The sequence below is a fragment of the Pezoporus wallicus genome, unplaced genomic scaffold, assembly GCF_028554395.1.
Source record: "Pezoporus wallicus isolate ANWC-B61680 ecotype Strahan unplaced genomic scaffold, APGP_CSIRO_Pwel_v1 contig_5416, whole genome shotgun sequence".
NCBI classification, from domain to species: Eukaryota; Metazoa; Chordata; class Aves; order Psittaciformes; family Psittacidae; genus Pezoporus; species Pezoporus wallicus.
The window spans coordinates 94,752-231,366 of record NW_026642898.1 but is presented as its reverse complement, the minus strand read 5'-3'; the positions used below and the strand labels follow the sequence as shown (position 1 = coordinate 231,366).

Below are 136,615 nucleotides of genomic sequence, written 5' to 3'. Positions count from 1 at the left end.
CCTTGGTGCCTTTCCCCCTGCATTTCCTGCCTGAGCTTTGCTGCTTGGCAGCAGGGACCGCAGGGATGGGGAAGAACTGGAGTGGCAGAACCCATCTGAAATGGGGCACTGCCTCGCTCTGCCTTGGCAACCCAACGGGGACTCCGTGCTGTGAACCAGGTGTGATCTCCTTGTCGTTCCCACTGCCCGTGGCCCAGGAAGAGCTGGCCCACGGGGGTGACAAAGTGGGGCTGGCAGCGGCAGCGGCATCCCTCCGCCTCCATCTGCAGCACACCCAGCTCTCTTGTGCCTCCGTTTCCTATTTATTGTCCCAGCCCCGCTCCATTGAATTGCTTTTCCTCCCTCTGCCTCCCACTGATGCGCTCGCTCCTGTGAAGGAGGTGGCTTTGGAGGGAAGTGAGAAGGAAAAGGCAGGGGTGGATGCTCCGGGAGGGACGGGTGGTGTCCTGCCCGGGCAGCAATAGCAGGAAGGGAAGGAAAGGGAGGGTGGGAGTCCTCCAAGGGGGATGAGCAGCTCCCCAGCTCGCAGCAGCACTGCTGGGGCTTGGTTGAGTACAGAGGGATGGGTTTGCTGCTTCCTTCCTCCTGCACTGCCTGGAGAGAGTGGGTTGAAGTATTTATTAATACTTCACAGAACCTCGGGCAGGTTCAAGCCATTCCCCTTGGCCTGTCCCTCCATCCCTTGTTCCAACCCCTCTCCAGGTTCCCTGCAGCCCCTTCAGGCACTGGAGCTGCTCTCAGGTCTCCCCTTCAGGAGCCTTCTCTTGTCCAGGCTGCCCCAGCCCAGCTCTCTCAGCCTGGCTCCAGAGCAGAGCTGCTCCAGCCCTCGCAGCAGCTCCATGGCCTCCTGTGCAGTTCACCGTTCACCAGGCAGGGGCAGAATGAGCATCACTCATTCCTTGCTTCCAGAAGTGCTGGTTCCGTTCTCCTGATAATACTCGTGCAAGCAGATCCATCCCCTGGCATCTCCATTCCCAGGAAGACAGCAGTTATAACATGTGAATGGGATGTCCCCTTCTGGGGGACTCGGAGGTGTCACTGCATGGGGGGGGAAGCATCCTATAGGAACAGGGGGGTTACAAAATGCTGTCAATAGGGCTGTACAGGACTGGGGAGCCCGGAGCTGCTGACAGGTCCCATAGAGGGCCACCCAAACCCAACCGTTCCATGAGGATTCTTCCCGTTTCTCTTCAACCTCAGACCTAGATTCTAGGGAACAGCAGCGCTTTGGGGAGCCCTGGGGCCCTTCTGGTGGCCGCATCCTTCAGTCGTGCTCAGCTCAGCAAGAAGCTGCTGGAGCTGCTTGCAGGGAGCTCGGCAGGAGCTATGGATGTGTCAGGGTCCAGCTGGTCGGCGTTGCTGGAGCTTCATTCCCGGGGTCACCACCGCCTGCTGAGCCCAGTGTAACCAGCGCGGTGTCTGCAGCTGCCGTTAGTCAATGTAACCCTCACCATATAACCGTGTGTAAGCAGAAACCAAGGGGAAGCCAAGGATAAGCCCTGGCCATGTGGGCTGCTCCCTGTTTTCTGGTGGTTTTCCATCCCGAGGCACAGGGTGCAGCTGGAAGTCAGGGCTGACACAGCCAGAAGCGCCCCTGCTTCACTCCTGAGCCTGGCTGCCAGGAGGGGCTCCGGGTTTGAACTCCAGGGGTTTGGATCCCAAGTTCAGCAGATGAATTGGAATAACCAGTCCCTTCATTCCTGCCAGTCTGTAGCTCGCACCCCCTGGGATTTGGACCTCAAAGGCTGTGGAAGCTGCTGCTGGATGCGTTATCTCACCTGGGATGGGTGATGCTGTAGCTCACATGCAAGGAAGTCCTGGTCATTCCCTGTGGAGCCACTTAAATGCATGGAAATCCCTGAACTCATCCTTTACCTGCTGTCTGCAGTCACCGGCATGGGAAGTGATGGGCTTAACCATGGGCAGGCAACAGACCTGCAAAGATCTCGTGGAGAGGCCAAAATGAGTCTGTAAGTGTGTAAACACGTCCTTCACATCCCGATCCCTGGAATGACCTGATGCTTCAGGATTCATTTTAAGAACCTCAGCGTTTCCAGCCCCTTTGGTCTTGGAGGAGTGCTCAGAAACCTGCCCCATCCTTGCACCTAAAACCCCATCAGCCAAGAACATGGGGTTTAAAGGGGGGAAAGACGCTAAACCCAGGTTGGACAACGCTGCCGAAGCAGGGCTCTGAGCAGAGCTGGGCTCTGACTCCCGTGGCTCCCGCACAAGGAGGTGATGCAACCCATGGCTCCTTCCCCTCCGTGTCCCCCCCTGCTGCCTCTCTGGGAACAGCAGCAGCAGCAGCCAGGCTGGGAGCCCTTCCCTTGGGTGGTTTCAGGTGAACCTCACGCGTGGTCGGGCCCCTCCGAAGGGGTTCCTGGGGATGCGGAGCGGCCAAGGCAGCCGGGCCCTCTTCTGGCTGAGCTTCGGAGGCCACCGAGTCCCTTTGAGCTGGGGTCGTGCGGTCCCGTTTGCAGGAGCAGGGCATTCACGGGTCCTGCTGTGCTGTGCTGGGAGCTGGGGTGGGTACAGAAGTCCTGGCATTTAACCATTACCTTAGTTAAAGGCAGGGTGATGACCCGTGCTTGAGCTCCCGGAGCTGTGTTTTGATATAGCTCGGGATAGAGCAGATGGATTAACAAATCCATGTGGAACAGGAGAGAAGCAAAAGCCTTGTGCTGTTACAAGCTCATACAGCAATGATGACAGAGTCCAGGGGGGGTTAACAACACAACCGAACCCATTTTATCATGGAAAATGCAGAGTTGCATTCCTGAGCCCAGCTTGGGAGAGCTGCCGTGGAGGGATGTGTGGGGCCATTCCAACGTGGGTGTCATTTTCCATTAGTCCGAGTTTTCTCCCCTCTGGTTTTGCTTTGTTTAACTCCTTTTTCCCCACTCCCATCCCATATTTACCCACGGAAACAGGCCTGCTCAGCATTTCAATGGCAGGAAGGCAGGGGCGGCCGAGCCCGGTGTGTGCCGGGAGGTCAGACCTCCGCATCCGACCCCTTATTGTGCTGCCCATGATGCTGGTGGGGGGACCCTGAGGAGCTTCCTTGCATTTAGATAGGAGGGAGGAGGAATTGCTCCTGAGCTGGGCTGCTCCCCATCATCACCACCTGCAGCTGCAGGACTGATACAGGGCTTAGAAAAGGGCATCTCTGGAGCACCTTGTGCCAAGCGCCTGCTGCAGGGCAAACCAACAGGCAGGGAATGTTGTGTTCTGGGGAGGAGGGAAAATAACAAACCTCTAATATCACCAGGAAAAGGCCAAGTGAGGTTGTATCTCCTTGCTTTAACACTGGGCAGGAGTAAATCCCACCCCACTTGAAGCACCACTGGGATCTCTCGGGTCTTCCTGGACGGATGCTGGTACAAGATGCCCTTTGCTCAGCATCAGTGCGGATCTGTGTGAATAAAACCCAGGTCCTAACCCCAGCGTGCTTTGAGCTGCCAAAATAGGCTGGGCTGAGCAGAGCCAGTAAGTGGTTGTTCTTCAGTCTGCTCCCAAGCCATCTCACTATGGATCAGGGCTGGGTTTGGGGGATGGCACTGTGGCTCTGGCAGGGGAAGACCTCCAGATGCAGGAGGTGGGATGGAAAACTGCTGGCAAGCGTTTCTATATAACCAGAGAGAATGGATCCCACCCAGAGGTCACCCCCGCTGGGGCTGCTGCCCTCTTTGGATATGGTCCATAATTAACTTGCTCTAGGACTGCGTTCCCATATGAGGCTAACGACTGGAGACCCGCGGCGCAGGGAGCCCCTTCGCAGTTCTTCACCCTGTGGGAGGTGATGGGAGAGGAGGCATCCAGCCGACGGCAGCTTGCAGGTGGGTGCTGACCCCATCTGCAGCGTGGGTGAGCCTGGTAAAGCAGTCATTACCTCTGCTCCCTGCTGCTGTAGGGCACGAGGGTTACAGGAGTGCAAGGGCGGCCAAGTGCCCTTTGGCATGGCTTGAGTGCAGTTGAGGGTCAGCTCCCTGGCCTTATGCTTGGCTTAATCTCCTGGAGGGGACAAGCCTTGCTTTCAGCCACCTCTGAGGGGGGTTCTCCCTTTGGGAAGCAGGGCTCACGCTGTCTCTTTCCCCCTTCGTGGACACAAGGTGAAGGCGCTTTGTGTGTGTCCGTGAGGAGGGCAGGGGCTGGGGCTGGGGCTGTCCCCGCTGGGAGCTGGCAGGAAAGCGAGGCACTCGGCAGGACAATGCATTGTTTCCTGCAGGGAGGGACCCCGCAATACAGGAAAGCATCAGCACTTTGTGCAAGCAGCGCCCGGGCACCGGCCCGGCCCCTCCTGCAGCAGCTTCTGCCGCTGGCATCATGCAGACTGCGAGGGGTTTGATGCTCTAACTGAGCAGAGCTCGGCTGGGTCATTAACCCATCCCCGGCAGTGCTCAAGGCCAGGCTGGACACAGGGGCTTGGAGCAAGCTGCTCCAGTGGAAGGGGTCCCTGCCCGTGGAACTGGGTGAGCTTTTGGAGATCCCTTCCACCCCAAACCAGCCTGGCTCTCTCTGAAGGAAGGAGCTGCCCATCACTGGGCACCCTGCTCCAGTGCTCAGCCCCCCTCACAGTGAGAAAAGGAGGTTTTCCTTTCTCAGCCCACCTCCAGGACAATGGCTGGAGCCCAGGGCCAGCAGCAGGGCTCGGGAGCACCACTGAAGGCTTTAAGAAGGCAGCTTTCCTTCCAGTGCACCAGCCCAAACTGCTCCCCATCCAAGGATGCTGGAGGCGCCTTGTTTATAACCTTCAACCTGCAGGATAAGAACTTCATAAACAGAGATGGGGACGGGGATGAGGTGATTGTTATAGCATGGGCTATAAAGATAAGGGGTGGAAAGGCTGTGCAAGGCTGTTCCCTGCCCGGAGGACGTGCATCCATTGTCCCGTGTCCCTGTTCCTCCCTCCTTATCACAGCGCAGCAGGAGCCGGACACCGGTGCCAGGGGATGTGCTGCCCGTCCGGGCCAAGGTGCCTGGGCTCGAACGTGACCACTTCAGCACAAGTGAAGCAAATCAAGTCAATGCAAAGGGAAGGCCCCCTCATGTGGTGCTGTCAGCGCTGGGGAGTGCTTCAGCTGGAGGAAAAACTGCCCTTGACTCCGGCCCAGCTCTGGTTGCTGTCATCGTTTTCACCCTCTGCATGGAGCTGCCAAAAGCAGGGAAGAAACTGCTTACTTGGGGCTTTGAAACAAAGGCGTTTTATCTCTTTTACAGCGCTATTTGTTGGTGTCCCCATGGGCAGGCTACTCCCCTGCGCTATGATAAACATGTGTCTTGGAGGCATCCGCTGCTCCCTTTGCTTACATGGGGATGGCTGATTAATGGGGCTGAGGTCAGTGGTGTTTGGGGGCTTTGCTGATGCTATATCCTGCTGGCAGAGGGTGAAGGATGTAAAAGGCGACAAGTAAGATGGATCAGGCTCCAGGCTGCATCACCAGGGGCACCAGGATGCCCCTGTTCCCAAATCGCTTGCTGATCCTCTCAGGAGGACTTGGATACCCATAGGACAGAGATATTGTGGCTTTGGGAAGGGGAAACCCACTGGCTGCTACCAGCAGACCCATAGGAATTGGGGGTGTAACCACAAGCTTCTGGGGGCTGCATCCTGCTGGCAGCATCGCATGGATGCGGCTGGTCCCATAGTGCGGAGGGGGGATGCTCCCCCTTTCTGAAGCTTCATGTTTTCCCTTAGTTTGGTGAATCAAAGGGCAAAGCTTTGTGTGCACCTCACATAAATGCAGGTGGTTGGGATTCCGTTGCCATCGGGTTAAACAGGCTGGGGGAGACCGGATGGAGCAGCCTGAGGAGAAGGACTTGGGGTGTTGGGTGAGGAGAAGCCCCCCATGACCCTGCTTCAGTGAGCACTTGAGCCCAGACACCCCCCCCCCGTGTGCTGGGCTGCACCCCCAGAGCGTGAGCAGCAGCTCAGGGAGGGGATCCTGCCCCTCTGCTGTGCTCTGGGGAGACCCCCCTGCAGCCCTGATCCAGCTCTGGGGCAGCAGCACCAGAGGGACGTGGAGCTGTTGGAGCGAGGCCAGAGGAGGCCACGGAGATGCTGTGAGGGCTGGAGCAGCTCTGCTCTGGAGCCAGGCTGAGAGAGCTGGGCTGGGGCAGCCTGGAGAAGAGAAGGCTCCTGAAGGGGAGACCTGAGAGCAGCTCCAGTGCCTGAAGGGGCTGCAGGAAAGCTGGAGAGGGGCTTGGGACAAGGGATGGAGGGACAGGCCAAGGGGAATGGCTTGAACCTGCCCGAGGGGAGACTGAGCTGAGCTCTTAAGCAGAAGCTCTTCCCTGTGAGGGTGCTGAGGCGCTGGCACAGGGTGCCCAGAGAAGCTGTGGCTGCCCCATCCCTGGCAGTGTTCAAGGGCAGGTTGGACACAGGGGCTTGGAGCAAGCTGCTCTAGTGGAAGGTGTCCCTGCCCGTGGCAGGGGTTGGAACTGGATGAGCTTTAAGGTCCCTTCCAACACAAACCAGGCTGGGATTCTGGGATTAAATATCCTGTATCCCTCACCCGATTCTCACGTTTATGATTTGTTTGCGATAAGAAATCTCATAGATATCTGAAGCATTCCCTTTCCTGCAGCATTCCCAAGGCTTTTTATCTTTCCCAGGTGCTGCCCCCTCTGCAGGGGTTATCTGTGGGTGTTGTCTGAGCATCCACATGGATTTCGGTGAAGGGCATTGCGGGGCCGGGTGAGCATCCCGCTGGAAGCAGTGGCCATGGGAAGAGCCCTGCAGATAAGCATCTGGATCCTGCAATTGTTATCCCAAAAGGAGAAAGGTGGGGAGGAACCAGGGATGATCCTGGCTTAGGGGGCAGCGCGGGGTGGCCAAGGATGGGAATGGTGTGGGGTGTTTGGGGAATGCTGTGAAAGGCAAGATCCAGCCGTGCAGCGATGCTTCATCCCTCCCGGACACCTGCACACCCCATCCTGATCCAAACCCAGCTGGAGGCAAGTGCAGCCTTTCCACTGACCTCACTGGGGAAATGCACCCTCCCCTCTGTTTGTGCAGGAAGGAAAGGACTGGGGAATGGGGGACTGGAAAGGCAGAGGGATTTAAGGAGTAATGAGCGCCCATGGCACACACAGTGCACCTGCTCCCAAACGCCTGCTCCATCCCAAAGCCCTCCTGGTGTTTCCCAATGAGCTGCACCCCTTTTCCTCACTGCTGAGAGGGCTCCAAGGGCTGTCTCCAAGCTGGATACAGGAGGTTTGGGCTCAACCCTCCTACTCCATCCCACTGAACGATTCACATCCTCTTTCCCCATGCCAGAGCTGCCCTCCTGATCAAGGGAAAGCACGGTGCTGGGGCCGGGCCTCACCTTGCCCCTTCCCAAAGGAGCTGCTTCATGAGTCAAGCAGCTCATTCCGCGTGCCTTGGCGTGGTTTTGGGGACATCATCCTCTTGGAAAAGCCTTGTCAGGCAGCTCTGATCCCGCTACTGCAGCGGAGCGATGGGAGAGCGGAGCCAGGGGTCACTGCAGCAGGGACAAACCCCAACCCAAGGTTATTCCTCGGGAGATGCATTCCATCACTTGCACTTCTGCACTGGCAGGGCTGAGGACAGGGAATGTCTCCTTGACTCCAAAGGGCAGGGATGGAAAGGCGGCACGCCGCAGTGCAGCTCGTGGTTGGAGGAATGCGCAGCGCTGGCGCCGTCCTCCTCTTCCCTTGGAGCTCTTCCCTCTGGAGCAATTCCCTGCCCCATTTCTCAAGCTTTCTTGGTTTATTTATAGGTTTTACTATGAGCGGATGGCACCAAGAGCAGCAGGGCTGCGGGGTGATGGTGCAACAGTGCTCTTGGTGACGTCCTGCATTGCCTGAGCTGCAAAGCCACATCAGAGCCCCATCCAAACCACAAATCCCCTTCTCGGCTGAAATGACAGCCCCTGTCTGATATGATCTGAGTGTCTCCTCGAAAAGAGGGTTTAATGTAAGGCACAATTCCTCTCTTTATCCTCAGCAAGTTCCCATCTTGGCTCATCCACAGCTTCCTGCAGCCTCCCTGGTCCTCATAAAGAGCCACAAATCACGGCTGCACCGCGATGCTGTGGATCTCGCTCCATGCGTGTCTCGGTTCACAGCGCTCAGGACTGCCCTCGGGCTGTAAATCTCAGCCAGCAGTTTTGGCCCTGGCTGAGAACAACGTGGGTTTGAACTCTCGCCACCTTCGCAAAGGCATTTGGTCTTGATTAACATTGCTGCAAAGGTGGAGGAGCATCCACCACATCCCTGGACCATCCCTCTTGGAGTGAAACGGCTGCAGCTCCAGGAAGGGGGAGGAGAGGAATGTGTGTTTTGTCAGAGACTCCTGGAATGCTTTGGGTCGGAAGGGGTTTTAAAGCTTGATTCAGAGAAAACTCCAGGACCAAACTTGCCAATGAAGTTTTAAGTTGACAAGCAGGTATTCTTTATTCTGGCACCTTTATTGAGGCTGCAACCTGCAGCTTCAATTCAGAAAGAGCAAATCTGTGCTGTTCCTTCCTTCTGGCTATAAAGGTATGGGATGATCTGCACAGAGGAAGAAGGAAAATGGGAGCTTGCTTCATAGAATCAGCAAGCCTTCAAGCTCATCCAGTCCAACCCTTCCCCAGCACTGCCAAGGCCACCACTAACCCATGGCACTGAGGCCTCATCTCCACGGGCTGTGAACCCTTGCAGGGCCGGTGACTGCAGCCCTGCCCTGGGCAGCCTGTTCCAATGCCTGAGCACCCTCTGGGGCAGGAATTGTTCCTCATATCATGCCAGCAATGAAGAGCTTGGGCAGGACTGAGGTCATTGCATAGCCCCCATCATCCTCAAATACCTGCGTTGGTGTTTTCAGTGAGCAGCTACAGCTGAACACCGGGAGATGCTGCGCCAATGGGGACAGACCTCCGAGCAGCTTCCAGTGTCTGAGGGGGGCTACAGGGATGCTGGAGAGGGACTCTGCATCAGGGACTGGAGTGACAGGACAAGGGGTGATGGGGTCAGACTGACACAGGGGAAGTTCAGATTGGAGATAAGGCAGAAGCTCTTCCCTGTGAGGGTGCTGAGGCGCTGGCACAGGGTGCCCAGAGAAGCTGTGGCTGCCCCATCCCTGGCAGTGTTCAAGGCCAGGTTGGACACAGGGGCTTGGAGCAAGCTGCTCTAGTGGAAGGGGTCCCTGCCCTTGGGAGCAGGGGTTGGAGCTGGAGGAGCTTTAAGGTCTCTTCAACCCAAACCAGGCTGGGGCTCTATGACTTTTGAGACCTCTGCAACCCTCTCTGTGCCCCACTGGCTGCACATGAAGCACACGAGCAACCTCCATGGCTCTCCGTGCCCAAGGGCAGAGGGCAAACCCCCTTTTGTCTCACAGCCCCGTGAGAACCGGCTCTCTGGGATGAACCGGGAGCCGATGAGATCACTTGTTGTGGTCCTCGCTCTGTTGCCATGGCAATGAGCTCTTGGTGACATCAGCAGAGCTGCCCAAGGAGCTCCCATCTTCTTTCCCAAGCCCATCCAGGGCAGGAGGTGACCTGGGGATGTGCTTTGGTTCACAGGAGGTGGACGGGGCCGCTTTGCCTTTGGGGTTTGTGCTAGAAGCTGCTCCGCACAAAGGAGCCCGGAGACAAAGGCAGGCGGGGGCCCCAGTGTCAGCCTCTAAGGAAGGGATCTCGGTCCAGACCCTCCCAGGGCTGTCCCGGGGGAGCTGCACCACGCAGGTGGGAAACGCATCGGGATGAGTCAATGGGAGCGGCTCTGTGACCAGGGGGTCACTGCTGCGGGGTGTGGGTGCCTTAGGGCGTGCAGGGACCAGCTGTGTGTTTGAAGGCCAGTGTGTGTTTAGGTGAGGACGAAGCGTGCCTCAGGCATCGGTCTGTAGCAATGTGAGCCCTGGGGGCTGGAAGCAAGGATGGGGGAGAGGTGCTTCCCTTCTCCTCCAGCTTCCCCTCTTCTTCTGCCTCTCCCGAAGGGGAAGGCTGTGCTGTGCCACTCGGCACCTCCTCATCCTCCCTTCCTCTTCTCTTGGCTCACTGGCTGGGGACACCAGCACAGACCAGTGTGCAGGGTGCGTGCTGCACTGGGAGTCTGCAGAGGACCTTGGGAGGCAAAGGCACCCGTCCTGGTGCACTCGCTTTGCTTCAGAGAGGTGAAACAACCCCTCAGGTCGTGCTCAGGGCATCGGTACCTCGGTAGGGAATTGGGAGCCTCTTGAGAACTGTGAGTAAAATCCCTCTGTGAAAAAGCCACCCGTGTGCCTTCTGCTCATGGCTCATCCTTGCCAGCCCTGCTCTAAGGAAAAGAGGGATTATGCTGCCTCAGAAGCAGGGAGCAGCAGGAAATGGGAAGCACCTGTTTCGATGCTCCCACAGGCTCTTCCCATCCTTTTTCGCCAGCTCAAGATCCCACAGCCACGCTGGAAAGGCCAAGTTATTCTGGGATGTCTGCGAGCGCAGCGAGGAACGGGGCAAGGGCACGGAAAAACCGCGAAGCAAGGATGCGTGCCAGCATCCCAGCGGTCCCTGGAGGAGCGCGAGAGGAGCAGCAGCCGCCCCAGAGGCAGGCTGCGGGGCGGGATGTGTTGGTCACTCGCTGCCTGCTCCCACCAGGTGGCTTTTTCCTGTTGGGAAAAGCGTTTCCATGGCCAAGCAGCGCGGAGGGGACGGGGGAGAGCAGCCTTTCCCTCAGGGAAGCAAAGCCCAACTTGGATGTTTCAGATTCGGGACAGCTTGGACGGCTCACGGGAAATGAGGGAACGCGCATCCCCATGAGGGTGGTGGGGTGGTGTGACACGTCACAGCCTGTGTGCTGCCTTTGGCACCCGGCCTGCCTGTGTCCCAGGTTACTAACGGGATAGGCACGGGATGTGGGGTGGGAATTCTCTGGGATGGCTGCTCTGGGAGGAGGGCCGGAGCACAGCCAAATGCATCAGCAGCGTCCAGCACAGCACCGGTCACCACCCTGTGACCTGCAGCTGAGATCTTGCTGTTCTATAACAGAGCCCAGATAAGCAGCAGGAGGGAAGATGTGGGCTTGTGGAAACCCCCATGTCCTGGGCTGCATCCTCACAGTGTGAGCAGCTTTAAGGGACCTTAAAGCTCCTCCAGCTCCAAGCCCTGCCACGGGCAGGGACCCCTTCCACTGGAGCAGCTTGCTCCAAGCCCCTGTGTCCAACCTGGCCTTGAGCACTGCCAGGGATGGGGCAGCCACAGCTTCTCTGGGCACCCTGTGCCAGCGCCTCAGCACCCTCACAGGGAAGAGCTTCTGCCTAAGAGCTCAGCTCAGTCTCCCCTCGGGCAGGTTCAAGCCATTCCCCTTGGCCTGTCCCTCCATCCCTTGTCCCAAGCCCCTCTCCAGCTTTCCTGCAGCCCCTTCAGGCACTGGAGCTGCTCTCAGGTCTCCCCTTCAGGAGCCTTCTCTTCTCCAGGCTGCCCCAGCCCAGCTCTCTCAGCCTGGCTCCAGAGCAGAGCTGCTCCAGCCCTCGCAGCATCCTCATGGCCTCCTCTGGCCTCGCTCCAACAGCTCCACGTCCCTCTTGTGCTGCTGCCCCAGAGCTGGATCAGGGCTGCAGGGGGGGTCTCCCCAGAGCACAGCAGAGGGGCAGGATCCCCTTTGCTCACGCACCCTTTGATGGGAGCTCCCAGTTTCTTGGGCTCTTCTTTCCAGCAAAATAACCTGCAGTGACTTTGCCAGCCCCATTAAGGAAGCTCCCAGGAGGGAGCAGGACGAGCCAAGCCACCTTCCTCTGCTCCATCCCCACCAGTGCCTTAGACACCCACCTGCTCGATGTGGTGCGGGTGCTGCACCCTTTAAATGGAACGCTGAGGTTACCCTTTGTGCTGTGCAGAAGCCGAGGTGGGATGTTCCTTCCCATGCACTAACGTTTTCCAGAGGAATGGGATTCCCACCCTGATCCTCAGGCTTGGCCCATGCTGACGGGGATGCTGTGACTCTGTGCACCTCATCCCGCTGCCCACAGGTCCCACGGGCTGGAATAGCCCTGGAAAGAGGCAGGAAACGCTGTGCAGCCCAATGGGTGGCATTGACTGGCTGGGGAGGGACTCTTCATTAGGGACTGTAGTGACAGGACAAGGGGTAACGGGTTCAAACTGAAACAGGGGAAGTTTAGATTGGATCTAAGGAGGAAATTCTTTCCTGTGAGGGTGGTGAGGCACTGGAATGGGTTGCCCAGGGAGGTTGTGAATGCTCCATCCCTGGCAGTGTTCAAGGCCAGGTTGGACAGAGCCTTGGGTGCCCTGGTTTAGTGTGAGGTGTCCCTGCCCATGGCAGGGGGTTGGAACTGGATGATCTTAAGGTCCTTTCCAACCCTGACTGTTCTAGGATTCTATGACATCTCTGGGTTTCTCAGAGGCTCCTATCTCAGTGCTGGGTGTGTTCTTGACCTCCAACCTCCTGCTCCGCAGAGGAAGGTGCTGTTTGCAGAGCCACGCTCACACGGATCCACTCATCAACTTTTCCATGAGCACGGCCGGCCAGCACACGGCTCCCTTGGGAAGCTTCAGTGTCACACTGTGCATCCACTGCCTCTCCTGGCAGCACGGGCAAGGGGAGGCCCCCGCGTGCCGAGGCAGCCGCACTGCTCCGTGGCCTCGGAGCCAAGGGCTCCATCCATGTGAGGTGGAGTGAAACAGGAAAGGCTGATGGTAACTGAGCTTTAAGTGACTTGCCTGGGACCGTAAAGTCCCTAATGTCAACTGATACCTGCTGGTAACACGTGGGTGAAGTGCAGAGATGGCCGTTCCTTTGGGAATGACCAAGCACAGAAAGAATCGGGCTGGATTCAGTCACTTCTGGTGGCTTTCCATGGCCTCTGATGTTCCTCCTCTTCGCTGACACCCGGAGGAGAAACTCTGCTGCTCAGCCCTGTGATGTGCTGTGGCAAGCTCTGCCCTCCGAGGTCTCTGGCTGAGCGGCGACTCCCAAGATTAGCTTAAAAAGCAGTCTTGGATCTTTTTCACTTCCTTTCGGCTTCCGAGCCCTGCCAAGCATTGAGGTCTCTGCCAGACTCTCCTCGGACACTTTGAGGATACAGCTTGTTTTCTTTAGAGGATGCTGTTTTCATGGCCTCGTGTCCAGGAGCTGGGATTAAGAATACAGACCCGGCATATTTTGGGATGTTCTTCAGCCATTCAGTGCAAGCCTGGGCTTGGCAGCCTCACCTCTGCTTGCACCAGCGCTGTGGCAAGACCAGCACCATAGAACCACAGAGTGGTTTGGGTTGGAAGGGACCTTAAGATCATCCAGTTCCAACCCCTGCCACGGGCAGGGACCCCTTCCACTGGAGCAGCTTGCTCCAAGCCCCTGTGTCCAACCTGGCCTTGAACACTGCCAGGGATGGGGCAGCCACAGCTTCTCTGGGCACCCTGTGCCAGCGCCTCAGCACCCTCCCAGGGAAGAGCTTCTGCCTCAGAGCTCAGCTCAGTCTCCCCTCTGGCAGGTTCAAGCCATTCCCCTTGGCCTGTCCCTACAGTCCCTGATGAAGAGTCCCTCTCCAGCATCCTTGTAGCCCCCTTCAGACACTGGAAGCTGCTCTGAGGTCTCCACGCAGCTTCTCTTCTCCAGGCTGAACAGCCCCAGTGTTCTCAGCCTGGCTCCATACAGGAGCTGCTGCAGCCCCTGAGCATCCTCGGGGCCTCCTCTGGACTTGCTCCAACAGCTCCATGTCCCCACAGTGAGGACCCCAGCACTCACACAGTGCTGCAGGGGGGGTCTCCCCAGGGCCGAGCAGAGGGGCAGGATCACCTCCCTGAGCTGCTGCTCATGCTCTGGAGATGCAGCCCAGCACACGGGGGGGGGGGCTCTGGGCTCAAGCACTCACTGAAGCCGGGTCATGGGGAGCTTCTCCCCCAGCACCCCCAAGCCCCTCTCCACCCAAGCTGCTGCTGTGCCTGGGATTGCCCCGACCCAGGGCAGGACCTTGCACTTCACCGTGCAGGACCTCACCAGCCCCGTGCTCAAAGCCCTGCCTGGGGTGCGTGGAGCTGTGGCAGGAGACGCTGGGGTTTTGTACCAAGGAGACACGTTTACTTCCCCATTGCCATGAGTGGGAAGCAGGGAGCAGAGCAGCGCAGGCAGCCGCGCTTCGCCTGTGCCCTGAATCCGGGGTTGCAGAGCAGGTTCCATGCATCTCGCAAGGAACGAGAGGAAAGGCGGGATGCTGGGGACAGCCCGTGATGAGGGAAGCATCCTGAGTGGGAGCAGGGCTGCGGCCGGAGCCGGGGTGGTGCAGGAAGGCTGCGGCAGGGCTGGCGCGCTCCAGCACACCCTGCCCTTCCTCCTGCCCGCTGCCTTGCGCAACACCCTCACCCTCCTCAATGGGGTCCCAAACTGGGGGCTGATGGGTGACCTCGGAGCCAGTAACGCAGTGGTGGGCTTTGGAAAGGGAAAGCCTTCAGCAGCGCCGCTGGCTCCTCTGTGGGAAGCACATGAATCCTGGGCTGCAGAGTGGCCAGGCACGGTGAAAGAGCAGCAGGGAGCAGCAGGGCTGTGGCCTGTGGCGCTTCCCTTCAGGCAGGGCTGCAGGAGAGGCTGCGGTGGGGATTGCTCACTCCCCATCCTCCGGGAGCCCACGTCTTCCCCTGGGAAGCCTGCAGCAGCACGGTGAGACCACGCAAGGGCTGCTTCCCGTCCCTCAGAGCTCAGTTTGCCCCGCGGCGATAGCGAGAGGGGAAACCTTGTGTTCACGGGGTTATCTTCAACAAGTGAAGTGTCTCCAGGGTCAGCAGCGTGAGTCAGTGCAGGGTGGGTGGCGAGGAGACAGCCTAGCAACAGAGCAGCACGCCACGGGTCTCCTGTCATTTCCCTTGTCTTCCCGTAGCCTGCGAGTCATCCAAGAGCTGCCTTTGAAACGTCCGTGACTGTGTGATGACTTATCGTGAGTGGCAACAGCCTGAAATTGCTTCAGAGGTGTGGAAAGCCCTTTGCTGTGCCACAGCGCTTCTGCAGCCCAGCTGCTGGTGGCAGAAGGTGGCTGAGTTTCCTCTGCCTCACTCATTGTGGGTTTGATAGGCTTGTCCCCCTTGGCTGTGCAGTTACTGTGGTCTGGGATGAGGGATGCTCGCTGTGGTCCGGGATGAGGGATGCTCGCTGTGGTCCGGGATGAGGGATGCTTGCCGTGGTCCAGGATGAGGGATGCTCACAATGGCCCAAGGGATGCTTGCCATAGTCCATGACTGGGGCATGCTCCCTGTGGTACAGGATGAGGGATGCTTGCCATGGTCCAGGATGAGGGATGCTCCCTGTGGTCCGGGATGAGGGATGCTCACAGTGGTCCAAGGGATGCTTGCCATAGTCCATGACTGGGGAATGCTCCCTGTGGTCCAGGATGGGGGATGCTTGCCATGGTCCACGATGAGGGATGCTGCCTGTTGTCCAGGATGGGGGATGCTCCCTGTGGTCCAGGATGAGGGATGCTCCCTGTGGTCCAGGATGGTGGATGCTCGCCATAGTCCAGGATGCAGGATGCTCACTGTGGTCTAGGATGCTGTGCACACTCAGGATCTGCTCTCCTTGCAAAATCTCCATGGGCTTACAAAGTGGTTTTCGGGATGCTCTGCTCCATAAACCTGTCGTCAGGCCCTCTGTGGAAGTGAAGTTGGGATGCTTTGGCACATCCATAATAAACATCATTACAGGAGCAAGAGGCACCTGGCTCTGACGAGTGCTCTGTAACCACAACCTAATTAAACTTCATTATATTTCAGTGTGAGAGGTGAGAACTCTCTTCCTCTGCATAAAGCACAGTGCTCAACGTGCATGGAGAGCCTCCGGGAGTAAGAGCAGCACGGCTCCAGGAGAGGTTTGCTGTTCAACGAGGCCATGGCAGTGTCCGGCACCTCTCATTTCCACCTTGACCTGCAACTGGGGGGACCTCTCATTTCCACCTTGACCTGCAACTGAGATCATGGGGACGTGGGGCTGGCTGCTGGGAATGCTCACAACCCCACGTGCTCCTCTGATGATCGGAGCTGCAAAACCAGATGTAGACAACATCACCTGCTTTTGTCACCTTTGAGGCACCAATGAGGACCCAGTGAGATCCCTTTGCAAACAATAATGAGTGCTGATGTAAATAGATGCGCTTCGTCAGGCCACTGCTGTTCTGCAAACCGGTATAACCCATCTTTCCCTCCTCCAGTGGTTCCATTCTGCTGTGCAGCTTCCCCAGGAACTGGTAATTTAAGCTGCTTTATAGAGATCCTTGATGTCGTGTTCACAGCTCTCAGCCCGTGCGATAATTCCCCTCCCCAGCACCACACAGCAATTAAAAATACATTCTTATGAAGCGACACAACTGCTGGAGCCTCCTGTGAATGTCACACTTCACCCTTGACATGGCTCCAGCGTGAAGATGGAGCGCTGGAAAGACAGCGCACTGTCATATTCAACCGAACATTTGTCCCATTTCTGAGGGCACTTAGAAATGAATTGGACCAAGCTGAGGTTTTGGGGTGTATGTAGGGACAGGCCAAGGGGAATGGCTTGAACCTGCCCCAGGGGAGACTGAGCTGAGCTCTTAGGCAGAAGCTCTTCCCTGTGAGGGTGCTGAGGCGCTGGCACAGGGTGCCCAGAGAAGCTGTGGCTGCCCCATCCCTGGCAGTGTTCAATGGCAGGTTGGACACAGGGGCTTGGAGCAAGCTGCTCTAGTGGAAGGGGTCCCTGCCCGTGGCAGGGGTTGGAGAAGAGATTGAGAGCAGCCCAAGGAGAAGGACTTGGGGGTGTTGGTTGATGAGAAAATGAACATGAGCCGGCTTCAGTGTGCGCTCGCAGCCCAGAAAGCAACCGTATCCTGGGCTGCATCAAAAGGAGCGTGACCAGCAGGTCAAAGGAGGTGATCCTGCCCCTCTGCTCTGCTCTGGTGAGACCTCACCTGGAGCATTGTGTGCAGTTCTGGTGTCCTCAACATAAAAAGGACATGGAACTGTTGGAACAAGTCCAGAGGAGGCCATGAGGATGCTCAGGGGCTGGAGCACCTCCTGTATGGAGACAGGCTGAGAAAGTTGGGGCTGTTCAGTCTGGAGGAGAGAAGCTGCGTGGAGACCTCAGAGCAGCCCCCCAGTATGTGAAGGGGGCCTAGAGGGATGCTGGAGAGGGACTCTTCATTAGGGACTGTAGTGACAGGACAAGGGGTAACGGGTTCAAACTTAAACAGGGGAAGTTTAGATTGGATCTAAGGAGGAAATTCTTTCCTGTGAGGGTGCTGAGGCACTGGAATGGGTTGCCCAGGGAGGTTGTGAATGCTCCATCCCTGGCGGTGTTCAAGGCCAGGTTGGACGAGGCCTTGGGTGACATGGTTTAGCGTAAGGTGTCTCTGCCCATGGCAGGGGGATTGGAACTGGATGATCTTAAGGTCCTTTCCAACCCTAACGATTCTATGATTCTAAGGTATCCCTGCCCATGGCAGGGGTTGGAGCTGGAGGAGCTTTAAGGTCCCTTCACCCCAAACCAGGCTGGGATTCTATGACTCTAAGATAAACCTCAGCCCAGCCCAAGCCACTGTTTCCCATCTGGCCTCAGCACGGCTGTGATTTATCTGTGTGAGGTTTGTTGGGCTGGTGGGAAGGCAGCTGGGATTGCAGGCGGGCCGGGGTGCGTTGAATCCAGCTCGCTGGCTTGGCAGCATTGCTGTTTGGTGCAGCTGTGTGTTTTCCATGTGGATTCTCCTTCCTGCAGGTGGGAGGCGCAGGGAGGCAGAAACAACACGACCCTGGCCCACTGCAGCCACGCAGGGCACGATTACTCATCCTCTAATTACTAGAGCAGACTAATGAATGAATAGATGTTTGGTACAAGACAGGGAGCTGCCTGGTCATGGCTACTGTAATTGCTCTACAGTCCCTGCTTCCCAACCTGCATGGCCTCAGCCCTGATTCTCACTGGGTTTTCCTTCCAAATGACATCAGCAGTGTCCAACTGACCATCCCTAAAGGGCCCTGTTTTGGAGGGACTGAAGTAAAGCTGGTTCTGGGTGTGTTTAAAGTCTCCCAGGCAAAACCCTGCACCTGCAGTGTTGAATCCTATGAGTCGCAGCATCACTCACACCCTTGTGTGCCAGGGTCTCCAGCTAGTCACCAGCCAGTGCAGGTGAACTGAATTCACATCTTCTTGTACTGCTGTGTGGGATTAAGAAAGCCACACCTGGGTCACTGCAGGGTGCTCAGCAAGTCTATGCACACTAAACCTGTAAGCCAAGTGTGTGCTGGGCTGCACCCCCAGAGCGTGAGCAGCAGCTCAGGGAGGGGATCCTGCCCCTCTGCTGTGCTCTGCGGACACCCCCCTGCAGCACTGTGTGCAGTGCTGGGGTCCTCAGTGCGAGGACATGGAGCTGTTGGAGCAAGTCCAGAGGAGGCCATGAGGATGCTCAGGGGCTGCAGCACCTCCTGCATGGAGCCAGGCTGAGAACACTGGGGCTGTTCAGCCTGGAGAAGAGAAGCTGCGTGGAGACCTCATAGCAGCTTCCAGTGTGTGAAGGGGGCTATAGGGATGCTGGGGAGGGACTCTTCATTAGGGACTGTAGTGACAGGACAAGGGGTGATGGGTTCAGACTGAAACAGGGGAAGTTTAGATTGGAGATAAGGCAGAAGCTCTTCCCTGGGAGGGTGCTGAGGCGCTGGCACAGGGTGCCCAGAGAAGCTGTGGCTGCCCCATCCCTGGCAGTGTTCAAGGCCAGGTTGGACACAGGGGCTTGGAGCAAGCTGCTCTAGTGGAAGGGGTCCCTGCCCTGGCAGGGGTTGGAGCTGGAGGAGCTTTTAATTCCCTTCCAACACAAACCAGGCTGGGATCTATGAAAGACAGGCAGAGCCTTTCCAGCAAGGCCTGCTGCAATGGAATGGTTTTAATGAGGAATGGTTTTAAACTAGAAAAGGGAGATTCAGGCTGGGTGTGAGGAAGGAATTCCTTACAGTGAGGGTGGAGAAAGAGTGGCCCAGGCTGCCCAGAGAGGCGGTGGATGCCCCATCCCTGGGGGGCAGGCTGGATTCAAGGCCAGGCTGGATGCGGTTCTGGGCAACCTGATCTAGATAACCAGGACCTAGATGGCCTTTGAAGGTTCCTTCCAACCCAAACTGTGCTGTGATTGTAAACCAGGGTTGCTCTACTTATCTCTGTGCTTGGAGGAATTGCTTTCCCCCTACAAGTGTATTCTATGTGCCCTTGCAAAGCTCAGCACATTCAAGCTGCTTTAAGGCACGGGAAGCGGAGCTGTGCCACGTATACACAGCACAACTCCTCCTCTGGGTACTAAAGGTTTAGGCTTGCACTAATGTTCCTGTGAGCATGTTTACAGCAACGTTGTTCTCTTCTTCCTCTGCAAAATGAGTTTATAATCTCATAAAGAGTAATGAAACCAGAATGCAAAAGCCCATTAGTGCACCACGTCCTGGGACCTGAATTAAGGTGAAGTCAAGCTTTGTAACCTCCATCAGAAGGATTTGTGCTCTTTCCTCTCTGGCGTTTCTACAGCTCTTGAATTTGTGCATTTCTGGCACTCTGCAACCATTAAATATCGTGAAGTGAAACAGATGCTTTTAACGAAGAGCTCATGGCCTAAGCAAAAGTCCCTGCTCCTGGAACGAGGGGTGTGTGGCCTCTTTCAGCCCCACTGCTAGTTAGGAATAGCCATTTCTTTAATGGTAATTGAGGAAAACTTCTTTTTAAACACCAGTTATTTGTCTGGGAATGCTTCTGGATATCTACTTGGTGTACATAAGGGGTAAGGCGGCCATCGATCCGCAGGGGAGCGCAGCAGGTCTCAGCCCAGCTCACGCTTGGTCCTGCCTCCAGCAACGAAGTATCCCTGAGATTTAGGATCCCTCATTAGCTGGACTAAGCCCAAAGCTGGTAAATTACTGGTGCAAACCTCTCTGCATCCCTCGTCGTCCCCTTCAGCTGGAGTTAATAACGCCCTCGCCTCAGACATGGATTCGTTTTGACTTGCACAATTTACACAGCAAGCCCTATCTGGCCCAAACCAGATGTACAAGGCGGTTGCAGTGGAGCTGTCACTCCCCGGCTCAGCCCGTTAACTCCTGCCCAGGCTACGCCGTGCTCCGCTGAGCCGTGTCAATCCCCTTGGCCAGGTCAGCCCTCCCTGTTGTTAGTTACCCATCTGCTCAGGCAGTGTGAGCCCCGGACGGACAGCGAGAGGGATAACAGAGCAGGGGGAGCATCGTTTGCTGACCAGGGAGAGCAGCAGCTCCATAGGCAAGGATCGAGCTGTACAAACAATGGGAAAAGAGGTGAAACGAAAGCATTGCTCGGAGCCAAAAGGCTGAAGGTCTCTTCCCCAACCCAGGCTGGCATAAACTTGAGCTACAGAGGGGGACCCTGCCCACAGGAGGTGGGAATGCCCATTGCCTTGGGCTTGAAGACTCCCGGGTTACGCCTGTACTAAGCAATTTAATGCTGCTTGAGCTCTGTTCTGGGACAAGCCTGCATCTATGGCATTGAACACTCCATCTCCCACACACGTGGGCCTTTTGGCATGTCCAAGCAGAACTGGGATAGCACAGAACCCCAGACTGGTTTGGCTGTGAAGGGATCTTAAAGCTCCTCCAGCTCCAACCCCTGCCACGGGCAGGGACCCCTTCCACTGGAGCAGCTTGCTCCAAGCCCCTGTGTCCAACCTGGCCTTGAACACTGCCAGGGATGGGGCAGCCACAGCTTCTCTGGGCACCCTGTGCCAGCGCCTCAGCACCTCACAGGAAGAGCTTCTGCCTAAGAGCTCAGCTCAGTCTCCCCTGGGGCAGGTTCAAGCCATTCCCCTTGGCCTATCCCTAAATGTCCATTACATACATTACTGGAGCACAGGACCAGCTTTGCCCCTTCCCACCTTCCCGGGGAGCCAGACCCACCTCCTCACCAAGCAGAACAACATTCTGATTTATTCCCTTCACTCCTCTTTGCTATTATTCTACACGGGAAATAATGAATTATTTCCCATCCAAGCATGGAGCCTCGGGGACTGGAGAGGGCAGGGAGGGCTTAGGGGAAAAGCAGAATTGGCTGGGAGGAGTCCAAAACCAACCCATTTGTTAACTTCCAGCACGAAACTTCCCCCCTCCTTTTCCGTGTTTAATGGCCATGCTGGGAACGAACGTGGATGGTTAAAAGGGGATTAATTGTGTTTTTAATGAGCTTGAACATTCCACTTGCACAGAAACCAAAGCTCGCTGCGGACTCTGCAGGCTCACGATGCTCCATCCCCGTTTGCTGTCCGTGTTGGCATGGAGGGATCGCCCCTTTTGCGGGCAGGCCAGCAGAGAAAGGTGGAATAAAAGATGAAAGCAGCTGAGGAAACTGCATTGGGCTGATTCTGCAGCCGGGAGGCCTGAGTCAGGGTTTCACACCAGCTCGACTGAGTGCGTCATAAGCTTCCATTTATACTAAGCCTGTTATCTAATTGTCCCTACAGGAAACATAAGGCCAGGGTTATTTAAGTAGCCTAAAGAAGTTTTCATGACTCTTGTCTGTTTGTTATGAAGCGCATGATGATGGCCAGCGCTGTAGTGGTTGCTCTTGGTAGTATCAGAGGAGATACTGCCAATTACAGCACTATTGGAGTAGGGCTCCAGGGGTAATTTGATGAATTATTGGGGAAAACAGAGGCTAGAAAGCTATTTGTGGTTGGTATCCGAGTGAATCATGCAGTCCAGGGCAGGCTTCACTCCCATCCCGGTGCTGGTAAACGTGATGTGCAGCAGGAGCAGCCCCTGTGTGACACAGCAGCTTGCAGCCAAGAGTCCCTCCTGCTGCTGCAATGGGACACAAAATCACCTCTCCCAAGCAAGGAGCAATGTGAGAACCTGTTTGTGTGCAGGTTTATGAGCAGGCAGCATCCTCTGAGTCTGACACTGAATGCTTCTGATCCCTTGCTGCTGCTGTGAGGTGGCAGATGTGTCTGAGCCAAGGATATACCTGATGTTGTTGATATATAACACCTAAAGGGGCTGCAGGAAACCTGGAGTGGGGCTTTGGACAAGGGCCTATATGGACAGGCCAAGGGGAATGGCTTGAACTTGCCAGAGGGGAGACTGAGCTGAGCTCTTAGGCAGAAGCTCTTCCCTGTGAGGGTGCTGAGGCGCTGGCACAGGGTGCCCAGAGAAGCTGTGGCTGCCCCATCCCTGGCAGTGTTCAAGGCCAGGTTGGACACAGGGGCTTGGAGCAAGCTGCTCCAGTGGAAGGTGTCCCTGCCTGTGGGAGCAGGGGTTGGAGCTGGAGGAGCTTTAAGGTCCCTTCCAACCCAAACCACTCTGTGATTCTATATCTTGTGCCAATAAACCTGTGGCTTTCATCCTACATCCTCCTGACATGTGGCTGCCTCGCATGGGGTGGTTTTCCTGAGGCAGGGAATGCAGAGGTGATGCTGGCATATACATAGAGCTCATTCCCTGAACCAACTCCAGCCCCTGCTCCAAGAGGGTCTCCAGAGCTGCCTCCCAGGACCACGTGTGGATGGCTGTTGAGTATCTCCAAGGAAGGAGCTGCCCATCACTGGGCACCCTGCTCCAGTGCTCAACCCCCCTCACAGTGAGAAAAGGAGGTTTTCTTTTCTCAGCCCACCTCCAGGACAATGGCTGGAGCCCAGGGCCAGCAGCAGGGCTCGGGAGCACCACTGAAGGCTTTAAGAGGGCAGCTTTCCTTCCAGTGCACCAGCCCAAACTGCTTGCCCTCAGCTTTTCCCTCTCTCCTGCTGTAGCATCCCCTCCTCCTGGCTCGTCTCCTCTGTGTTATCTCTTCTTCCCCCCTCTGCAGCGTGTTGCTTGTTTGTTTGCACTGCAGAGCAGAGGTATCTGGTTTCTTGGATGAAGTCCCAGAGCTCCACATGTGGCTACTTGTGCTGACTTTAACCCAGATTCCTGGCCAAAGGAAGAATGCGATGCTGCAAGACCTGGAAGTTAGGACCAGGGAATGTCCATTCCTATGGTGATGACCACTTCCTGCCCAGGATTTGGGACACCCACCACACAAGAGAGGTCGCTTGCTTTGGGGCGAGCTGCTTGAAACCCAAAGCAACCTCAGATGACATTTCAGATGTGTTTAGCAGTTAAAGCTCATTCCTGCCGTGCCTTGGCACGTCCTCGAGCAGACGCCCTGCAGATGCACTGGCACGTTTTCAAGTAGCTGTATCTTTGAGTCCACCCTCTTTTAACCTGCCAGAACAGGGGAGACTGAGATGAGCTCTGAGCCAGAAGCTCTTCCCTATGAGGGTGCTGAGGTGCTGGCACAGGGTGCTCAGAGAAGCTGTGGCTGCCCCATCCCTGGCAGTGTTCAAGGGCAGGTTGGACACAGGGGCTTGGAGCAAGCTGCTCCAGTGGAAGGGGTCCCTGCCCGTGGCAGGGGCTGGAGCTGGAGGAGCTTTAAGGTCCCTTCAACCCAAACCACTCTGGGATTCTATGATCTCCTCAGGGGGATTCATCAGTTGGACAATTTACGTGCACCTAAATTCATGCAGATGTGGCCTGTGACCAAGACACCTTGGTCACCTCGTGATGGTTTGTTCCTCAAAGCTGCTACCAGCTGATGCAGGAAAGGGACATCATTTCCCAGCACCCATGCTGCAAAGCCAGGGTTACAGTGATGATTAAAACCTGCTGAGGACAGATGCAGCCTCCAGGAATGCTCCTCCCGCTCCAAGCTCCGCAGCTGGGCTCTGGGAACCTTCCTGAACACACAGACTATGACTAATGGGGAGACTTCCCAAAATATCCTCCAGGTGTTTCTTTCTCCAGCCTTGCTGCCTGTTTCCTCATCCCGAGAACCTCCACACCCAGCTGCTGATAAAAAAGGTGTTTTCTCATCCCAGGCAGGGAACAGGGGAGAGCAGTGGGAGGTGTGAGCACACCCACGGCACAAAGCTCGGAGCTGATGGTAGCTCCCTGAGGACACTCAGTCCGGCATGTCAGCTCTACCCATTCCAGAGGGAGCGACCAGATGCAATCCCAAATTCTCATCTGTTCCCAAGCAATTTCATGGAATCAACCAGGTTGGAAAAGCCCTTCAAGCTCATCCAGTCCAACCGCTCCCCAGCACTCCCAAGGCCATCACTAACCCATGGCACTGAGGCCTCACCTACATGGTTTGGGTTTGGCAGTGTTCAAGGCCAGGTTGGACACAGGGGCTTGGAGCAAGCTGCTCTAGGGGAAGGGGTCCCTGCCCGTGGCAGGGGTTGGAGCTGGAGGAGCTTTGAAGTCCCTTCCAACACAAACAGTTCCATGATTCTTTTGGATCTGCTGCACATGAAGCAGGGCTCGGATGGGCACAGGAACACGAACTGAGTCCTTGGCAAAATCACTAACCACACAATTACAATGTTGGATTATGGTCAGAGGCACAATTGACTTTTATTCTCCTTATGGCAGATAAAGCTTGGCTGAGGAAGAGCTCCATGGAGGGTATCTAGGTCTTGGCTTGCCCCACTATTGCTTGCTCCCAAGCTGTAGCCCAGCTTTAGGGATCCACGTTGGTGCACAGCAGGGATCTAGATGCTGCATGCATCCTGCAGGTATCAGGGGTGCCCTTCTGCTTGCTTAGGCTTCACAGAGGGAGTTTGGGGTCTTGCAAGGCAATGCTGCTTTTGGGGATCAAAGGACGATGCAGCTAGTCACTGGGAAAGAGCCCCATCCAATGGATTTGGATTGATTTCTTCCCTCTAAAGCCTCCTCAGTCAGCAGGTGGAGTTTGTCCAGCAGCACCTTCATCGAATCAGCAGCTATTTTAATACAAGTCTTGGTCAAAATCAGGGATGGCAACATGAGCAGAGCAGGGCTGGGACTGTGAATCTGGCAAGAGACCGCTGGTTTCTTGCCATTCAGACTAGCTTGAGGGGGGGCGGTTCTGGTTTATTTCTCTTGGCTGGGAGCAAGGTGCGAATCTGAGTTGATGCTCTGTGATCCTCTGCAGTCCATTTGGCCTGTGTATGTAGGAGAGCAAGAAAAATGTTGGGGTTTTTGCTTTCTGCTGATTGCATGGTTTATATTTAAGTGCCTGTAACTAAACAGGAGGCAGCTTGTTTCCAAGAAGAGAAAGCTCCAGCATCCTGCAGATATCAGCAGTGTCTGTTAGCCAGGGACTGAACATCACCCACCTGCTTTGGAGATTTCTGACACAGGAACAAGGGCTTTATAACCTTTTATAAAGCCCAGACTCATCAAACCAGTTTAATATGGGCTTGACTGGACACATGAAGAGTTATAGAGCTAAAGAAGGGGCTGTGCAGAGAGGAAAAGCTTGCCTGAGCTCTCCAGAGCTGACTCAGACCTTCAGCATGTCCTGGAACGTGATAGGCAATCCTATGCTTCCAAAGACACTGTGTTTGATGCTGTAGTTTAGCAGGGGTTAAAATATCTTGCTTCTCTGGCAGGTTTAGGGAGAAGCAGAAGTTCGGGATGTGCCAGCGGCTTAACTGTGTGTAATGAACAAGGGCACGTAGCAAACGAGCTGCGCAGGGATTGATTTCCTAACAGAGGGAAACCATCCGGTGATGCTCCTCTTACATTTGGTCCTCCATCGACCTCACAGGCCACTTGTCAAGAGCACTGTGTCAGGAGTGTGGTGAATTCACTCAGAAGCAGCCATCCCCCCTCCAGGAAGCTGTGGGAATACATCCTATTGCAAATGCCTAAGCCCAGGAATGAGCTACAAAGACAAATGAGTTGGGAAAAGCGCTGCTCTGCACCCAGAATCCACAGGCCAGAGCCAAAACTGCAGGCGCCCTGATGATGCCAGTGGGTGATGCTGACTGACCTGGCTCCAAGTTCATTCCCGAGAGACCTTCTCAAATGAGGGTCTTGCCCGGGACCCTTGACCTCAGGGGGAGCCCTTCCAGTGAGTTTATAAGCTTTGGATGTGTCCCCACATGATTTAACCACCCTGTTGAACGGATTCATCCAGCGTAGCCTTGGAGAACAGCACAGACCTTACACAATTTGTACATTCATGGGGGTTCAAATCCAGGAGGGGCTGTTAGTCCACTAAGCCTGGGTCACCTACCATTAACCGTGCAAAGTTATCCCGTTTCTGAGTGCAGCTGTGGCTAAAGCTTTCCCTCTGGAAGCGAGCTTGAAATCATTTGGAGATGCAGAATCACAGAATCAGCCAGGCTGGAAAAGCCCTTCAAGCTCATCCAGTCCAACCATTGCCCAGCACTGCCAAGGCCACCACTAACCCATGGCACTGAGGCCTCGTCTCCATGGGCTGTGAACCCTTGCAGGGACGGTGACTGCAGCCCTGCCCTGGGCAGCCTGTTCCAATGCCTGAGCACCCTCTGGGGAAGGAATTGCTCCTCAGCTCCATCTAAACCTGCCCTGGTGCAGCTTGAGGTCGTTTCCTCTTGTCCCATCCCTTGTTCCTTGGGAGCAGAGCCCAGCCCCTCCTGGCTCCATCCTCCTGTCAGGCACTTGTAGGGAGCCATCAGGTCCCCCCTGAGCCTTCTCTTCTCCACACTGAACCCTCCAGGTCCCTCAGCCCTTCCCCATCACCCCTGTGCTCCAGGCCCTGCACCAGCTCCGCTGCCCTTCTCTGGCCCCACTCCAGCCCCTCAGTGTCTCTCTTGGAGTGAGGGGCCTCTTGTAACGCGGAGCTGCTGTTCCCTTTGGGTCTGCTCCAGCCACCAGTGTCTCCATTGAAACAAATCCCACCTTGCTGAGGATGACATCGTGCTTCTCTTTAGTATTGTGGCAGCTCCTTTTCAAGACAAAAAAAGCCTGAGGACTTTTACCAATTCATGTTTTTCATGTGACACCGAGGTCTTGGAATATACACAACTCCTGCTTCTCGAGACCCAACACATAAGCAGCATATGGGGGAATATATCTGGTCTGTGTGATTTGTAGCACAATCCAATGCCGAAATGCATTATGCAGAGCAGCATCAGAGGCTAACCAGTACACACCGCGGACACACAGCCCAAGAGCCTGCTGTTTGCTTTTCATTAAGGTTTTGTCTGGAATTTGCTTTTCGAGACTCTGCTGAAAGCTCTGTCTCTGTTCCGGGGACAACCCCAAGCTTTGCTCAGTGGTGGCTTGGCTCCTGTTCAGAACGGCTTCGGTTTCACCGGCTCCAAACTTGGGAAAAACGCATTGGAAGCCCTCTGCTCCTCACAGGCTCTGCGGACACATGGTCAGGTTCCTCCCCACACAGCGGTCACTTGAACAGGATTTGCCCACCAAGGGAAACTTTTCAGACCGGCCTTTTTCCATCCTTCCCAAAGTATTTTCACTCCATGCTCCTTCGCTATTTACCTTGCCTTTTTGCTTTCTTGGTGGCAAAGGGGAAGCCCAGCACAGACTGGGCTCCTGCTGTGAGGCTGCCGCAGAAGGACACCCATAAGGGCTGTCCATAAGGACACAGATCTGCTCCTACCCTGCCCAGGTCTGGCTGGCACCCGCTGCCTGCACATCTGGCAGTGCTGTCAGCACACAGGGGTGCTGTCAGTGGGACTGAGCCCACCAGCCACTTGGGAGAGGCCAGTGGGCGCTGGTGATGAGCCCAGCAAAGCTGCAGGGTTAGTTTCTCTGACTGTAAGCACGTTCGAGTCCTTCCGTGCTGCATGGAAGAAGGTCAAGGTTATGGCAGCGAGCAACTGGATGCAGCTCTCTGGATGCTGGGAAGGAGGAGCAGGGCTGCAATCCCGACGGCTCTTTCCAAAGTCTGCAGCATCCTCTGGCGGAGCCATAAGGAAAGGATGTGGCTGTCCAGGGGAGAAACACCAGGAGGTTTCATCTCATCCTCAGGGAAGGGTTTGGGGCCTCAGAAATGTACCCCAGCTTTGCTCATCTGCAGCACAACCAGGAAGAGCCAGATTGCCCATGTCCTGATGCCAACCAGGTGATGGGGAGCTCCAGAGATCCCCTCTCTGGATGGGATTTTAAATCAGCCTGGGATATGGGGACTACACTTCCATTCCCTGCCTTGCTGCACATCTTGGCTGATCTTAGGCAAGCCCCTGCAGATTTGATAGTTCAGTGCCCTGAGAGCAGAACCTGTATCCAGAGTGGAGTAACCCAGCTGGCAGAGCTGCTTCCCAGCTTCTCCCCTTTTCCTGGTCTTAGTCACCCTGACCAAAGCTCGAGGTGTTCCTTCACTCCCAGGCAAGATAAAATCTGGGCTCCCACCTGTGATTCTTTCCCGGACTTTGCTGCGGTTTGGTTTAAAAGGGTGAAGCAGGTTGTTGCATCCTGGCTTATTACAACAGCCCAGCGTCTGGAGCTCTTCCTCCATGCACGGGCACCTGAGTTCAGCATCTTCCTCAGCCTGAAAGGACTCAGACACCTCCTGTTGAAACTGTGCAGAAAAGAATCAATGATTCAGAGGGAACAAATAAGACACCCTCCCTTTCCTGGTCACATCCAGCAGTCTGGATGCTCACTGGGGATGAGGGAGACAGGGCTCAATCCTCTGCTCTAGGAAGCCACAGGGTAACACAGTTCTTGCACATGGGTTGGAGCAATCCCCAGCACAAACACAGGCTGATGGAGAATGGATGGAGCAGTCCTGAGGAGGAGGACTTGGGGTGTTGGGTGAGGAGAAGCTCCCCATGACCCTGCTTCAGTGAGCACTTGAGCCCAGACCCCCCCCCCCCACCCCGTGTGCTGGGCTGCACCCCCAGAGCGTGAGCAGCAGCTCAGGGAGGGGATCCTGCCCCTCTGCTGTGCTCTGGGGAGACCCCCCCTGCAGCCCTGATCCAGCTCTGGGGCAGCAGCACAAGAGGGACGTGGAGCTGTTGGAGGGAGGCCAGAGGAGGCCATGGAGATGCTGCGAGGGCTGGAGCAGCTCTGCTCTGGAGCCAGGCTGAGAGAGCTGGGCTGGGGCAGCCTGGACAAGAGAAGGCTCCTGAAGGGGAGACCTGAGAGCAGCTCCAGTGCCTGAAGGGGCTGCAGGAAAGCTGGAGAGGGGCTTGGGACAAGGGATGGAGGGACAGGCCAAGGGGAATGGCTTGAACCTGCCCGAGGGGAGACTGAGCTGAGCTCTGAGGCAGAAGCTCTTCCCTGTGAGGGTGCTGAGGCGCTGGCACAGGGTGCCCAGAGAAGCTGTGGCTGCCCCATCCCTGGCAGTGTTCAAGGCCAGGTTGGACACAGGGGCTTGGAGCAAGCTGCTCCAGTGGAAGGGGTCCCTGCCCGTGGCAGGGGTTGGAGCTGGAGGAGCTTTAAGGTTCCTTCAACCCAAACCACTTTGGGATTCTACGATTCACCCCTGAAGTGCACCTGAGCACCCCCATGGCATTGGCAGGGTCACGTCCGTCTCCTCCTGCCTCAGAAGTGACACAGTGGCAGAGGGCAGAGAGAAACCCAGCCTGGAGCCACGCAGCCGCGGTGCCGAAGGAGCGCTGGGAGAATCCCTCCTGGGCAGCTCTGCAAAGATTGACACAGCAACACAACCCATCGCCACGGGCTGCCAGCTCCCGCAGCAAGTCACTCAATCCTTATGAAAGCCAGACTAAATTGGACAGGAGCCTGCACTTCATCTTCCCTCCCAACTCCTCTGGGTGAGAACTGTTGAGCAGACCAGGTTTCCGGTAAAGTAAAAGCAAACACCATTCCCTCGTGCTAAGATACAGGAATATTATCCTGACATTTTAGCATGGATCACTCATATTGCGCCTCGCTCGCTCCACTCCTCGAGCTGTGTCTTGACAATAGAAACATTCCCCGAATACAAACAAAATAATCAGGGTTGAAAACCAAATTCATGGTGGAATCACGGCATGCCTCAGCAGGAGCCATCTGTCAGGCTGGATCTGCCTCTCAGCCCAGCCCAGCCTGAGCAAGCTGCCTTGGCACTGCATATTTTTAGGCTAAGTATTTTTATTCTCTCTCCTATGGTAGTCTTTGTTTCGCCATAAATGGGGGAACACTTCTGAATATCTACTAGTTTGAATATCTAACAGTTCAAATACTTGATACTTTGAGTGTCTACTAGTTCAGATAGCTAATAGTTTGACTATCCAATAGTTTGAATATCTAATAGTTCTAATATCTAACTGTTCAAATACCTACCACTTTGAATATCTACTAGTTTGAATATCTATTAATTTGAGCATCTAACAGTTTGAATATCCAATAGTTTGACTAATACTTGAATATCTAAAAGCTTCAATAATAGTTTGAATACTTAATAGTTCAAGTAGATAATAGTTTGACTATCCAACAGTTCTAATATCTAACCATTCAAATATTTACCACTTTGAATATCTATTAATTTGAGCACCTAACAGTTTGAATATCCAATAGTTTGACTAATACTTGTATATCTAATAGCTTGAATACCTAATAGTTCAAATAGATGATAGTTTGAATATCCAATAGTTCTAATATGTAACTGTTCAAATACCTACCAGTTTGAATATCCAATAGTTTGACTAATATTTGAATATCTAATAGCTTGAATAATAGTTTGAACACCTAATAGTTCAAATAGATAATAGTTTGACTGTCCAATAGTTCTACTATCTAACTGTTCAAATATGTACTGGTCTGAATATCTAATAGTTTGAATATCCAGTAATTTAAGTATCTAACAGTTTGGCCATCCAATAGTTTGACTCATATTTGAATATCTAAATTTGCATATCTAATAGTTTGCATATATAACAGTTTGAATCCCTAATAATTTTAATATCTAACGGTTTGAATAGCTAATATTTGACTATCCAATAGTTACAATATCTAATAGTTTGGGTATCTAGCAGTTCTAATATCCAATAGCTCTCTTATCAGGCCAGGAGCCTGATAAGTACAGGATCTCAGTACAGATTTGGGTGCCCAGTATAGAAAGGCAAGCAGCAGAGGAGCTGGCAGTGCTACCCGCCTCTTCCTGGTGTTATTTTTAATGGAGGAATTTATCATACATTTCCTCAAGGAATCACAACCATCACCCACCAGCTTGTTACAAGCTGTTAAAATGTGAAGATTAAAACCCGTACTTCAGTTAAAAACCACATCCAAGGAGGAATTTATCTGTCATATGGCTCAGAAACGCGTGCCTCAGTCCCAGCCTGCGGCTGTTTGAAACCATTTCGTGCGCTGCATGACAGCAGGCTGGGGTCGCCGTTGGGAAGCAGCAGCTCATCCCGCAGGAACAGCAGGCTGGGAGGTGGGAGACCCTGTCTGTGCTTCTCCTGAGCCCGGATTTACCCCAGCAAAGCCCAGGCCCTTCAGTCCGCTCCTGCAAACCCATCTCTTCACCCTGGCAGTAACGTGCTGGTGTTGATGGAGGAGCTGGAGCTGCCAGTGATACACGGATAGACTCCACAACTCGTTCAAGTTGTAAAGCAGGTATGCTTTTATTCAGCGCTGAGGCACATGGGGGATCCCTCCTCCAAAGGCATGCGCGCCTTTCCTTTGCCACTCAGTTCATTTACATTACATATAATGATTACCTAAAGGTGAGACTGCTTCACACCTAATACATATGCAAAACCTATTCCCGTCTAGGATTATAATTAGTTTTCTGGCATTCGTCCCATTGGTGCGCCTGCGCAGTGCCTCCCGGTGGTGGTCGTTAGGGGGTCGTGAGGATGAAGTTCCTCTTCATCACCGCGAGTAACCTCTTGCTTTCAGGCAGACTCAATGGGGTTTTGGCTCCTGTCCAAACCTCAGGTTCGGTACAAGCCGGTTTTATGTATCTTGAAGCAGCAACTTGTCGAGTTTGTAAATGTTGTTACTCTGGCTATCTTTTGTTCCTTTTCTTTCGGATCCTATTTAAACAAGAATGTCTTAAATGTTAAATTATGACTCTTACCTACTACAGTTCTGCCTGGCAGCTGTGACTCCTACAATTCTGCTTCACCATTCCAGCAACTTTGACTCCTACGGTTCTGCTTCACCAAGCACCAAGCACGACGACTGCTTACGGAGGCAGGCACAACGTTAACCCTTGATTCCCTGGCATCAGGCCCCTTCAAACCCATCTCTTCACCCTGGCAATAACACGCTGGTGGCGATGGAGGAGCTGCCAGAGCCAGAGGGGCTGTAAGATAAAGAGATGTATTAAACTCACCTGAGGAACAAACCCATTATAGACAGCCATTGGCACAGTTTAACGTGATTTAACACCCAACCACCGCGCTTTGCAGCTATGAAAACAAACAGATTTTATTTGGTTGGATTTTTATCCTTTGCTCAGGTTTGTAGAAACAAGGTATGAAAATGCATGGATTTCTTTCAAAAGACGACTCCTAATACGGATGGAGCACTGGAAAACCCAAGTCTGTCCTCCCAGGAACTGTTATTTACTGTAGTCCAAACTGCACATGCAGGGGTGATGCTGAACCACACCTGAGAACTGAACCCTGGCAACAGCTCCAAGGGGTTTTAGGTCTGGGGCCCTGACCTTGATGTGCTGTGAAACCGGAGCAAAACTGGAACAAAAAGCAAGGAAACCTGAAGGGTTTTGGAGGAATTCCGGAGCCGTTGCCCAGCATCGCCTCACGGATGGCGGCACCACCACTTCTGCCCCCCCCGCGCCCAAGATGGCCGCCTCCTCCTGCCCCGCCGCTTCCCTCACTCAAGATGGCCGCAGCAGGCCGGCGGCCCATGAGGTGAGGCCGTGGCGGCCATGTTGCTTTGGGGCAGCAGGGCCCGCACCATTCCGCGGCAGGGCGGGGGGGGTTACCCGTGGTTACCGGGGAGGAGCGCGGCTGAGGCGGGAGCGGGCAGCCCCGCCTGGCAGGGTAAGGCCGGGAGTGAGGGGATGGCGGGGCCGGGCAGCGGGGAGGCAGCCCCGGGAGGGCGCGGAGGGGGCCGGGGGCTGGTACCGGTACCGCCGTTGGGCCCGGCGGAAGGGGGACCACCGCGGTCCGGGAGCAGGGCGGGCCTCGGCGCCTCAGGAGCCGGTGTGCGGGGTAAGGGTTCAGCGGCCCGCCCGCGGCTGCTCCGAGCTCCGGTGTTTGGGGTCTGATTGCAGCCTGGAGAAGAGAAGGCTCCTGAAGGGGAGACCTGAGAGCAGCTCCAGTGCCTGAAGGGGCTGCAGGAAAGCTGGAGAGGGGCTTGGGACAAGGGATGGAGGGACAGGCCAAGGGGAATGGCTTGAACCTGCCTGAGGGGAGACTGAGCTGAGCTCTGAGGCAGAAGCTCTTCCCTGTGAGGGTGCTGAGGCGCTGGCACAGGGTGCCCAGAGAAGCTGTGGCTGCCCCATCCCTGGCAGTGTTCAAGGCCAGGTTGGACACAGGGGCTTGGAGCAAGCTGCTCCAGTGGAAGGGGTCCCTGCCCGTGGCGGGGGTCGGAGCTGGAGGAGCTTTAAGGTCCCTTCCAACCCAAACCATTCTGTGACTTGTGATTTCCTGCAAAGGCCCAGGGTGACCCGTGCACATAAACGTGTTGTCTGCACAAAGGAAGCAGCAAAACCAGGAGATCATCACACCTGTATTGTGCTGGTGGTGTAAAGAGTAACATGCTGTGGTATCTTTCTGCTGGGATTATATTAGTGCTGTCCCACCTGGGAAGTGTGGTTAGCCTCGATTAGCTCACATGAGTAGTTATAGTCGTGTCTCAAAGGCACCATACTGGTTTTAGAAAGGCAGAAACCAAAGTTCTCTGTTTAGAAACAAACAGTAACCATTCAGCCCTAAATGGCTCCTGCAGGAGTTTGCCCAGTGATGTGCAGGAGGGTTGGGATGCAATTCCTCGGTTTATCCAGCACGAACAAACAGGCCAGAAGGTGCAGCAGGAGAGGTGCTGCTGTTAGTTCCCTCAGCGTGCTGACGTACCAAACTGGGGGTCTGCCTCATGTGGGGACTTAGGTGAATAGGCTTAATCTTAGAATCATAGAATCCTAGAACAGTTAGGTTTGGAAAGGACCTTAAGATCATCCAGTTCCAGCCCCAGCCATGGGCAGGGACACCTCACACTAAACTGTCACCCAAAGCTCTGTCCAACCTGGTCTTGAACACTGCCAGGGATGGAGCATTCACAACCTCCCTGGGCAACCCATTCCAGTGCCTCACCACCCTCACAGGAAAGAATTTCCTCCTTAGATCCAATCTAAACTTCCTCTGTTTCAGTTTTAACCCGTTACCCCTTGTCCTGTCACTACAGTCCCTCATGAAGAGTCCCTCCACAGCATCCCTCTAGGCCCCCTTCACATACTGGAAGCTGCTCTGAGGTCTCCATGCAGCTTCTCTTCTCCAGGCTGAACAGACCCAACTGTCTCCATACAGGAGGTGCTGCAGTCCCTGAGCATCCTCGTGGCCTCCTCTGGACTTGTTCCAACAGTTCCATGTCCTTTTTATGTTGAGGACCCCAGAACTGCACACAATGCTCCAGGTGAGGTCTCACCAGAGCAGAGCAGAGGGGCAGGATCACCTCCATGACCTGCTGGTCACGCTCCTTTGGATGCAGCCCAGGATACGGTTGCTTTCTGGGCTGCAAGTGCACACTGAAGCCGGCTCATGTTCATTTTCTCATCAACCAACACCCCCAAGTCCTTCTCCTTGGGCTGCTCTCAATCTCTTCTCTGCCCAACCTGTAGCTGTGCCTGGGATTGCTCCGACCCAGGTACATTTTCCCAATGATTAGTACAGTTGAGTAACTTATGTTGTCATAATACTCTTTTTCACCTATATTAGCTTCTTATCTTCCTGCTCCCAGTGTGTTTTTATCATCACAACCAGTCTTTAAGACAGGCAAACATTTCCTGACTGTACAGGAAAAGAAACAAAGCACAAATGGGAGAACATAGAACAGGAAAGGCTCGTTTAGATTGGATATAAGGAAGAAGTTCTTTACTGTGAGGGTGGTGAGGCACTGGAATGGGTTGCCCGGGGAGGTTGTGAATGCTCCATCCCTGGCAGTGTTCAAAGCCAGGTTGGACAGAGCCTTGGGTACCATGGTTTAGTGTGAGGTGTCCCTGCCCATGGCAGGGGGGTTGGAACTGGATGATCTTAGGGTCCTTTCCAGCCCTAACGATTCTATGATTCTGCGATTTGAGGACTGAGGGGAGGTCTTGCCATGAGTCATATTGCCCTTTGCTTAGGGCAGCTTGTGTGCTCGTGGATGTTTGTGTGATCTTGAGTATCCCCTCTTGAGGGGTTTGTTGTATTGGTCAGGATTTGGGTGTTGGGCTGCTGTTACTCTCTACCCATGTTAGTCTTGTTTTGCCAAGCTACTTTTGCCCGGCTGTTGCCAGCTATGGAGGAGCAGTTACATGTCCTTACACTGTAGCAGCACTTCAGAGGGATATTTGGGCAGTTCCTGCAGAGGATAAAGATGATCAGGTAAAAGCATATCAGGGCTCTTGGGTTTGGGTTTGGGTTTTTTTCCTAACACCATTGATACTTTGGGGGTTCTCATTTTGTTTGCAGGATCAGGGCCCTTTGTTGTACACATGCATGCAGCTATTGAGAGTTTAAAGGAACCCTTACTGGGAAAATAAGTAAGATTTTCCTCCTCACTTCCCTGAAACTGAAGATCCAATTCAGAGGGCTTGGAGGAAACCAAGCAACCGGGGCTTGTGTACATGCTGCAAAAGCAGGGTGTGTTTGTGTGCAGTAACAGGAGAAGTGTGCAGTGTGATTGATTGATTGATTGGGATTTTCCTCCGTGATATTTGGGGGTATAAATCATTGTACCTTCAAAGGGCTCTCCAGTATCACACCAGGTGAGGCTCTGGCCCATAGAAACTGCACAGTAGATGTGAACAGTGAACATCCAAGGAGCAAGGATGGCTTAGAAACATGCACAATAAATAGAATCTTCAGAAATATTTACTTTGTAACTATTGGATTTAAATATTTAGAATGTTTTATTTATTTATAGAATCCCAGCCTGGTTCGGGTTGGAAGGGACCTTAAAGCTCCTCCAGCTCCAAGCCCTGCCACGGGCAGGGGCCCCTTCCACTGGAGCAGCTTGCTCCAAGCCCCTGTGTCCAGCCTGGCCTTGAACACTGCCAGTGATGGGGCAGCCACAGCTTCTCTGGGCAGCAAAACCTGACCTTTTAACCTAAACATTCAGGAATAATTACTTTTTCATTTAAATACCTAGAAATATTTCCTCCTTTATTTAATCTAAATATGTGGGAATATTTACTCTTATTTAATCCAAGTACTTAGGAATATTTACTTTTTAATACAAATATTTAGGTATTTGCTTTATTTAAATCTTGAGAGTTACTCACTTTTTTACCTATTTAATCGGAATATTTAGAAACATTTACCACACGTCTTCATTTGCTGTGTTAAATCATCCTAAACTGGGGAGCTGCTGTTGCCCGTGTCATTGCATCATTAACAAAACGAAAAGCACTACTGCACAGAGCAAATGGAAGTCTCTTTCTGGAGGCTGGAAACCCCTGTTAGGCTTTGGTTTTAAAGCAGTTGTACTTACAAAGTGGCTGCCCACAAAGTGTTCAAGTGGCAGTGTTCAAGGCCAGGTTGGACACAGGGGCTTGGAGCAAGCTGCTCCAGTGGAAGGGGTCCCTGGCCAAGGCAGGGGTTGGAACTGGATGAGTTTTAAAGTCCTTTCCAATGCAAACCAGGCTGGGATTCTATGATTCTATTCCAGTGTCTTTATCAAGAGCTGTAACTGAATTGAAATACACTTTGGCTTTTGCAGTAGGGTTTTTTGAGGGTTAATGATGTTTTCTGTAAATGTTGGATACATGCAAATTCTTTAAAGTATTTATTCCCTTTTTCCAGGCAAATGGAAAGTATTTATTCCCTTTTTCCAGACCATGCAGTATGTGGAAAAAAACGTTTTCATTTGATGCCTCCCATTGAAGCAGCTTCAGGGTGCAGCAGGATGGGTGTCTCTGGTGCTGTTAACCTCCAAGCAGCTCCCTTTTGCTTCCTAAGCAGTAGTGACCTGCAGGGAGCAGCGGGATCTCCCTCCCAGTGCTCTGTGAGACCTGCTGTTTCCTGAAAGCAGCTCCGAGGGGGTTCCTGAGGGTGGGAGAGAACAGCGGAGGGGTTGTGGAGCAGCTCAGTGCTCTTCTCCTGCTGCACTGCACCTTCATGGACGCCCTACAGCACCACTGGGAGCTTGTCCTGCAGGGGTAAGGGGGGTTTGAAGTGGAGCAGGAGGGAGAGGTGCTGATCATCCTGGGGTTTGGGCTGGCCAGAACATGGCAAGGTGGGAGATGAGTGCAGCTCTGGGAATACTTGGTGTACAGATGGAGTTTGGGCTGAGAGCCAGGATTACGGACACAGGGGTGTCAGTGGAAGCACAGAATTAAACCTTACGCTGTTGATGATGTTAGTGTTATTTTTCCTGTCAGTTACTGGTGGTTATTTCAAGCCAACATCAACCTTTAATTAGAACAAAATATGTCCTTTAATTCAATAACTGGATGATTTACTGTGACATTTGTCACCCGCATTCCCATTGCTGCAGATGGGAATTCCTCAGGGATCTTCTCTTGTCATTAGGTGTTAATGAAGTGCAAAGAGTAAGGACTGAAATAGCTTTCCTGTTTCACTGGGCTGCCTCCTTACTCCCAGGGGGAAAGCCAAACACTTGGAAGTCTATTAGCTGGGCTTTCTGGGGGGGAATAATAATCTTACACAGTGTTTGACTCAACCTCATGAAACTGTAAAACATGGGAAAACAAACTGTATTCCGCTAAAGCTCAGTTTCCTCTCCAAATGGGAACAAGCAGCACAGTCTCATTGCTCCTGAAGAAAAAGAACCAGTGAGACTTGATTGATTTGTGGCATTTTTCATTGGCAAGACATTGCAGTCTGATTTAATCTAGAACCAGCTGAACTAAAGAGGTGATGTTGGAACCTACTGCTCCCTTTGGCTTAGTATCAGATACTCACTTCAGCAGAGCTCACAGGGGAGTGTGTATCAGGTATTTATCACAGATGGGGATCTTAAAGAGGAGCAGGAGGAAATTAGCACGTGCTGTGCTCATTGATTTCTTTAAGCACTGCTAGTGGGTGAGCAGCTCAGCCCAGGGTCAGGCCTGCACAGGGATGAGGAAGGATATCCTGTTGGAAGCCATTAAGCAGGACAAGCTGGGGACAGATAAGTGGAAGCTGTTGTGAATTTGTGGGATGGATATAGGTGTTAAACTCCAGATCTGTGCTTCTTCCTGCTGCCTGCAAGCATGCTGTAGGAGCTGATGGGGTTACGTCTCTGTGTAAGGTGGTGGTTGTTGGTAAGGAGTAGCCAGATACTGAGCTGGGAGCTATGCAGGCCAGAACTGGTAAGGCAGAGACCATGGGTTACTGTGTGGTTGTAGGGATCTGGCTGTGCTGTTTTGCACATCCCCTCCTCAGTTTCTAGCTTCTGTGGGATGTTTCAAACCTGTTTTGTGTTTACTTTTCCCAGCTGTTATTCCTGTAGTAATACTTTGGTTTTCCTTGAGTAAACACCTCTGACTTCTGTGGCAGTGAGGAGTGCAGAGTACAGAGCAAGGAGGTTCTACACCTTGCAAGGGGGGAAGCCTGATAGCCCACACAGGCCTGTTGATTGGTGTGGCACCTCTCACAGGAGTGCATCGGGTGCACAGGATCAACCCCCAAATTAAGTACAAATACTGGGGGTTCTGCATCACTCAAACTTGCATATTTTTTATGCAGTAAAATGTGTGTTTCCTGGGAGTGCAGCTCTGCTCACTCCAGTGGCGCTTAATAGGGTCAGAGGAAAATCAGTTTAAACCTTTAAATGCAGCTTTTAAACCATCCTTTGGGGTGTCACAAGCATTGAATGACTCCATTAGAAGATGATTATCCTCCTGGTGCTTGCTGCAATAGCTTGTAACAGGAAGAGGATTCTCAAAGCTGTCTCTTAGGCTTGCTATTGAAACCTCTTCACTCCAGGCTATGTATTGTATTCACTTCCTGGTACTTTATGTTGAAGATGCATTTGTCTTTTTAATCAGACAGTTTCTATCTGCCAGGAATGTATTTAATAGAATGTCAAACATAATTTAGATCAGAAGTGGAAGTAGAATTGGGTGTTGTTTTCTGCCAACCATTATTGCAGTGAGGGAAGCACAGCGAGCCAAGCTTAGACAGAGCCTTGAAGCAATAACAACCTGATTCCTCTGTTTGTCTTGGCCTGATGTTCTTCCCCGGGTTACAAAGCTGCTGTAAGCATGTGCTAGCAATAGGCATTTAAAAACTAGGTTAGATCAGGAGAAACAGCTTAGAGGATTGGAGCAGAGCATCTGAAGGCCTATGGCAAAGGTAAAGGAGACTTCATGTGCCAGCATTGCAGATGTCGTGTGCAGGTTGAGACAGGGGAGCCACTGAGTTCTCAGGTATTGGATTTACTGTCAGAATTGCTGGTGTCTGCCTCTGGAGCTGGTGGGGAAAGACATATGGTTCTTTCTGAAAGCGTCAGAAAACTTCTAACCCCTCTGTCGACTGAGAAGGAGCAGTTCTGGAATATTGTCCAAAGAAACCGCTATTACCTCCTCAAAAATAGCATAGCTATTTCTAGCTCTGGTTTGTCCCTGGGCATTATTTAAGTGGCCAAATGCAATAGAAGTTTGCCAACTGGCGTTATTAACCCCCAGGTCTGATTGTGAACGTGGGGAATTAGAGCAGAGACAGAATTGAACCCGATCCAAAGATTTCTTCCCCTGCTTTGGCCCGAGGGGCTGCCTGGCGCAGGAGTGGAGCCTGATGTGGCTGTGAAAACATGGCTCTGTTTCAACACCAGCCTGGAACCCATCACAAGGGAAGCAACTTGCTACGCTTCAGTTACCCTGCGCTGCAAGAAGGGTGGGGAAAGATCCTTGTTTCCATTCTAAACTGTTGTGACTGCTACTGTTGAAAAGTGCCTGGTGAAGAATGGTTTAGTATTAAGCTGAGTCAATCACGTTGCTTGTATTTCATTACTGGGCTACAGAATATTCCCTCTGAAGGGTTATCCTGGAGTGCAGATCTCAGTCTGTGCCTGTAATAATCCACGTGTGTTTGCTGATGATGGTTGCGTTGATAGAAGTAACCTTGAGGTCTTTACCATGTCTCCTAAGTGAGGAATTAGGACATGGAGCTCCACTGAGCTTTTCTGAAGTGCATGATCACAGAATCAGAGGGGTTTGGGTTGAAGGGACCTTAAAGCTCATCCAGCTCCAAGCCCCTGTCACAGACAGGGGCATGATGTTATTGTATGTCAGTGCTCATGAAAGAGGAGCCTGAGCATTCAAACCTTGTCTGTTCTTCCTGGCAGGATGGAGAAGAAGAAAATTCGAATGAAATCCAAAGTTGCTGCTCCCAACCTCCTGCGGGCTCTGCACTCCCTGTACCAGTTCGGTCACCTCTGTGATGTGACGGTTCACACACAGCACCTGGGAATTCAGGAGGAGTTCCTGGTGCACAAAGCTGTCCTGGCAGCTTCCAGCAACTATTTCAAGGGGCTTTTCCTGCACGATGAGATGCTGGACACCAAGAACTGCACGGTGACTCTGCAGGACATTTACACGGAGGAGTTCACCTCCTTCCTGGAGTTCATTTACACTGCAGAAGTGGAGATTGAGGCAGAAAAGCTGCACCGGATGAAAGAAATAGCCGAAAGACTCGAATGCAAGGATTTGCTTGACATTTGTGAGGAGGTGAAGGCAGAGGGCAGGAAGGGCTTGGATCTGAGCCTGCACCTTAAAGGTCAGCTGTGCACAGAGAGTGGGGGGCCGCAGTGGCCGCGCATCCAGCTGGAGGAGAGCCACAAGCTGAGTAACTCTTCCCAAGTCGTGGCAATACCTGTGCAGAGGAAACTGTGGGATAGGCAGAAGCATAAAAAGCTGCTGGCTGGGTATGAACTCATTGAAGGGCAACCAGCGAGCCTGGAGCAAGCGGACATGGCTTTTCCAGGCCCAAAACCCAGGGTGGCAAAGCTACCAAGGTGTAACCAGGCAGGACCCAGAAGCAGACTCAGCGTGGATGTCGTTAGTCTGCAAAACAAGAGCAGTCGTTCCCTCCTGAGCCAGGCTGAGTCAGAGGAAGCCTGTGTCGTCATGAAGAACACTCTGTCTGAGCAGTGGGAGGAGGAGAACAGTTTCATTTCCAAATTTGCCACTAAAGCAGGGCGGAGGAAACCCCTGCGGCGTGTGGCGAAGGCACTGCCGCAGATGGCGTGTGAGCAGTGCAACGAGTCGCTCCGTGTCACCGAGCAGCGCCAGTCACACGTGGCCCTCAGACACAACCCAAACCCAGCCATCAAGTACAGCTGCAGTAGGTGTAAGCAGCTCTTCCCCACTCCCCAGAGCCTCCAGCAGCACCACATCACTATTCATGGCTGCGAGCAGGGCTTCTCCTGCGTCTTCTGTGACAAGAGGTTTAAGCGCCAGAAGGCCACAAGCGACCACGTGCACAGGGTGCCCAGGCAGCAGCAGCATGCCCAGGCCTGCCCGTGCTGTGACAAGGTTGTCAGCTCCAAGTGTGCCCTGAGAGTCCACATGCGAACACACACCGGGAAGAAGCCCTACAAGTGTGAGCGCTGCCCTGCCAGCTTTGCTCACAGGTCTGCTTACAGTGCTCATGTAAGGTACAGCATTCCCTGCGTGTGTGTGTGTGTGTGTGCAGGTAGGAATGGGTGTTTTCCCCCTGAGCAACAGGGTAACAGCGTTCCCAAAGTCCTCCCTGGTTTAGTTCCAGACTTCCTTGGATCTGATCAGAAGTGTGTTGAAATTGGGACAGATTTTTTCCCATTGACCTCATCCAGGACTCAGTCTGGGGTACTGAATTGAGGTCCCCCAGACTGGGAATTTAGGGGAATGTTTCCTGTTGAATCAAAGGGGACTTGTGCAATCAGAACTTGGGGGTGATTGTGGACACTTCAGATGTGGGTTTTTAAACGGGAGCCTGAAAAGAATGATCATCTGTTTAAAATGCACAAGAAAAATCCCCATTTCACAGAATCATGGAATGGTTTGGGTTGAAGGGGCCTTAAAGCTCCTCCAGCTCCAAGCCCTGCGACAGGCAGGGACCCCTTCCACTAGAGCAGCTTGCTCCAAGCCCCTGTGTCCAACCTGGCCTTGAACACTGCCAGGGGTGGGGCAGCCACAGCTTCTCTGGGCACCCTGTGCCAGCGCCTCAGCACCCTCACAGGGAAGAGCTTCTGCCTAAGAGCTCAGCTCAGTCTCCCCTCGGGCAGGTTCAAGCCATTCCCCTTGGCCTGTCCCTACATCCCTTGTCCCAAGCCCCTCTCCAGCTTTCCTGCAGCCCCTTCAGGCACTGGAGCTGCTCTCAGGTCTCCCCTTCAGGAGTCTTCTCTTCTCCAGGCTGCCCCAGCCCAGCTCTCTCAGCCTGGCTCCAGAGCAGAGGTGTGTTTATTTCATAAATGTCAGGGCACTGTGGTGCTTTTTAGTGCAGTTTTCGTGGGCCCCACGCCCTTTGTGCCATTTTGCTGGGTGGTCTGAGCTTCCAGACAGGCTTACTGAGCACTGCCTGACTGAAAACAAGATGTTGGAATTGCACAGTAGTTTCCACAATTGCAGAAAGCCACTGTACATGTCAAAGAGCTCCATACCCCATAGCCTGCCTGTGGGGGACCGGAGGTAGCTGGAGCTCAGCTTCCCTTTGAAATATGTCAAAGTCAGTCCAGTAGCAGGGAAAACATTCCAGATGGGTTGTGAGTGCAGTGATACAGCTTCTTCTGCTCACTGAGTAGCAATAAGCAAACTGTTTGGCTTACAAGGGATTCTGTTTTGTTCCTTCACAGTGGTGTTAAAGCAACTTAAACAGGGAAGTTCAGGTTGGATATAAGGCAGAAGCTCTTCCCTGTGAGGGTGCTGAGGCGGGTACCCAGAGGTACCCAGGGTACCCAGAGAAGCTGTGGCTGCCCCATCCCTGGCAGTGTTCAAGGCCAGGTTCAACAGGGCTTGGACAGCATGGTCTAGTATGAGGTACCCTTGCCCATGGCAGCGGGTTGGAACTGGGTGATCTTAAGGTTCTTTCGAACCCAAACCAGTCCGGGGTTCTATGAACTGAGATATTTTAATTCTCTTTGATTCCCTGCTCCAACTCTGCCCAAAGTTTCCCTGTTTGTTTGGCTCTCCACACGTGCTGTAATATCTCAAATGGTTTGAAGAACAATGAAAAGGAAACGACTCTTCCTCCAAGGCAAACATGTCTGAGCTGAAACAATGAAACTCACTGAAGTTGTGCTCTGTGGTTTGTTTGTCTTGCAGGAAAACCCACGAGGCTGGGCAGCAGAGGCAGCTTGTGCCTGTCTATTGGATGGTGGTGCCACCTGAGCATCAGCCAGACCCTGCGAGCTGTGACAGAGGTCCTGACAGAGAGACGTGGGCTGGGACGTCAGAGCGTGAATGGCTGAGGCATGAAGAGACCACGAGTTGTGAGGAAGAACCTGGGGGTTCATCTGCTGCTGGAGCAGACTGTAGCAGTGAGCAAGAGCAGAAGCAGAAGCGTGAGGAAGGTGAAGCAAGGTGTGAAGACGTGGGTGAAGATGAAGGCGAAATGAGTGTGAAGGGCGAAGAGGTGGCAGATGATGATGCGGGGTACTCGGAAGCTGATGATAGCAGAGACAACGAGGTCTGTGCTGAGGAGGACGCTGAGGAGGATGAATACCCCAATGAGAAGGATCATGAGGAGCATGCATCAGATGAAGAGTTTAAGGTAAAGAAGGTAAATAAAAGCAGGATGCAGAAGAAATCCGCTTATGTGATCCGGTGTGAGAAGTGCAAGGAGCAGTTTGTATCCCGGAAGAAGTACGTGGATCACTGCAGAGATGTCCACCAGTGCCTGCCAGGTAAGGTGTACCAGTGTGACATCTGCAGCAAGTCCTTTGCCAGCTACAACAGCTGGAAGGAGCACCGGGCCTGCGTCCACACTGAGGAGAGGCAGTTTGCCTGCAGCCTCTGCAACGCGACTTTCAAAAGGAAGCGGGATGTGAGGACCCATTCCATGCGGAAGCACGAAGGCAGAGTCAAGCGCCCGCTCTGCTCTGTCTGTGGGAAGATCCTGAGCTCCAGGACAGCCCTTGTGTTCCACATGCGGACACACACGGGAGAAAAACCTTATGAATGTGGCATTTGTCACTCCAGATTCACTCAGCCGTCGCAGCTGAAGATCCACACCAGGTCAGCCTGCAGCACCCCTGCTCCTGTTCCTGCTTCCTGCATGCTTCATCTCTTCCTCCTCTGACGTCCCAGTTCCAACTCATTCTCGTCACATTTTGTCCTATAGGATCTGTGATTAATTCTCTTACATAAAGGCAGTGTCAGCATCTGGCCATTGCATCACTTTGGGCAGGGGTTTGGGAATGGATGCCCCTGGCAAACTGGTGAGCAAAAGGCAGTCATTGGAGTCAGCCTTCACAACGAGATGATGGCCTGCAGTGATTAGAAGTAACACAGAGTGAGTCAGGGACCTCAGGGATCCCAGTGCTGAGCTCTGCTCCCTCTGTGTGACACCGAGCAAGTCACTTAGTGTGGGATTTCACTTGTGGTGTGCAGTACAGAAGCTGGTCTTCCCATCTGGACTCCCTCTGTAGTCATTAGGCTGGATGAATTGCTCTCTGGTGGTGTTTCTGTTCACTGTGTCCTCTCCCAAGAGGGGGTGAATCATCCCATAGAACTCCCAAACATTTTCCAAGTGGGGAGCACAGTTTAGAAGAGGAGGTTAAATGTTGGAGGGCTCAGCTAGGGGAGGGAAATCCTGTTACTGGAGACTGGCCCCATGCAGTGGGATCTGCAGCTTGCTTCTGTCTCCTAAGGGGTTTAAAAAGTGGTGATTCAGGACCAGCAGGACATAGAATCATGGAATGGTTTGGGTTGAAGGGATCTTAAAGCTCCTCCAATTCCAATCCCCTGCCACGGGCAGGGACCCCTTCCACTAGAGCAGCTTGCTCCAAGCCCCTGTGTCCAACCTGCCCTTGAACACTGCCAGGGATGGGGCAGCCACAGCTTCTCTGGGCACCCTGTGCCAGCGCCTCAGCACCCTCCCAGGGAAGAGCTTCTGCCTAAGAGCTCAGCTCAGTCTCCCCTCTGGCAGGTTCAAGCCATTCCCCTTGGCCTGTCCCTACAAGCCCTTGTCCAAAGCCCCTCTCCAGGTTTCTTGTAGGCATCTGAAATGTTTGGCTAATCTGTCAGCTGGAGCACAGCAGAGATGTGCCACATGTAAGACACAGTGTGACTGCAACAGAACAGTCACCCTTGAGGTTTGTGTTGGATAGCTGCTGTCTCAATTAGCAGCGTTTTGCCTGACAGCTCCAAATGAGTTGTGATTTTGCACATCCTGCTGTTTGGCTTGGAATAAGGGGACTCAGCACAGTGTTAGACCAAAACGTAGGCTCAGACTTTCTCTGATTTGAGCTGGTTTAAAGTCAGGCATGCGGCATGTGTGCAGGAACACTGTTTGCCTGACTTTCCTTGGTGCCTTTTGCCTAAAAAATGGGAGTATCCTGCCAGTTAGAGTTTGCAGCCTGGAGGGCATGATGCTGCAGCATCACAGGAGCCAAGAACATGGCCCACAGTCTCGCAAGGGATCTGCGGCTGGCGTTGTGCTGGGGACAGTCTGGAAGTGCATTCAGTCTCTTGCACAGCAGCAGCTTGTCATCCCTGCTTCCTCCCTTCTGATGCCAGTTCTGTGAGGTGTAACCTGTGGGAGAGGTGGGTTTGTAGTGCCTGAGTGAGGAAAGGGTGAAACTGAAGTGGGAGTTTTAGTGCTTTATTATAGCACCTCTCCTTGTTTTAAACATTCTGTCTCCTGAGTGAGCAGATTGTGCTTTTTTCCACTGCATTGAAAAAATGAAGTGTGCAGAATACAATTTCAGATAGAGTATTTAAAGAATACGTTACAAGAGCTAATTTGTTGTCCCTTGTGTCTCTCTTCGTGTAGGTCCCATACAGGGGAAAAGCCATATATCTGTGAGGACTGTGGGGCTTGCTTTGCTGACAAAGGGAAACTCACTGGCCACAAAAGGACCCACACAGGTAGGTGATAAATACATCTGTTCCTTCCATCTCTTTTCTCCCGTCACCTCCCTTTATGCCGCTGGAAATCACTGGTAGGGTTTTGAAGAAGGACCTAGGGATAGAAAGCCATTTAAAACCCAGCTCTGAAGCACTAACCTCAGCTGCAGGAATTCAGAATGTCTTTTCCTCGTGCCTCAGGAGAGCGCCTCTTCAAATGTGACGTGTGTGGAAAACATTTTGCCACCAACGAATACCTGAAGTGCCATAAAAGATGCCACCTGGGAGCCAAACCCTACAAGTGTGGGGTGTGTGGGAAGACATTTGGGCTGAGGGCCTCCCTGGCCCAGCACAGTAACGTCCATGCAGGTAATGAAGCAAATGGTTCAGGGATGGAAAAGTAAATGGCACTGGGAGCTTGGGTCTTCCCAGTTTGGATGGTGACATTTTATTCCACAACTGCTTTTATATCATACATGTATAATAAAATTAACCAGGACCTTCAAGCTCACCCCGTCCAACCATTCCCAACACTGTCAAGGCCACCACTAACCCATGACACTGAGGCCTCGTCTCCATGGGGTGTGAACCCTTGCAGGGACGGTGCCTGCAGCCCTGCCCTGGGCAGCCTGTTCCAATGCCTGAGCACCCCCTGGGGCAGGAATTGTTCCTCAGCTCCATCTAAACCTGCCCTGGGGCAGCTTGAGGCCGTTTCCTCTTGTCCCATCCCTTGTTCCTTGGGAGCAGAGCCCAGCCCCTCCTGGCTCCATCCTCCTGTCAGGCACTTGTAGGGAGCCATCAGGTCCCCCCTGAGCCTTCTCTTCTCCACACTGAACCCCCCAGGTCCCTCAGCCCTTCCCCATCACACTTGTGCTTGTATGGATGATGCTTGTCAAGAGGCCTGGTTTGTGCTGAGGAAGGATGGAACAGGGAGCAGCTGGAATTCCTGCTGTTGCCCGTGTAAGATGGGGAGAGCTGTTCTCATGCTTTCCACTGATCACAGCCTCATTTCCATCCGCACCATTGAATCCGTATTGATCATTTAGAAGCTCTTCGTGCTTTTTATCCGTTGAAATCCGGAGGAGCTGCCTCCTAACGCCGCTCTTCCCTTGTTCCAGAGACGCGCCCCTATTTCTGCGAGCAGTGCGGGAAGGCGTTCACCCAGCAGGGCGCGCTGCGCCGCCACCAGCGCATTCACACCGGTGAGAAGCCCTACAAGTGCCGAGCCTGCGAGAGGACCTTCACGGACATGTCCACCCTGCGCAGACACGTCTCGGTACGCGGCCCTCGGCGCCTCTGTGGCGGGCAGGCTGCTGTCGTGATGCTTAACTACCGGGAGAAGGGTTTTGCCTTAAGGAGGGATCATAGAATCATGGAATGGTTTGGGTTGAAGGGGCCTTAAAGCTCCTCCAGCTCCAACCCCTGCCAGGGGCAATGACCCCTTCCACTAGAGCAGCTTGCTCCAAGCCCCTGTGTCCAACCTGGCCTTGAACACTGCCAGGGATGGGGCAGCCACAGCTTCTCTGGGCACCCTGTGCCAGCACCTCAGCACCCTCACAGGGAAGAGCTTCTGCCTTATCTCCAACCTGAACTTCCCCTGTTTCAGTTTGAACCCATCACCCCTTGTCCTATCACTACAGTCCCTGGTTTCATCACACTGGTGATGAAATTTGGGGTTGAGGAATTGATTGACCATCTTTTTAAAATATAGAGAGCTTTAAAAAAACAGCTTTTAAAGCTGCATTTCTGAATGTGCAGTTTTCCTCCGTGAGCAGCACAGCAGCTCCCACTGCTGGCTGTCAAACCACTCGTCTCCCAAGTACTTGTAATGTCTTCCTAAGGCGAATCCAGCCTAGAAAACCTCTGAGGAAGGATTCGTTCCTTAAAAGGGTGGAATCTTCCTGGTGGAATCACAGAGAAGCTGTGGCTGCCCCATCCCTGGCAGTGTTCAAAGCCAGGTTGGACACAGGGGCTTGGAGCAAGCTGCTCTAGTGGAAGGGGTCCCTGCCCGTGGCAGGGCTTGGAGCTGGAGGAGCTTTAAGATCCCTTCAACCCAAAACCATTCCATGATTCAGAGCTCAGCTTTTCATTCAAGCACAGTGTTAAACCCAGCACCATTCGATGATTTTGCACTGGATGAAATGTTTTGTTATTAAACTCACTGTCATTAATTGTTCCCCTTTTATTTCCCTAGGTTCATGACCGCAGTGCTCACTGGAGAAGCTTCTTGATAGATCTTACGACCAAAAAAGACCACAACTGGTCCAAAATAGAGCCGTTCTCGGGGGCCTTTGTGGGTGAGGCCTGCGCTCCGGAGGTCTGGTCAGTTGACCAAGATAAACTCTATAAACCAGAGAGCGCTGCTCTTCAGCAGAGGGACCCGGTGCCGCCGGGTGTTGGTGACACAGAGGACACCGCTCCCGCCCTTTCATGTTTATAACGGAATTTACCCTCTTTAGCACTAAATGACCTCAAAAGCTTGCTGCCGTGGCCGCATGGGCTCTGCAGCCCTGTGTGGGGGAGCTGGCAGAGGAGCGGGCCCTAATTCCCGTTAGAAGAGTTGGGTTTGGGTCTGTACGGAGTTATGGGTTTTAACCAAGGCTGGGACAGTGCCAATGCCCTGGGCGCCGTCGCTGTACACATCTGCCTTTTTTATGTGAATAAAGACGCGCTCATCGCGCCCCCCTTCCGTGACTCATTCATGGCCGTGGCTTTGAGCAGAAAACTCCTTCATTTGGGACGGTGGAGCCCCAAAACCGGAGGTTCCGCAGGGCCGCCGTTAGGCCGCGTAGCCTAGCAACGCCCGTCGCGCAGCTTTGACGTCACTTCCTGCGCGTCGCCAACGGCCGTTGTCAGGGCGGGGGCACCCGCGTCAGCGCTTCCGGCCGCCGCCTGCAGCCTGAGCCCTGAGGAGCGGCACGGCACGGCCCGGCCCGGCCCGGTGAGTGCAGGGGGTCCGGGGGCTGCGGGCCGGACCCGGTGAGAGTGGGCCCAGGGGTTCCTTCCGCGCCCGGCTGCAGCCGGTCCTCACCCGGGAGCTGTGGCGGCTTCGTCCCGGTCCCCCATGCGGAGGCCTTTCCGCCTCCGGTGCCCGCTGTGATCCCCTGCCCGCCCGCCCCGCCGCCGGTCCGGCCTGGGGACGTAGCGGGGCTGGCTCCCGACGTTCCCGTGAGCTGCGGGGCCCTTTCTGAAGGGGAAGGGAAGCGGGCCCGGGGGATCCGCCTCAGCGGCGGGTCTGCAGGTACCGCCCGGCCCCGTTACCCGTCACCCGTCCCAGGGCTCCTGCGCGCTCTTTCGGCCGGGGAGGCGTGATGGTGGGGTTGCTTCGGGCTGTGGCAAGTAGGGGAGGCCGAGGAAGAAGCTTGCTGAGGAGGAGGAGGAGGGAGCGAGCTGTGGGGATCCATGTGGTAATTCCCCTTCCTCCCGTGCAGCAGCCTCTTGGTCTGGGGTCAGGGTCCTCATGGGGTGTTCTAGCCTGTCATCGAACAGTCACACCGGGTGTTCGCTGCAGCACGCTGTCCTTCGCAGGCTGAACTGCTCCTTCTGCTGCTGACCAGTGGTTGTGGTGCTGTTAGTGTAGCCTCAGTGGCTGGAGTGACCCTAAATGAGGCAGGTCAGTGCCTGGCAGTGATGTCTCTTCACAGACTGCAGGATTGCTGGTGCAGGAGAAGGGACAAGCTTGGAGGTCCACCATCTGTTAACTCTAGCTGGCTCTTTTTCTCTCTTTTCAGCTAGTTTTGCCTCTGGAAGAGGACACATTTGTTGTGTTTCATGACTGAGCTTATACAGACACAGATTTTCAGCCTTTGTCTTCTTAAAGATGAATATATTGTGCTTCTGTGGACCATGTCCTGCCAGCCTGGTGCTCAGCAGCTCAGCATACCTCCCACAGGAGTAAAACCCACCACAACACACTGGATCTTACTGTACACGTTCCTTAGGGAATATGCTCTTCCCATACTCCAACTGGGAAGCTGGATGGGAGCGAGGGCTCTGTTTTCACAGTGGCCTTTGCTTCTGCAAACACTCTGATGGGAAGAACAGGAGATTTCTGCTTTGCAGCCTTAAGGAAAAGGGGATCAGCACAATGTGGCTGTTAACACTCGTGCCTGTGGTCAGCTCACAGGGGACAGTTGAGAGCCCGTTCGCCCCAAAGGGAAGAAGTTTGTGGTTTGGGCTCTTGTTTCCTGCTGGGGAGCACTCTTATCTACACGTGACCCCAGCTTGTGCTGTGGGCTCAAGTGGGAAATAGATGGATAGTTGTGAAATAACAGAAGTAGTTGAAAAGTAATTGTGTTGGGGGAGGGAAAGTTACATTTTCAGATCATTCTTAAACCGAACTTAAAGCTTGTTTAGCTTAGCCCAAGCCTTTGCTTAATTTAGTCTCAAATATTCAGGGTGCAGCAAAAGTGGGAGCATTTAAACAGCAAAGTTGAACAGGTAAAGTTTAAACATTATCTTTTATGTGTGTTTATAAGAGTCAGCCTTTCAGTCAGGAGTCGAATCATGTCCTTCTCATTTCTGTCAAAACTGCGGTGTAGCACTGGGGTTTGCCTGCAAGAGACAATGTTTTGAGGTGCTTATTGAGCTCTGAGCTAGCACAGGCAATTCTTACCCCCTTCTGGGGTCTTTTGTTCTGGATGGAGTAAGTGCAACTCAGTAGCAGTGGGATTTAGCTGTTTGTTAGAGTAAAGTTAACAGAAGTAAGTTTGTTCGAGTAATGTTAGCACTTTACCAGTCAGCTCACTGAGCTGGTGATCCAAAGGCTGGCATACAGGAGAGAGGAGAATCTCTTTGTTCTCAGGAGAATCCTTCTCTGTAGAATCTAATGCAGGGGTTTGGGTGCCTGTGGTGGGTTGTGTCCCCTGTTCTCCCACTTGCTTGTTGCATGAGGCTGGGGAAATAATCCTGCTTCCCTCAGATCTGCTTGGGGCAGGGCTCCCTCTGGCTCTGTGCCTTGTGTAGCGTCAAGTCCATGTTGCATTCCTTTTCCCTGGCTACTAATGACCTCCGGTTTTGTCACTCTCCATTGTATGGTTCCTTCAAAATACTTCCCCAAAACAGTTTTAACAGTAAATTGTGTTGGGATGAGAGTCAGCTTTCGGGCTGCTGGAGTGGGTGAAAATAGAAGAAATAGCATCTCTTCCTGATGCTATGGATGTTATTTCTCATGTCTCTTTCATGCTTAATATGGCTTCCTTACTCTTACATTAATACAAATCTTGTTCCATTTCTGTTGATTTCTATTTCTGAGCAACATTGTTCATGTCCCATGTATAAAGTCGGCTTCAAGTCGACTGCAGAGAGAAGACAAACCTTAGTTAACTATTAGGAAGTGGAAACAAGCTCTTCAGATTCAAAACATGTCTACGTAGTTGTTAGGAGCACAGTAAAGCTCTGCTGACTGGGGGGGGGTGTTGCTCGGAGCATCTTCAGCTCATAGAAATACTGTTTGTTCTGGAATCAAACATTGTAAAGAGAAAAACTCAGCTCTGTTGAGAACTTTGGAGCAGTTTAAATCATTACTGGGAAATATAACACAACCTGAACACTAGCAGAGACTCTGAAGCCCTTGTGAGGCTGCAAATGGGCACTCCAGACTTAGAGGCTTTGGCCATGTTGGGCGATGAAGTGTTTTCAAGAGGAAAACCCTGAGGAAGTTTTATCATTTCCAGTTGTGGCTATTGTGCAGGCTGCTGTGCTTGAGGCAGTTAAACGTGGAATTTCATCTGAGTCTTGTTTAAAGGCTTATCTCCAAAGGCTGTGGCAGGAAGTGTTTATTTAGGATCCCAGTTAACTTGTACTTAATCTCACCTTTCTCTTACTGCCTGATTAGGAGGGAGAATAATTTCTTCATTCCACCTTAATGAGCACATTTCCTTTGATCTTCCTCTGTTTGCTCTGCCCCTATTACAGGCTCTAATAGCGTTTCAGGCAGAATTAGGGTTGAGATTTAAACTCAAATTAACTGCAGAGAACTCTGTGTGTGTGACTGGCGGTGTGCTTTGAGATACAGCTGCTGAGGGTGATGCTTTTGAAACCTGTGCTTCTCACAGCGCTCTCTTAAGCTCAAGCACTTTGAGTGAGCTTCCCCTCACTCCAAGAGAGACACTGAGGTGCTGGAGCAGGGACAGAGAAGGGCAGCAGAGCTGGGGCAGGGCCTGGAGCACAAGTGTGATGGGGAAGGGCTGAGGGACCTGGGGGGTTCAGTGTGGAGAAGAGAAGGCTCAGGGGGACCTGATGGCTCCCTACAAGTGCCTGACAGGAGGATGGAGCCAGGAGGGGCTGGGCTCTGCTCCCAAGGAACAAGGGATGGGACAAGAGGAAACGGCCTCAAGCTGCACCAGGGCAGGTTTAGATGGAGCTGAGGAACAATTCCTGCCCCAGGGGGTGCTCAGGCATTGGAACAGGCTGCCCAGGGCAGGGCTGCAGTCACGGTCCCTGCAAGGGTTCACACCCCACGGAGACGAGGCCTTAGTGCCATGGGGCAGTGCTGGGGTAAGGGTTGGACTGGATGAGCTTAAAGGGCCTTTCCAGCCCAGTTGGTTCTATGATTCTAAAGTCTTTAGCGCTTAAATGTCAAGTGAAGCACTCTCAGAAGTCTGGATGTGACTTTGGCTGCTGAAATCTCTGGGTTTTATGAGCCTCCATGCAAACAGCTAACACACAGTGTTGTCAACAGCCTTTTACAGAGAGAAGAAAGATGGAAAGTAATGCCGTGTTGCTGGAGTCCAAGTCCTCTCCTATCAACCTGCTGAATGAAATGCACCAGCTGCGTCTCCTGGGCCACCTCTGCGACGTGACGGTCAGTGTGGAGTACCAGGGCGTCAGGGCCGAGTTCGTTGCTCACAAGGCCGTGCTGGCAGCAACCAGCAAGTTCTTCAAGGAGGTGTTCCTTAACGAGAAGGGCATGGATGGCCCCAGGACCAACGTGTTCCTCAATGAGGTCCAGGTTGCTGATTTTGCCTCATTCCTTGAGTTTGTCTACACTGCCAGGGTGGAAGTGGAAGAGGACAGAGTGCAGCGGATGCTCGAAATAGCTGAAAAGCTGAAGTGCTTGGACCTCTCAGAAACCTGCTTTCAACTAAAGAAGCAGATGCTGGAATCAGTGCTGCTGGAGTTGCAGAACTTCTCAGAATCCCAGACCTCTGAGGAAGAGAGCGCTGCCCAGCCAAGCGTTCTGCTGGAGCCCAAAGCCATGGCAGAAGCTGGCCAGGCCGACTGTGCCCTGGCTCCCCCAGGTTCCCCAGCAGCCAGGCCCAGCAATGGAACGGCTCCCGAGCCTCCAGCTGCCAAAGCAAAAGAGAAAATGGACAAAAAGAAGGAAATGCTGAAGCCTCCTTATGCCAAAATCAGAAGGGCAAGTGGGAGGCTGGCTGGGAGGAAGGTGTTTGTGGAAATCCCAAAGAAGAAATACACGAGGCGGCTGAGAGAGCAGCAGAAGAACGCGGAGGTTGATGCTGAAGAAAACGAGCATCCTCAAGATCAGGAGATGTGTGAGCTGGAGAGGGAGGAGGAGGAGGAGCAAGGGGAGAGCAACATCAAACCTGAGAGCGAGGAGTGCGATGGCCACTTGGAACCGGAAGCAAGCCTGAAGAAATCCGACGAGGATAAAAAGAAGCGCGGCAGCAACTTCAAGTGCGGCACGTGCGAGAAGGAATTCCTGTACGAGAAAAGCTTCCTGAAGCACATCAGGCACAGCCACGGCATCGCAGCCGAGGTCATTTACCGGTGTGAGACCTGCAGCCAGACCTTTGCCAACCGCTGCAACCTCAAAAGCCACCAGCGGCACGTCCACAGCAGCGAGCGCCACTTCCCTTGTGAGCTCTGCGGTAAGAAGTTCAAGAGGAAGAAGGACGTCAAGAGGCACATTCTCCAGGTTCATGAGGGTGGTGGGGAGCGTCATCAGTGCCAACAGTGTGGAAAGGGGTTGAGCTCCAAAACTGCCCTGAGGCTCCATGAAAGGACGCATACAGGCGACAAGCCTTATGGGTGCACAGAGTGTGAGGCTAAATTTTCTCAGCCTTCTGCACTTAAAACCCACATGAGGTATGAACAGACTTAACTGGGCCTTGTTAGATTCTGGGGGGAGAAGCAGAATCCCCTGGAACACACCTTGAGCCTTCAAGTGGAGTGGGGATGTAAAACGGGCCTGACTGGAAAGTGTCAGCTTTTCCTTTCTTCCAGAGCTTTGGGATTGCCCCCTCTGCTTTCCAGGTTGAGGGAGTTGCTGTAACTTTCTTTAAGCTCAAGGAGAGGTGGTGGGTCAAGGCCTGCTGCTGCAGAAGCCCGAAGTTCACTTTCCCCGTGGAAGGAGACCTTATTAAGAGCCAATGGGATGTTTCACATAGGATGGTTTGGGTTGGAAGGGACCTTCAAGCTCCTCCAGCTCCAACCCCTGCCACGGGCAGGGACACCTTCCACTAGAGCAGCTTGCTCCAAGCCCCTGTGTCCAACCTGCCCTTGAACACTGCCAGGGATGGGGCAGCCACAGCTTCTCTGGGCACCCTGTGCCAGCGCCTCAGCACCCTCACAGGGAAGAGCTTCTGCCTAAGAGCTCAGCTCAGTCTCCCCTCGGGCAGGTCCAAGCCATTCCCCTTGGCCTGTCCCTACGGCCCTTGTGACAGTCCTTTTATCCCCAGTGTACCTACAGAAGGTTTTCTTGCTGCCCTTAACGTCATGCAATAAGTATGAAAACACTCTTTAAAGGTTTGGCAGTGTGTTAAATTGCAGAACAGCAGGTTTGGGTGCTAAGCACAGACAACAGCTCATGGGTGACCAGAAAGAGGCTGACATGTCGCTGTCTGGAGTGAAGCACCGCAGTCACCCATGGAGAGCTGCTGAAGTCAGTTGTGGTGCTCACACTGCAGGGTGACTCAGGGGCCTGAGATGCAAACAGATGCTCTTGAAAGCTCATGGAGGAGACACCGAAGCAAAATCCTATTTATGGAGGGCTTTAACCTGCTTTTAGGGGTCCACTGTGTCCACAGTTCAGATTATAGCCTGGGGGGAGGATAGAAGAAACATCCCAATGTACCACCACTGGGATCCAAAAAGGATCATGAACATGCCAGCATGTTCTGAGGCGGCATGGCCCTGCAGGGTGAAGGGTTTCTTAACTGCCACTTCACCGCCCCTTTTGAAGGCACAGGTTTACTCCCAGTGGTAGAAAGCACACCCAAAAGCCAGCTTCTGCTGTGGTGTAGCTGCTAATGCAGCTGTATGGCCCTTCCCTGCCATCGGGTGTCCTTCCCTAACCACAGGTAACTGCTTTGTGCTGCTTAAAAGTCATCTCTTGGGCTTAAGTGGAGTTTCCCCTCCATTGTGTACCACTGTGACTGCTCCCTGAGCTTGCTGAATGCTGGGAGCTCAGTGCTGCCCTATCCTGTGTACCCTGACAGTGTATGGTGGGGATGTCTCATCTTTTGTGTGTATTTTCACACCCCTGCTCCTCCTGTTGATGTGCATCACCATGAAAACTGGTCCCTGTGGGCTGTGTTCCTGCAGCACCATTCAGCAGAGCCCTGACGTGTGCATGGGCTCAGAAATTAAAACTAGAGTACCCAGATATGGGGTTTATAAACAGTTTTTACCTGTAAGAATGTATTTTTACCCTAAAGAAGTGTCTGGATCTGGGCCTGGCTCCTGCAGGGCACTAAAGCCCCTTGCAGCATGGGTTTGCTTTGAGAGCAGCCACCGAGCGGGGGCAGCTTGTGCTGCACTGCAGAACACCTGAACTCTGGTGCTTTAACGTTGCTTTCTCATTTCAGAATCCACACTGGTGAGAAACCTTTTGTCTGTGATGAGTGTGGTGCCAGGTTCACTCAGAATCACATGCTTATCTATCACAAACGATGCCACACAGGTAAGGCTGCTTCTGCACGGGCTGCGGGTAGGAGGCGGCCCCTGGGAGACCACGAGAGCTCTTTGCCCTCAGAAAATGCTCTGTTGTTGTTGTAAAATGGGAAGTGCTCATCCCTAACCATGGGTTTACTGAGAAAAGGTTCCTGCGGGTGGAGAGAGGAAAAAGAGCTGATGAAGGAGAAAAGGAGTTCCCTTTTCAGTGCCAGAACTGAGGACTGAGGCTGCCTTGAATAATGTTCGATAGCCAAGGATGCGTCATCAGGAAAAGCTTTTAGGTGAATCTTTAAGAAGAAATTTATTTCTAAGTCTGGAAACGTTAGCACAGGGAGATGAAACAGCTCTCTTGGCTTATCCTGAGCTGCAGAGAAGTCCTCAAGAGCACAGGTCCTTCCCCTGGGAATCCTTTGTAGTTTCACATTGAGCATCCATGAGCTGCGTGTGGTACCTTCCATCTCCTGATTGACCCATCTTAAAGTGTTCTGCCCTCTGCCAGTAACTTGTAAGCACACACAGATGGCAGAAAACATTAAATGACAATGAATTATAAGCCAACAAATGCTTTTCAAGACAAGTGTGACTGGAATCGGCTGCTCCCAGGTGGAGGCTTTTCATGGAGGCACACAGCGTTGTGTTTGTGGTGGAGTAAGCTGGAATGCTCCAGAGGTGGTGAGAAGACCACAAGCTGCAGGTCTCCATGGGCTTTTCATGTGCTGTGAGCATACCTGTGGAGAGGTGGGGTTGTCCTTGCCCTCGGAGGGGTTTGTGCACATTTCCCATAGGAATTCTCTGTGCCTCATCACCAGGGCCTGTTCAGATCCTGTTATGAGGCTACCCCGGCTTTCGTTTGTATCTAATTGCTGTTAAACATCATGCACAAGTCCAGAATGCTTTCTCAAGTACTGTGTTCATTGATTCTCCTTCTCACCTGTGCTGCAGGGGAAAGGCCTTTCATGTGTGAGACATGTGGGAAGAGCTTTGCCTCTAAGGAGTACTTGAAACACCACAACAGAATCCACACTGGCTCCAAGCCTTTCAAGTGTGAAGTTTGCTTCAGGACGTTCGCGCAGAGGAACTCACTTTACCAGCATATAAAAGTGCACACAGGTAGGAGGTGCCAGAGCCTTTTCAGTCATAGAATCCCAGCCTGGTTTGTGTTGGAAGGGACCTTAAAGCTCCTCCAGCTCCAACCCCTGCCACGGGCAGGGACCCCTTCCACTGGAGCAGCTTGCTCCAAGCCCCTGTGTCCAACCTGGCCTTGAGCACTGCCAGGGATGGGGCAGCCACAGCTTCTCTGGGCACCCTGTGCCAGCGCCTCAGCACCCTCACAGGGAAGAGCTTCTGCCTCAGAGCTCAGCTCAGTCTCCCCTCAGGCAGGTTCAAGCCATTCCCCTTGGCCTGTCCCTCCATCCCTTGTCCCAAGCCCCTCTCCAGGTTTCCTGCAGCCCCTTCAGGCACTGGAGCTGCTCTCAGCTCTCCCCTTCAGGAGCCTTCTCTTCTCCAGGCTGCCCCAGCCCAGCTCTCTCAGCCTGGCTCCAGAGCAGAGCTGCTCCAGCCCTCGCAGCATCTCCATGGCCTCCTCTGGCCTCGCTCCAACAGCTCCACGTCCCTCTGGTGCTGCTGCCCCAGAGCTGGATCAGGGCTGCAGGGGGGGTCTCCCCAGAGCCCAGCAGAGGGGCAGGATCCCCTCCCTGAGCTGCTGCTCACGCTCTGGGGGTGCAGCCCAGCATGCTTGCGTGCGCCTCATCATCTGCTGAAGCCCAGGGGTGTGCAGCACCCACCATCAGCCTTTCACTGCTCTTGCAGGGGAGCGGCCCTACTGCTGTGACCAGTGTGGGAAGCAGTTCACGCAGCTGAACGCGCTGCAGCGGCACCACCGGATCCACACCGGGGAGAAGCCCTTCATGTGCAACGCCTGCGGCAGGACCTTCACCGACAAGTCCACGCTCCGGCGGCACACCTCGGTAAGCACCCCGTGTCCTGCTGCCCCGTGGCCTTCTTCTGGGGCCACCCAGTGCCCAGGCAGCATGGTTGGGACGGGAAGGCGTTACGTGGGGTGCAAACGGAGGCCTTGTCCACCAGCATCGCCTCCGAGCCGGACGCGCCTCCTGGCCAGTCAGCACGTGTCCCAGCTCCTGCTCTCTGGTCGTTGTTTCCAGATACACGATAAGAACACCCCCTGGAAGTCCTTCCTGGTCATTGTGGAGGGGCCGTCGAAGAGCGATGAGGCTCACAAGACGGAGCTTCCCGATGAGGAGTACGACGTGTCCCCCAAAATCCCGGAGAAGCTGCTGCCCTTCCCCGAGAGCAGCCACTACCAGAACCTGGCAGCGGCTGCCCCGGGCAGCGTGACCGCGCTGCACGACACCGGCTCTGCCACGGGCACAGACTGTAAGGCTGATGGCACCCCAGGGCCCCAGGAAGCCCTCATAGCAACCACCCTGAGCGAGCTGACCGTGCTGCACACGCAGACAGACTCTGTCCAGCCGCAGCTGCACGCTCTGGTCAACATGGAGTAACGTGGTAGTTACAGCTGCACCCTTTGTACAGCCCTTTGCCAGCAGCCCACCGAGGGGACTGGGGAGCTGTGATAAGGAAGCAGGGATAGATGTGAAGGACATGCATTGCATTGCCAGGATTTCCTCACAGTATTCGCTCCCCACCCGGTACAGCTCCATCTCCTGAAGGCAGGGCTCAGCATCACTGCACCAGGGTGGTGGGAGAGGCTGCACAAGTCCCTGTGTGCTTCTTCCCTCCACCTGGAAGGGGGTGGTTGAGCCCGTTGGCTCTCACTGCCTGCACTGACGGGAGGTGCTTGAACTCAGCTTGGTTATAATGAAGGAGTGAGTTTGATTTGATTGATGACACTTGTACAATCAAGAGAAGCAACGTGGTGTTTCTCAGCCTTGCAGCTTAGTGAGATGAATTATGTTTTCCCTAGTGGAAAACCATCCGTAAAATGAGATTTACTAAAGTGCTTTTCAGGAAATGGTGGGATATCTCTGCTTTTGCCAAAGACCCAAGCAGCGAGCCAGCTCTCTCCTTGGGAACAGGAGTGAGCTTCGGAGAGATCTGGGCTTTCATTCCAGTTTGGATTCTCCAGGAGCAAAATGGGCAAGTGGGAGCCACGTGCTGTGTCTGTGCAGGTGCTGGTTATTGCTTTCATTTCAGTGGAACCTTGCACAGTGTTGCACTCCCATTCAGTGACTGTCTCCATCTTCTCACTTGGAATTGCGAGACCAAATCACCTCGTGTACCAGGGGTGATTAAGAGCAGTGCTCCAGCAGGAAAAGCCAGTGTAGGGAATTGTAACTGGCATTTTCCCATTAGCTGTATCCAAGCCCTTTCCCCCTGCTTCAGACACCAGCAGAGCTCTTTCCTCCACTGCTGCTCAGAACCATAGCATAGCACTGCCTTTAATAATCCCATTGGAAAGGCTGCCTCCTGTTCCGTTGAGCTGCTGCAGGTAATCCCACCCGTGCAAGAGTCCCCTGAGGTGAGTTCAGCTCGGAGCAGGAGCTCCAGGGTTCCTGTGGCTAATGGCAAAAAGAGTGCAAGGAAGTGAGAAACATCCCTGCATCAAGGGATTTAGGCCTTCATTGCCCAGAGTTGTCTGCAAGACTCTGTAGGAACCTGAGCAGCAGCTTTAGGCTGTGTCTGGTTAAATGCCCTCAGTGGAGGGGTTCGAAGGAAGGGCTTAAGTCTGAACCTTCCTGTTCATGGGCTTTTCCTGATCAGCATCTGCTGCTGAATTGTACTGGAATAACCCTGGCAGGGCTCCTCCTCATAGGATCCCAGCCTGGTTTGGGTTGAAGGGACCTTAAAGCTCCTCCAGCCCCAACCCCTGCCATGGCCAGGGACCCCTTCCACTGGAGCAGCTTGCTCCAAGCCCCTGTGTCCAACCTGGCCTTGAACACTGCCAGGGATGGGGCAGCCACAGCTTCTCTGGGCACCCTGTGCCAGCGCCTCAGCACCCTCACAGGGAAGAGCTTCTGCCTAAGAGCTCAGCTCAGTCTCCCCTCGGGCAGGTTCAAGCCATTCCCCTTGGCCTGTCCCTCCATCCCTTGTCCCAAGCCCCTCTCCAGGTTTCCTGCAGCCCCTTCAGGCACTGGAGCTGCTCTGAGGCGGATGCAGGACTCCAGGCACACTCTGGTTGACATCAGGAGGATGAGCACTGGCACTGAGGCTCCCAAGCCCAACTGCCCTTCACCCATCAGGTTTGGATCCCAGCAGCACCAGTGGCCATGAGAATCACCCTTAGGGAATTCCTCACCACAACAGGGAGACCTTCCTTTAATCTCCAGCTCTTCCCTTAGCATCTCCTCTTGTTCTCCCATCACATCCAGTAGGTGGGAAAGCTTTTGCACAGGGAAACCTAAGACGCTTTCCATGCAGGGTCAGCATTTCCTGCCTTTTCCTTTGCTAAGCCAAGCTGGAACACGGTAGTGCCTGTGATTGACCTGACTGGAGCGCTTGGGAGGATTTGGGATGTTATCCCTGTGTGTGGCACAAGGAACCTGTGGAATCCTTGGCCCTGACAAACATCTGCCTGGGATGACTCCTGGGTTTCTACTTCCCTTTCCTGTTTCTCTTCATGTCACTATTACATTGGCACTTCCAGAGCTGAGGAATGCTGCTGGAGGGTTGTGCTGGCGTGAAGGTAAGCACAGTCAAACCTTGGCAGGGTTTAGGGGTTGGCAAAGCAGTAACAACACCCAGGCTGGCTCAGAGCTGGTTCTGAACCCGACAGGGATCCCTGGAGGGTTGCTGTAGGTGGAACTGCATCCTACAGAAAGGGAATTTCCTACAGGAGCGTTTCCAAGAGGTTGTATCTGTACAAGGCCGGGGTCCCCGGTGCAGCTCGGGAGTCCCCACTGCGGTGTAAAGCCTGAGCATCAGTACCTGGAAGCAGGGACCTGCTGTCCTCAGCCCTGTACAGCAGCGAGTTGCTCCTGGAGCCTGCTCTGGTTAAATCCTGAACGTGGTCACTGGGATCAAACAGTTCTGACCCCAGGGTCCCACCTCAGCCCTGCTGCTGGACAATGGGCACAGAGCTCGTCCCGGCCAGGCCTTGCTGCTGGGAGTCAGGACGGGATTCTTGGAGCTCAGCTCTGGCGTGGGGAAACACGCCTGGAAAACAGGGACACTGGGGGATTGTTCCAGCTTCCCCAGCAGGCGGGTCAGTGGGGTGACGGGGACTGAAGGGAAGCATCACACAGAGCAGCTCTTACCTGATGCTTCACAATCACAAGGGTTGGAAGGGACCTCAAAAGATCATCTCGTCCAACCCCCTGCAAGAGCAGGGTAACCTGGAGTACATCACACAGGGACTTGTCCAGGCGGGCCTTGAATATCTCCAACGGAGGAGACTCCACAACCCCCGTGGGCAACCTGTTCCAGTGCTCTGTCACGCTCACAGTAAAGAAATATGTCCTGCTGTTCCCATGGAACCTCCTGTGCTCCAGTTTGCACCCATTGCCCCTTGTCCTGTCACTGGACAGCACTGAAAACACCTAGCTCCATCATCCTGACACCCTTTACACATTTGTAACCATTGATGAGGTCACCCCTCAGTCTCCTCTCCTCCAAGCTGAAGAGTCCCAGCTCCCTCAGCCTCTCCTCATAAGGGAGATGTTCCATTCCCTCAATCATCTTTGTGGCTCTGCGCTGGACTCTTTCAAGCAATTCCCTTCCTTCTTGAACTGAGGGGCCCAGAACTGGACACAATACTCCAGATGGGGTCTCACCAGGGCAGAGTAGAGGGGAAGGAGAACCTCTCTCGACCTACTAACCACCCCCTTTCTAATGCACCCTAGGATGCCATTGGCCTTCTTGGCCACAAGGGCACATTGCTGGCTCATGGTCATCCTCCTGTCCACCAGGATCCCCCGGTCCTTTTCCCCTTCACTACTGTCCAGCAGGTCAGCCCCCAACCTGTACTGGCACATGGGGTTGTTCTTCCCCACATGCAAGACTCTACACTTGCCCTTGTTGAGTTTCATCAAGTTCCTCCCCTCCCACCTCTCCAGCCTGTCCAGGTCTCGCTGGATGGCAGCACAGCCTTCTGCTGTCAGCCACTCCTCCCAGTTCAGTATCAGCAGGGAACTTGCCGAGGGTGCACTCAGTTCCCTCATCCAGGTCGGTGATGAGAACACTAAACAGCACTGGTCCCAGCACCGACCCCTGAGCGACTCCACTAGTCACAGACCTCCGGCTAGATCCTGCCCCACTGACCACAGCTCTACTTTACATCAGGCTCCAGCTTTGGATCCTCCAGGGAAGAGCATCCCTCAGCAGTTACATCCATGGTTTTCACTTTATTCGTGTACAGATTCACACAGAACAGTATATTCCTGCTAAGGCCATCTCAGTCACGCATTGTCATGGTACAGAGGGGATACAGCAGTGGCAGACTGTCGTGTACAGTGTCACAATTCACCACGGGTACACCGGAGGACGGACATGCTGTAGCCTACTCACAACGGAACTAATGGTGGTTGTTTAATGCTGCTGCTCACAAGGGGCCCCACCAGCCCTGGGCCTGGCTTCTGGTCAGACACAGCTCAGCCCAACCGTGCACAATACTGACACTGGGAAAAGGGAACACAAGGAGGTGGGAAAGCCTCAGATCTCCGTGACGCAGGGAATGGAGGAACGTAAAGAAGCCTCCTGCCTGCGCTTCCCTCAGCGGGGTCAGGCAGGACACAGCCCTCGCCACGCGCCTGATCCCAGCAAAGTGACCCAAAAAAGGCAGGAAAAGCAAGGAAATGAGATGAAAATGCTTCCAACCCATCCTTCTACCCCAGGGCAGTGCAGCAGCGTTGGGTTTGCCTCTGCTTAAGCCCACGGCAGGGATAAAGTCCAGCTTGAACAGGACCAAACCCTTCAGCCCAAAGCACCAGACTGTGTCTCCTCATAAACAGGCAGGTTAAAACCAACTGGACAGGAGCACAAACGCTGGTGCCAGAGCCCACTGCCTCAGGGAGGGAATCGAGGGCAGAGCCAACCCCAGGCAGCAGCACTGGGACTACAGCGACAGCCACACAAGCAGTTGTGCCAAAGCAAGCAGTTCCTCATCCACTCTTTGCACATCAGTGGCACAGCTGAAACCCCTTCACTGCAGCCAGCCACGAGATGCTCACAAACTGCCCAGGCTCCTGAGCCACCCTCCATGCCCAGGCCTGGAATCAGCCTCGGTTACAACCGCACCTCTGACATTCCCATGGGAATGCCACACATGGCCACACCTTTCCCAGCCATCACCCAGAGAACTCCGCCAAGGTCTCCGTGTACCCTCAAACCTCAGCCAGTGCCTTTGCAGGTGGCAAGAACGAGGCAGCATCGCCGATGGTGGAGAGGCTGGAGGCTTCACGTGTCCCTACGACCTGCAGCAGCGACAGCAGGAGGAGGTCAGGTAAACGGATAGCTGGAAAAAGAGATTCCTACTGCGGGGGGGAGGACGGGCTGTGCCAGGAAATAAAGTGGAAAAATAGATCCGAGGACGTCTGGAACCTCAATGTTGCATCTTGGACCCAGAACACAACGGACACTGGGTCTGCTCCCCAGCTGCCCTGTCCCCCGGCGTGTCCTGCCTCCAGCACACGTGTATCTATGGGATGGATGCCACACGTGCACACGGGATGGGAGAGCCACGAAGCCTTTCACTAGAGCACGGGTATAAAAGCTCATTTAAAAAACACCCCAAGCTCCGAGCGCAGCTCAGGGAGGGTCCCCTCGGCACAGAAACGGCGACACCAGAGCAGAGCAGAAGCGAGGGCTTGTACTGAGCTGCACCAGGTATTTACACGCTGGCCTCGAGGGCACCGAGCGGGGACAGGGCCCCCAAGGAGAGGGCTCAGCCCCAAGCGCTGCCTCCGCCTCGGGGACACGGAGCGGGACACTACGGGACAGGCGGGGTGAGACACGGAACGAAGCCAGCGGTGGCGGCACGGGGGCTGCGCCGGGGCCACCGCACGGGGGGCCGGGAGCTGCGTCACTTGAGGTCCCCATCCCCTTCCCCCTGGATGGATTTCTTGATGCGCAGCAGCATGGTCGTGAGCCACTGGTCCAGGCGAGATATGGAATCGAACTCCTTCACCTGCGGGGACAGGAGCAGAACTGAGAGCTGGGCAGTGAACGGGGCTGCGGGGGAAGAGGCACCGGGCAGGGCCTGAGGTGCGTGTGGGAACTGCTGCGTCCACAGGGAAAGGGGGAAGAGAGGAGAAACGGAAAGGAAGAGGGGAGAGACAAGAAAGGAGGAGAGGAAAAGGAAAAGAGGGAGGAGAGGAGGAAAGGAAAAGGGAAAGAGAACAAGAAAGGGCAGGACAATAACGCTAGAATAAAATTCAACAAAAGGATTGATATTGGCATCAAATCCAATTATTAAAATAACAACACAGAATCCAATAAATCATAAATATGCTGAAATTTCAAATGCAACAGAATAAAAAGTCAATGTAAAATGAAAAATAAACCATCCCCTTTCAAACCTGAGCACAAGGAAGCTCCAAACCCCGCACCCTGCACTAAGCAAACCCCATCCAAGGAGAGCCAGGAGCCACCCAGCAGCACCCGGAGCCCTTCAGGCCTCCGCTGCTGGGCAGGTTTGCAGCTCCCTGGGCTCTGGGGCACGGAGCAGCAGCAGGATTGGAGCATTCAGCACAGGAGCTGCGCAGGCTGGGGCGGCGCCGCCACCGATCCCATGGGATGCTCCACCAACCACTGCCATTCCCGATGGTTTCCCCGTGGGACTCAGCTAACTGACCCGACACCGAGCAGTGTGTGGCCCCCCCCCACCCCAAAGATGAGGTTACACAAGGGCCAGCTGAGCACTCACCGCCTCGGTGTAGGCCTCGCAGTTCTGCTCCTCGTGGGCTTCCAGCAGTTTCTAGGGATAAAACCATGGAAAATGGGAGAACTGCTCCATGAGCACGGACAGCACCCAGGAGACCTCTGCCCCTTCCCACCCGCAGCGGCGCCTCCACGACCTGCTCAGAGCACGCACGCACACAGCGCAGCGTGGGGCTGGGCTGAAGGTTTAAGAGAGGTGCAGCAATCATCCTGCAGCTGCTTCCAGAGGTCTGGAATCGACCCCAGGCCAAGCGAGCCCGGAGAAAGGGAGCACAGCCGAGGGGAGGTGGGAAGGCACCAAGCAAAGGGCAGCAGCACCGCTTACAAGAGGGGCTCCCACTTTACTCTCCCTTTCTCCCAGCTTTACTCACTTTCAAGAGCTTGCATTCCCGGGAGTCCGTGAACGCCGGGAACATCTCCTCGTACTTCTCAAGCGCGAGCTGGAAGAGAGCAGCCAACCCTCAACACTCCGCATCCAACCGCTCAATCCACTTCAGCTCCTGCCCTCCAGCCCTAAACGCTCCCAATGAACCCAACCCAACGCCACGGCACGTGCAGCTTCCACCCCTGCACCAGCCACAGGCCCCTGCACGCACAGGGATGCGCCCCAGCCGGGCCAGGCTGCTGGATCGGGATGCAGGAGGCTGGGATAACGCCTGGAGCCCACTGACCTTCGCGTTGAGCTCGTCCACGATGAAGTGGCACAGGGCAGCCTTGAAGAAATACTCCTTGGCGCTGTACTTGAGCAAAGGGTTGTCCATCGTGTTGGTCCCCACCTGGCACAGGGAGAGGCGGGGAAGGAAACCTCGTCATGAAGAGCTCAATGAAGAGCAGGAGGGGCGGTTAAGATTACACCGACCCCAGATAACGATGGGGGAAAGCACCAGGGTCCACACAAGAAGCTGTTGGGGAGCCACTGATTTACAGCTAATCCCAAGCGGAGTCAGAGCCCCCATTCGGGGTCCCATGCAGGGATCCTGGGCTACAGCAACTCTTGGAAACAAAGTGTCTTGCCAAGGCACCATCGGCAGCTCCTGGGCCATGGAATATTGGGACCAACCCTGACCCATTGTCCTTGGCAGCGAGAGCTCTCCCCATGGATGCAGCACGGCCTCACCTGCTCGTAGATCTCGATGGCCTTCTGGTACTGCTCCAGCTGCGCGGCGTAGGCAGCCACCTTCAGCAGACACTTGTTGGCCGAGCTGCAACCAAGAGCCTCAAGTGAGGGGCTGTGGCCTGGGCAGGACCCAACCCACAGCCTGGCACCCCCAGACGCCTCCTGAAGCACTTGTGTAAAGTGGGACCCAACGCTGCACACCAGGGGAGTTTACAGCCAAAATGAAACCGGGAATGGCAGCAGGATGGCAGCATCCCACCAAGGGGTGGCTTGGAAGAGCGCAAGCAGTGGGGACAAACCCCCCCTCTCCCACCCCTCTGCGAAGGCCACTTGCCTGTTGGACTCCTCTCCCTTGTAGTAGTCAGCAGCCTGCTCGTAGTGTGCAATGGCCTGGGGACAGAAACACCTCAGCGTCATTCCGAAGCGTGAGGTTTGCCACCAGAGAATAAACCAGTCAAGAGCAAGGCTTCAGTGGGCTGCCCGTGGAGGGGCAGTAACAGAGAGGGGGATCCAGAGGAGCTCAGGAAGAAAAGGATGGTCCAGAAACCACGAATTGTTCTTTGTGCTCTGCAGCCAGCTGAGAGGCTGCAGGATCCCTGCGCGGGGGCCTTGGTTATGGGAACCAACAGCAGCTGCCTTGGGGGGCATCCAGAAATAGCTGTGAACGTACCAGAAAGCTGGAGAGGGGCTTGGGACAAGGGATGGAGGGACAGGCCAAGGGGAATGGCTTGAACCTGCCCGAGGGGAGACTGAGCTGAGCTCTGAGGCAGAAGCTCTTCCCTGTGAGGGTGCTGAGGCGCTGGCACAGGGTGCCCAGAGAAGCTGTGGCTGCCCCATCCCTGGCAGTGTTCAAGGCCAGGTTGGACACAGGGGCTTGGAGCAAGCTGCTCTAGTGGAAGGGGTCCCTGCCCGTGGCAGGGGTTGGAGCTGGAGGAGCTTTAAGGCCCCTTCCAACCCAAACCAGGCTGGGGCTCTATGGAAGTTGCCCCCCCAGTTTCCCAAAGCCTTCCCCGGCCTCGCGCCAGTGCTCCCCGGGCTGTTTCACCTTCTCAATGTCCACCAGCTCAGCCTCGTAGATCTCGGCGATGGTGATGTGGTGCTTGGCCGCGATGGTGAAGCGCCCCTGGGGAAGCAGAGGGTGCACGTGAGGAGGGACCCCCCCTCCACCGCACGGCGCTTCCCGACCTGCAGCCCGCGCCCAGCAGAGCTGCCGGGCAGCCTCTTACCATGTCGGTGTAGATATCAATAGCTGCATTTAAGCAGTTGATGGCCTCTGCAGCATGAGTGGTCGGGAGAAAGAGCAGAGTCAGGCAGCAGGTCAGAGCTCCAGCCCACATCCCAACACCAAACCAACCCCCAAGCTCCTCAGACAGGGATCTCCTCACTTCCCGTGTCTCCGGAAGGACCCATTCCAACCCTGAGCTGCAGCTGGAACATTCCCCCCGCGCTTCCAGACCTGTGGATCTCATCCCGCTTCACCCAGCACAACGTCCCCTCCATCCCAGCAGCAGCCTCCTGGCCCATCCCCCGAAAGGGAACGGTCCAAAGTGAGGGGGAGTAAAACACAAACCGCTTTCACCCTGGCTCTGTCCCCCTGCGCCCTCAAACAGAGCAAAGAGCTGATCCCCATCTCCTAACACGCAGGAGCTGCCGTTCCCCTGCCATTCCCTTGGGAATTGGGGTGTTTTACAACTACACACAGGAATTATCAGCCTGAACGAGCTTCTCCAGCTCCCTGGGACGGGAAGCGTGGGCAACAGGGGAGGTTGGCTGCTCTGTTTCCATACACTCGGCTGGGGAAGGAATGGGAGGTGCTCCTGGAAACCACAGCCCTGCTCTTCACAACCAGATCCGGAGGAGCCAGATCCTTTACCCTTATCTCTATCCTTATCCCATCACAACCAGATCCAAAGGATCCAGATCCTTCCTCCTCATCCCATCAAAATCACATCTAAAGAATCCAGATCCTTTATCCTTATCCCATCATAAGCAAATCCAAAGGATCCAGATCCTTCCTCCTCATCCCATCAAAATCACATCTGAAGAATCCAGATCCTTTATCCTTATCCCATCACAACCAGATCCAAAGGATCCAGATCCTTATCCTCATCCCATGAAAATCACATCTAAAGAATCCAGATCCTTTATCCTTATCCCATTACAACCAGATCCAAAGGATCCAGATCCTTTACCCTTATCTCTATCCTTATCCCATCACAACCAGATCCAAAGGATCCAGATCCTTCTTCCTCATCCCATCAAAACCACATCTAAAGAATCCAGATCCTTTATCCTTATCCCATCACAACCAGATCCAAAGGATCCATATCCTTATCCTCATCCCATCAAAATCACATCTAAAGAATCCAGATCCTTTATCCTTACCCCATCACAACCAGATCCAAAGGATCCAGATCCTTCTTCCTCATCCCATCAAAGCTCAGCCCCAGTTTCCTCCCACCTCTCCTCTGCCCCAGGGAAACCCCAGGAATGGGGCTGCGGATCCCAGTGTGATCCAGCCCTGAGACCTGCCGAAGGCTTCCTCTGAAGCCAAGCTCAGCCGGGAAGGAAGGTGCTGAGGAGCAGCCCTGGGGCACACCAGAGCTCAGCGGAGGCTCTGGCACAGCCAAAGCACCAGAGATCACCAAGAGGAGGTGACACCTCTCCAGGAACCAGCCCCGCACGGTGATGCCCAGGAGCCTCCATCATTCAGGACCCTACTCCAGAGCAGGCAGGAGGCGTCCATGGCTGTTGGGTATCCCGCAGCGAGGCTCTGCAGCCCCAGCAGTGCTGGTGATAACCGGAAGCCCCCGTGTGCCACCTCCTCCACGAGCAGCTTCCCAAGGGAACATCCCAGCTTCCCTCCCCTTACCTTGTGGATCTGCCTTCTTGTAGGCGTTCCCGGCGTCCACGAAGCTGGTGGCCGAGTCGTGCTTGCTCTGCAGCTGCATGTGCAGCTTGGCCGCCTGGCAGAAGGCGTTCCCTGCCGCTGCGAGGAGCACACAGGGACACATGGACCAGGAGCATGCAGGAGCAGCCAAGCAGCATCCCCTCCCACCAGCCGGGGAGGTGCAGAGATGCAGCAACCCCAAACTGCATCCATCGTTGTGCTCCTTCACCCAGTGGGGTGAACAAGGCGCATGCCACGCTCATCCTTGCAATGAGTATCATCTACTGGATCAGGAAGGGGATCCCTTGGATCTCGACCCCATCAGGTTTGATGTCCCACCCAAAAGAGGTATTTCCTCGAGGAGCAGTCCCAGGGCAGCACCTCTTTGGTGGGCTCCAGTGCATTATGAAGCAGTAACCACCACCCTGCCTGAACACGAGGCACAAGCAGGTCACCCCCTACACCCACATTCCCTGCAGAACTCATGGGGGAGCCGGGCCCAGCGGAGGAGCCGCGTCCCCATGGGAACGGGCCGGGATGCAGAGCTCCGGGCAGTGATTCCCAGGGGGATGCTCAGGTGCTGGCGGGACACCACACTCACCGCTCCAGTTCTTGGCGATCTTGAACATGTTGGCAGCCCTGGTGTACATCTCACAGGCCTCCTCCACCCGCGTGTTGCCCCTGAAAGGCACCAGAGGGACTGAGCTGAAACAGCTCCAGGAGACCTGGAGAGGGGCTTGGGACAAGGCATGGAGGGACAGGCCAAGGGGAATGGCTTGAACCTGCCCGAGGGGAGACTGAGCTGAGCTCTCAGGCAGAAGCTCTTCCCTGTGAGGGTGCTGAGGCGCTGGCACAGGGTGCCCAGAGAAGCTGTGGCTGCCCCATCCCTGGCAGTGTTCAAGGCCAGGTTGGACACAGGGGCTTGGAGCAAGCTGCTCCAGTGGAAGGGGTCCCTGCCTGTGGCAGGGGTTGGGGCTCGAGGAGCTTTAAGGTCCCTTCAACCCAAACCAGGCTGGGGTTCTAGGATTACCCAAAGGGTCTGTGGTTCCAGAGCCGACCCCTGTCTGTGTCCAGGCACCACTCATTGTGCCTGCCCCAATGAGGCAAAGAAGGGGCATCCCACACGCTCACCCTTGCAAGGAGCATCACCCACCGGATCAGCCAAGGGATGCCCTGGATCTCGAGCCCATCAGGGCTGATGGGACCCCTGTGAGCCCAGCACTGCAGCACAGCTCACGCTGACCCCGCAGGGGCCACAGGCAGGAGGTGGCCCCGTTTAGCACTGCCATCTCCCCCCGTGCCTCCCCCTGGCACAGCACCAAGCACAGCACCGAGCCCAGGCGGGTTCTTGGCCCGCTCCTCGCCCTTGACAGCGCCTTGTGCATGAGGCAGCACCAGAGGCGGCGGCTGGAGGTGATGCTACACAGTGAGAGGCACCCGGGGCCGGGGGGAATGCAGCTCCTCCATCCCAAATCCAAGCCCTGGGGCAGCGGGTGGAGCGCTCCAGGAAACCACCCAGTGCCCGCGATCCTTGTGGGAGCCACCCATGGGCCTGGACACCCCCATTCCCATGGGAAGAGGCCGACAGCAAAGCCCTCCAGCACCATCCCTACCATTTCATGGCTCTTTTCTCTATTTTTAGCCCAAGAAAACAAGGAATTTGCCTCTCGCAATCTCCTGCCGGTTCATTCCGAGGGGGCTGAGGCAATTGCCCGCCTGGATTATGCCCGGAGCAGCCTCTGCCTGATTAATCTGCCAGCGAGGAATTCCTGTCTGTGACTCCTGCTTGCCGAGCTGCGGGCACTGGATTTTTCCAGGCTCCTGTTTGGATTCATCCCGGCCTCCGGGGGAGCATCGCTCCAGAGATGCTCTTTGCTGAGCACCAAAAAAAGCAGGATTGGGGTGGCCAGAGCTGCCGGGTTTTCCCATCCCCCTGAGGAGCAGCTCCTGCAGCAGCAGCAATGTCTGCCTTGGAACAGGAAATTCCAGGATCAAGGAAGATTTGGTATTTTAGGGGTATCGCACATCCACCCCCCCCCAACAGCCCCATCCCTGCGGGGGTCTCTGTGCCCCACGCCATGGGTTGGTGCTGCTGGAAAACATGGATCCAATGGACTGAAATCATCCAAAACCCCTGATCCCGGATCAATCCCCTGCAAAAGGCCTCAAGGAGGATGGGGGGCTCCAAGCAGAGCCTTGGGGTGCCGCCGCCCGCGGGCCCCCCCCGATGAGGGGGGAGAGGGCACCCCATGGCCGGTGCCGCCGCGGCACAGAGCGGATAAAGCCGGGATAAACGGAGCCGCCATGGAGCAGGACGTGGGGACCCCCCCCAACGGCGGGTCCAGCACCAGGGGCACACACACACACACATCCCACATCATCACAGTGGTGCTTCCACGCTGAGCAATGGGGGCTGTGCGCGCTGGGGGGGTGTTTGATCACAGCACCCCGATAAGCACCCGCTTGTGCGAGACCCCCCCCGCGCACCCCCATTACGCAACCTGCCGCCCGGCGCCGCTCACCCGAAGAGCCCCCGCAGGAAGGAGTGCGAGCCCTTCACCCGCTTCTCGGCCTCGGCCATGAGCTGCACGGCCTCCCGCTCCTTGCCCGTGCTGTCCATGGCGCCGGGCTCCGGCCTGCGCCTGCCGCCGCCTTCCTCCTCCTCCTCCTCCTCCTCCTCCTCCTCCTCTTCCTCCGCCTCCGTCCGCCGGCGCCGCACCGCGGGCGCGGGCACGGGCAGGCGGCGGCGCGCGCGTGCACGGGATCCGGGTGCGTGGTGCATGCGGTGCATGCGTGTGCACATGATCCGGGTGCATCGTGCACGGTACATGCGGTGCATGCGTGTGCACATGATCCGGGTGCATCGTGCACGGTGCATGCGGTGCATGCATGTGCACATGATCCGGGTGCATCATGCATGGTGCATGTGGTGCATGCGGGTGCACATGATCCGGGTGCATCGTGCACGGTGCATGCGGTGCATGCGTGTGCACATGATCCGGGTGCATCGTGCATGGTGCATGTGGTGCATGCGTGTGCACATGATCCGGGTGCATCATGCACGGTACATGCGGTGCATGCGTGTGCACATGATCCGGGTGCACGGTACATGCGGTGCATGCGTGTGCACATGATTGCATGATGCGTGCATGCGTGTGCATGATCCACGGCACCATGCATGTTGCACAACACATGTTGCATGATGTGTGTACCATGCACACTGCACCATGCATGTTGCACAACACATCGTACATACTGCACACTGCATGCTGCACACATTGCACAGTGCATGTTCCATGATGCACGTCGCACAAGGCATGATGCACACTGCACATTGCACATTGCATGTTGCACGGTACCCACTGCACATTGTGCAGTGCATGTTCCATGATGCATGTCGCACAAGGCATGATGCACACTGCACAAGGCATGATACACACTGCACATTGCATGTTGCACATTGCATGGTACCCACTGCACACATTGCACAGTGCATGTTCCATGATGCATGATGCACAAGACATGAGACATGCTGCACAAGGCACGCTGCACATCACACACTGCATGTGCACGATGCACATTGCACACTATATGCTGCATGTCACGCGATGCCCATTGCATGTGTGTGACGCGTGCTGTACACTACACACGTTGCATGTTACACAATACACGATGCATGCTGCACAATGTATGTGCACGTTGCAGCCTGCGCAGTGCATGCTGCAGTAACACTGCGCACTGCATGCTGCAGGATGCACGCTGCACAAGTGTGATGGATACACGCCGCACACTGCCCATGGCATGGGCACAGTGCACGTTGCTCATTGCCCAATGCACGACACGCCGCAGGAATCACCCCCCGCAGACCCCCAGCCCTCGGACCCGCACCCAGCCCCACCGCAGGGGGAGCAGGGCAGGCTCACCGGGCAGGGCTCTCCTTCAGCTCTCCAGCACCCTGGCAGCAGCAGCAGCGCCATCACCCACATTGGATGCACTGTCCGAGGCGCTGTGAAGGTCTGGATGCTCTCTGGGGCTTCTTCAGTGCTCTGGGAGCTTCTAGAAACAATTGTAAAGCGCCTGTAGCAGAGCAGCCCCACGCACCTGCACCTACAGCCGGGGTCCATCCGCTTCAGCACCCTCACAGCGTGCAGGAGGGTGAAACCCATGCAGCTGCACTGCCCCGAGGCAGCTGGGACGCCTCACATCGCTGAAGTCACCTCTAAAAGTCGATTCAGCCCCGACCTCCCTGGAAACGTAGGGAAGGAGCCACGGCCGGGATGGGGGTGCTCCAACTGTGAGGGTATGGGAGCAGGGTCCGGCTCCAGCACTGCCTCGGGCAGACACCCGCGAGCCACAGGCACTGTGAGGGTGCTGAGGCGCTGGCACAGGGTGCCCAGAGAAGCTGTGGCTGCCCCATCCCTGGCAGTGTTCAAGGCCAGGTTGGACACAGGGGCTTGGAGCAAGCTGCTCCAGTGGAAGGGGTCCCTGCCCGTGGCAGGGGTTGGAGCTGGAGGAGCTTTAAGGTCCCTTCAAGCCAACCCAGGCTGGGTTCTGTGGTTGCCAACGGTCAGCTCTCTGTGAGGCTCAGTCCGTGCCGCAGCACAGCGCCGGCTCTCACCCATTTACTGCTCCTGCCTTTGCCTCCGTTACTCCCCCGGCTCCCCCGGGGCTGTTTCCGCCGCCGAGTTGCAGTTGAGGCTCCGGGGCAGGGCACACTCCGCGTGCCGGGACCGCATGCAGAGCAAGTCGGGGCATTGAACGCGTTTTCTACCCTGCTTCCTCACCGTCCTGCCCCCGGTGCGCTGCTTCCCTGGGTGGGGAAGGAGCTCAGCTGAGGAACCTCACCCGGGAGGAGAAGGGAGCTCGGAGGGGGCGAGGCAAAGGCTGAAACCTGCCCTTTGGGAGCCATAAATCCGCTCCGGGCCCCCCTCAGCTACAGGGGGGAGCAGGAGCCCGGCCTGAGGAGCGGCCCCTCCGCCGCCCGCGCCCTCACACACCACGGATTGCCTCAGGCATGGGGCAACAGCGGTGCCCACACACACACAAACACACACACCCCAGCCCCCGGGCCCTGCTCCCACCGCGGGAGGATGAAGGGGCCGAAGCGCCGGGGCTGGGCACGTACACACGGGGCCGGTGGGGCCGCGGGACCCGGCTCCATCCCTGAGGGAAGCGAAGGCCGCGGCTAGGCCCGGCGCCAACGCCGCCGGACTACAACTCCCGGCGTGCCCTGCGCCGCGCCATGGCGTCATCTCCCCGCGACCACGCCGGTCTCCATGGAGACGCGGGGCCTGCGCCGCCGCGGCCCGCCCGGGGCGCTCCCGGTACGTCCCCAGCTCCGGAGGGAGCCCGGGAGCCCCGGGACGGCGGCCGGCAGCGAGCGCTCCCCGCCCCGCCTCGCGGTAACCGAGCTGTAACGCATCCCCCGCCGCCGCCTGCATCGCGCAGCCCGGGAGCCCCGCGGGCGGGGAGGAGGGAACGGCACCGGGACCGGGTCTCGCTGCAGGAAGGACCCCAGGACCCCGGCCCCAGCACAACCCCCGCAGGTCGGACCGTGCCCAGGCAGGTGAACACCGGCCCCGCTGCGGCTGGGCTCCGTTAAGGGTGTCCACATGGAGCCGCGGGGGGGAACGGGGCCTCCCAGCTCTCGGAGCCATGGGTGCGCCATGGGCACAGCCAGAGGACACTGCTGGGGGAAAAGGGGCTGGGAGAAACTAAACCCAGCGCTTCCAGTGCCAGAAGCCGCCATTCAAATGCAAACTCATCCCAAATAACTCCAGGCTCTGTTTCCCTTCCCCAGGCAGGACAAATGGAGCCATTTCATCTCCCTGACCTCGGGCTCCTGACGGAAAACAAAGCCATTCAAAGGATCCTCTGCCCCATGGCTGCGCAGCTCTGCCACCTCATCCTCGCCCTGGAATGGGAAGACGGGATTTGTCCTGACATAGGGCAGGATGCAGAAACGTTGGCCAAAGCCACAGAGGAACTCGCTGCTGTTGCAAGGAGGTGGGTTTGGGGCACGCTTCCTGGGCAGATTTGGGGCTGGGAAGGGGCAGGAAGGGATGGCAAAGGAGTGGGAAGAAAGCCTGCCCCTCCTGCCTGCATCCCACTGGAGAGGTGGGGAACATGAGGGGGGAATTCCATTGGGAATGGAAAAGGGGAGCTGGGACAGAGCATGGATGTGTGCTCGGGGGGGGACGGACGTGGTGAGGTACTCACGGGATGGCAAAGGGCTGAGCACGGTGGATTCTGCTCCAGGCTGGCTGAGGAGTCCGGAGATGAGCTGCTGGAGGAGGAGACGCATCCTGCGGCCGAGGCCCTGGTGCTGGCAGGGAGGAGGGTGCTGCTGGCAGCCTGCAAGCTCCAGGGGCAGCCCCACAGCCCCGGCCCAAGGGAGGAGCTGGCAGTGGCTGCACAGGGGGTCCTAATGGAGACAGCGAAGGTAACAGTGAGGGGATGGGGCTGGAGTGAGGCGGGGGTGAGGGTGGGGATAGAAGGGAACACAGCACAAGAGGGACATGGAGCTGCTGCGAGGGCTGGAGCAGCTCTGCTCTGGAGCCAAGCTGAGAGAGCTGGGCTGGGGCAGCCTGGAGAAGAGAAGGCTCCTGAAGGGGAGACCTGAGAGCAGCTCCAGTGCCTGAAGGGGCTGCAGGAAAGCTGGAGAGGGGCTTGGGACAAGGGCCTGTAAGGACAGGACAAGGGGAACGGCTTGGACGTGCCAGAGGGGAGACTTAGGCAGAAGCTCTTCCCTGTGAGGGTGCTGAGGCGCTGGCACAGGGTGCCCAGAGAAGCTGTGGCTGCCCCATCCCTGGCAGTGTTCAAGGCCAGGTTGGACACAGGGGCTTGGAGCAAGCTGCTTTAGTGGAAGGGGTCCCTGCCCATGGCAGGGGTTGGGGCTGGAGGAGCTTTAAGGTCCCTTCAACACAAACCAGGCTGGGGTTCTACGACAGGAGCACAGCGCTGGGGCTTGGGGAAGCTGTAGATGGAGCAATGGTGGCTTCCTTACTGGGGGATACTCGCTGAGCAAAACACAGCCCTTCCCTTACCCGGGGGTCTGTGGTGCCACCTCGGCTGCACAAGGGATCAACCACTGAACAGGGGCTCCTGAGCCTTTTCCTCTCTGAGCAGTTTTCCTGCTGTTCCCTTCCTGGTTAGATCCTTCGGCTGGGACATGCTGCTGGGCAGCGGAGGATCCTGCAGGCTGCCAGCTGCCTTCTGGAGCGCCTGAGCGTGCTGCAGGGCGCAGGGGACAGGCCAGGAGCGCTGGCTGCTTTCCAGGCCTTCTCCGAGGCCCTGCTCCTGCTGAGCAGCCTGGCAGTGCAGCGCCTCGAGGAACTGGGAGAGTGTCCTCGACGGCAGGGCTTGGCTCGAGCCCTGCAGCTCCTGCAGCAGCGGCTCCCGCTGCTCCACGCAGCCAAGGACAGGGATCTCAGACACCCCCGGGATCAGCCAGTCAGCCCCTCCAAGGACAATGCCTTCCGGCTGGTGGAGAGGACCATCAAGGAGCTCACATCCCTGCTCAGCGATGATACAGGCAGCAAGGAGCCACGGGACACAAGCGGGACCTTCTCCCGGCACGTGCGCAGGCTGCTGGCTCTCCTGTCCCCCCCGGACCCCCTGCTCCTCTCTGACAGCACCTTCAGTGCTCACCTAGGAGCAGTTGTTCTCCACTGCATGCTCCTGGCAGAGGCATCCAGGCCAGAGCAGAGGCTGGACCTGGTCAGACGTTGCTGGGCTCTGCTGCGGCTGAGGAAGAGCATCTGCAGCCTGGTGGGGCAGCAGGAGCAGGGGCCAGGGCTGGAGGGGCAATGTCACAGCATGAGGGAGGAGGTGGAGAGCCTGGAGCAGGCAGTGCTCTCAGCCACGCTGTGCCAAGTCCTCGACACCTTCCCCGAGGGTCAAGAGCCCCTCAGGCTGTTGGTTGAAGGTGCCCTCAGCCTCGCTGGCCCCGGGTGTTTTCCTGCAGGACAAGGAGGGTTTCTAAAGCAGCTTCAGCCCCTCACTGCTGCCTTCTTCACGCACGCCCAGGGGATGCTCAGAGCAGCAGACTTCATCCTGGCTCTGTGCACCAAGCCCCGCACTGCTGCAGAGACCCAGGAGCTGGTGCAGCGCCTGAGGAGGCTCCTGGCCCACGTCCCTGCCCTGCTCACCGCAATGGGCAGCCCTGGAGCCCAGAGGAGTGCTGCTGAGCAGCTGCAGTCCCTGTACCTCGCCTGGGCTGGAACAACGCAGAGCCTCCTGTGGTGCTTCGAGGACACAGCCAGCACACGTGAGCTCCTCAAGCTGTCCATCCGGGAGATGGCCAAGGACCGGGAATGCTGCGAACGGGCCCTGGGGAGCCAGGACGCCGAGGGTTTCTCCTGGCACACAACCCACCTCTGCAGCTGGGCTCGGTGGGTGGTGGAAGCCACCACCAGGTCCGTGGACAAAGCCACAGATCCCATCTTCAGGAATGGTTTGCTGGTTTGGGTCGAGCAGCTGGCCAGCTCCATCCCCGAGCTGAAAGCGGCCGCAGCCCTTTGTGCAGAGAGAGCCTCCTGCCTCCGCACCAGGGATGTCTTTTCCAAGGCAGCGAGCTCCTTGATGGATGCTGCTCGGCGTGTCCAGGACGGCCTGGATGGGTCCAACCACCCGGACATCCTCAGCCCCCTGCGGGAACAAGTGCGAGGCGCTGCTGTTGCACAGGGGGTCGAGCTCAGCCCATCTCATGCCGGGCTAAAAACCAGTATGGATGAGGCTGTGCTGCAGGAAGACTTCTTAACTCCTCCATCTTCACCAGCAGGTAACTCACACCCAAGGCGAGGAGCCGCACACCCCGTGATCGCAGCCCTCCTGGCAGCAACAGGAGCCCACGACACGGCCTTGCTCAGTGCTGCTTGCTCTGCCTTGCTCGAGCTCTCCAGCGGCTGTGTGCACGCAGCGAAGGCAGCGCTGCCCCTTGCCGAGTGTCCCCACAGGGAGACCCTGGGGCAGTACCAGGAGATCGAGCTCCTGACCCCACGTGTGATCAGCCTGGCCAGGGAAGCAGCCCCAGAGCAGCGCCCTTGCCCCGCTGAACTTCTCCATGCGGCACTCACGCTCTCGGCAAGGCTCTGTGAGGCCAAGGCGGGCCTGGCCGCCGTGGCAGGCCCCTGGTACAGTCTGTCACAGCAAGTCTTTGCCTTCATCTTGGCTGCTGACTCCCTGAGAGGCAAACAGGCTTTGGATGAGACCATGACGGGCTTAGCGGGAGCGGTTCAGTTCGCAGCACGCGTCGCCTGCAGGGAGGGAAGCCTCCTTTCCCCTGATGGCTGGGAGAGTTTCCTGCGGGTCCAAGCCACGTTTTCACGTGCTCAGATGAGCACCGAAGCGTTGCTCGAGAAGGCAGCATCCTTTGAGAGCTCCTGTGTGGTGGGCAGGGCCAGGCTGGAGCTGCTCTGTGTGCAGTGGGCTGTGAGCACACGCATCCTGCTGGGTGCTGTGGATCAGTTCGTAGGCAGGGATGTGCTGCTCCTGGGGGAGCTGAGGAGCGCCGTGAGGAACAAGCTCTGCCCTCAGAGCCTCCTGGCTGCGGTGTCCGAGCGCTCCCTGAGGCTGCAGGAGGCTGCCCTGCTCTCCTCATCCTGCCCTGACTCCCATGGGCACAGTGAGATCCGAGTGCTCAGGGAGGAGATCCAGGTGCTGATGGAAGCACTGCTGGAGGCCTCCAGCACCCTCCTGCTCTCCCCACTGCCTAATGCCAGCCTGGGCGTTCGCTGTGAGCTCCTGCACAGGGATCTGGCCCTCAGGGCCAAGGCGCTGCTGCTCCACCTGGAGAAGGTCAACGCCGACCACTTGCAGGTGATCAGGGACGTTGTTGGACCTGCCCTGATGCCCCTGTCCCAGGAGGAGAGGGCAAGGAGCAAAGAGGCCTTTGAAGAGAAGGCAAACAGGCTCATGGCAAACGTCCAGTGGGTCAGAAGCACCCTCCACCACGTCCTGGGGGCCAACGTTCAACTGGAGTTGGAGGCAAACCTGCTCTCCATCGCAGAGCACCTCCTGGTCCTCACGTCCAACGCAGTGGGCAGCGCCAGGCAGCTCTTCCAGAGCCACCGGGATGAGGAGCATCTCCACCTGGAGAGCACTGTCTGGTGCTGGTCTGCAAAGGCACACTACCTCGTCAGGCAGCTTCAGGCTGTCCAGGGCATCGGTGGGGATGTTCTGGAGCTCATCAGACACCGCCTGCAGAACACAGGAGACCAGAGCTTCCCAAGGCAACTCAGAAGCACAGCCAAGCTCTTCCCGGCCCTGGATGCTCAGAGCCACGCCAGGTCAGCAGAGACTTGCCCAAGCAGGAGTGGAGGAGCAAGTGGAGCTGCCAGGGAGGCACCTGCAATGGTACAGTAGCTTTTTCCTCGCCAGCTCTGGCTGCAGGGTGATGGTCAGGGCTGGCAGCCAGTCCTGATACTCGCACCATGGAGTGCTAAGATAAGTGATGCTGCCAGGGACCTCTGGAGGTCAGTGGTGTGGCCCCGTGGTCACCTGCAGAGTCAGATCAGGTTCCTGCCTGCCTCAGTGCTGGATATCTGATCTGATGGCACTGCTGCATAAATAACCCATCTCCAAAGGGCTGTTCTGAAAAGCAAGGGCTCTGTTACACAGTCCCTGCCTGCTCCCCTCCCCTGTGGGGTACCAGCAACTCCAGTCCCACATCAGCCACTGCTGGCTGTCAGGAGCTGGCAAAGGCCTCAGTGCCCAACCCAGCTCACTCAGCAGGGGTGTAGAGCACTTCTCAACCACACATCTGGAGATAGCTCCAGGAGATGATAGCTCGAGGAGATGGTGGCACAGGTAGATGATAGCTCGAGGAGATGGTGGCACAGGGAGATTATAGCTCCAGGAGGTGGTGGCACAGGGAGATGATAGCTCCAGGAGGTGGTGGCACAGGGAGATGATAGCTCCAGGAGATGGTGGCACAGAGAGATCACAGCTCCAGGAGATGGTGGCACAGGGAGATGATGGCTCCAGGAGATGGTGGCACAGGGAGATCATAGCTCCAGGAGATGGTGGCACAGGGAGATGATGGCTCCAGGAGATGGTGGCACAGGGCACATGGAATTGAGAGCTCCACTGCAGGAGAAGGGCTGGTTGGGAAGGCAGAGCAGACCCAGTGAGGTGGTGGCAGCTCTCCCATCTCCATCCCTCACCAAAACCTTCTTCAGAAACACACAGGCAGAGACTTCTCAGCAGCTGCACACCTCAGGCACGCAACCCATTCAGGTATTGTCTTGACAGCACCACAAGGGTCCTGCCAGCACCTCCCCTGCCAGCAGCCCTTTGAAGCACGAGAGACAAAGCAGTGACACGGGGCAGGGTGGCCCCAGCAAGATGTCCCAGGTCACCAAGGACACGGCAGCAAGGATGCTCCACATGACTCAGTTCCTCAGGAGGAAGGGCCCCATCACAGTAAGGAGCATTTTCCCTCTTCCACCCCAGCACCATTTCCCCCCCCAGGAGCAGGATTAGGGCCAGTGATGGGGCTGCCCAGCACCTGCTGAACCCCCATCTCCCCATTACTCCACTCCTGTGAGGGTGGCACCAGCTCTATTTAGGCAAAGCACAAGAAATTACTTCCCCCGATTAGATGTGAGCTTGGCATCCAGTCCTTTCCCTGTTTGAGACCGTTACTGGGCTTCTGCTCTGGAGCCAGGCTGAGAGAGCTGGGCTGGGGCAGCCTGGAGAAGAGAAGGCTCCTGAAGGGGAGACCTCAGAGCAGCTCCAGTGCCTGAAGGGGCTGCAGGAAAGCTGGAGAGGGGCTTGGGACAAGGGATGGAGGGACAGGCCAAGGGGAATGGCTTGAACCTGCCCAAGGGGAGACTGAGCTGAGCTCTTAGGCAGAAGCTCTTCCCTGTGAGGGTGCTGAGGCGCTGGCACAGGGTGCCCAGAGAAGCTGTGGCTGCCCCATCCCTGGCAGTGTTCAAGGCCAGGTTGGACACAGGGGCTTGGAGCAAGCTGCTCTAGTGGAAGGGGTCCCTGCCCGTGGCAGGGGTTGGAGCTGGAGGAGCTTTAAGGTCCCTTCCAAACCATTCCATGATGCTGTGGCCTTTCCCTGTCTTGCAGGAGAAGAGCCTTTTTTCTCCTTCTTTCCCCGCCTCCCCCTTACTTCTCTCCTGTTTCAGAGCAAGGACCAGCTCGTTGCCTGCGCGAGGCAGATGGCTCTGGATGGGCAGGAGTTTGTCACCTTTGGCCGTGCCGTGGCCAAGCTCTGTCTGGACAGAAGGTGCTCCATGGAGCTGCTGCGTGCCACCGAGCAGGCCCTCACCATCAGCAGCCAGCTCGGCATCGTGGCCAGGTGAGGCACCTCTCCAAGGCTGCTGGGCTCCAGAGGTCCCTGGGGAACCTGGGTCTAGCATTAGAGCTCCCCTTCCTGTTCCTGTAGACAGCCCTTTCCTCCCCCATTTTCCCTGGAAACCTGCTCTGACAGTGCAGGGAATGATCTGGCTTTGGACCAGGAGTAACGGACCACACAGGGGGAACACACCAATGTTCTTCCACGCTTTAAAATGTCTCTGAAGGGTGAAAGCAGTCACTGCAGAGAGCAAATCCTCTTCTGAGCTGCTCGTGAGCAACACACAGAACCTGGTCCAGGCGGTTTTGCACATCCTGAAGGCAGCTGAGGCAGCGTGTATCAAAGTAAGTTCATGCTGATGACACCAGATGGGCTTTGCAAGGTGAGTCCGTGCTGGGGGGAGCTCTTACAGCCAAGCCTGGTGATGGAAGGTGGGAGCTGCCTGCTGTGGGACCTCTGCTTGCTCCTGTGATCCTATGTCCTGCCTCTGCCTGGTTTCCAAAGCCCACCACGCTTCTTTCCAAGCATCAATAGGCTCTGTCACTGCTACCAACTCTGAAGTCCTGTTAGCTCATCTGCCTCTTCATTTTTGGGCAGGGGAGCAGCAGCATCTCACTGGAAGCCTGTATTTGGAAATGGTCCATGTTGGTCTTAGCCTTTACGTTGTCTCAAGATGGGCTTCGATCAACATGCCCAAGAGCTTCCCTTGGGTGGCTAACTGATCTGACTGTACAGTTTGTGAGAGCAGCTCTACCTGAAAGCACTCAGGACCAAGCCCAAGTACAACCAGAGCCTTCTCTGAGGCAGTTTTCCATTCTGTGCCCAGTTTCCTGGGTATTCCTGCTTCTCCTGAGCTTTTTGAGTCTTTCTGCAAGAGACGTGTTGTTAGAGCCCATTGGATGAACATCAGCCAGGTGACAAAGCTCCTCCTGTGCTTAATTACTGTTAAGAGCATTATATATGGCCATTTCTCACTGATGTGATCCTGAAGGAACAAGCCACGCTCTTGTTTTGACTGTCCAGATTACAAATCCCTTTACAACCTGGCTTTTTCCCTTTGGGAACATCCCTAAACTGACTCTACTGCATTCCTTTTCTCATTCTATAAGCAGGTTTTTAAGCACTTTTAAGCATTTCTAAGGCATTAACAGGTAGAGAAGCCACAGTGGTCCTGCACACACTGATACACACAGACTTGCACATCATTTAGGGTATTTTAAATGAGTTCATATGCAATACATTAAAGCATGCATATATTGTGTCTGACAGGGTCTGCGCCAGCCCCCGCCGGACTCTGAGGAAGCAGCAGCAGCTGCGTTTTGCATGCAGTGGAGAAGAAACCTGTTCCTGCACAGAGCCAAAGAGTCCTTCACCTCAGACAGGGATGAACTGGGGCTGCGCAGGACTCAGGCCAGAGCCGAGCCCTCCCTGGTGGGGATGGTGCAAGACCAAGCACTGCACACCAAGGACACCCCTGAGCACCCAAAAGCTGTTAAAGGATGTACAATTAGGGTGGCCACCTGTGGAAAGAGGAAGGGGCTTGTGCTTCCTTTTGGTGAGTGAACAGAGAATGATGCCACAACACAGGGCAGGCAGCCTGTGATGAGGTACCTTCACTGTTACCACTTTCAGTAGCTGCCAGTTCCCTGTTCTTCAGTGCCCAAGATGTGAACAGAAGGAGGTAGGAACACACTGGTAGCGGCACCAGCAGATCTGGCTGGGGGGAATAAGCAGGGACAGGCCAAGGGGAATGCTTGAACCTGCCCGAGGGGAGACTGAGCTGAGCTCTTAGGCAGAAGCTCTTCCCTGTGAGGGTGCTGAGGCGCTGGCACAGGGTGCCCAGAGAAGCTGTGGCTGCCCCATCCCTGGCAGTGTTCAAGGCCAGGCTGGACACAGGGGCCTGGAGCAAGCTGCTCCAGTGGAAGGTGTCCCTGCCCGTGGCAGGGGTTGGGACTGGATGAGCTTTAAGGTCCCTTCAACCCAAACCAGGCTGGGATCCCATGAAGGATCAGGGGTTCTGTGAACAACCCAACTGCTCATCTCCCACTCAAGGAAGCCACCGAGCTGGAAGGTCCTTCTCAGGCCCTGATCTTTAGCACTTTATCAACCTGTTTTGCAACCATCCCTTTCTTCTCAGGGTAACAATCCTAAATACTGCACAGGAAGGGCAGCCAGAGAGGTAGAGCCCTGCAGCAGGCTCATACACTAAACATGAAGTCAGGAGGGTAACATGCACTACAGAAGCTGGAGGAAAGATGCACTGAATGAGAAGGAAGCCTAAGGGAGTTAATTCAGGCATCACCGAGATCTGAAACACAAACCAGGAGTGCAATTGTTCTGTCTTTGCAAGAATAAATGGATTTCATTTGCACTACGAAGGATTTGTGTTGAGTCTTTTCATCACAGTAGGGAAATACAAACCAGGATTTTTATCCTGGGGCTGCAAACCCCAGGCAGTGACTGAGCAATGCTCAGTCTTCCTGCAGTGCAGGATGAGCCAAGACCAGACACCAACATCTGACTCCTTCCCATCTCCAGGGCTCGGAGTGGGGAGCATCTTCCTGCGAAGAACTGAGACTTTCCTCCCCAAATCCCTCTCAGCCCTGAATAAAACACTCAGTGTATCACTCACCTCACAGCTATGGGCTTCTGGAGTACCCAGGACCAACAGCACCAGCCGCTCCCATTCCTGCTCTCCACTTCCATGCTTCCACAGCTCAGGGTGTGAGTTTCAAGCATCCAAGGGGAATGCTGCTCCATGCCAGCACGCTGCACTGGGGGAAGAGATAACACACAATGAATCCACACAGCAGACCAGACGTGACTTGCTTGGTGGCTGTAGCAGGACAGTCCCCACTGACAGCTCCAGCACCTTCCCTGTATCAGATAGCTTCACACTTGCACTGTAGGGATGGATCTTCTCTGTGTTTCAGGAGAGCAGCAGCAGCAGCACACCAGGGAATCTGTAAGGAATAAACCAACAAGCAGAGGTGGATGGAGGAGCCCAGCAGTATCCTGCAGCCCCTGGTGCTGTAGCTGGGAAATCCGATGGAGGCTGGATCTGGCAGGAGGAAGGAAGGAGGCAGTTACACATGGAGACAACAGGCTGCAAGCACCAGCTGCCCCCTTTCAACTTACCTGTGCCCCTTCTGTTCCAGAATGAATGGTATTGGACTGAAGATAAAGAGATAGCAACAGATCCCTGGGGTAGCAGCAGCCAGCATCCTGTGTCCCCTACCAGAACCCACCCTGCGACTCCCAAATGGGTCCATAACCAGACCGATGGCAAAGCACCCAATATCCTACAGTTACCTCAACTTTAAGACTTGCCATGTTGCTCTCAGTACCAAAGCTTTGCCTTTGGCTATTTTTCTAGTACTTCCATCAAAATCCCCACAAAGAATCCTATTTAACAATGGCATCAACACAGGGAAGTTGTAACTCCAGGTTAGAGCTGCACATCCTACAAGGATTCCGTGAAACCACCTCTTGGCTTCAACACCATCACTTCTTCCCTTTATTTCCCTATCAATCCATGTGCTACTTCCAAGCTTTTTCCCTGCAGTCCAATTCTGCTGGCTTGGGTTTTTGATGAAACTCTTAAACAGCCAAACTTGTCACAAGATGAAGCAGTAATAAGCAGTTACGCAGGACTGATAAACCACTTCAAACTAAGAACCAAGTTTCACTCCTGTCATCTCGTTTTCAATCATTTTGAGTTAACACAATTCAAAATATCATCATATTAATGCTATTTATCACTGGGACGTGATGAAGGCAAAGTGAAACCATTATTGCCCTTAGCAATGCCTCCTCTGCCATGTTTTGCACATCCAAACGAGACATTTCTATTCCTGCCTCTCTGGAACCCAAAACCTTGGAATCTGTGACAAAGATTGTGCTGTCCCAGCTGCAGGTGTGACCTTTGCCAACAGACACAGAGGCAAAGGTCCACTGAGGGAGAGCCGGAATGCACAGAAACATTCCAAGTGCTGGGGAAGCAGGCGGCGACTGAGGGCACATCTTTATTGCAAAGGAAGCCAGTGACAGGGGACAACGCTTCCTTCCTCCACAGCAAAAGCAGCCCAAAAAGGCCAGACCAAGAGGGGCTTTGAGGTCAGTTGTGCTCTCCGCATGCAACAGCTTCAGAACTGGAAGGACACGCATCACACTCCTCACAAGGATGCTGTATCGGAGGAGGAGAATGGCAACAACTCACCTCCAAGCCAGTGGCTGCGAGCAGAGCAGTGGGTTCATACCATGTGCATTGGTACAAGGTGTCAAGTCACTGTACCATGTGCATTGGTACAAGGTGTGTTTAAACCCCACGGCCTGTGACTGCACTCTGAGCCACTGCACTGCTCCTCCCCTGCCAAGAGCACAGCCACCACCAGCCTTTATCTGTACCCTTTTTAATGGTTTTGTTAAAAATGTCATAAAGACACCATGAATACAAGTACTGCAGTTACATCCATACAAAAAAAGCAATACAAATTAAGCAGCTGAATACAAAAATACATTGAAATACATGAACACCACAAGGTAACTCAGAGCACTAATCAGAGGGGTGGAGGAGTGGAAAAAACTTAAATAAAACCCTTTTCTGTATTAGACAACTGAAGTATTCTCCACTTGGAACAGGACCTTCCTTCTAGCTCTGTACTTCACAATTTCTTCTATATACAGCATAGAATAAAATACTTTTAAAAGATATGACATTTTTCATCCTCAATATGCGATATAGGTCTCTTTTACACTAAGGATATCGAGTGGGTGAATAAAAACAATGTCTCACGTGTACTGATCTGAAAAGGAGGAGCAAAGTTTTTCCTCTTGAAAGCGTTTCCGTGGGGTCTGGAATCACTCGTTGGGTTTGGCTTGATGTGTCCAGCAATCCTGGTCAAAGCACTCCTTGCCTCTCACAGTAAATGTACATAATATTGCTCGTGTCTATACAATCATACAAATGTGGCAATCAGATCTACATGGCCTTTATGAAAGAGACAGCTCACACATATACAGCTCCGGAGGGGGGCTTCTTCATGGCTTATTTACAATGAAAGTGCTTGAATCAGCTCTAACACGATACATGGGAGGGGAAGGGGGTTTCTACATGTCAATTATTAGTCTTCCCTGAACTTGGAAAAGTATTTCTATAGAAAATACCACAGCTTTGCAAACACTAGAGCGGACTGGAGGACTGCATGTGGTTCTGAGATTAGCAGCTGAAAAGTGTTGAGAATTATAATTTACAAATAAATAAAGCAAAGAGGTAAACCAGTTACAAAACAGCAGAAACCTGCAATATTCACAACGGTAAAAAGACTCGATCGCTAACAAAAGGGGGAAGCAGTGGGGTCAAAAGTCTTGAAAACATCTTTTAAGGACTTGTCATCTGATTCCCCATCGGGATCGGGCTCCGGGGGCTGAGTTCCCTGCCCAGGCTGCCTGACCTGCCGGGGGTCGCTGTACTGGGGTCTGATGAGCCCCGACAAGGCCTGGATGGGCAGGTTGTGCACCGCCGGGGCAGCGCTGGAGTGTTTCGCCTGAGGTTTGCTGCTGCTGCTGCTGCTTGCTTTATCCGGAGCAGCTTCCGTGGAGCTGGGTCCTTCCGGGGCTTTCTCCTTCTGCAGAGATGAATCTTCCGGGGCACCGGGCTCGTTTTTCCCGGAATTTTTCAAAATGCTCTTTTTCTGGCTCTCTCCATTCTCTCCCGAAGCCGCTGGAGCCGCGTCCAGCGTGGAGCTGTGATCTCGTGGGTCATACAGGCTGATACCGCCCAGGATGGAGCCCGGAGCTCCCAGCCTCCCCCCACTGGATGCCAGTTTGGGAGCGTAGGGAGGCAGAGCATCCGGCTCAGGTTTAGCAGTGGCAGCCTCGGGGGGCTGTGAGGAGCCAGCAGCAGACCTGGCGAGGCGGGGGTCAAACTTGGCGGGGTGCGAGGGGTCCTTTGCGACCCCATGATGCGTGTCTGCACTCGACAGTCTGTGGAGCCTGGGATCAACGTTCTTTTGTAAGCGGGGATCTCCCAGCTTGCTGGAGCTGCTGGCATGGGAATCTGCAGCAGGATCCAAGTAGCTGCCCCGGGCTGCTAGGCTGTTCTTTGCCTTGGCAGCCAGGCGCGGGTCTGCCGGCGCAGCGCTCGCATGGGCATCGCTCTTCAAGCCTCGCAGCTTGTTCAGTCTCTGGTCAGCAATGAGGGGAGGGAGAGGTAAATTGATTGAAGAGACGGGGTCAGGCTTAGGCAGAGGTATGGGGAGCAAGTCCTCAGGTGCCCATACAATATGCTTAGCAAAGTTTGGCTTCATGAGGGTAACATCCATCTTAATGTGGCTGAACTGCCGGAGCTGGGATCGCGGGTCCCTCAGCGTCACGCCAGGCAAAGGCTCCAAGGGGATGAGGAAAGCTCGCTCCCGCAGCTCTCTCTCAGAGTCCTCTTCATCATCATCCATCCCCTTCTGCTTGGCCTTGCCCCCAGCGTGGTGCAGCTCAAGCTTTGCTCCCCCAAGGGCCGAGCTGCCGTGAGCACCTTCACTGACCTTGTGCATCCGGGGATCCCGCACGAGCCGCGGGTCCAGGGAGCCGGACTCCGAAGGCTTCCGCGGGTTGGACCTGGGAGAAGCCCTCAGCCTGGGGTCAGCAGCCTGGGGCCCTGCTCCCTTCTCCTTCGCCAGGCGGGGGTCAGTGGGAATTCCAAGCATGTGCTGCTCTGCGGAATGTTGCTGCCGATTCCGGAAGTTTTCACTTTGTTTCTTTAGGGTTTTTAGGATTGATTTAACGCTGCTCCCCTCCTCCTCCTCACTGCTGGAATACCAGTTGACGTTGTCATCTGAAAACCACCAAACCAAGGTTAGTCAAGCAAACAACCACCGGGGAATACAGCCCATTCATTCACATGAAGGGTAGTTTCTGAGCAAACTGAGACTGAAAAGACCTGATATTAAATCATCTCTCCCTGTATTACAATAACTCTCATCTGAAATGACAACAATCCAGTTCAACAAAGAACTGACATAACAAAACCCAAGCTCTGCTGTGTTCTCTCTGTCAACATTAACTTAGGAAAATAACCTGTTTCAAACAATTATTTCCACCAGCACTAATAAAAAACCCATTTAAAATGTGAGTCTTGGTGAAACTGCTCTTCATTGTGGGATGGCAGAATGAAAAGTAAAACAGCACTGTAAGTCTCAGAACCAGGTCAATTACAGACGCGGAATTTGCTGCCTTATTACATCCAAGTCACCACATTCTTGTGAAAGCTCAAGATTCAGGAAGGGAAGAATAAGAATGTTTTATTTTAACAGATAAATCCTCATCTATGGGATATAATTTCCTTGGCAAGCCTCATCAGCGCAGCTCTGTGCTTAGTTCCACATCCTACCTCACCTGCTTGCGAAAGAAGACTTAAGTGTCTATTGTGGCTTAGTAGACTGAGAAATGAAGACAACCCCCCCAGTATCTAATGCACAGTAACACATGCTCTCCCAAGGAACAAGGGATGGCACAAGAGGAAACGGCCTCAAGCTGCACCAGGGCAGGTTTAGATGGAGCTGAGGAACAATTCCTGCCCCAGAGGGTGCTCAGGCATTGGAACAGGCTGCCCAGGGCAGGGCTGCAGGCACCGTCCCTGCAAGGGTTCACACACTGTGGAGACGAGGCCTCAGTGCCATGGGTTAGTGGTGGCCTTGGCAGGGCTGGGGTAAGGGTTGGACTGGGTGAGCTTAAAGGGCTTTTCCAACCCAGTTGATTCTGTGACACTGCATTCCCCCACTGCCAGCAGCACCACACCAGCACTCAATGACAGGCAGAGGAATGTTCTGGAGGCAGCTGACAGGAACATTTTCCCCTCACACCGCTTTCCAAAAGCCCTCTGGAGGGGAGGACACATCCCTGTGGTGAGCAGCCTCCAGCTCAGAGCAGGTTACACCCGGCTGCTCTGGTTTTCTGGGTAGCCTGGAGGACTGCATCTCCACATCTCTCACCATGTGATCAGAGTTACATGGGCAGCGCTCACAAAACCCCAGGATACAGCATGTCCTCACAAACAGCAGGTACAGCAGCTGCCTTTTGGTCCTACAGAAGCACTTCTGGCCACGCAACTCAGCAGCCTCAGAAGAGGGGGCAGCAGGGAGCAGGACAAGGGATAAGAGCACTCCGTGCCTGGATCTGATCAGCAGGTTTACTGCTCTCCATCACCCAGGTGAACACTGCAAAGTGCAGCTATCCCAGGGGGAAAACAACTGCTCTAGAGATACGGAATACGCAGAAAGATTAAGACACAACTGTGTGAACAGAATCTAAGATGCACTCGCAGTACTGGCAGTTAGAAACCTCTCTGTTTCAGGCAAGGACTGTAAGAAGGAATTAAGTTATCCACAACAGAACTTTTTAAAGCACAAACTGTATCCAAAAATTATCCATGGATCTTTCTGCGTGGAACTGGAACAAAGCAACTAAACCTACGCTAACATCCTAGAACAAGCTGGGAGGAAAGCAAGTACATTCAACTGAAAATACAGTAACTGTGAGTGGTAAGGTGACAAAAATCCATGTCCCACACTAATACCTAGTCAGTATGTTTAGAGCTCCAACAAAATGATCTTTACCTTCATCTTTGCTCATTGCTCTCTGCCCCTGGTTGCTGACAGAGTCTCCATCTCTCTGATGCTTCTGACTAAGTCTTGCATAAAGGGCTTTCTGCATTGCTGGAAGGAAATCTGGTACATTAATGGCTGGCTTATGGCCCATGTGGCTACTCATGCAGTCCGACTCGCTTCCACCTTGATGCGACTCTTGAGCCATGAGGTGAGCCTGGTGATCTGAGAATTCTCCATGCCACTGTCCATCTGCAGCACAAAAACACCAGTCAGCAGCTAACCTATACAAGGTTTTACGACAGAGGAGAGAAAACATAAACCACATCGAGTAAAACCAATGTGATGTATATTACGCAACTGGAAAACACCAGCTGAAAACACCTCTAACACTGAAGACATCTATCCAAGATCCTCTCAGCAGCTCAGCTTTGGAGCCATGATATTTCAATACCAAACCCCTGCAAAGCACCAGATCAAGGAACAGCAATTCTGAAGTGTCCTTACCACCGGAGTTATTGGCTGGCTGGAAGTTGTGTACAGCTTGGTGGGAATAGTAATTGTCATAGAAGTCAGCTGCATTCTGAATAGGCTCATAATTCATGTTGGGCTGCCGCTCTCCAGGCATCTGCTGGTACTGTGGCCCTGGAGGACAGTGATTCTCTCTTGGCATGTTCACCATATGTCCTCCCGGGGCATTGTAAGATCCACCAAGACCTGGTGGGGTGTGAGGTGGGCCACCCTGCTGTCCTTGCATAGGCATACCACTCTGGTTCTGTGGTCCGAGAAAGCCTGGTGGAACACCCTGCATGGGAGGACTCTGCGGCATGCCCGGGCCTTGGGGCCCTCCACATGGATGATGTCCAGGAGAACCTGGGTGCATTGGTGGCCCATTATGTCCTTGGGACATGCCAGGTCCTGGTCCTGGACTTGAACCTGGGTTGTACATGTGCTGGGAATGCGGGTCATTTCCTGGGAATGGTGGTCTCGGGGGCGATGCGCTGTTGTAGAAGGTTGGTGGCCTGCAGGCAAAAGGAAATCAGTGAATCAGGTTCTGCACCTACAAAGGTCAGCAGCCTGTTAGCTATCTCCTGCCCTCCTCACCCTTACACGTCTGCTCTTAGCTGATCTTAAGGTGGATTAAAATCTGAAAGAAGCAAAGTCATTTTCAAAGAGAGTAACTCCATACACTAAATATTCATCATACCACAACAGAGTGTCTGGAAGTAGGACATGTACAACATACTAGCAGATGCAGAACTGGGTATTTGCTGCAGCAAAGGGTTTTAAACATCCCAAGGCCAACAGTCTCCATCAGGGGTGTCTGTTAGCTACAGCCACAAAGAGGTTGTGGAAAAGAATGAACTGCTCAGCCTGCAAGCAGAGATAGGTACGCAGGCACAGAGCCAAATCAAGAGCCAATGGAGTGATTTCCTGGAAGGGCAATGCTCAGGAAGTTCTCTTCTAGGAAAAGCATTAAGTAATTCTAACAGCCAATATCTGACAGGACTTTAACTCAGCAAATACACTCAGGAGTGCACACTTGTGACAGGAGCAAAGAGAACTGTTCACGTACTCCTGCAGCCGTGTCTGAAGGAGGGGTCTACACTAAGCTCTGACACCTACTTTTTCCCAATTTTGTGTGCTAAATCCACAGTTGGCTTCACAACTATTTCAAACAGAGATGGGATCTTCTTATAATCCCCTGATGGATCCTGGTAGTTTTCCATGTCAGACTCAGAAAAGGCATATTGCTCTGGTGGGGTTGGCAGAAGCCCCACTCCTGGTGGAGGCTTAGGGAGAGGAACTATGCCACGCTTTCGGAGCTCCTCCAGCTCTTTCTCATCTTCATTTTGTGGTTCCTCCTCGTTATTCAAAACCTGGAACACAGGAATGTAGCAAACACTTCATAAACTTTGCAGCATGTGCAGTGCAGCTCAGTCCTGCCCTTTCCATTTGATTGCCTGCTACAATGCTACTATTAACATCAAACTCAGGATGATATAAATCCATTATGACTTGTTTTGCAGGACACCCATTCACAGCCAGGGTGAAACTATTTCTGCAGCCAGGAAGGGACAATTCCACACAAGTAATTTCCTTCAAACAGTAATTTTAAGTGACAGAAGTTGAAGGACTTGTTCCAAGATCCATAATGCTTCAGGTGTTAACTTCAAGCCACTTTCTGTTACGGGTTGTTGCATAGGAAGTGCAGAGAGACACAGACACCCTACTTAAAGGTCAGGATTTCATGAATCATTCAGAGGGGGCACCTCATTCCTTTCTCCACCCTGAATGCAGAAGTCAGTCAGGTGATACCTAACTTCTACACAGCTAAAGGTAAGCCACATGAGAGCCACCTTTCTTGTTACAGACTCCATGCAGAGGTCCACAGGCAGGGGCACAAATAAAGTTCATGGACAGAAACATGAGTTGGGAAAATCAGCAAGTCTGATATGGCTAAAAATGACTGCTAGGAATTCCTAGTATTGAACCTGGCCACGGTCATGTGGAAAAGCAACAGGGAAGTTTAACATCATTAGAGTTTAGCATCACATTCCCTGAGAATCACATGGAAATTTCCACCAACCCCCCCTCATTGATTTTAGCAGCAACCCTCCTGTTCCCAGGGCACAAACTGCTCACCTTATCCAGCAGCTCTTTTGTTTCTGCAGTCAGGGGAGCATGAGAAAATTTGCACTTATCTCCTTGGTAGCACTTTGCTCCTGTGTGATAAAACTTGCAAGGGAATTCATGTAAGCAATGTGTTAAGGATTCCTAACAAAGGCTCATCTCTGTGCACTCAGGCAAGTCTATGAAATTCAGCTCTCAGCTATCCTTCAGTTCTTCACCAGCACTTCACCCTTCCAAAGCACTACGTTAAGAACTTTGAAAGCTAATAACCAACTTACACCTCCCAGTTCCATTTAACACTCCACTCATGATTACATTACTGTGGCCTTAATGCTATTTTTGACTCTATTCTAAAACTGTGAATAAAAAGGTGAAGATCTGCCATGGTTTAAACCCAGCCGGTAACTCAGAACCACGCAGCCGCTCGCTCACTCCCCCCCCTTCCTCCCCCCAGCTCCAGGAGGGATGGGGAGGAGAATGGAAAGAATGTAACTCCCACAGGGTAAGAGCAGTCCAGTACAAGGTATAACACAAACCACTGCTGCTATCACCAATAATAATGATGATAAGGGAAATAACAAGGGGAGAGAATACAACCGCTCACCACCCATCGACCGATACGCAGCCTGACCCGAGCAGTGATGTAACCCTCTTGGGCAGCTGCCCCCAGTTTATATAGTGGGCATGACGTGCTGTGGTATGGAATACCCCTTTCGTTAGTTTGGGTCAGGTGTCCTGTCTCTGCTTCCTCCCAGCTTCCCCTCCTCCCTGGCAAGCATGAGACTCACAAAGTCCTTGGTCAGACTAAACATTACTGAGCAACAACTAAAACCATCGGTGTTATCAGCACTGCTCCCAGGCTGAAAGTCAAAACCACAGCACTGCACCAGTTACTAAGAAGGAAAAAAATGACTGCTGCTGCTGAACCCAGGACAAGGTCTCAATTCCACAGCAGAATCATAGAATCCCAGACTGGTTTGTGTTGGAAGGGACCTTAAAGCTCCTCCAGCTCCAACCCCTCCCACAGGCAGGGACACCTTCCACTAGAGCAGCTTGCTCCAACCCCTGTGTCCAACCTGCCCTTGAGCACTGCCAGGGATGGGGCAGCCACAGCTTCTCTGGGCACCCTGTGCCAGCGCCTCAGCACCCTCACAGGGAAGAGCTTCTGCCTAAGAGCTCAGCTCAGTCTCCCCTCGGGCAGGTTCAAGCCATTCCCCTTGGCCTGTCCCTACAGGCCCTTGTCCCAAGCCCCTCTCCAGGTTTCTTGTAGGTTCACAGCTGTTTCCTGACACCTTCCCACAAAAAAATAATCTTTGTGTATTAAATCTACACAGCCTTTGGTACAGTCTCTTAAAGAAATAGCCTTAAAAATCATGTCACTTAAGAGGAAATATAAACCTGCAGTTTAACTCAAGTATTACTTTTTAAAGGATATTGTGCAAATAAATGCAGTTCTCTCCTTTGGTGCAGTAACCCTGTATGTAGAACTTGCAGATCTCCTTCTTCTTCTCAATCTCTGCATCATGATCGAATTTACACTGCTCTCCCTAAAAATAAAGCCAAGAAATCCCATTATCCACCTGAAATGCTGAGTAATTCCACTCAATATTTAAAGAAAAACATCCTCCTTTGCTGAATTGCAGCTTTTTATCTTTACTGCATCAGACTGCATTAGAAGCAAACTAAAACTGTGATTAGGGGGCTTGGACATAGAGAAACAATTCCTGAATTGGGACTTAAAATAGAGGCAGTGCTCACAGGAAACAAGCTGCTCTTTCAGCCCCAGTTCTCTTCTCTGTCTCTGCTGGCTACTTGCAATAAAAAGATATTTAAACAAGTATTTTACTAACATTATTTTCCATATAAACTGTTATGGATCAGAAAACCTGATTCTGTTTTAAGGAGGGGTGAGAGAACTTAAAGTCCAAAAATATTAAGACTCTTCCACAGAGGAAAAATAGAGTCCAAATAATACCAAGTTTCTATCAGTCACAGCACACTACAATTACGGTGTAGGGTGAGAGGTTTTATGCACAGTTTTTGTAGTGATTTTCACAAAAACCACACTAAGAGTATTCTTTTCTTGTTTTAAAACTGAAGGTGGCAGCAAATCCTCGTCTCACTGAGCAGGACACACTAGAACACAGAAAGGCAGCAACAAATCGTGATTTCCTATTGCTCCTGGTTTGGGGAAAAAAAAAGCATTTTTACCTTTATTTTCACCATCTGAAAAAGAAACAGGATGTTCTACCTCGAAATACAGAGAGGAACCACACAGAAATGACACACACCTTTTGAGGAGCATGCAGTTTCTCTCAAGTGTGGTTATACCTGACTGAACTACTCTGACATCAGAGGATTCAAACCCCAGCAGCATAAATAAGCTTCAAAATGAAGCAATAGCAGTTCATTTATGCACTGAGAGACTGTGTTGGAAGGGCTTTGAAGCTGACTGCTCTGAAGAGCCTCCTCTTCCTTCTGCTGCCTGCCCCTTGATGCCTGCAGGAAGATGATTCTCTGGTAGGGGAACTATTGCTACAACCCCACTTTTTACTTGGGAGAGAGAAGCAATTCAGCAGCACTAAGCAATTCCTTCAATGGCTCAAAATTAACAGTGGCACATAATCTAATGCATTCAGAATCATTGCCTGTTGACACACTCCACCCTTGTAAGACTTGATGTGTACTTACAGGATATATTAGCAGTGTGAGTTTCTGATACTAGCACAGATGTTTGTACTGTCTATACTAATAAACACAGTATTTTGGATAGAATTTGTTGTAATTCAAAATGTGTAATATATTTTTCCATAAATTGGCATTTATCTATCAATTCTCAAAACATTAAACACCAAAACACTGATTTCAACACACATTTTCTCTGCATGAGCTGAAGTAAACCAGAACAGAGCCACTTCCCCCCTTTCTGCACAGCAAAGCGGAGACCAACAAGTGCACAATTACCTTAATACACCTCCCTTCCAGGAAGTATTTACAGATCTGTTTGCCTTTGTGTTCCACTGTGTGCTGATTTATGAACTCCTGGCTCATGTTCACCCACTTCTTCACTGGTTTGCCATCCTGTTAAGAGAAATGAACATCACGCTGATGCTTTCTTATTAAGCACAATTGTGGAAACATTAAGAGCACACCTGGGGCACCAGTTACCCCAAAATGTGATTCACTTCACCATGATTTATGTTCTTAATTATTATACCCACAGCTCAAATTATAGGTAAATAAATATTTTTTCTCAGCTGCTTTAATACATGTTTATACCATGAGGGAAAACAGAGAGGAAGCACAATTCAATCATGACCCAACATGTGAGAATTATTACACACTTAGTGAGGCAAATAATTGTTCTCTCATGAGTTGATTCCCATGTGGCATCTGCTCTTGGGATAAACTAAAAACACTGTGGAAAACTCTAAGCAGGGAGTATGGGATGGTGCTGAGGGGACCTCATGCAGCTAGTAAAGGCAATAGAAGCCTTTAATGAATTGCTGCCTCTGGCACTGCACCAGAGGCTAGAACCAACCTTGTTTCTGCAGTGCTGGGTGGTTTCCAACTGGTCTGATGATAGAGGGAAATGGCCTTTTCCCATTCCCCATGTTCACAAAGATGAGCAGGGACCTGAGTGCTGAGCAGGAGCTTCTGGAATGGCTGTGGTTCTCCACAGCCATCACACTGCATTGTGAGGGCACCAAGTGTCTGCTCCCATTCTGCTCAGCAGATTAAGCAATGTCACACAACATTAACACTAAGGATGAGTTGCAGATTTTGTTGACACTGAGAAGCAGAAATCTCTGAGCTGGAAGTGCCACTCCTGGATCCTCAGGATCCATTTGCTCCTCTGAGAACACTGAATCCAGAGAAATCCCAGCTGCTTCACGCAAAGCAGCTTTGAACTTAACACCTGATTCTCTTCAAGGTCCATGTAAGTATCACATAAACAGGATGCTCCAAGTCTCTGGGACTAAATCAGTGACTGTCCCACACCACAAAGCTCTTGAACCAATGGACCGAGGTTGAAACCCATGGAACCTATGTCCCATTTCCTTACTTCCCTGTAGCCAGGAGCCCAGCTTTTTGCCTTTTGCCTTCTGCCTGCTGGGACCTGCCTGAGCTGCCTCCACCCTTCCCCACAGCCTGGGAGATGGCACTGGAGGACTGGGCATGCTCTACAAGAAGGAGTCCTACAAACAAAGCATCATCCTAACACATCAAAGAGGATCTAAGAGATCCAGGGAAGATCTGATCAGGACCACCCAGCAGCCCCAGAGAGTTTGGCCAGCAGAGAACATGGGGGAAGATGAACATGGCTGAATTCTCCACCACCACATTAGTGAGAAGCCAGCCATGTGCATTCCTGAGGGTAGGAGAGAGCAGAGCCACAAACATTTCAAACTTAACATGAGTTGGCTTAAATGTTTTCCAGCCATGGATGGATTTCACCCATTAATCACTGGTTTTGTATTGGTTTGCATTTAAATGAAGATTGGAGTTAGACATTTACAACTACTGTGCAAATACTGAACACTACATTGTCTCTTAATTCCTGTGCAGAGAATTACTAGATGAAAACCAAGGTCACATGTATTTCCATTTCTACAGTCACAGCCATGGAAGAGAAGGAGAATTCCTCACGATTCAGATGGAAACTAGAAAAAAAATGTCCATTTTCTTTGCTAGTAGTAGCATTTCATTTCAGATATAGTTAACACTGAAGTCAATGGACCACTCAAAGCCAAAGCCCACAAACCACTTTCTGCTACTTTTTCATATTTCCAAGAAAAACAAGCAAATTACTATTAATTTATCAATCCTATTTTGTACCTTGAGTGTCAGGAAATTCTAGGAAGTTTCTAGATAAGAGAAAAAAATCACAGAATCCCAGCCTGGTTTGTGTTGAAGGGACCTTAAAGCTCACCCAGTTCCAACCCCTGCTCCCACAGGCAGGGACACCTTCCACTAGAGCAGCTTGCTCCAAGCCCCTGTGTCCAACCTGGCCTTGAACACTGCCAGGGATGGGGCAGCCACAGCTTCTCTGGGCACCCTGTGCCAGCGCCTCAGCACCCTCACAGGGAAGAGCTTCTGCCTAAGAACTCATCTCAGTCTCCCCTCGGGCAGGTTAAAGCCATTCCCCTTGGCCTGTCCCTACAGGCCCTTGTCCCAAGCTCCTCTCCAGCTTTCCTGGAGTCTCTTTAGGCACTGGAGCTGCTCTAAGGTCTCCCCTTAAGGAGCCTTCTCTTCTCCAGGCTGACCCAGCCCAGCTCTTTCAACATGTGTCTTGTCCCCTTATACCTTCCTCCTGATCTGTGAAAACTGCTCACTGCAGATACTTCCAGGTAGGAAAATTCTCCTCCTCTTTACGAGCCTGTTGGGCCAGTGCGGAGCTCTTGGTAAAGTTTAAAGATATGTCTTTTGAAATACTCTTCTGTTAAAGCAAAGCATCCAGTAATCTGCAACAACCACATCTGGAATCTGCCTTTAATTGTACATACCTCATGAAAGCCATCGGAGCCTTTGTTGCCTCCTCTTCCCCTTCCACGATCTTTACGCTTCAGTTTCTTTTGCATCCCACGCCCTCGACCAATATTGTAGTTATTTCCTCTTTGAGAAATACCTGGAAAACAGAAATTACCTCTTTAGATCACCTCAGAAAGTAAAGAACAATGGTTATCTAGTGACACTGAATACAGACAAATCACACTAACCAAGTCTCTCCCTTTTTACAGCCTAAATACTCTCCTGAATGACGAGCCAGCAAATACAACTGCACCAGCCAGCTGCAACCCTGTGCCTGCTCCTTGAAAAGCTCCTCACAGCAACAAACCCAGTATGAAATCAATCCTGTCCCAAGCAGCACTCACAACTGGAAATGCACACGTGTTATTTCCAACCAGCCCAAATACCTGAAGTACTGTTTGGTCACTTTCTGAATCAGAACTAGAGGGGTGCAATTGGCACTGGGTTTAGGGCCTGATTTGTTGTCACACCATACAGGAGACCTGAGATCTTAACCTAAGAAATGTGAAACAGCTGTGAATATAGAACTGTTTAATGGGAACTGTCTGGAAGGCTCAAGACTGCAACGATGGAGCCAGGAGCACAGCAGGAGTCATGGCCTCAGCTAACACTATCAGAGTATCTGCTTTCTCCTGTATCTAAACCCAAAGACAACCAGTTACAGAGTTCCTGCTTCAGGTGGCAGCCACTCTACGACAGCAAGGCCAACTGCAGTGAAAACACCTTGACTTCATCTCAGATGACCTGCAGGCAGAGATTTGGAAGCAGTATTGCCAAGCAGCACATGAAAAGCCATTTCTGCCTCAGCTAAAGAGATCCTGCTAATCTTTTGGCCATTTATTTCATTGTGAACCAAACCAGAACCGAACAATAAATCTTCACTGTAGTAAATGGAAGACAAGTTGCTACCTTTGAACAACACACAGTATCTTCCTGAGAACCACTATGGTATTCATACTGTCACACAAAACCCTGCTCAAATTGACTGGGAGTCAAACTTTAGCCACGATTCAAGGGAGAAGTCCTCTTTAAGAGGAGCAGTTTTTCACTGGGATTCATATCAGCCAAGCTTACATGCAAAAAGAGTTACGAAAAGGAAAATAAAAGGATACTAGCACAGTACTTGTACTACTACACAGTACATAGTAATACTTGTGGGTATAATAACAGAAGCATTCAGGCACCTATCAAAACTTCCAGGTACTTAATTCTCAGGGGGACTAAATTAGATTTTGGCATTAATCCATTTACATTCCTCCCTCCAATCGAATCCCATTTCAGACCTTCATAAACTACCACCAGAAAGTCCCTTTGCAGCACTAGGATTTCTTATCACAGACTGGTTTGGGTTGGAGGGGACCTTAACACTCAGGCAGTTCCAACCTCTCTGCCATGGTGGAGTTAGGGGGGTTGGAACTTCCTCAAGCAGTTACACAACAAAGATCTTGGCTTTATTTCTCTCTTTACTGTGTACACACCACGCAACTCGATCTTTTTCTTCAACACATGCACCAATGTGACCACATGGTATTAGTCCTTAATGAACAGCACCATCACTGATGGGAGGCTGCAAGCTTGCAGGAAAGCCACCGCTGCCAGATCTGAATTCAAACCTCCTGAAGTGATGCCCAATACAACTGGCACACACCAGCTATTGCTACAATTAATGATTCCAATTCTCTTACCTTTCTGGACTCCTTTCATGCCCTGCTTTTTCACTGGTTCCTTTGGGAATGGAGGTCCCAAATCAGTACTGGAGGTCTCTTTAGCTTGCCTGTACTGTTTAAGCTGATCAGCAAAATCTTCATCCTTTTCCTCCTCATTGTAATTCCCAAAATTTTCATCACTGTAGTGACTGTAGTCATCATAGTCCTTACTCTTGACATTCTTTTTATGCTGCATTTTCTGTGAGCTCATGTAGTTTCCTGACACGTGTCCATGCTGTGGAGAGGGGATTGTATTGTTCAGGAGCAGCTCAAGAGCTCAAACAACACCCCCATAAACCCATTGGGTTTATGCTGGTTTATTGTCATGCTCTCTACCAGATTTGCACAAGCAAACATCAATAATACACAGTGAGAACCAGTCATGCAGTAAAAATTACTACTTTGATTTTGAATGCATCAAAATAGGTAAAAAAGATAAAAACCAACAGCATCAGCATCTAAACTCCAGGAAACTTTTCCGGGAGGTTGACAAAGCAGTTTACCATACACACTTCCAAGGGTTGTAAGTGCCACATAGATGAACTATGCTTAAAATCATTTTTTCCCTTCTTGAGCTCCAATCCTGATGATCCCAGACACAGATGAGACACTCTGCCTTGTCTCTGTCAGGATGAAATACTGCTTATGGCCACTCCTAAGCCAGCACTGGCCCTTCCCCTGTTCCTGCAGATAGGATCTTCAGTTTGTTACTAGATTTGGCTGGCCTAAAGGTTTCTGGAATGGTTTCAGGCCAAAAGGAAAAGCTCCTCTCCTCTGAAGTAGCAGAGTTCCATCAAGCTGCTCTATCACAGCTTCGGAGCTTGGTGTTCTCTGTCACCCAGTGGTCTCAGGAAGGCTACCAAGGTGCACAGACTGGGAAAGCCAGGACAAATGGAACTACCAGAATGCAGAATCAACTCTAGATATTTAAAGGTGGCTTTTCAGGAGCTGCTTCCTCTTAGAAGAGTCTAAATCACAGCATCACAGACTGATTTGGGCTGGAAGGGACCTTAAAGGTTATCTAGCTCCAACCCCTGCCATGGGTTGGACACAAATCCAATGCAGGCAATAATAAAGATATCTTAATTGTAGCCTGATGGAGTTAAAAATGGTATCAGGCTTGCTTGCATGACCTATATTCATGCCACAGATCATGCTTTACGTTTGGAGACCTCCTCAAGGAGACGAGAACTAGATGTGGCTCCAGAAGTCTATGAGAATGGGTACTGCCATCAAATCAGCCTCCAAAACCCCAGCAGTTACACCTGCTTTTCTAAATTACACCTAATAAAGACATGAGGAATCAGCTCAAACAGTACTACCTGACTGAATGAGGAATCATAATCTCTGTATGAAGAGCTGCCACTCTTCTTATGTGGCCTTTCTGTACGCTCAATGTCAGAATCATGGCTGTAGTCGGAGCTGTCATCACTGGATGGGGAGTTATGCTGAAAAGAAGAACAAAATAGCTCTCAAATGTTGTGTAACTCTGTGGAACTGGTCTGCTGTACAGGAACTTAAAGGAAGCATTAGCCTAGCAAACGAAAATGTGTTCTTAACTCTCACAAAGCTCTGCTGCTGAGGGAAGTTAAAGCAAGCACTCTTTGATGCCACACTCTTTGTTTCAGAGACCAAGATCTGATCCAACGAGGCTGCCATGTAAACCTGAGGGCTGTGTAGCTGCTTCCTATGGGTCTCTCTGAGCCCTGCACCCCAGGATGCTGCTGGAAGGCTAACAGATCTGGGAGATGGCTAGAAACTGGCACAGCAGTCTGCCATTTTCTGCAGGGAGAAAGCTCAGGTTTATTCTAGGATACTATTTTGTCTTGCACTTAAGTCGGTTAAAGTCACATTATCTTAATGAACTTCACTGCAGGATTCACTGAACCAGCCTGAAATCTTTTTCTTCCCATGAGAATAATGAGCAGAAAAGTTAAATTGATAAATTTACATTAAATTTAATCCTAAAACCCTCACAAATCTCTATGGTCCAGCTGCCACTGTTGCTGCCAGTGGCCTGGGCTTAACTTACACTGCTGCTTCAGATTTAAGCAGTTTAAGGAAGTGGTTTAACACTTCATCCTCTCATGTCAGAACTACCACGACCACTGACAGGAGCAGAGAGTAAGATGCTCATAAATGTCAGCATTTTGTAAGCTGCTATTAAAAGAAATACTGAAATAAGCATCCAGTGAAGATGTGTACCAGAAATACCAGTTACACCTGCAGTCTGATTCTGTACTTCGATATTAACAGAGGAAACCCAAGTTTATGAAATGCATTGAGGCAAAGCAAACAAGTGAGTTTCCAAACTATGGTTTCAAAAGTGCTACGGTTGGGTTATTTAACAGTTTATGTCTCTTACACCACATAAACTGTCACTGGAATGTGTGAATATGCACTTCCTTCCATGTGCTGGAAGTCTATTTAATACACTAATTCTTTAGTACTGAAGTGCATTGGTGAGAGAGGAACACCCCAAACCTGCCCTCAGACACCAAAGATTGACTAAATAGTAATAAAAGCATTTTTCTTCCCTAATTCCCTGGCTTCTTGGCTAAACCTGGCATTAAAACCAGCACCTCCACCCTCTTGTTTTGCATTTCCCCACCTTATGCTTATCCCGCCTTCTCCTTTTGGATTTCTTCTTTTCTTTCTCTTTTTTGCGTTTCTTCCGTGATTTCCTGTGTCCTTTCTCATTCTTCTGTTTATCATCACCTTTTGAACCATGTTCTTTCACATCCTCATAGGCTGCATCATCTATTTCCCCATCTTCCAGCTCTCCATCCTCTCTGTAGGAGGAAACAGATCAATACGGTAAAATGCCATGCTATGATCCCTCTCATCTGCCCAACAGCGCAGTGAAAACACCCCCAGTTCTTTGCACCAGGCACATTTTTATACATGTGCTTACGCTTTTTAATACATGGAACACCCCAAGAACCACCAGGATTTAAGAGTTTTCTTAAATAGCTAAAGAAAAATGGAATGCAAACCATTAAATGGCAAAATTAAGACGTTTTAGAGCTATGGTTTGGTTCTTCCTCTTCCTAAATAGCTTTCTCCAGCCTAGATCAAAAATACAACACTCTGTTGCCCTTAAGCACAACCAAAAGGTAGTTTAACCACTTCCAGAAGTGCTTCCACTACAGTGCTGGTCCCTGCATGGCGCTGCTTGCAGATCAGATGTGGTCACAATTAAAGGCAATTTAACCTCTCTGAAACCATAGAGGTAAATAATGAAAGGAAGCAGTTGGGCACTGCAGGAAAAGCAATGTACAGTGGGTACAAACACGTGTCCTTCAGCAGCTCCTGGAAGGGAAGATGAGACCCAAATATCTAAGGTGGAATGGCCAGAGTCATGAGCAGTTTGAAAAAGAAGAATTAACTTAGTAGTAAGGTGAATTCTTCAAAAGAAATCAGCAGTAGACAAGGAATTGTTAACATCTGAAGAATGAGTAAAAACGTAAATACAGACACAAAATACAACACTTGAGGTGCTTGTAAACCAAATGTCAAAGGCTTGTGCTCATCTCTATCAACAGGGAAAAAAGGTTTCTATGATTACATGAGGCTTTACTTAAAGTTCTGTCTACTGAAATCCTTTGCCACAAGGAAACATGTTGCCCAAACACCCATTTCTCATCCCTATTGCAAACACTCTGCTGGAGCAATCCCAGCTCCTCTTCCACTGTTTGGTATTAGCTGGGGTTTAGCTGTGGAAGAATCTGCTGCTTTGAGACATTTGTACTTGGCTCTATATAATTATTCCTACATTACTGCTGCTTCAGGAACTCAGCCTTTGGAGGCATCATGGGAACTTAGGGAAAGTCAGTGCTCAGTTTTTACATGGAGATTGCTTGGCAATGCCACCAGTGCCTGAAACCCTCACTCTGAAGGGACCAGCTTCAGCAGATGGTGGGGCAGGGGGGGGCACAGCCTGTAAAAAACTATATTAAATGCAAAAAATCAATGAATAAACCAAGACTAAAGCAGTGCTGGGGGCAGTAGAAGGTATTAGGACTGAAGCAGTAATTAGGCTTTATTAAACTGCCTTATAATTTGTCCACCTCACTATGATCAACTCTGCCTCAAGGCACTGTGAAGAGCAGGAAGGGGGAAGAACTCACCAGGAAGCAAAAGACCTGAGGCTCCACAGTAAAACCAGTCATTAAGAAGAGAAGCAACCCAATGTTGGGATTTAATGTAAGAGGAGTAAATTACTGTGGCAGGGAGAAGAAAAGGGAAGATGACAGGACTGCTGTATTGGCACCTTGTGTGCCCTGGGACTTCTTAGAACTAAATATGCTTAACAACCACAATGGGAGAAAGAAACCTCAAACCAAAACCAATCAGGATATGATTACAGATCAATGACTAGCCAAAAACTGGACAGGAAAACCCCCACATCCAGATGATCAGGTCATATAAAGGCTTTGGGGAAAACCAGAGGAAACCCATCCATTCCAAGGTACCACCTCTTCACATTTAGTTCTCAGCTACTGGTGGGATGCTACAGCACAGCAACTGCCTATCCATCACCTCGGGGCAGCCCGCTGCAGGCATGCAAAGACAGGTTATGGACATCTGAGCCTCAGAAAGATGCTTTGCTGTGTTACACGATGGAAAAGGGGACTCTAGAACATTTCGAAGTGACACACAAGGGCAGCCAGCTCACTTAGTGACTGGAAATATAGGAAACTCTGGAATAAGGGAGAAAATCATCTTCGAGATGAGTACTGAAGATGGTTTTGCTGAACAGCATGAAGCAACAGGACTGGAAAGAAGGAAAGTTTATGAGAAGCTTCCAAATGTCAAAATATTAAGAAGAAATCAGATTTAATCTGAATAAAAGATTCTGCTATGGAAGGTGTCATTTAAAGACCATCATTCACACTGGTGGCAGTAAAAGGAACTTCAGGGCAGGTAGCGAGTGATCCTGCAGGACTCGCTGAAGCAGACAAAACAAACAAGCCCATGGAAGACACAGCTCTTCCCTCCAACACGCTGAATACACTGTGGGGAATAGGAAATCAAAAGGGAGCTTAGAGAGTAGGCAAGAAGAATTGCTCAACCGCTGTTGTTTAAATTCAGCTACACTGCAAACGCAGCCGTCCCTGGGAAACACTCTGCAAAGGACATTACTTTTAGTGCAAACATAAAGCAGCAGGAAGCTACGAGGTTTTGAACAAAGACTGGAAATGAACACTAATAATTACAGTGATCAGAATAAAGGTTTGCCCATGGCCAAGTGGGCACCAAACACAAAGTAGAGGCAGCTTCAGGACCCATTTCTATGTGATTTTTGTAAGGTGCTCACAGAGATCTGCTCATACGCAATCCTTACACTGCCTTGCAAAGAGCTTAACACCAAGATACTCCTGTACTTAAGAAGAGAGAAAGGATCTTCAGAGTATGTACCCCAAGCATAGAATAACTCCTGTGTTCAAGCACCACAGTGGCCATTATCTCCAGCATTCCCTGAGAAACTCTGGAATGCATCAGACAATAAATATCCCAAGAAAGCATTTGTCCCATCTTTCCAGGCTAATACAGTGCGCTTAGAGTAACTGGAACACAAATACTTAGGGAACACCTGCAGCCATTGGGAAAACCAATATTTCCTACTCTGACAACATGAGTTCAACTCCCTCCCTGAAGTATTTCCGCTTTTAAATATGCTCTTTAGGAAATAGGGTTGTTCCCAGTTCCTTTGGGAACTGCCATTATGGATTTATACCGCTGGGATGCATCCAGGCCTTCATTAACTTTCTAGGTAAAACAACTATGCAGGATCCCGGTAACACTATCCTTTGGATTGCATTCCAAAGGGAAGGTTACGGAAGGTTTTCCTTTACTCCCCCAGTGCCTACATTCTTTCTGCAACATCCTGGAATTTTCCAAGCCCTGAACTTCCAAGAATGTATAAAACCAAAACAACAGAACAAAACCCAAAAGAAAACTCTGGATAAATGTGATTTGAAAATAAAATGGAAAAAAAAACCACCATTACTTCTTGGAAATTATTGAGTTATTCCTCAAAGAAAGTTTACCAAAGTGATAGGGCAGAAAAGTCCATTTTATAGGATTTTTCCTGATTTAAACCCCACACTGAGCTGTTCACTTGTATTCTGTACCGGTGCTGTGCAAAGTACAGCTTCTTGCTTACACAGCACTCTGGCATTACGCATTGCCTGCTATCAGTGTGCTTCTGGCATTGCTGGAAGCGCCTGACCCACAAGCACCAAAGTCTGCTTGATGTGGACAAACAGGGAAGTGTAATTTGGTTCTTTTTCAAGACTCCCTTCTCTCTCAACTGCCCTGCCCCACAAAACAACGCACCACCAAAGCAACCTCCCCTGACACAATGCCAACAAGCTGGGGGGACAGCCCGTGGTGCCTCACAACACACACCCCAGGAGTCAAGGACAGCCTCTGCGCTGAACCAGCACCCTTGGCAAGCTGTAACTGCTGCCATGTGGTTTGTTCCAGGGTTCCAGATTTGGATGTGCAAAGGCTGAACTAAATCTGATGCACCTTCTGGTTAATGGGAGTTCATCCGGACCTGTTACAAGGCAGATGTGCAGTATGAAGTTCTGGCACAGGACAGAGCAGGAGAGGGTACCTCACCTCTAACCTGAAATCTCAGCTAGCACTACCAAGCCCTTCTCATCCGAGTGCGTTTGAAGTCCTTATGGAAGAGAAACAGAAGCACCTTCATTAAATACCAGTTTAAATTGCTCAGAGGCGTTCAGATGCTGCTGCCTGACCTACTGGAACTGCTCATAAAGAGCCCCTGATGATGACTTACTGCCATATGGTCCCACTATTTCCTCATGACCCACAGGATGGCAAACACAACCCTGCAATGCAAAACACAGGAGATGCAAAATAAAGTAACACCACGTAGACTCCATGAGCTAAACAAATCCTAAGTAAGGCAAAGGCAGTGATGTTTCCTATCAGCCTCTGTACAAGGAGTAGGTGCCCACAAAAAACACTTGGATCTTCTTCAGATGCAAGAGAAAGAACTAAAATCACTTATGGATCACTCCCTCTTCTGCCATCTCCACATACTTGGAGCTTGATGGATATGTGAAAATGAAACTAGAAAGTGTTTCCACTGTCCCCAGGGTATTTCTAGAGCACCTCAGAAATGGATTACAAAGGCAGGGAAGCCAAATTATCTTTCAGGGAAGACTCAATCTGGTGAAGTCAGTGAAAAGGCAGTTATGCAAATATTTGGGTAGGGAATGGAAATCCACACCTAGAGTAACTCACTGTTACTCTGGTGTTTACTGTTCGGTTTCTAACGTTCCAACCCAGCTTTAACTCACCTCTCCTGCCCTCAACCCCAGTCATTTTTAAATAGCATTCTTCACGTTCAAACAAAAGAAGATTTACAACTCAAGCTCCAGGACACAGAAACGAGACGCATTTGCTCAGTACCACTGACAACTGGAGGTTTAAAATGCTGTAAGAAAACTGAACTGGTTTTCCCTGAAGGAAATCTTCCTCTCAGAAGCACTGAGCACACGTGCAGACAGCGCAGGAGCTACAGGAGAACCTAACTTACATGAACAAAATCATGCAACCAAAATGTGAGTCTATCAAAGAACCCCAGAACCCCAGATTGGTTTGGGTTGGAAGGGACCTTAAAGCTCCTCCAGCTCCAAGCCCTGCCACGCGCAGGGACCCCTTCCACTAGAGCAGCTTGCTCCAAGCCCCTGTGTCCAACCTGCCCTTGAACACTGCCAGGGATGGGGCAGCCACAGCTTCTCTGGGCACCCTGTGCCAGCGCCTCAGCACCCTCACAGGGAAGAGCTTCTGCCTTGTATCTAACATTATTTTCTATATTGTCTGTATTATTCTATTTTCTTATATCTAACATTATTACATCAAACGTTATTTTCTGTTAATTCCTATTTACACAGGTTTGATTTACAGTTAAGGAAAAGTCTCATTTAAAAGAATAACATTTTGGTTTACAACATGATGCTTCGATTTTATTCATTAGAATAAACCTTAAAGAGCATATGAACGGACCAGGCTTCCCCAAAGCACCACCAACATGAGATAAGGTATGTAGTAGAAAAAATGAAAGGCTGCAAACACCTCCCTTTACTTCTTGTACCCACAGAGAAAGGACACAGCAGCAAGAATGGAAACTTTAAACATGAGCAGCTAACGCATTAAATAATGGCTTATTTTTTAAGAAGCTGCTAATTTCTGGCGATAACCAAATATTACTGCCCAAGAAGGAAATCAAATCTATTTCTTCCTGAAGTGAATGCATTGTTAAACATTAACCTTTTCTTTCTGTGATTAGCTCTAGAAGAGAGAAGTTATCAGAAAACACTGAGAATGTTCAAAACCTCATCTTTGCATAAAGAAACAGCATGTTCATTCACACACCTCCTCTTCTGCTGACCTCTGTATCTGTGATCAGGACACACAGTGCAAGAGACAGTTTAAACCTATGGGAAACCACTTGAGTGCTTCTGGCACTGGTCAACATCTATTTAGTATAGAAGCCTTACACCCCTCCTGCATATTCTCCTCTTAAGTTTCCTTTGGGTATATTTTTCTTAGTGCCCTACAGTAGATTTCTATTCTAGCCCCTTTATTCCAGCTCCCCACACACTCCTGCTGCACCAAAAACCCCTCCTGCTCATACTTTCCACCCAGAAGTACACGATGCTGTGCAGCACTCGTGACTGCACAGATGGGCATAGCCATCCCACCAGCTCATGCTTCCTGTCTGTTCACTGTCACACAATGAACCCACAGTACTCCCAACAGGTAAGATTTGGGTGCCACGAACTTACAAAGAGGACAATAACTCATACACAGGTTGATGACATGAAAATTTTAAGTCTAAAATAAGATCTTAACAGTGCTAAAGTGTTTTAGACACTGTGACACTAAAAATTTATGAATGGAGGCCCTCAGTGCCATGGGTTAGTGGTGGCCTTGGCAGCGCTGGGGTAAGGGTTGGACTCCATGACCATAAAGGTCTTTTCCAACCTGGTTGATTCTGTGATTCTAAAATGAGAATGAATAAAGGAAACACCCACACAACAAGGTGGTTTTTGCAGTTAACAGCACAAGCTGGTGCGCAGCAAGGATCAGCACTGGCTTCTCTGACAACATCCTGCAGGTCACCTGCGGCACTTTCCAGCTGCACATTAGCTTCAGCCACTCTGCAAACACGACGCTACCTTGATCTACACCAAGGCAGTGAACTGCAGCATGCAAAGTTACACACCAGGGAGCTGGGAGGGTTTTAACCTCTGTCCTGCTTTCATCCCAGGGCTGGCTCTAACAGATGCTGTGCTCCCACAGCGGGGGGGGGAAGGAAGTGGGAAGACGGCAGTGCCAAAAATAAAGCTTCCTGGGGTGGTACTAGGGGGCAATGAGCAACTTCTGGGCAGCCCACACTGTCACCCTGCTGCCCATCCGTCTCCTGTCTCTGGGGCTTAACACTGCAGAAGAAATCAGCTCAGAGAGGCCACCTCCTCCTCCCCAGAGCATGAGCAGTGACCCAGCCAGCTGCCATGTCTTGCCTCCTGTAATGTTTGCTGGATGGCAAACAGCCGTGTTTGCCCTCAGGGCAGATTTGGGAGTGATTCTCTCTCTGCTTCCTAATGGCAAAGCAAGTTTTGAAATCAGGCTGGAGAACAATAAATCACTGCAAGGCTGCATTCAGTGCTCACAAACAACTCCAGCTAAACATGAACACATTCTTTGGTGATTAACTATTACTGACCTAAGGAAGAATAATCTCTCAAACCAGCTCCCAGCAAACATTTTCAAGCCAAACTATGCGCACGTGGACAGCAAGCAGCAGGTATAACAAAAGAGAAGCATTTAAACTGTCAGTTTAAGATAGATGGAAGGCTTGTGGGAAGGGAGAGCAGTGGGGCTGAACAATAGGAACCAGGATTAGAAGGGATCTTCAGCCCTTTGGCTCCACAAGTGCTTCCCTGATCTGTACAGCTCTGGTAAAGCTGAGGAGCCACACGGCTGGAGACAAGACACAGACAAAGCCACGTGCAACAGGACACTGACTAAGCAGTAAAGGAGAGAAAGTACAACTAGGGTATAACAGAGATTTCAGTTTGCTGTTACTCATCTGCTACAACCCCCACTCGGGGTTTTCCCTTCCCTTGCCACGGGCTGTAATTCAGCAGAGCAGGTCTCCATTAGGGTGAACCAGCGAGACCGGTTAGAGCAGCAGCATGAGTCCTGCTTGCCCAGGCCACGAGGGCTACGCTGGGAAGGGAACAGGCAATTCCTAAGGCAGCTGGAAGAGGAAACTGGGAAAACAAAAGCAATAGGTGGCTGGGTGAAGTCTGTGGCTTATCTGGATGGACACAGGCCATGTGTGGCTGGCAAAGGAGAGGCTTTGGAAGAGCAGCACCCCAGCTAGCAGCAGTCACACGATCGAACACTTCAACTACACCTCCTAAAGCTCAAAATCAGTTTATCTTGAGGAATAATAAAGGGACTGCACCAACTGCAGTTTGAATGTAGAAACTATCAAATGCACAATGGGGAAGTGGACACTGGGGATTAGCAGGGTTCTGGGGGCAAGGAACCTGACACGCAACAGACAAGCCTGGCTCTGAAGTGCTATTTCCAAATACCCCTTGTAAAAACCTGGACAACTGCCTGCAAAAAGTCCACAGGTCACTGAGGTGCCTGCTCCAGAGCTGTCCCTAACACTGGATTTCCTTTACTGTGCCATGAGCATAGAAAAAGGGGCCTGGCAATGCAGCTCCCGAGACCCTGCTGGCTGCAGGAGCCCTGCCTGCACTCCTGTGATCTGCGAGTTAACATCGCCGTGCTCAGCCCTCTGCCAGGTCACTGCTATTTTTACAGCAGATAATGGGATAAGGCATCTCCTGGATGGAGATTAAATGACAGCAAAGCAGAAATAGCCAGCAGAAAGTGTCAGCACCAAGCCAGGGGTTTAGACTGCAAAAACAAATGAACTGCAAGTTACTTTCTGAAGTCTCTGGCACCGAGTTTAAAGGCAGAACCAACTGTAGCACGAGTCCTTCCCCTGCCTGTAAGAGCTCACTGCTAGTCAGAAATGAAAGTCCACACAAGAATTCAGCCCATGCATGAGGACTGCATTCTATCTGCGGCAAGTGTTTAGTTCCTCTCTTAGACACGTGCTTTATCTACAGCATGAGGCAAAGGTGGGACAATGTCCTCAAACTAAAGAGTTTTAAGAGCAGTCGGAAGCTCCCAGCCCTGCAGATGATGGTGACAGCAGCCACAACCTCTCACAAGGATCAGCCCTTTGGGAGAGAGCAGGAACTTGCACATTTACCCCCAGTTCCGTGTGGATTTGCTGCCCCCGAGGTTGGCAGCACCCAGCCTCTGAGCTCACTCTTACCCTATCTCCCTACATAAAAGCAATCCCTCATAAACCCTGACCTCCCAGGAAGCACCAACCTTTTACCTGTGTGCAGAAAGTCTCAAACACTCCATCAAAGACAATGTCTCCACAACGAGTTAACTAAAAACAACTCTAAAATGAAACCCTTCCTTCCTTAAGCAGGTGCCTGTCTATAAACAAGGAAAACAAAAGACCCTGGATTAAAACAATCTTCCAGTCCTAAATTGCCCAAGCATAGGCACAAAAGGGGTTTTACCATTGTCTACTGCTCAAAAGCACTAAGCAACTTCTTTAGAATTCCACAGAGTGGTTCAAAATCAAACTAACTACATGTTAACCAGAAATGCTGCTCATTTATGCCGCATGAGTTGACCTTATCCCTTCACTGATTTCAGCAGCTTCCTGTTATGGGCTGTACCTACTGAGCTATCAGTGCATAAAGAACTGCCTCCCCTTTGGCACGGTTTCTGTGGAAGGGAAAGATCCTGTTTCTCTTTGGGCCTCCCCAGCTGGTGGGGAAATCTTTATACACTGCAGGAAGTTCATACTTTGCTCACTGATATAACACAAAGACTTCCATTTGGGGCGTCTTTCTTTTTTAACACCGCTCTGGGGGCATGAGGAACACACTTTACACGTTTCAGATCACAGGGGAGCAGAAGTTGTGCAAGTCTTGCTTACAAAGAGTATTACTTAACAGGTAGATGTGTTTATTGTTGAACCTCCTGCTCTTCTGAAATGAAAACATTATAAAGCCATGTTTATTTGACGTTACCCTGTATTTAACACGTCCATTAGACTCTCAGGTAGTAGTTATTTATTCTACTCCACCGGTTACCAGTGTCACAACAGGCGTAGTGGTGGGGAGAGCTGGTGAGAGGAATTCTACTTGTCACCAGGGCACGGGGAACTCCCAGTTAGGACAACTGTGCTCCCAGGAGCACAGGGGGTAACAGGGGCTCGTCCTCACCGAGGACTTGGAAACACAAAGTATTTGCAACCCTGAAACAGCACAAAGGAGCTCTAGGACCACTCTGCCTCCTGCTGCTGCACAGTTCTAACAGGCACCTCCAGCAGCCCCAGCAGACCACTGCTCTGCTTGGACACAGTGCTCCTTTGGAACACAGAGCATGACTCAACTTACACAAGTAAAAGCAGGGAGGTGAAACCAAGAACCGGCAGCTCCGAGCTCTGCCTTGACCCTGTCGCTAAACCACAGCACCGGTTTTGGACCAGTCCCTCAGCTCTGCGTGGCCCTTCCACTTCGTACCACAGGCTCAGTGACTCTTCCTCCAGCGAGGGAACACTTACGTTCGCTCACCAGCCCTTTCCTGTTGGGTTTTATTGCTCCAGTCCTCCGAGACAAGCACCAAGCAGGGCTGCGGAGCTGTGTGGGGAGGGCAGCCGTGGCAACCCAGCAGTTCTAACTCCTGCAGTTGTGACACGGGGAGATGAGGACTCAAGGGCTGGTCCCTGCCACCCTGGCACTGTATCTCTGGAACTAGTTAAGCAGGCCAGGGCTGTGTGGAGGAAGGGTTTGAGTTTCCAGCAGCTGCAGGAGAGAAAGGGAGGGAAGGAGGGAGGAACAGAGGTCCTTTCACCAGGACTGCGCATGGGGACTGAGAGGTGGCAAAGATAACGTCAGTCAGAGCTTAATCTGCATAAAAAAAGATCCAGTTAAATGGGGAAGGTGTAATCTGGCAAGAAAATGAGGTTAAATATGGCTCTAGTGAGAGATTCTGCTATAAACAAAACCAACCAAAAAGAGGAAACCCCAGCTCAGAGCACCCTTTCCTACCTGACTAGCAGCGCCAGGGCAAGGCAGGCAAAGAACAATGGTGACATTCAACAGACACCCCCTGGAAAGTGCAATTTATGGAAAGAAATGGAAAACAGTCCCCGTCCCCAGCCAGAATAAATAAATGAAGATGTAAAAAGGCATGCATTCCAAAAAATAACCCCCTGCTAATAATATGCACTTCTAAAGCCAGTGTCACCCCCCTCCTCCCCTCCTCGCATCCCCCCCCCACCACCACCACCACCCCGGTCCTCCAGCCTGAAGGTGACCTGCCCCCACAAAAACATCGTTAACCCCCTCGGCACATTAACACACAGCATCATCATCATCATCATTATCAGCATCACCCCACTAGTATCACCATTATGAGAAGCGGAGAGAGAGAGAAGAATGTTACTCGACCTTTCGTCCCCTGCATGTTGCCTGTCAGAGTCGGGCATGTTTGGGTCAAGAACTGGGTTTGGGGGTTTGGAGAACAGGCTTTCAAAGGCCATTGTGCTGGCTGTGGTGTGGTGAGGAGGAGGGAGGTGGAGGCAGGCAGGACACTGCCGCTGCCCGTGGTGCGGAGGGAGGAGGAGGAGGTGGTGGCGGCGGCGGCGGCGGCGGCGCGCACAGCCGCTCTGGGGGCGGCTCGGTGAGGAGGAGGGTCGGGTCCCTCAGTGAGGAGAGATGATGAAGGTTTCACTCACGGTTACTTAGTGAGACACTAACGGGCACTCAGTGCAGGGCGAGGCTGCACAGGCTGAGCCCGGCCGCCCCGCGCGGGCAGGCGGAGGAGGCGGCAGCGGCGGCGGCGGCTCGGAGGAGCAGGCCCGGGGCACAGGAGAGGACACACACACACGGGGGAAGGGAGGTGCTGCTGGCCGCTGATGGCTGCCCTAATTCTTCCTTACAAACATGGCGCCCGCTCGAGCCGCTCTCACAAAATGGCGGCGGCGGGGCGGCGGAGGACGAGGACGGCGGCGGCAGCAGCAGCGAGCCCCGCCGCTCGCCCCCCCCCCGGGCTGGCTCCGCGGCCGCGCGGCCGCCACCACCTCCACGTCCACCACCACCACCGCCACCACCACCACGGCGTCTTCCGCGCCCGCCGGGGCCGCGATGGCGTCGCCTCACGCTGCCCGCCGCCTCCCGTCGCGCTCCTCCCACCGCCGCCGCTCGGCCCCGCCCGCCCGCCGAGCCGCGTCACGCCGCCGGCGGGGGCGCCTATTGGTGGAGCCCACACGCCCGTCACGGCCGTCGTGACGTAGGGCGAGCGCGCAGAGGCCACGCCCCCTCCCCTCGCACACACACGCTTTTCCCGCCGTGCGCGCTCCCGCCGCTGCGTGCGGCCTGGCGTCACGCGGGCGCGCGCCCGTTATGGCGGCCGGGGCCTCGGGGGGCGCCGCCCGTCACCGCGCTTCCGGGCCCGGCCCGCCCCGCCCCGCGTCCCCGCGCCGCTTCCGCCTCGCGACAGCCCCGCCCCGCCTCCCGCCGCCGCGCGCTGCCCTGTGGTGAGGAGCGGCACATCCGGGCACCGCCGAGGGGAGCGGGGAACCGGGCCTCGAGGAGGCTGCGTGCGGGGGAAGGGCGTTTGTGAGCAGCGCCTCAGTGAGCGGGGTTCGTTAACGGGGGTTGTGCGGCCCGCGAGAAACTCATTCAGAAATCCTCAGTGGAATCACGGAGTCAACCGGGGTGGAAAAGCCCTTCAAGCTCATCCAGTCCAACCCTTCCCCAGCACTGCCAAGGCCACCACTAACCCATGGCACTGAGGCCTCGTCTCCACGGGCTGTGAACCCTTGCAGGGCCGGTGACTGCAGCCCTGCCCTGGGCAGCCTGTTCCAATGCCTGAGCACTCTCTGGGGCAGGAATTGTTCCTCAGCTCCATCTAAACCTGCCCTGGTGCAGCTTGAGGCCGTTTCCTCTTGTCCCATCCCTTGTTCCTTGGGAGCAGAGCCCAGCCCCTCCTGGCTCCATCCTCCTGTCAGGCACTTGTAGGGAGCCATCAGGTCACTTAATGGAATGCTGAAGAGCATTATGGAAGCCAATAATGATGAACACAAGGCCAGGTTGGACACAGGAGCTTGGAGCTGCCTGCTCTAGTGGAAGGTGCCCCTGCCCGTGGCTGCATGAACTTTAAGCTGCCTTCCAGTACAAACCAGTCTGGAATTCCATGTCCTCCATGATCCAGCAAGACGAGCAGCAGCTCTCCATGTGTTGCTCCACACTGGTGGTGAATTCCCCGTGCTCCTCTGCAGCCCCACATCTCCACTTTCATCCCCATCTCAGGGTGCTCCTGCCCCGCTCAGCATCAGCTGCAGATGTTGTCACTCATTGCTCATCTTTCCTTCCATAACCTTTACATGTGTGCTTCCAGCACCACAGGCTAGAGATATCCCACCTGCCAGAGCTCCACATGCCAGGAGCTGGGCTCACATCCCTGCTCCAGCTCTGCTGACTCTCAGCACTTCATAGCCCCCAGGAGAAGCTTGTTTGTTGTTCCCCAACCAGTTTTCCCCTCAATATTGTCTTCTGAGGGACTTTGTCAAAACTTTCTGGACAAATCCCAAGTTACATCAACTTATTTTCCTTTACAGGCCGGTCTCCTTGGCTAACAGGGCTTTTTGGGACATATGACTCTGTTTTTCCAGTGCCAGCAATCCTAGCAGAAAATAAAGAAGACAGAACACCCACATCGGTTCCCTTTTGGGAGGGATGTTTTTCCCCTCTCAGAGGCAAATTGCAGCCTCGCATCCATGAGGAAGGAGCCATCTCCAGTGTCTCACACACCAGGCTGGTACCTGAGCAAGGTGAGCGGGGCAGCTTCAGCCAAGGCTCCATCCCATCACACAGAGCTCATGGAGATGAGAGCTCAAAGTCAAACCAGGAAACCAACACAAGCTTTAGAACCGTTCTTCTGCAGCTCCGGGACTGAAACAGGGCTCTGGAGAGCACAGGAGTGGTGTAGGTGATGCCTCAGGTGGGACACTGAGGGTGATTAGGGCTAATTATAGGTAATTAGCCCCAGCTCAGTGTCATGTGTGGAGCCAGCACCCACAGGGCTCAGCAGCATCTCCCTGGACAATGGGAGGAGTGGAAAAAAGGGGGTTTAAAAATGGACTAAAACCTGGCTCCTGGTTTCTTGCAGCATGTGCAGGTGCAACAGCTGTGTTATTCCCTGCTCATGGCTTGGGGAGTGCAATTAGATGAACTCTGTGTCCCTTCCAACCCAAACCAGTCTGGGATTCACTGGTTTTAACCAAAACTGTGCCTGCAGGAGCAGTGTGTAGCTGTTTGCTTCAATATCCCTCCATGTGCTTGTGTTGTCAGGGAAGAAGTTACACTCCTGGGAAGCTCCTCAATGGCTCCTTTCTTCTTTTCCCCAAAATACAGCTGAATTTGGCAACAGCAGCTAACCCAATTCCCTGATGTCCACACCAGGACATCACAGATACATTGGGATCGGGGGATGTAGCAACATACCTAGCAACCATAACAAATAGAGCTGTGATTCAGCTCTTCATCCAAGCCCATAATGGGATTAATGAGTGTTTTGGCTTCTTGGGGTAATAAAACTCAGATTTTAACCTGCAGCCTTATGCAGGGAAGAGAATTATCATTCTGCTTGCAGGGGCGCATCTCATAGAACCATAGAACCCTAGATTGGTTTGGGTTAGAAGGGACCTTAAAGCTCCTCCAGCTCCAAGCCCTGCCACGGGCAGGGACCCCTTCCACTGGAGCAGCTTGCTCCAAGCCCCTGTGTCCAACCTGGCCTTGAGCACTGCCAGGGATGGGGCAGCCACAGCTTCTCTGGGCACCCTGTGCCAGCGCCTCAGCACCCTCACAGGGAAGAGCTTCTGCCTTATCTCCAACCTGAACTTCCCCTGTTGCAGTCTGAACCCATCACCCCTTGTCCTGTCACTACAGTTCCTAATGAAGAGTCCCTCCCCAGCATCCTTGTAGCCCCCTTCAGACACTGGAAGCTGCTCTGAGGTCTCCACGCAGCTTCTCTTCTCCAGGCTGAACAGCCCCAATGTTCTCAGCCTGGCTCTATACAGGAGCTGCTCCAGCCCCTGAGCATCCTCGTGGCCTCCTCTGGACTTGTTCCAACAGCTCCATGTCCTCACATTGAGGACCCCAGCACTGCACACAGGGCTGCAAGTGGGGTCTCACCAGAGCAGAGCAGAGGGGCAGGATCCCCTCCCTCAAACTGCTGGTCATGCTTGTCTTAATCTCATCAGGCTGAAGGGGAGGAGAAGCTCAGGGATGCTCAGGACTTTGGATGCCCAGAAGGGAAAGGAACATCAGGAGTGTATTTTGGAAGGAGGAGAAAACAGGCCATGAAGCTGTAGTCACCTCCTCTCACCCCTGCCTTGAGGCTGGGACTCATCTCCCTCCATGGGGTGAAGGGGAGAGGGAGTGCTTCTCCCCCAAACCTTGAAAATCCGAAGGCTTATCCCAAAGAGCAGTTGTATTTCCGAGGGCCAGAAGAGCCTCTCTCTGCACATTCCAGGCTCAGGAAGCGTGCAGGATGCCAGAGTGGCTGCTCTGGGAGGGGAAGAAAACGTCTTGAGTCAGCTCAGACGATGGCCAGAGGTTTGCAGCCCCGGGCAGACACTGCAGGGCCGACCTTAAACGTTTGTGGGGCTGAGAGGGAGCTGTGCAGCCAGGAGACAGCCGAGCTCCCCGGCCCCAGGCCTGGCCCTCCAGGCCAGCGGGATGCAGCTGGGAGCACGTTCCAGCCCAGCCAGAGAGGGGAAACCAGTTCACCCTGGCCTCGGGAGCTGGGGAAACGCTGTGCTGTGAGGAAGAGCCTCCGGTGCGGAGCTCCAGGCGCCCGGCTCCAGCCTCATTAGCTGGGGAAAGCATCAGATGGAAACTATTCTGCCCATCAGGAACTGCTCCTCTGACAGGCTCCCGGGCTTGGCTCCCAGCGCCTGGCAAGTGCAGGGATGATGAAACACGGCTTCAGCCCGTACCACAGCCAGGAGCGGGTGATGGAGCCAGCAGAGGTGAGGCACCAGGAGCTGCTCTGGCATGTCCCAGCCCTCCTCTTGGAGGAGCACATCCCCAGGCACAGGTTTTCCTTTATCATCCCTATATCACAGTACCAGAAGCACGTCCAGCCAGGCTGGACAACTGCAGCCACTCTGGCAAACCACAGGCACTCTGCAGCCTTCTTCCTCATAACTCTGTCTCCTTTCCCAAAGCGTCCTGTCCATCTTCTCCTAAAAAAACAGTCCAAGAAAACATTGCTTTTCCTTTCAGCTCCTTTCCTGCTCCGGCTTCTGCATCCCAGCAGCGGTGTCGGTGGTGTGTGAGGACGTGTCCCACAGAACTGCTTTTATCAAAGGCTAATTCAGACCACGTGCCGGGCCGGGTTCATGAGGATAACTGCTCCCTTTCCTGGATGGAACAGGACTTGGCTGGAATCTGGGTAGCTCCAAGGAGATAGCTCCAAGGAAAACCTCATCGCCTGTTCTCGAGGCACCCCAGGACGCAGGTACACAGCAGAGCAGCGCAGCGGCGTGTGCTGCCCGTTCCCTGTCCCTCCTGTGGTGATGCCCAGCACTATCCTCTGATCACAGCAAGGGGAATAAACCCAGGGCAGATCCAAAACACTGCCTCCTTCCCCATCCTGATGCCGTCTGCATGGTGAGAGTCCCTCCCTCACCCCACCATTAAAGGGGTGTCCTCGGCAGGACAAAGGGATCCTCCTGCCTTAGGGGAGGAGATGAGAGTAGAGGAGAGGACATCTCAGCTCATTTTGAAGGAGATAGCACCCAGCCATTCCCTTCTTTCCTGATGCTCCTCCTGGTCTTTGTCCTCCCTTGGGTCTCCACCAAGGTGGCAGCTCCCAGGTCCTGCTGCTCCACCACTCCTTGCTCTGGAAGCAGCTCCACTCTCAGAAGAGCATTAATTCCCATGTTTGGGTTCTTCTCTAAGCTTCCTGTTGGGTTTTCAATCTCCCTCCCCCAGCACAAGCCTGGGATGTATTTTCCCTGCCCAGCTCCACCATCCCGCCGGTGCAGCTGCCAACCCAAACATCCTCCATCCGCCGGGATGGGGATCCAGCAGCCCTGTGCTGAGGAGCAGGCACTGAATGTCCCCCCTTGTTCTGTGGGGAAAGGTCCTGCCCTTCTCCCGAGCTCCATGGAAAAGCTGTATTCCCCCCGACCAAAAACCCCAGGAGCTCCATCCCCCAGTGGATGCAGCACAGATTGGAGTCACTGGGGCAAGGAGTGGGAAGGATTTAGTGGAAGCAGCATCAAATCCCAAGGAAATTCTGCCCCGTTGCATTTTTGGGGCAACATAAGGCAGAAAGATAAACCTGACAGAGGCAGGTTCTTGCCCCACAGACCCTGAGTCGTGTCCTCCTCCGCCCCGGGCAGGTCCGGATGAGCATCACCCCCATCCACACGTGCTTTGGGTACTTTATTCTGCTCAGAGGTTATATCATGGTACTAAACCAGCGTAACAGAGAACATGCATAACGTCGGGCAGGGGTTGTGGTTAATATGGACAAGCACCAAGGTCCCGGGGGGAAGAGAGCAAGGCCAGGGAGTGGGGTCCGTGTGCGTGTCCCTCCCCCTGGCATGGTTTCCAGCCAAACCCCAGCTATCCCCATTGCTGCGTACACACAGCGGGGTGAGGCTGTGCCTGATGGAAAACCGAAACAGTCGCATCTCCAGCTCCCTCGAGCATGGATTCATTCATGGATTCAGGGATTTTTCCAGTCCAGGTCAATCCCATGGGATTGAAACCCCGGACCAGCCCCCTCTATGCAGGCTGCCATGGGTTTCCTCACCCAAAGGGGAGCAGAGGCTGGGGCTTGGAGCAAGCTGCTCTAGTGGAAGGGGTCCCTGCCCGTGGCAGGGGTTGGAGCTGGAGGAGCTTTAAGGTCCTTTCCAACCCAGACCGTGCCTCTATGTTTTAACAGGACTGGGGTCAGTGCATGCAAGCCCGAGCCAGCGGGGGGGGGGGGGTAGAGCAGTACCTGCTATGAGCCTCCCTCCTCCTGCATGCACCACTTTAACTTATTTCCTATGAAATAAAGGAATTAAAAGGCAATAAGGGCTGTGGTTTCTATCCACTGCTTTCTGTGCTGTGCAGGCACTGAGCCTGTGGGACATTGTCCTTGTGGAGCGTCAGGTGCGGCTGATGCTCTGCTCCCACACGCCATTGAGTGGGTAACCTGCACCTGATTCCTTCTGCACCTCATTTCCCTCTTTCCCCCCCCCCAGTATAGGTGGTGCCAAAGAAGAACCTCAATGCAGAGGGGAGGATGCAGAGAGGCTTTGGTGCGGGATGTCACCTGGAGCTCCTGTTAGACACCCGCCTCCAGGGCTGGCGCTTCCGTGCGGAGGATGCTGCGCAGGGACCACCCCGGCTGCCACCTCCCCTAAAACTCATAGGCAGACACGAAGATGGTGATTCTGGACACGTGCTTGGCCTGGAAGACACGGTCCAGGTACTCGGACATGTCCACATCCACCTGGATGGTCTGGGGGCCCTGGAGGCTCTGCACCAGGATGAGCTCCCCCGTGTGCCGGTCCGAGCGCTGCATCACGAAGTGCCCGCGGCTGTTGCCGCCCGCGATGCCGAAGCGGAGGCTGTCGGGGCCCGGCCGGCCGGGAGCTGCCGCCGTGGCCATGCGGAAGAGCGGGGTGGGAGTCAGCAGCTTGGATGGCAGCGGCAGGTAGTGGAAGGAGATGGTCTTGGGGGCCTGGTGGCACGAGCGGCTCTCCATCGGGCAGGGGTTGCGCTCGCACTGGCTGCAAAGGGAAAGACAGAGGGAGGTTTTCCGGGAGCACCAGGGATGCTGGGTCCATGTCCCCCACCTCAGCGGCGTTGTGTCTATGGGGATGCTACATGTGTTTTTAGAACCCCGCACCCCAGCTCTGGGGCAGCAGCACAAGAGGGATGTGGAGCTGTTGGATCAAGGCCAGAGGAGGCCATGGAGATGTTGCAAGGGCTGGATCAGCTCTGCTCTGGAGCCAGGCTGAGAGAGCTGGGCTGGGGCAGCCTGGAGAAGAGAAGGCTCCTGAAGGGGAGACCTGAGAGCAGCTCCAGTGCCTGAAGGGGCTGCAGGAAAGCTGGAGAGGGGCTTGGGACAAGGGATGGAGGGACAGGCCAAGGGGAATGGCTTGAACCTGCCAGAGGGGAGACTGAGCTGAGCTCTTAGGCAGAAGCTCTTCCCTGGGAGGGTGCTGAGGCGCTGGCACAGGGTGCCCAGAGAAGCTGTGGCTGCCCCATCCCTGGCAGTGCTCAAGGCCAGGTTGGACACAGGGGCTTGGAGCAAGCTGCTCTAGTGGAAGGGGTCCCTGCCCGTGGCAGGAGGCTGGAATTGGAGGAGCTTGAAGGTCCCTTCCAACACAAACCAGGCTGGGATTCCGTGAAAGCAGGACCAGGCTTTGCACCCTACTGCACTTACAAGGGTGATGTCTTGACATAGGTGACATTGCCAGAGGGCGGGGGGCACTGGGGGTTCACACACTGGAAGCCCCCCCCAGTGTTGATGCAGGTTGTTCCCCTCGTGCAGTTGTCCTGGGACAGAGCACACTCGTCGATGTCTGTAAAACAGGGGTGGGCAGCAGGTCAGGCTCACCAGGGACCTGGAGCCAACCTCACAGGGGGCAGAAAGTAGGCACAAACACCTTGAAATGGGTCAGACATCAAATGTGATCCATAAGAGGTGGCTGAAAACACCTGAATCACTCCAAACCCTGTCTGTGCCTGCTCTGCTCTTTGTAAGCCTTTGTAAGCACTGAAGTACCCAGCAATAAAATCAGGAGCTTGGAATGCAGGTACTTGCTGGGAGCATTAGATACTTTGGAGCGTTAGATGCTTTGGAACAGGCAGAAATAGGGGGGGAAAGGAGAAAATTGAGGAGAAAAGAAGAAAGTGTGAGTTTTGTCCCCATGAACTGCAATAATCAACCCTCTATAGCCCCAAAATCCCTCTTTTTCAGGAGACATCACACAAGTAGTTCTGGCCACCTACCATCCCTACCTACTGCTCCTCTGCTTTGCTCTCAGCCCTCTCCCCAGAGCCCCTGGTTCTGGAGGAGAAGCTGCTGACCCCTTCCCATGTAATCCTTGGCTTTAACTCAGTTTAGAAATGTTTCTCCTTGGGGATGCCCAAGGGACCAGGCTGAGAAAGCTGGGGCGGGACAAGAGAAGCTGCATGGAGACCTCAGAGCAGCTTCCAGTGTCTGAAAGGGGCTACAAGGGTGCTGGAGAGGGACTCTTCATTAGGGACTGAAGTGACAGGACAGGGGTGATGGGTTCACACTGAAACAGGTGAAAGTCAGGTTGGAGATAAGGCAGAAGCTCTTCCCTGTGAGGGTGCTGAGGCGCTGGCACAGGGTGCCCAGAGAAGCTGTGGCTGCTCCATCCCTGGCAGTGCTCAAGGCCAGGTTGGACACAGGGGCTTGGAGCAAGCTGCTCCAGTGGAAGGGGTCCCTGCTTGCGGGAGCAGGGGTTGGAGCTGGAGGAGCTTTAAGGTCCCTTCAACCCAAACCAGGCTGGGATTCTGGGATGAATTTCCTCCCCGCCTGGGCACCATTCCCCTGTGCAGTCCCACCAAGATTCCCCCACACAGAAATGCTTGTAGAGAAGCAGAGGAATGGGTTAAAGATAGAAAGCAGCAGTTGTGGAAGCTGGGACAGGGCCCGTTTCCATCCTGCCCTCCTCACCTTCGCAGCTCTTGCCATCGCCCAGCAGCACGTACCCGCCGGGGCAGGCGCAGCGGTAGGAGCCGGGCAGGTTGACGCAGGCATGAGCACAGAGCCGGGCCCCCCCGTCCCGCTTGTACACCTCACACTCATTGAGGTCTGCGGAGAGACGAGGGGTGCAGAGGTGAGACTCCATCCCCTCCATCCCCATCCCCTCCATCCCCATCCCCTCCATCCCCATCTCCTCCATCCCCATCCCCTCCATCCCCATCCCTTCCGTCCCCATCCCCTCCATCCCCATCCCCTCCATCCCCATCCCCTTCTTCCCCATCCCTTCCGTCCCCATCCCCTCCTTCCCCATCCCCTCCGTCCCCATCCCTTCCATCCCCATCCCCTCCATCCCCATCCCCTCCATCCCCATCCCCTTCTTCCCATCCCTTCCATCCCCATCCCTTCCATCCCCATCCCCTCCATGCCCTCCACCACCATCCCCTCCATCCCCATCCCCTCTATCCCCATCCCCTTCTTCCCCATCCCTTCCATCCCCATTCCCTCCATCCCCATCCCCTCTATCCCCATCCCCTTCTTCCCCATGCCCTCCATCCCCATCCCCTCCATCCCCATCCCCTCCATCCCCATCCCCTCCATCCCCTTCCGCACCATCCCCATCCCCACCATCCCCATCCCCTCCATCCCCTCCATCCCCTCCATCCCCCTCCCCATCCCCTCCATCCCCATCCCCACGATCCCTATCCCCACCATCCCCATCCCCTCAATCCCCATTCCCACCATCCCCATCCCCTCCATCCCCTCCATCCCCATCCCCATCCCCTCCATCCCCATCCCCTCCATCCCCATCCCCATCCCGGTGCGGAGCTCACCCTGGCAGAGGCCGGTGGCCGCGGTGCCGCTCATGTGGAAGCCGGGCTCGCAGCTGCAGTGCTGGGTCTGGTCGATCTGGGCACAGCGGGGCTGGCGGCTGAAGGCCGGGTCGTCCGTGACGCTCCAGGCAGGAGGAGCTGGGGGCACACAGGGCGGGACGGGCTTCAATGAGGTGGGTGGGTGACAAGAGGCACCCGGAGGGGTCACCCACCCGCGGGGTCACCCACCTGTCTGCGCCTGGTACTGGCAGGTGGCCCCGGTCCACTGCTGCGGGCAGAGGCACTTGAACTGGTTGAGTCCCTCCAGGCACGTGCCCCCGTTCTGGCAGGGGCTGCTCGAGCACTCGCTGATCTCTGCAGTGGAAAGAGAGCCCGCGTTTCATGTCACTGTGTTTTGGGAAGCAAGTCACGGGGATGCTGCGCACACTGGTACCCTTCAGCACCTGAGAACTGTCTGGCTTCAAGGTGAAAGAGGGACACTGAGCTGAGCTCTTAGGCAGAAGCTCTTCCCTGGGAGGGTGCTGAGGCGCTGGCACAGGGTGCCCAGAGAAGCTGTGGCTGCCCCATCCCTGGCAGTGTTCAAGGCCAGGTTGGACACAGGGGCTTGGAGCAAGCTGCTCTGGTGGAAGGGGTCCCTGCCCGTGGCAGGGGTTGGAGCTGGAGGAGCTTTAAGGTCCCTTCAACACAAACCAGGCTGGGGTTCTGTGATTTTCCCAAACCCAGACACTGTTTCCGGTGCTGCCCTGCTGCAAAGGAGCCACAATAGCACTGATGCCTTTCCCCCCTCCATCATCTCCACTGCTGTGCTGCAGGTGATGCTCCAGCTGCAATTTCCACCTTTCCTTGAGGACCTTGAGACGCACCAAAGCAGCGGCCACAGGAGCTGCAGCATCCCTGGACATCGGCTGACCAGGACTGCAGGACAGCTGCGGTACCTCCCCATTGGTGAACCCCGGTACCTTCCCCGTGTCCCACGTTCCACCCCTGTCCTGCAGCTGAGCTCTGGGGCAGTACCTGTGCAGCGGGGCTCCTGCCCGGTCCAGCTGCCGTTGGCCTGGCACGTCCTCGTGCTGGAGCCCAGGAGCTGGAAGCCGGGGTCGCAGGTGAAGTGAACCTCGTGCTCCACCAGGTACTTGGTGCCAAACTTCTTCCCATCCGCAGGGGCTTGCAGGGCAGGGCAGGAGGCTGCAGGAACACAACAGGGAGAGGGGTCATGTTCAGGTGGGTGCTTTGGGGACCAACACCTTTATCTTTCCATCCCCAACTCTACCTGGGCTGCAGTTCACCCAGTTCTGCCTCTAAAGTTATCTCCCCCGAATAGTGACCTGCTGAGGTTCATTGATGGGTCTGGGCCCACTCCAAGGGAGACATTGAGGGGCTGGAGCAGGGCCAGAGAAGGGCAGCGGAGCTTGTGCAGGGCCTGGAGCACAAGTGTGATGGGGAAGGGCTGAGGGACCTGGGAGGTTCAGTGTGGAGAAGGCTCAGGGGGGACCTGATGGCTCCCTACAAGTGCCTGACAGGAGGATGGAGCCAGGAGGGGCTGGGCTCTGCTCCCAAGGAACAAGGGATGGGACAAGAGGAAACGGCCTCAAGCTGCACCAGGGCAGGTTTAGATGGAGCTGAGGAACAATTCCTGCCCCAGAGGGTGCTCAGGCATTGGAACAGGCTGCCCAGGGCAGGGCTGCAGTCACCGGCCCTGCAAGGGTTCACAGCCCGTGGAGACGAGGCCTCAGTGCCGTGGGTTAGTGGTGGCCTTGGCAGTGCTGGGGAGCAGTTGGAGTGGATGAGCTTGAAGGGCTTTTCCAACCTCATTGATTCTGTGATTCTGTCCAGCCCCACAGGAAAGCCCAGCAGAGAGGCTGGGGCTGAGCATCCCTGGCAAGGGGCTTGGTGGCATTTTTGCTCGGGACATGGTTTTCCAGCCCCCTCACCTCCAGCTCCAACCCCTGCCAGGGCAGGGACCCCTTCCACTGGAGCAGCTTGCTCCAAGCCCCTGTGTCCAACCTGGCCTTGAACACTGCCAGGGATGGGGCAGCCACAGCTTCTCTGGGCACCCTGTGCCAGCGCCTCAGCACCCTCACAGGGAAGAGCTTCTGCCTTATCTCCAACCTGACCTCCCCTGTTTCATCCTGAACTCAGCCTTGCAGCAGGTCCCCAGCACCCCGAGCTGCCCGCCCCGCTGTCCCGCAGGCTCTCTGTGTGATGCGGGGCTCACCGGGCAGCGCCGTGGCCGGTCCCTTGGCCAGGGAGGCGTGCAGGGTGCTGAGCCGGCTCTTCATCACGCGCAGCCCCTCGGCGAAGCGCGTCTCCTGCCCCTTCAGCAGCTGCTGCATCTGCCGGATGGCGGCCAGGAGCTGCTGCCTGCTCAGGCAGCTCTGCGGGGACAGAGGGCATCAAACACCCCACAGAGACCTCGTTCCATCCTTTCCCCCTCCCCGTGTTGCAGGAGGGGTTTTAGCCTGAGCATCCACACGGGTGAGGCGGCGCGGCCGCGGGGCTGAGATCCCTCTGCGGGATGGATGCTGGAACTCGCGTTCGTGCTGCTGGAGCTCCCGCTTCCACATGACAAACCGAGAGGAAAAGAGCTGTCTTGTGAGCTCTGCCGGGGCCAGAACGCTGATGGGCCTCCTGCCTGCCCCGCGCTCGCTGCCATGGGCTGACTCATGCCCGTGGGCACCGTTAGTACGGGTTTTCCTGTGGAACCGGCTTCAAAGGGGAGGCAAGGAGCAAAGCCGGGGCAGCTCTGAGCTCAGACACTCACAGGGCGCGTGGGGTTTGGGCTGGGTGGGATGAGGCTGGAGCGAAGGAGCTCTCCTGGCCCGGGGGATTTCGTTCCCCCGCAGCCACAGAGTTACTCTCGTTTCCAACAGCTACCGGGTTTACGGAGCGGGATCAGGATCCAGCCCCGGCGCCGGGCTCCGCTTCCCTCGGTGCTGTGTGGGGGCTCTCAGGTTGGTGGTGGGGATGAGCCCGGCTGCGCCAGCAGCTCCGGGGCGCCCGCGCCGCAGGAAGGGAGGCAGAAGCAAAGAGGTGCGGGGCGAGTGCGGGCTTTAACGCAGGGCTCTTTGTTAGGGCCGGGTCAGCCCCCGGAGCCGGCGGGAGCCGCCGGTGGGATGCTGAGCAGCACAGACCCCGCTCTCCCATAGAACCGGGGGTGTCTTTGCTCCCGGTGTGCTCGCCGGCGATGCAGGTGTGGGGTGGGAGCAAGCGAAGAGCTCCGGGGCCCGGCGGGGACCTTCCCTGGGGATGAGGGGCCGGCCCCCGGGGAAAGGAAGGGAGCCGCAGCGCTCGGGTCCCGCTCACCTGCGCGGCCGGCGCGGCCGGGAGCAGCAGCAGCAGCAGCAGCGGCGGCAGCAGCGGCGGCGGCAGCGGGGGGCGGCCCCGCGGCCCGGGCATGGTCCGGCGGCCGGCGCGCTCCGTGCCCAGGCAGGGCTGTCCCGGGCGCCGCTCCCGCCCCGCGCCGCGCCAGGAGGAGGCGCCTCTCCCGGCCCGGCCCTGCCCGGGGATGCTGCGGGGACCCCGGGACATCCCCGCGCATCCGGACCCGCGTGCGGCGGCCCCGCGTCCCGTCCCGTCCCGTCCCGTCCCACCCGGTGCCGGTTTAGGGGGGGCCCCACAAAAGCCGCCCCTGCGCTGCCCGGACGAGCGGGCACCGGGCGGGAGAGCGACGGCAGCTCCGGATGGGCCGGGACCCCCACCTGCAGCGCGCATCCCTCCCCGCCCAGGTACCCCCTTTCCCAGCCCAGCACCCCTCTCCTCATCCCCTGCACCCCTTCCCAGCCCGGCATCCTCTCCCGAGCCCCTGCAGCCCCATTTCCAGCCCCTGCATCCCTATCTGCAACTCGACACCCCCATTTCCAGTCGCTGCACCCCGTTCTCCACCCCTGCACCGCTTCCCCAGCCAGGCATCCCGATTCCCAGCCCCTGCACCTCCACCTCCAATTCGACTTCCCCTTCCCCACCCCTGCACCCCTTTCCCAGCCCGGCACCCCTTTCCCCAGCGCTTCACACTCTTCGCCAGCCAATGCACCCCCATTTCCACCCCTGCACCCCCATTTTTCCACCCCTGCACCCCCATTTTTCCATCCCTGCACCCCCATTTCCATCCCTGCACCCCCATTTCCATCCCTGCACCCCCATTTCCATCCCTGCACCCGTTCGCATCCCGGCTCCCCGCGGCAGAGGCAGCGGCAGCCGCACCGGGCGGAGCGCGGGGTCCCGGCTCCATCTGCTGGGCACGGCGCGGTGCCGGGTGCTGCAGAGCAGCCCCTGCTATGGGAAGAGCCGAAACGGCCCCAAGCAAGGGGAAGGGGCAGCGGGGAAGGGCCGGGCCAGGCAGGGCGGCTCCGTGCCCCCCTCGGACTCCTCTTTCCCATGGTTGCAAGAGCACCAATGGTTTCCACCCCAGCAGGGTGGGACAGGGCAGTTCATAGGTGCCCACCGTGTGCTCCTACCCCTCAGCACCCTCCAGCCCCACTGTGGACGGGTCAGCGGCTGCCCCTTCCCTGTGAGCCGTGGGGAGCTCGGGTACCAGCGCCTCCCACTGCAGGCAAACAGCTACAGCATTTAATGGCCTCATGTCCTCCTCATGGGCTGTAGGGACAGGACAAGGGGGGATGGGGTCAAACTGAAACAGGGGAGACTGAGCTGAGCTCTCAGGCAGAAGCTCTTCCCTGTGAGGGTGCTGAGGCGCTGGCACAGGGTGCCCAGAGAAGCTGTGGCTGCCCCATCCCTGGCAGTGTTCAAGGGCAGGTTGGACACAGGGGCTTGGAGCAAGCTGCTCTAGTGGAAGGGGTCCCTGCCCGTGGCAGGGCTTGGAGCTGGAGGAGCTTTAAGGTCCCTTCAACCCAAACCAGGCTGGGTTCTGCGATTCCCCAGCCCAGCCTCCTCCATGAAAACCATGCAGGAGATGATCTATAAAACAGACTCCTGTTTATTCACATCCACCCTGCGTCCTGTTCCTGGATCCCATCCTCACCCCGCTCCCTTCACAGCAGCACCTCAGAGTCCTCCCCGCCGCCCTGGCTGCTGCCGGCGGGCAGGGTGCTGGCCTGTGCCCACAGCGAGCCCGGCCCCCCGGGCAGCAGCGGGACGTAGGCCTCCTCCGCGGGGCCAGCGAGCGGCTCCTCCAGGACGTACCTGGTGCCCCAGGGCTCCCGGTGCTGGTGATGCACGTCCACAGCCACCAGCGCTGCCTCCGCGCCGGGGGAGCCGGGCTCCGACACGTCCCCGGCCTCCAGGTCAGAGTCCGCTTGGGGGAAGCCCGAGTCCTGGGTGGAATCCGGGCTCTCCCCGGGCAGGCTGGTGTTGATGTAGATGACGTCCCCGGAGCTCCGCATGGCCGGCAGGTTTTCCAGCAGCTTCTCCAGGTGGACCTTCAGCTGCGGGAACGTGGGGCGCGCGGCGGGGTCGGCTCTCCAGCACGCAGACATGAGGGCATAGCTGGGAATGGGGAGAGGAGCGCGGTTATCCGGGGGGACGCTGCCAGGGCAGGGGTAGGGGATGTACTGGGCAAGCCCTGAGCTGCTCTGCATTAAACAGAGGAGGACTTGGGGTGTTGGGTGATGGAAGCTCCCCATGACCCGGCTTCAGTGAGAGCTTGAGCCCAGAACACCCCCCCCCCCCCCCCCCCCGTGTGCTGCACCCCCAGAGTGTGAGCAGCAGCTCAGGGAGGGGATCCTGCCCCTCTGCTGTGCTCTGGGCAGACCCCCCCTGCAGCCCTGATCCAGCTCTGGGGCAGCAGCACCAGAGGGACGTGGAGCTGTTGGAGCGAGGCCAGAGGAGGCCATGGAGATGCTGCGAGGGCTGGAGCAGCTCTGCTCTGGAGCCAGGCTGAGAGAGCTGGGCTGGGGCAGCCTGGAGAAGAGAAGGCTCCTGAAGGGGAGACCTGAGAGCAGCTCCAGTGCCTGAAGGGGCTGCAGGAAAGCTGGAGAGGGGCTTGGGACAAGGGATGGAGGGACAGGCCAAGGGGAATGGCTTGAACCTGCCAGAGGGGAGACTGAGCTGAGCTCTTAGGCAGAAGCTCTTCCCTGTGAGGGTGCTGAGGCGCTGGCACAGGGTGCCCAGAGAAGCTGTGGCTGCCCCATCCCAAGCTGGATGTTGGGGCACACTGGGAGCTCCCAGAGCTGGACACAAGGTTTCTCCACGGCTTCCTTTAGGGACGGGCATTGGAGAGGGGCCTTTAGGAACACTGTACAACTCCCAGCACCTTGGCCAGTTGACCCATTTGTATCTGCAGCTCACAGCCCCGGGGGGGATGAAACATCCCCCGCTGTAATGGCACTAATGAACAACTCCGGAAGAAAACCTGGGCGAAATCCTTTGTGAGCTGCTCAGGAATGCCCGGTTGTGAGCTTTCCACGCTTTCCCCTTCCCGCATTCAGAGGGTTTAGGCACTGACGGGCCTGACTAACTGGAGGCACGGTTGTGGGTCAGGGAAGAGCCAAGAGCTGGCCAAGGGGATCCCAAAGAGCCTGCTGCCCCAGCACCAACTGCAGAGGGCAGTGCTCCCATCCCGCGGCTCCCACCGCCGCGGTGACACTTCCACCGCAAACACATCCCTTTCTCCGGGCGGATTTGTTGGGATTTCTGTGCACCCGTTTGCCTGCAGTGAAGAGGCTTTTCCCTCCCTTCCCTGCTCTGGGATCTGCCTTTCCTTCGGGACATCAGAAATTGGGAGTTTCAGGCAAGTATTAAGGGGTTTGAAGGTTGTGTTTCTGATACTTTGGAGTTTAAAGGTGACCCACACCATTATGGCCCCCTGTCCTCCAAGAGCCCACCTCTGTGTGCTCTTGTAAGCATCCTGCCTGTGCACCCCCACAAGGAAGAAAAGGATAAATCCTTGCCCTTTGGTTTTAAATCCAGGCTTCAGCACCAGTTACTTCTGAGGGCTCTGGGGGAAATGGAGGTGGTGAGGCGGAATGTGACTCCCTCCCTGGTGCAAACCCATCTTACTCCCCTTGGAGAGGCAGGTTTGCAGCACGGGGATGCTGGCACCGTTTTCTTTGCTCTGTGATGCACTGGTTTAGCCCCATTCGGTGCTGAGCCACAAAACCACAGCACAGTTGCTGCGTGCTTAAGGAAAGGACATCGGCAACCAAGAGGCACCAAGAGCACCCAGAGCGGCCACGGCAGCTGCGGAGCGGTGATGCACAGGTCACCTGCAGGGTGTGCTACAGCCAGCAAGGGGGTGACCGGACTCACAGCTCATCCAAGCAGTCCTCGGGCTTCTTGAGGCGCTGCCCGTGCAGGAGGTACTCGTAGATCTCGTGGTTCTGCACCCCTGGGTAGGGTGTCTTGCCCCGCGTCGCGATCTCCCACATGGTGACGCCGAATGCCCACTGCCAGGACAAAGGGAGAACGCACTGAGGGGACGCTGCCAGGAGGGGTGAATGCATCCTTTCATGGGGAAAGGTCAGTGCCCAGTGTCCACGGGCCCGGAGCACAATGCTGGGGGTTGTCACGCCAGCCCTGCCCTCCCCAGCATGGGCACTGCGAGGCAATGGCACCGAAGAGGCGAGCGGCCCACTCGGGAAACCTGTTCCAGGAGGCAGGGAAAGGTCAGCGTGTGCTGCTGCCGACAGCTTCCCACTCCTCTGCTTTGTGCTTCCAGTGTACAACAGTCAGTACCCTGCACATGGGCCACGACAACCCCCTGCAATGCTCCAGGCTTGGGGGAAAGTGGCTGGAAACTGCTCATGGAACAGGAGCTGGGGGTGCTGAGTGATGGAGCTGAACATGAGCAGCTCGTGCCCAGGCAGCCAGGAAGCCCCCAGCATCCTGGCCTGGATCAGCACCAGTGCGGCAGCAGGGCCAGGGCAGGGGTTGTGCCCCTGTGCTGGGCACTGGTGAGGCTGCACCTCGAATCCTGTGTTCAGTTCTGGAGCCCTCACTCCAAGAGAGACATTGAGGGGCTGGAGCAGGGACAGAGAAGGGCAGTGGAGCTGGTGCAGGGCCTGGAGCACAAGTGTGATGGGGAAGGGCTGAGGGACCTGGGGGTTCAGTGTGGAGAAGGCTCGGGGGGGACCTGATGGCTCCCTACAAGTGCCTGACAGGAGGATGGAGCCAGGAGGGGCTGGGCTCTGCTCCCAAGGAACAAGGGATGGGACAAGAGGAAACGGCCTCAAGCTGCACCAGGGCAGGTTTAGATGGAGCTGAGGAACAATTCCTGCCCCAGAGGGTGCTCAGGCATTGGAACAGGCTGCCCAGGGCAGGGCTGCAGTCACCGGCCCTGCAAGGGTTCACAGCCCATGGAGACGAGGCCTCAGTGCCATGGGTTAGTGGTGGCCTTGGCAGTGCTGGGGGAATGGTTGGACTGGATGAGCTTAACCTGTTTGCTGCTGTGTCTCTATAAGGTGCAGGGAGGTGGACAACTCCAGCCAGGGCTCAGTCCCCAGCTCTGGCGGCCCAACCCCATGGCCCTACCACATCACTCTTGGTGGTGTAGACGCGGTCAGCCAGGGACTCAATGGCGATCCACTTCACCGGCATCTTGGCTATGCGGCCCTGGCGGTAGTAGTCACCACTGTAGATCTTCTTGGACAACCCAAAGTCTGCCACGCACACCGTCATGTCATCCCGCAGCCTGTCGCGTGGAAACAGGGATGACAGGGTAGGGAAGTTCGATGTGCCAGGTTCCAAAGCAGAGCCCAGAGCCTGAGCTCTTTACCCACGTCTCTGAAGCCCGAGGGAGGTTCTACTGCAAGAAGCCAGGCTGTGCTGTGCACCCACAGGGCTGCCACTGGGACAAAGCAGAGGGGAACACACTCACATGCAGTTCCGAGCTGCCAAATCCCTGTGGAGAAAGTGCCGACTGCTCAGGTACTCCATCCCCAGGGCAATGTCCACCATGAACTTCACCAGCGTCTGCAGGGGCACAAACTGGGAAGGGAAAGTGTTGCATTAGCAAGAACACAGTCAGCAGCTCAAGAGAAGCTGTGCTTCCCCGTTGTGCCCCATCCGGGGCTCCTCAGAGGGCAAGGGCAAGTCGGAGCAAGCCCATGCACATAGGGCTGGAGAAGATGGTGTACAAGGAGCTGGCTTGTTCAGCCCGGAGAAGGGAAGGGGAGAATCCCACGGGATTTTGTGGAGCTGGATCCCACCACTTCCACCTGACACAGCAGGAAGCAGGGCTACAGCCAAGTCCTCTTCTGCTCTCAGTAGTAAAGGCAGATTTGTCCCACTTTGCCCCCCCCTCCAGGCACGGGGCCCTCTGCTTCCCGTGCTCCTTACCTGGGGGGCCATCTCCAGCCTGGAGCGCAGCAGGAAGCTGTGCAGGTCACCGTACTTCATGAAGGGCAGAATCACCATGGGCCTGGGGACCTGCTGGGAGCTCAGCTCGATGCACACGCCTGCAAAACACACACAGGATGCACAGGTCCATGGGGAAAGGCACCACAGAGCCCGGTCCAGCTCCCCATCCCAAATCCCAGATGGAAGGGCCATACCTAGGAGCTTGATGACATTGGGATGGTCAAAGTCCTTCATGCACGCTGCTTCGCTGAGGAACTCTTCTATCTCCCTGTGGGAGAAGTTATCCACTGGGAAGCAGAGAAGAAGAAGGAGGTTTAAAACCCCAAGAGGTTTAACACCCAAAATCATTGCTGCCATCTCCCTTCGCAGCACAGCTCCTCTGTGGGTCAGGGGAAAGCACCATAGGGATGTCTCATCCTTGGCTGGCTGATAGGGCAGAGGCCACCGTCCCTGCAGAATGGTGCCAGGATGCAGAGAGAGCACCTGAGATGGGTACCAGAACACCAGCACCCACAGGTTCTGTGAGGCCAGGGTGATGACTTACACTTCATGGTCTTCACAGCCACCTTCAGTGGGGTGCCTTCAGGCTGGCTGAGGCGTCCCTCCATCACTGACCCGAACTCCCCTGCACATGGGAAAGAAGCCAGCACTTTACCCAGAGCCCAAAGCACTGCCTTCCAGGACACCACTGTGCTCCTGAAGGTCTGAAATGCTCCAAGATGGAGACCTCATCCCCAAAGGGAACATGGGACACTTGTCCCCCATCGGTGGCAGAAGGACGTGAACCCAGGGGTGCTGGAACTTGGTCATCTTGACCCACCCTCTCCCCACATCCGCCAGGCCTGCAGCTGGTGGAGCTCCCAGTGGCAGCCCCTGCCCCATATGTGCAGCCCCAGCATTCCAGCCCCAGCACTCACCCTCTCCCAGCACCTTCCCCAGGCTGAGGGCGTTTCTGTCCACGACAACATCCTGCAGCTTCTGCTGGAGCTCGCTGCTGACACCCAGGCTGCCCACTGCGGGAGAGGGGAACAGGAGCTCAGCTCACCTCCAGCTGCTGGGGTGTCCCTTGCAGAGGGACAGGAAGGCCACACTCACGTGTCAGCTCGATGGCTCTGCGGCAGTAGGACTTCTTGGCTGTGTAGCTCACTACCAGCATGGAGTCATTCCTGCTGAAAGCATTCCTGGGGGGACAGAAACAGACCCCGTGGCTGCTTCAGCTCAGTGAAGGAACCTCTGCTGCGGGCACGGGCAACCACAGCACTGCCAGGGGTACTGGTGTCAAAGGAGGAAATGCGTATTTGTAGAGTGATAGACTGGTTTGGGTTGGAAGGGGCATTAAAGCTCCTCCAGCTCCAACCCCTGCCACACGCAGGGACCCCTTCCACTAGAGCAGCTTGCTCCAAGCCCCTGTGTCCAACCTGCCCTTGAGCACTGCCAGGGATGGGGCAGCCACAGCTTCTCTGGGCACCCTGTGCCAGCGCCTCAGCACCCTCACAGGGAAGAGCTTCTGCCAAAGAGCTCAGCTCAGTCTCCCCTCTGGCAGGTTCAAGCCATTCCCCTTGGCCTGTCCCTACAGGCCCTTGTCCCAAGCCCCTCTCCAGCTTTCCTGCAGCCCCTTTAGGCACGGGGAGGCTGCAGCAACCTCTCACCAACCAGCAGCCCTGAGTCCTCAGAGCTGTTCTCATCTCTTTCGTTTCCCTCTTCCTGGACCAGTGCCATTGCTTACAGTGCTTGAGGAAAACAGGCACTTGATAAACAAGGCTGATCTGTCGAGGAGTGAGTCACAGGGGGGGTCTGGGCAGGAAACGGGACACTCACTTCCTACTCAGAGAGCAGCCTGTACCAGTAGGAACAGGTGCCCACATCTGCAGCCTCCCAAAGTGACCTCTCCTCTTGCACAGCTCCAGCCTGTCAATGCCCTCTGTTAGCATCTGCAACCCCATCCGACAGCAAAAACTAAAGGGAGCTTCACACCATGGCCCCAGAACAGTGGTGATGGATGGGCACTCTGCGGGGAGATGCTGTGGTGTGGGGCTGAGCAGACACCCAGCTCCAGGAACTAAACCACAGCGGATGCTGAAGAGCTCCCAGGGAGGCAGCATCTCAAGTAAAGAGCAACAACTGCTACACCAAGCAGGAAAGGGCTTGGTAGATACAACCAATCTCCAAAGTGGGATGGGGAGATGCTGTGGGAGATGAGCACAGGTGGGATTCCAGCTCAATAAACTCTCCTTACCGAAGTGCTGCTCATCCCTTCCAAAGGAGTTAACTCTAGCGCAGTTCCACTTTGGCAGCAGACACCCAAGGGATGGCACTTACAAGCCAAGCTGCCAGCACCACAACTGCTTAACCAACCCCATAGCAGTGAGCAGCACTGGCTGGCTGCAGCAGACACCAGCCCTTTGTCCCACTGTTCCAACAGCCCTTACGTGCTCCAGCAGCAGCCCCTGTGCCTGGCAGGGCTGGTGCCACACTTGGCCATCAGACCATGGCGTGGGAGGAGGCAGGAGGGGTTCCTCTGGGACACAGGCCACAGGATTCAGCACACCTCTGCTCCCTCACCTCTGTGTCAAGACGCTGAGGCCACCCTTCCCGTGCCAAGTTGCACAAGTTCACTTCCCTTTAGACACAGGAATAGGGAGTGAAAGGTGAATGCTGGGCTAAGGAGGGCAGGGGAAGTACCAAAATACACTGAGTCCCTCACCCCAGGCATTACGAATGCCATCTGTGGCAACAGCATCAGCCTCAGAGACAGGAACCTTGTCCCTGAGCCGCCCACCCTGCCTCCTTGTGCCCTGTGTCTCCAGCTCAGGCACCTCTGAAGCTGTGTTCCCTTTGGCTTACCCATATTTTGTCTCCACACATCTCTTCTGGATGACCACGGACAAGCAGAGGATGATCCCCACGGCGACTGTCCCGCAGATAAAGCCCAGGGCTATGATAAAGGAGTCGGCATTCCCGGAGGCTGGAGTCGAAGAGGGGGCTGTGGTTATTAATCCTAAGGAAATATCCCATTAATGGAGCTGGCTCAGCCTGCAGCACACGGGGACTGGGGGAGGATTTCCCAGGGGTGAAACCCAGGAGAGCCCAACAGGTTACAAGGGAGAAGAGGGCACAAGGACCAAGCCTGGATGTGGAGAGCAAGTCTCTCCTGGCTTCCAGAGCATGCGGAAGGTCCCAGGTTCTTGTCTGGGTGACACGGAAAGCATGTGAAGGAGGATGGAGGGGTACCAACTGCATTGGCCAGGCAAGGAAAGCACGTCCTGCATCACTTCCCATCACCATGCCCTGCTCCCACACCACACAGACAGGGACGGGGGTCTCCTTACCGCTGCCAGGGATGAAGACCTCCACGGGGGTGCTGAAGGGTCCCACTCCTCCTTTGGTGACAGCAGCCACCCGGACGGAGCAGGTGGCGTTGGTGGCCACCACGGGCAGGGCAATCCTGCTGGCGTTGTGCTGGGCTTCAGTGGAGCCGTTCTGCTGGAGAGAGCAAGGGAAGAGCCTGAACTGGGAGAGGCAGAGGGAGGGAGACCTGGAGATGCATGGAACACAGTCCCCGTGTCCAGCTTCTGCCTTGCTTTGCTGCCACGAGCCCAGAGGAAGCGCAACGCCAAGCTGTTTCTAGAGAAGAATAGCTCTGCCTGAGCCGGATGGGATCTGAAAGGGGCTGAGCAGCATTTCCCGTCCAAAGCCGGTGCCACTGCTGCTCTTTGCTTCTCAGCAGCAGCAGGACCAGCAGCGTGGGCCAGGAAAGTGATCTCACAAGGAAGGGGAAAAGCACTTCATGCACTGCAGGTAACACAGAGCCTGGAGGAGAGAAGCTGCGTGGAGACCTCAGAGCAGCTTCCGGTGTCTGAAGGGGGCTACAAGGATGCTGGAGAGGGACTCTTCATTGGGGACTGTAGTGACAGGACAAGGGGTGATGGGTTCAGACTGAAATAGGGGAAGTTCAGGTTGGAGATAAGGCAGAAGCTCTTCCTGTGAGGGTGCTGAGGCGCTGGCACAGGGTGCCCAGAGAAGCTGTGGCTGCCCCATCCCTGGCAGTGTTCAAGGCCAGGTTGGACACAGGGGCTTGGAGCAAGCTGCTCTAGTGGAAGGTGTCCCTGCCCGTGGGAGCAGGGGTTGGAGCTGGATGATCTCAAGGTCCCTTCCAACCCAAACCAGTCTATCATTCTATGATTCCATGCTTTCAGCTCCAGCACTGCTGCTCTGACTGATCAAGTGCCCAGCCACAGCAAGTTACTTAGGGCAGATATTTCCTGACTATTTTTTGTGTCAAGCTAACAGTATGGCCAGTGACAAGGGTGTGCTTCCCTGCCTGCTA

General features: G+C 54.2%; 8 protein-coding genes across 16 annotated transcripts in view; 4 read left to right on the top strand and 4 right to left on the bottom strand.

Annotated features, from left to right (window-relative positions):
• The first annotated feature begins 32,525 nt into the window (after window positions 1–32,525).
• On the top strand, window positions 32,526–48,241 carry LOC130611905 (GDNF-inducible zinc finger protein 1-like). Of its 2 annotated transcripts, none has more exons than XM_057433145.1 (7): window positions 32,526–32,653; window positions 40,101–41,411; window positions 43,057–43,968; window positions 45,728–45,822; window positions 46,003–46,170; window positions 46,920–47,077; window positions 47,996–48,241. In XM_057433145.1, the coding sequence occupies exons 2-7, from the start codon at window positions 40,102–40,104 to the stop codon at window positions 48,239–48,241; spliced, it is 2,889 nt and encodes a 962-aa protein (XP_057289128.1). In that variant the 5' UTR covers window positions 32,526–32,653; window position 40,101. The 2 variants fall into 2 exon arrangements, with proteins under 2 accessions (XP_057289128.1, XP_057289127.1); XM_057433144.1 differs by having other exon boundaries at window positions 40,101–41,441.
• A 4,263-nt stretch (window positions 48,242–52,504) lies between these two features.
• GZF1 (GDNF inducible zinc finger protein 1) lies at window positions 52,505–58,651 on the top strand. Its single transcript, XM_057433146.1, has 5 exons — window positions 52,505–53,850; window positions 55,572–55,666; window positions 56,602–56,769; window positions 57,469–57,626; window positions 57,822–58,651. The coding sequence occupies exons 1-5, from the start codon at window positions 52,505–52,507 to the stop codon at window positions 58,179–58,181; spliced, it is 2,127 nt and encodes a 708-aa protein (XP_057289129.1). The 3' UTR covers window positions 58,182–58,651.
• Window positions 58,652–63,620: 4,969 nt separating this feature from the next.
• NAPB (NSF attachment protein beta) lies at window positions 63,621–71,200 on the bottom strand. Its single transcript, XM_057433099.1, has 11 exons — window positions 71,042–71,200; window positions 69,121–69,200; window positions 68,502–68,618; window positions 66,856–66,902; window positions 66,675–66,752; window positions 65,964–66,019; window positions 65,630–65,714; window positions 65,184–65,288; window positions 64,884–64,952; window positions 64,499–64,549; window positions 63,621–63,760 (listed from the first exon to the last, which is right to left on the bottom strand). Exons 1-11 carry the CDS (start codon window positions 71,137–71,139, stop codon window positions 63,656–63,658), a joined length of 891 nt encoding a protein of 296 aa, XP_057289082.1. The 5' UTR covers window positions 71,140–71,200; the 3' UTR covers window positions 63,621–63,655.
• A 3,125-nt stretch (window positions 71,201–74,325) lies between these two features.
• Window positions 74,326–77,806, top strand: LOC130611912 (uncharacterized). Its single transcript, XM_057433154.1, has 4 exons — window positions 74,326–74,525; window positions 74,778–74,961; window positions 75,675–77,653; window positions 77,746–77,806. The coding sequence occupies exons 1-4, from the start codon at window positions 74,329–74,331 to the stop codon at window positions 77,804–77,806; spliced, it is 2,421 nt and encodes an 806-aa protein (XP_057289137.1). The 5' UTR covers window positions 74,326–74,328.
• On the top strand, window positions 77,776–83,200 carry LOC130611890 (uncharacterized). 6 transcript variants are annotated; one of them, XM_057433106.1, is made up of 5 exons: window positions 77,776–78,875; window positions 79,773–79,943; window positions 80,657–80,829; window positions 81,053–81,170; window positions 82,096–82,440. In XM_057433106.1, the coding sequence occupies exons 1-5, from the start codon at window positions 77,856–77,858 to the stop codon at window positions 82,387–82,389; spliced, it is 1,776 nt and encodes a 591-aa protein (XP_057289089.1). In that variant the 5' UTR covers window positions 77,776–77,855; the 3' UTR covers window positions 82,390–82,440. The 6 variants fall into 6 exon arrangements, with proteins under 6 accessions (XP_057289089.1, XP_057289093.1, XP_057289092.1 ...); XM_057433110.1 differs by having other exon boundaries at window positions 81,053–81,208; window positions 82,096–82,232; XM_057433109.1 differs by lacking the exon at window positions 82,096–82,440 and adding an exon at window positions 81,939–82,038.
• A 2,022-nt stretch (window positions 83,201–85,222) lies between these two features.
• ZC3H6 (zinc finger CCCH-type containing 6) lies at window positions 85,223–113,467 on the bottom strand. The gene is made up of 12 exons (XM_057433100.1): window positions 112,906–113,467; window positions 101,907–102,087; window positions 100,618–100,743; window positions 99,275–99,530; window positions 97,565–97,686; window positions 95,022–95,138; window positions 93,493–93,604; window positions 92,070–92,179; window positions 91,050–91,303; window positions 89,931–90,445; window positions 89,436–89,675; window positions 85,223–87,655 (listed from the first exon to the last, which is right to left on the bottom strand). Exons 1-12 carry the CDS (start codon window positions 112,995–112,997, stop codon window positions 86,160–86,162), a joined length of 3,621 nt encoding a protein of 1,206 aa, XP_057289083.1. The 5' UTR covers window positions 112,998–113,467; the 3' UTR covers window positions 85,223–86,159.
• A 5,434-nt stretch (window positions 113,468–118,901) lies between these two features.
• Window positions 118,902–126,452, bottom strand: FBLN7 (fibulin 7). Its single transcript, XM_057433116.1, has 8 exons — window positions 126,340–126,452; window positions 125,252–125,411; window positions 124,051–124,221; window positions 123,265–123,390; window positions 123,037–123,174; window positions 122,177–122,314; window positions 120,914–121,052; window positions 118,902–120,254 (listed from the first exon to the last, which is right to left on the bottom strand). The coding sequence occupies exons 1-8, from the start codon at window positions 126,430–126,432 to the stop codon at window positions 119,882–119,884; spliced, it is 1,338 nt and encodes a 445-aa protein (XP_057289099.1). The 5' UTR covers window positions 126,433–126,452; the 3' UTR covers window positions 118,902–119,881.
• A 1,499-nt stretch (window positions 126,453–127,951) lies between these two features.
• MERTK (MER proto-oncogene, tyrosine kinase) overlaps window positions 127,952–136,615 on the bottom strand; it is a 23,666-nt gene continuing 15,002 nt past the window's right edge. Inside the window, exons 9-19 of one of the 3 annotated variants that reach the window (XM_057433113.1) lie at window positions 135,618–135,771; window positions 135,133–135,286; window positions 133,384–133,469; window positions 133,206–133,301; window positions 132,833–132,913; window positions 132,483–132,575; window positions 132,268–132,386; window positions 131,807–131,916; window positions 131,461–131,620; window positions 130,240–130,376; window positions 127,952–128,478 (exon numbers count right to left, since the gene is read on the bottom strand). In XM_057433113.1, the coding sequence (XP_057289096.1) occupies window positions 128,025–128,478; window positions 130,240–130,376; window positions 131,461–131,620; window positions 131,807–131,916; window positions 132,268–132,386; window positions 132,483–132,575; window positions 132,833–132,913; window positions 133,206–133,301; window positions 133,384–133,469; window positions 135,133–135,286; window positions 135,618–135,771 (1,644 nt within the window). In that variant the 3' untranslated portion in view covers window positions 127,952–128,024. The remainder of the gene's footprint in view (window positions 128,479–130,239; window positions 130,377–131,460; window positions 131,621–131,806; window positions 131,917–132,267; window positions 132,387–132,482; window positions 132,576–132,832; window positions 132,914–133,205; window positions 133,302–133,383; window positions 133,470–135,132; window positions 135,287–135,617; window positions 135,772–136,615) is intronic. The other 2 variants (XM_057433115.1, XM_057433114.1) reach the window with 2 other exon arrangements.

Excerpts from the sequence above, each read along its gene's own strand:
- LOC130611905 (XM_057433144.1), top strand. The coding sequence starts at position 40,102 with ATGGAGAAGAAGAAAATTCGAATGAAATCCAAAGTTGCTGCTCCCAAC. Across the intron at positions 41,442-43,056 it reads CCCTGCGTGTGTGTGTGTGT|GAAAACCCACGAGGCTGGGC; the intron begins GTGTGCAGGTAG and ends TTTGTCTTGCAG. Across the intron at positions 46,171-46,919 it reads GCACAGTAACGTCCATGCAG|AGACGCGCCCCTATTTCTGC; the intron begins GTAATGAAGCAA and ends CCCTTGTTCCAG.
- ZC3H6 (XM_057433100.1), bottom strand. The coding sequence starts at position 112,997 with ATGGCCTTTGAAAGCCTGTTCTCCAAACCCCCAAACCCAGTTCTTGAC. Across the intron at positions 100,744-101,906 it reads GAAGGCGGGATAAGCATAAG|CATAACTCCCCATCCAGTGA; the intron begins GTGGGGAAATGC and ends TCTTCTTTTCAG. Across the intron at positions 87,656-89,435 it reads AGCAATGAGCAAAGATGAAG|ATGACAACGTCAACTGGTAT; the intron begins GTAAAGATCATT and ends GGTGGTTTTCAG.
- FBLN7 (XM_057433116.1), bottom strand. The coding sequence starts at position 126,432 with ATGCCCGGGCCGCGGGGCCGCCCCCCGCTGCCGCCGCCGCTGCTGCCG. Across the intron at positions 124,222-125,251 it reads ACCGGCCACGGCGCTGCCCG|CCTCCTGCCCTGCCCTGCAA; the intron begins GTGAGCCCCGCA and ends GTGTTCCTGCAG. Across the intron at positions 123,175-123,264 it reads CCAGTACCAGGCGCAGACAG|CTCCTCCTGCCTGGAGCGTC; the intron begins GTGGGTGACCCC and ends GTGTGCCCCCAG.
- GZF1 (XM_057433146.1), top strand. The coding sequence starts at position 52,505 with ATGGAAAGTAATGCCGTGTTGCTGGAGTCCAAGTCCTCTCCTATCAAC. Across the intron at positions 53,851-55,571 it reads GCACTTAAAACCCACATGAG|AATCCACACTGGTGAGAAAC; the intron begins GTATGAACAGAC and ends TTCTCATTTCAG. Across the intron at positions 57,627-57,821 it reads CGCTCCGGCGGCACACCTCG|ATACACGATAAGAACACCCC; the intron begins GTAAGCACCCCG and ends CGTTGTTTCCAG.
- NAPB (XM_057433099.1), bottom strand. The coding sequence starts at position 71,139 with ATGGACAGCACGGGCAAGGAGCGGGAGGCCGTGCAGCTCATGGCCGAG. Across the intron at positions 65,715-65,963 it reads AAGGGAGAGGAGTCCAACAG|CTCGGCCAACAAGTGTCTGC; the intron begins GCAAGTGGCCTT and ends TCTTGGTTGCAG. Across the intron at positions 65,289-65,629 it reads CCATCGAGATCTACGAGCAG|GTGGGGACCAACACGATGGA; the intron begins GTGAGGCCGTGC and ends TCCCTGTGCCAG.
- LOC130611890 (XM_057433106.1), top strand. The coding sequence starts at position 77,856 with ATGAGCACCGAAGCGTTGCTCGAGAAGGCAGCATCCTTTGAGAGCTCC. Across the intron at positions 79,944-80,656 it reads GGAGGAAGGGCCCCATCACA|AGCAAGGACCAGCTCGTTGC; the intron begins GTAAGGAGCATT and ends CTCCTGTTTCAG. Across the intron at positions 80,830-81,052 it reads CAGCTCGGCATCGTGGCCAG|GGTGAAAGCAGTCACTGCAG; the intron begins GTGAGGCACCTC and ends ATGTCTCTGAAG.
- LOC130611912 (XM_057433154.1), top strand. The coding sequence starts at position 74,329 with ATGGAGCCATTTCATCTCCCTGACCTCGGGCTCCTGACGGAAAACAAA. Across the intron at positions 74,962-75,674 it reads TCCTAATGGAGACAGCGAAG|ATCCTTCGGCTGGGACATGC; the intron begins GTAACAGTGAGG and ends CTTCCTGGTTAG. Across the intron at positions 77,654-77,745 it reads GCCGCCGTGGCAGGCCCCTG|CGGGAGCGGTTCAGTTCGCA; the intron begins GTACAGTCTGTC and ends TGACGGGCTTAG.